Source organism: Choloepus didactylus, chromosome 3, assembly GCF_015220235.1.
Source record: "Choloepus didactylus isolate mChoDid1 chromosome 3, mChoDid1.pri, whole genome shotgun sequence".
In the NCBI taxonomy this organism is placed as follows: Eukaryota; Metazoa; Chordata; class Mammalia; order Pilosa; family Megalonychidae; genus Choloepus; species Choloepus didactylus.
Genome location: NC_051309.1, coordinates 56,399,117 through 56,543,295, shown reverse-complemented (window position 1 = coordinate 56,543,295; position 144,179 = coordinate 56,399,117). Strand labels below are relative to the sequence as shown.

Sequence of the window (144,179 nt, the reverse complement as noted above, 5' to 3'; positions counted from 1 at the left end):
GCATCGCCTACATATCAAAATTAACATGTCAAAAATGAACTCTTTTCTTTCCCTACCTCGTTTTCCCCCAGATTCCCCATTCCAGTAACTTGCATCACCATCCACCAAACTTTTTTTTTATCTTCATTTTATTGAGATATATTCACATACCACGCAGTCATACAAAACAAATTGTACTTTCGATTGTTTACAGTACCATTACATAGTTGTACATTCATCACCTAAATCAATCCCTGACACCTTCATTAGCACACACACAAAAATAACAAGAATAATAATTAAAGTGAAAAAGAGCAATTGAAGTAAAAAAGAACACTGGGTACCTTTGTCTGTTTGTTTCCTTCCCCTATTTTTCTATTCATCCATCCATAAAACTAGACAAAGTGGAGTGTGGTCCTTATGGCTTTCCCAATCCCATTGTCACCCCTCATAAGCTACATTTTTATACAACTGTCTTCGAGATTCATGGGTTCTGGGTTGTAGTTTGATAGTTTCAGGTATCCACCACCAGCTACCCCAATTCTTTAGAACCTAAAAAGGGTTGTCTAAAGTGTGCGTAAGAGTGCCCACCAGAGTGACCTCTCGGCTCCTTTTGGAATCTCTCTGCCACTGAAGCTTATTTCATTTCCTTTCACATCCCCCTTTTGGTCAAGAAGATGTTCTCCGTCCCACAATGCCAGGTCTACATTCCTCCCCGGGAGTCATATTTCACGTTGCCAGGGAGATTCACTCCCCTGGGTGTCTGATCCCACGTAGTGGGGAGGGCAGTGATTTCACCTTTCAAGTTGGCTTAGCCAGAGAGAGAGGGCCACATCTGAGCAACAAAGAGGCATTCGGGAGGAGGCTCTTAGGCACAACCATAGGGAGGCCTAGCCTCTCCTTTGCAGCAACCGTCTTCCCAAGGGTAAAACCTATGGTAGAGGGCTCAACCCATCAAACCACCAGTCCCCTATGTCTGTGGTCATGTTAGCAACCATGGAGGTGGGGTAGGCGAATACCCCTGCATTCTCCACAGGCTCCTCAACCACCAAACTTTTTAACTGAAAAAAAGATTCACCTCTGATTACCCTATTTCCTAACCACTTACATCAATTCCATCAGCAAATCCTGTTCATTTCACCTTTAAAATAAATCCCAAATCTAACCATGCTTTACCACCATCATTGCAACCAGACTAGTGAAGTCAACATTATCTCTGGACATTATCTCATGCAGTAGCCTCCTGCTTTCTCTCTTGTCCCTTTACAATCCACTCTCCACCCAGCAGGCAGTGTAACCTTTTAAAAACAAAAGTTGGGTCACACCACTTCCTGTTTAAAAGTCCTCCAGTGACTCCTCATTGTACTTAAATAAAAGGCTAACTCTTACCACGTGTTCCAGTTTGCTAATGCTACCCTTAAGCAAAATACCAGAAATGGATTGGCTTTTATAAAGGGGGTTATTTGGTTACCAAGTTACAGTCTTAAGGTCATAAAGTGTCCAAGGTAAGGCATCAACAATCAGGTACCTTCACTGAAGGATGGCCATTAGCATCTGGAAAACCTCTGTTATCTGGGAAAGCACGTGGCTGGCGTCCGCTTGCTCCCAGGTTGCATTTCAGAATGGCGTTCCCCAAAATGTTGCTCTTAGGGCATTTTGTCCTCTCTTAGCTGCAGATGCTTTCCAAAATGTCACTCTCACTTGCTCTGCTCCTTCTGTTTGTCAGCTCATTTATATGGTTCCAGTGATTTAATTCAGGCCAACCCTGAATGGGTGGGTTTATACCTCCATGGAAATTATCCCATCAAAGTCATCACCCAGAGTTGGGTGGGTCGTAACTCCATCAAAAGATTACAATCCAATCAACACTAATACATTGGCCCCCTAAGATTGCATCAAAGATAATGGCATTTTGGGGGACATAATACATCCAAACTGGTACACCATGGTAGATAGACACTTGTCATTTCTTTGGTTGTCCAGAATCCTGACCCACTCTCTACATTTGGTAACTGCCCTGCCTTTTGAGTCTTGATGGGTGGTGGGAGACACTGCTTCCCACTCCAGAACACTCCAGAGACTCATTTTCCAGCCTTTCTTGCCCCTAAGGAGTAGGTACGCAACCAATCAGCCTGTTAGTGGCACTTTCTCACCATTTGAGTCAAACTTTGGTGACTGCAGAGAATCCATTCAGGGGTGGGCAGAAGCAGCACTGACAGCTGCCCAGTAGGAGGGCCCACTGCTGATGGGGTGGTAACACAAGCATTTATGTTGCAAGTGTCTGGCTGCTGCCTCCTTGCTCTTGTTTTTTTCCAAACCTGTCCCTGGAAATCCTATGGGCTATCCAAACTCCTTTCAAAAATTTCTTTTCTGATACAATCAACAAATCAGTCACTGTAATTAAAAAAAAAATGGAATGATAAATGTAGTTTAGAGGCCTTACGTGTCCTAGTCCCTAACTCCTTCCTCAACTTCATCATATACCACCTGCCCCACCCATTCCCTACACTCCATCCCCCAAGTCTTTGGCATTTGCTCAGAATGTCTTTCCCCTGGTTTTTATGTGAGTCCTTGTTATTGAGGAATCACCTCTGAGTGCTCCACTTGGGGGAGAACTTGCCTGACTATTCCAATTAAAACAAACCCTTCCCACCAAGATATATTTATTACTTTATTTTATTGTCTTTATCACACTTACAATTATCCAAATCACACTTACAACTATCTAAAAGTATCTTGTCCATGTTTTTACATCTCTGTGGTCTACCTCCCCCAACAGAAGTTATCCCAGGAGAGCATAGACCTTGTCTGTCTTGTCAGTGCTGCATCCCCAGAGTCTGGCTCGTGGTAGATGTGCATAGATCATTTGCAGAATGAAACAATGGAGGTCCCTCCAGGGAAGTGCCCAGGCCCAACTTCTCCAAGGCCTTCTGCTCCAGCTCCAGGGCTTGCTCTTACTCATCATGCCTGAGCATTAATTTCTAAGTGTAGTAAACTCATGAGTGGTTTCTTTCTGAGGATCAGGCTTTATCCCCCGCAGGATGTCAGCAGGGATGGTACTGTCCATGTTGATTACTGCCATTTAAACCCTGAAAATTGCTATAGTGTTTGAGAGTAAAAAGTTAAAAGACCAAAAGCTGTGATCACCCCAAACTACACATGTCATCAAGAAAGCCCTGGCTCTGTTGACAAAGAAGGGACATCCACTGGTACTTTTTACTGAGAAAAAAACAATAACAAAAAGATTTATTCCTCTGTTCTGATCTGGCCTTCCTATTGCTATACTCCTTGCTCAAAGATGAGGAGGGTACAGAGAGGAGGAAGATCTAAAATCTTTCAGGTTTTAGAGAAATATATATAGGACCATCTTGGTTAGAGTGGGTATGGGGAAGACAGAAGAATGGAATACAGAGCAATAAAGAGGGGCAAGAAGCAGAATGAAAAGAGCAGGTCTCAGAAAGTTGAAGGGAGATTGAGGGAAGGAAAGGAGGGAGTAGAGAGTGGAGAAAAGACAGAGGAAGGGAAAAAGAGAACTAAGGAAGGGAAAGGGAAAAGGAAAGACAAATGTCACTTAAAAAAAATCCCATCAGAGCAAGTTTCCTCAGTGAGCTACTGAGAGTTTCTCTAGTGTTTTTAGGCTGGATCCCATTCACTTGATTCTTGCACCAACCCAATGAGATGAAGCAGGCACTCTTACTATGCCATTTTTTTAGATGAGGAAACCAAGACACAGAGAGGTTAAGAAAGTTGCCAAAGGTCACCCATCCACTAATGTGGTGGAGCTGGGATTCAATTCTAAGCTGTTTGCTCCAAAATTGATCATCACAAATATCAACCTCATTCAATAAATATTTATCAGATAGCTACTAACATTCCAGGCAGCGTGAAGCCTTTTCTAACTCCCCAGACAAAGCTAATTGTTCCCCTCTCTGTACTCCCAGGCACTGTGCATACTCCTGATTCCATGGTAATAAATGATATATTTATGATCTGCCTACCCGAGGAGACTACACTCCTTGAGGGCAACTTCTATGCTTTATTCTATGCCTGGCTCCTAGCCCATGACTTCATACAGAGCAGGTGCTCAGAAAATGTTTGTTGATGTAGGGATTAAATGATTCATGATTTCATGACTTTGGAGAAAGCGCCCTATACTTTAGAATTGAAGGCTTCTCTTGGAGAGTATGGAAAATGCCAAAGCAGCAGTTAAGAGAGTCAAAAGAGAAAGTGTAAGATTGCCTCTTCTGTCCTGATTCAGCTACCTCAAACTTGTGTACCCCAAGGCAAAACCAAGGAGTAGGCATTGCACCAGCAACTCAGATTTCCCGAGTAGCTGAGCACACCCCAGAAGGGTTCAGCCCTGATGTTATATCTTTGGATTCTGAGCTGATGGGTGAGATAGCAGCCATCGTTTAAGTTCCTAAGCGAGGACAATCTCCCAGACACTGTGCAAGAGAAAGGTCATTACCTGTTCTCAGCAGGTTCAGCTGCTTTCACAGAGTAACAGAGGCTAAAGATCAGTGAGTCCAGTGGTTTCTAAAGTCTTTCTTGCTTTGAATAGCAGAACCCTTTCTTCTAACCAGATATATAAAACAGATAAATGTCATGTAGCTCTGGGTAGAGCAAGGCTGGAGGACCCAATGACCTGTCTCCCCACCCCCGCCATCCTCATGCCCATCATGTAGTATTTCGAAAACCACTGATATATCATGACTATCTCATTTCAAAGAATCCACCCCCCACCGAGGATAAATGACCTGTACATAGTCTCCCAGCTGGTTAGCTCCATGTAGGTGGGACTAGGCAAGTTGGAAGATTTCAGTATGGTGTTTCCCCTCATTATGCCCCTCTGTTTCCTTTCTAATAAATATAAGCCCACTAAAAATAATGATGAAAATAGTGCTAAATATTTTCTAGTGTATACAGTTTCCAGGAGGCTCTCTGAAGCCACCGTGAAAATGCTGCTGCTTCTTAGGACCAGCCTAGCACCAGATTAGGCAAATAATGAAGCCCCGAGTTATGTTCTGTGCATTTGCATGACACTTGACAGGTCTTTTTAGACATGGCCAGTATAATTTGTTGAGAGATTAATGTGTATAACAGGCAGAAGTTGCCAGAAGGCAACAGCCCCTCCTTTTCATGGTCTTTGTTTTCTAAAGTGTAGGTTCGTGGAAGGTGTTGGACTATGTTTTCTGAGAAGAGGAAAGAAAGCAAGTGGAAACTTGCGGGGTCAAAGTTTTGTAGCGGGGTGTCAGAGGGATATTTGGGGATGTTCTCTGAGACCCATGGGGGCAGGAGTTTTGTGGTGCAGCAAGTAGCTGAGTCTCATGCTCTGTACCCCACAACACTCCAGTGAGGCAGCAGGTCCTCAAAGAAAATGGAGAGCCAGGCCCCAAGGTGTCCAGACTCTTGACCAAAGGCCAAGACCCAGTTCCCTCATTGTCATGGGAGCAGCAGAAGTGCCTGACTTCCACGGACCACATGTGGCTCCTAAATGAGCCTCTCACAGTGACCAGTGTGGACCAAATACTAAGGACCCCCACCCAACTGCCTTACTTCCACCCATCCCTGGGGACAAGAGAAAGTTCCAATAATTACTTAGATTAAATCTCTTGCCAGCTTGGTAGGATGGGGGATCCAGAGAAGATGAAATTTGATTTAGAGGAATAAAACAAATATGACATGTTTCATCAAAAATGATGAGACCCTCATTATGGACGAATTTGATGAAGCAAACTGTGCTGCACACACCATCTCCTTTGACCCCTTCAATATCATGTGAGGTAGTTAAGGCAGATGTTATTATTATTCTCATTTTATAGGTGAGAAAACTGGGTCTCAGTGTGAGTTACTGACTTGTCCAGTGTCCCATGTCTTGTAAGAAGTGGAATCAGAACTCAGCTCTGGTTTAATAAGTTCAAGTTCTCTTCTCTTTCCTCCATGTTACCCTCAATATTTGGCTCAGAAAGAAAGGTATATTGTATATGACATAATAGGAAAACTCACTGCTTCTACTTTTTAAAAAGTAAAGGGATGGGGAGTATTTTTCTAATCTAAAATCTAAAGGATTTTATAGTGACTCACAAAATTACATTCTTGTGAATTATCCCTTAGCATTCATCACAACCTTCTTCTTGTGTAATTTTCAGTACTCCAGAGCACTTAACTAAAAAATATTTCCCACAGTCTCTTGAAGCCAGAGTTCTGGCTGTGTATTAGATTCCACCCATTTGAAACATTCGTATGAGGTTTAGAAGGTGGAAGTGGGTGGAAGTCATCTTTTCCCTCTTGCTTCAGTTATTCAGTTTGGCAACCATGGACAACCATGGGCGTTTCTCTGCAGCACTGTTCCATTGCCCAGCCCCTAGCTTCACAGCTGTGAAAAGGCAATGGCAGCAGCCTCAACAGCCATGTCCTTAACCCTGGATTGCAGCTATGAGGTGAGGTTTTGAAGTCAACATTTCCAGGGTAGTCTCCTGATTTGCATTTCCTGACTGCCAGAGGCAGCAGCTCCCCTCCTGGGTCAGTTCAGCAGTGTTTTTCAGGGAAGCGTTTTTGGAGGACTGGTCTAGAGGCCACCTTTCTAGCTTTTAAAAATCATGTGATATGCGTCTAATTCCCTGTATTAAATTCCTGTTTGCTTGGAATAGAAACATTCTGTCTTTTGCACCTGTACCTTGAATAATACAGAAAGTTATGTAAAGTAACTTTAACATTAAAATATAAAGGAGCTCCCTTCTCCACCACTGCCAGCTCCTCCTTCTGACGTTCCTGGTGCTGCTGTGTGCTCGTTCAGTGTGGACCTGGTACCTCTTTTGTGAAGCGGCAGCTGAGGAGACCCTGGCTCTCGTCATGGCCGACAAAAAACCCAAGGAAGGAGTCAAGACTGAGAACAACAATCATATTAATTTGAAGGTGGCGTGGCAGGATGGTTCTGTGGTGCAGTTTAGGATTCAGAGGCATACATCACTTAGTAAACTAATGAAAGCCTATTGTGAACGACAGGGTTTGTCAATGAAGCAGATCAGGTTCGGATTTGACAGACAGTCAATCAACGAAACAGACACACCTGCACACTTGGAACTGGAGGACGAAGATAAAATTGATGTGTTCTAGCAGCAGACAGGAGGTGTCTATTAAAAAGAGACCCTGCTACTTTACTCCAGAACTCTGTTCCTACAGACCAAGAATACATTCTCAATTAGAAAAACCACAATTTGGTTCCACCACATCCTGACTACTACAGTATAGTGTCTCTATTCTTTCATTTCACCCTTCCACATTCCTTTATTGTACATAAAGTAACGGGTGTATGTGCACAAGCATATTGCTTTTTTTTTTTTCAACTAAATGGGGCCAATGGTATGTTTGATTGACATTAGATGAAGATGGGATGGGGAAAAAATACTGGTTCTGTGAAAATACCCCCTTTCTTCATCAGTTAGCGGCATGCTCATTCAACTCTTATCTTTATATTCCAGTAAGTTATTTTGCTCTCACTGTTTAACAAAAACCAACAACATAAAAAATCCTTGCATACTTTGTTCAATTGGAGAATTTTAATGTCTTTCATTTATCATTGTAAAACCAAGGACAATTTTATAACTTTTTTGTACATAGCTGTTACATGTAGGGCAATCTGTCTTTAAGTAGGGATAAATTACTCTAAAAGAAATGAATCCTAGATAGTTTTCCCTTCAAGTCAAGCGTCTTGTTGTTTAAATAAACTTCTTGTTTAAAAATATATATACATACATATAAAGGAAAATGAAATGGAGGGAAACAAGGAGTCAGGCATGAGATAAGTACAAAATGCCTACCATGAAATTGCCTCCATTTGCAAGAAATAGTTCACTAATTGGATTCTAGGAATGACTACAAAGAGGAAACACAACTATTTGATTCACAAAATCCATTAAGCCAAAACAAGCAGTTTTATGGAAAAGCACTGCTTGTTCTGAGACCAGAAAGATTTATTTTGTGGGTCTAAAAAATAGTGTTAATAATTATACAGAAAAAGTGATCTGAATCCAATAATGCATTGACTGTTTAAAAAAAGTTGGTTAACGTGAGGAGATAGTTTTTAAAACATGATACAAATACACCTTAAATCTTTTGTTTAAACTTATATCCCATGATAATCATGACCCAATCTTTTGGTGTAGGGCAATACCCTTTCTTTATTATGAGTCCTCTGATTCAAGTCATGGTATCATTTTTCTACATAGATGATATCCACAATACATCTATGACTTGGAGTTTCGGTTTATTTAAAGTGGAGTGTTAAATTAGACAATTTGTGAAGCATTTTGAGTGTAGATTTCTTCTAGATTTTTCGTTGTCTTTTCACATCAGCCCACTATTGCTGTGTAGTTGGTTGTAGAATAGATGCTTTTGCTCTAATAGCAGTTTTTCTTGGCCACTCACCTTTATGAAGTCTTTCGAAATGTTTGCCTTGATTTTTATTTTTTAAAAAAATTCCAGTTATATGATAACAAGCTCAACTGGCATAAATATGTTTACAAACAAAACTGACTTTGGTAGGCACACAACTTGCCAGGTGGGAGAAAAACAGACAGGCAAACTAGAGAGTAGCCTATTGGCTCAGAGCATTCAGTGAACTTGGACATGGATCTTTATGATTCACAGAGGGCCAACAGGGAACTGGTTAAAATAATGTCTGCTCCAGTAAGACCAAGTGTGCTGCTTCGAATCTGTTATGTACCCTATAAAAGACTATGTTCTTCTAATCCACTCTTGTGGGGGTAGACCTATTGTGGGTGGGATCTTTTGATTAGTGTTTCCATGGAGATATATCCCACTCAATTGTGGGTGGGACCTTGTTAGACAATTTCCATGGAGATGTGACCCCACCCATTCAGGATGGGTCTTGAGTAGTTTACTGGAGTCCTTAAGAAGCTAAAAGAGATGTTTTGGAGAGAAGCTAAAATATGTAATCCAGATTTTGCCCCCAGGAGAAGCTAAGAGAGAAGGTGAGACAGAAGCCCAGAGACATTTTGGAGAAAGCCACTGAAACCAGAAGCTAAACCCGGGAAAGAAGTTTCAGCAGACACCGGCCACGTGTCTTCCCATGTGACAGAGGTTTTCCGGATGCCATCGGCCTGTCTTCAGTGAAGGTATCCTCTTGTTGGAAACCTTAGTTTCGACACTTCTATGGCCTTAGAACTGTGCATTTGTAACCTAATAAAACCCCTTTATAAAAGCCAATCCATTTCTGGTATATTGCAGCTTTAGCAATTCTGGCAGCTTTAGCAAACCATAATACCATGTATTGAATGCAGTACTGCTAACACTTAACAAGGATTATCTAATTTAATTCTACAAGCAGCCCATGAGTTAGGACCTGTTCTTATTTCTATTTAATAGATGAGGCAACTGAGGCTATGAGAAATTATGTGACTTGTCTAAAATCTTATTGCTAATAGCAGAGCTGGTATTGAAATTCAGGTCTTCTGGGCTATAAAAACCAAATGGTAACCACAATAATGTTCTTTTTACAATTTCTTTAATCTAAAGTAGAAGCTGATGGAATACCCCAAAGTATAATTTGGCAAAAGCATTTCTGGAGTTACAGGACAGTACAATCCAGTCCATGCACACAGCTTTCTTATGTGCATGGATGGAGCTTGAATTTCAAAGTAGAGAGGGAGGAACTAATTATTCTTCAGACTATTGTATGTATTGTTTCCATAAACTTGGCTTTTGATGGAGTCTGGATGTCAGGGATTTGGAGGTTATACTGCCTGACGAGTACCTGGAGTGCAGCTACTTTCATTGTCAGTTAAGAGCAAGCTAATACTTTACAGATCAGACCACACAGGAGTAAAGATTGACATTCTTTGGGGAGGGGGTATAATCATCTGAAAGCTGTTCAAAGGGAAGGTGATAACCTATTGTTATCTGAACAGTGAATATCTAATGTAACCCTGATGTGATTTGGCTTTATTTTAATCATAGGCAACAGAACTATAGAAGCATGTGTGTGATTGAAAATAACCTCTTTTCTTCCAATTTCTTTTAGACATCTAAGAAAAGCTAATAATTTTACTTTTAAAATACATTGAATAAAAATCATTCCAGGCACATCAATATTCCTTCCACTTTCTCAGCCCAGTTTTACTTAACTAAAAAATGTTATATTTTCAGATTTAATTAATCTTGAATGGGGACATACATCTTGCCCAGCATTGCACTAGGCACTTTCACATGTTTTGTCTTTATTAAATAAATGGGCTAAAATAGAGTATCACATGCTTCCCCCTGACTTCACTTTTAACCTAAACAAACAAACAAATGCCATAAAATTCTCTACATTTGTTACAAGTAGACCAAAAATATAAGGTCTTAGACTTCTAGTACTACTAGAAATCTAAGTTTTTATCTGAAAACATCAGAGTCTTGATGCATCCATAGCATTGGAAATTGTGAGTTTAATTTATATATGGTGATCCAAAATGATAATCATGATGCATTGTAAATTAAAAATATAAGTTGCAGAATATATGTAGTATGATCCCATTTCTTTAAGAAACAGGGAAAGTGTGTGTCTGTGTGTGCATAATTTGTATGGAAATAAAAAGTATGGAAGGAAGCATATCAAAGTTAATATTGATTACCTAAAGGGAGTAACAGTTGAGGAAAATCTTTCAAAATAATAGTGTATAAAAAGAATTAAAAAGAATTTTGAGCCACAGAATGGGAGAAAACGTTTGAAAAACACATATCTGATAAAGGGCTCTTAAAACTTTAATAATAATAATAAAAAAACTTTACTAATAAGGAAACAAATAACCTAATTAAAAAATGGGCAAAATCACTGAACAACTACCTCACCAAAGAAGATATACAGATAAAAGTATATGAAAAGATGCTCAAAATTATGTATCATTAGGGAATCACAAAATAGAACAATGAGACACCACTACATGCCTATTAGAATGGATGAAATACAAAACACCTACAGCACCAAGTGCTGACAAGGGTGTGGAGCAACATGAAATCATAGTCATTGCTTGTGGGAATGCAAAATGGTACAGCCACTTTGGGAGACATTTTGGTGTTTCTTACAAAGTTAAGCACAGCCTTATCATATGATCCAAAAGTTGTGTTCCTAGGTGTTTACCCAAGTGCCCATGCAAAAAACTGCACACGAATATTTATATCAGTTCAATTCATAATTGCCAAACATTGGAAGCAAGTAAGATGCCCTTCAATAGATGAATGGATAACTGGTTCATCCATAAAATGGAATATTATTCAGCGATAGACATAAATGAGTTATCAAACTACCAGTAGACATGGAATAACCTTAAACTGCACATTGTTAAGTGGAAGAAGTCAGTCTGATTCTTATCCTATAGCCATATGGTATGATTCCAATTTTGGGACATTCTGGAAAAGGTAAAACCATAGAGGCAGTTAAAGGATCCATGGTTGCCACAGGCTCAGGGTGGGGATGAGTAAGAGATGAATAGGTGGAGGAGGGATAGTTTTTGGGGGGACTGAATTTATTAGGTATGATACCATAGTGGTGGATACATTAGATTATGCATTTATCAAAACCCATGGAACTGCACAACCCAACAAATGAACACTAATGTAAACAATAGACTTCAGTTACTAATAATGTATTAATATTGGTTCATCAGTTATAACAAATGTACTCCACTAATACCAGATATTAATAATAGGGGAAATTCTGTGTGTATGTACAGAGGGGAGGGAGGAGGGAAAGTGGGGCATATGGGAATTCTCTGTACTTTCTGTGCAATTTTTCTGTAAATCTAAAACTGCTCTAAAAATAAAGAATATTAATGCAAAAACATTGAAAACAACTGCCATGGTGCTGGAAAAATCTACAAATCTGAAGGCAAGGAAGGTGCACTTCCTTCCATATCTTCCTGTTTAAGCCAAAAGAGAGTCCATGTTTAAGTAGCCAAGGAATGCTCCAAAGGGCCCCAGAAACAGGAAATCTTAGCATAAAAGGAGCTGTCAGCCCCATTGTGGCAAGATGGGATTTTAAGTTGTAAGAGATTTTCAGTGGTTTTCCACTGAAGTCTGAGGGGTAGCTGTGGGAAAGGGGGGATGGGTAAGAGCCTGGCAAGTAGACTTCTGGGACCCCTATTGCCACTGTTTATTTTGCTTATAGGGATTTTCACTTAAGTTAGAATTCAGCAGAGGAAAAAAAGAAAAGCTGAAATTTCTGATTCCACTGAAAGGGATTTTGGAGTGTAACAAGACACTTAACCTGCCCAGGTCTTAGTTTCCTCATTTATGTAATACAGATAAATTCCTACATCCTAGGGCTGTTGAGAGGATAAGGTGAAATAATGTAAGTGCTTAGCACTTAATAAATGGCCACTTAAAAATAAAAAAGGTCACCTAAGTGGTAATGGAAAATGATGCCTTAGTTTTCTCACCTGTAAAATAGTAATTATTGCATATGGTTGTGGAGAGGATCAGATTACTTGATGCATGTAAAGCACAAGACCTAAGAAAATAAGGGTCTTTGCACACGTAATTAGCACATGTAATGCATTCTCCTTACCTATGTCCAGGCAGACATAGCTAATCAATCACAGCATTCTTTCTCACTGAGCCTGGTTGTAGTCTCTATATCCTTTTCCACAAACCACTCCAAGTAGTTTCTAATTGATTAGCTCACCAAAGGAAAACTATTTTCAAATCATATTATAGTGTCAACTGGAATATCTGGATGTAGCACTGGAGAAAATCAGTTCACCCATACCGGTTTTTTATACCAAACACTCCACTGGAGTAAAATGCACCCAATTAGAGGCAAGTGATGCCACATAAGGGATGTTTGCCACTTAGGCCATGTGTTGACACAAGTGTTTTCAGCTGCCCCAGAAGCCAATTCATATGCTGAGACAAGCAGCCATGAAACAAGTCCTTCTGCGTGTCCTCATTCTTCATTTGCTATAGAACAAGAGCGGCTGCTAAGCCACAGACCACAAAGAGATAGGTCAGTCTCATAAAATACACTACGTTCCTGCTGATGTGCTCGAAAAAGCACGCACACTTCAAAGCCAACCAACTATTGATGGTGACACACATGCGAGCCCCTTGAGAACATTTATTTCAGCTAGGAGCATTTACCCCGACGACCTAGCCCTTGTGAGGTTAAACCCCTCGTAGAAGAACCCACACTGTAAAAGCTGCATCTAACCAAAGGAAGTGTAATCAACAGTGGAGGAGACATATGGGTAATGGCTTGTTAATTTATAACCAACAATAACCACTGTTGAAGCAGAGGGAAAGGTTGTATTTTCACCCACACTCTCATTGATCTGAAATTCTTGATTTGCCCTCTCTCCCCAGTGCTCCTCTCTGCACCTGAGATGCCATTCCCTTCTGCAAGCCCAGCATTATTTTGTTCTCACAAGGCTCAAATGAGTAAGACTGTTCTTTGAGGCATAAAGGGAGGAATGTTCCTGGGAGGATACAGGGAAGATCACATTGTACATAAAGAAGTGGACTGATCATGAACCTGTAAAATCATCAGATAGTTCTGGGGTCTTCCATTAGCTTTTATTACAATCACCCCTCTCACCAACATTTTAGAGGAGTTAATAACTAGTAGCAGGGGGATGTTATGTGCCATGTATAGCTGCAGACGGCCCTGAGCTTAGAGGGGCTGCGCTGGGGTTTATGCTCTGCTTTGCCATCTGAAATTCTTAATTTCTGAACAAGGAGCCTCGCATTTTCATTTTGCATTGGGACCCACAAATTATGTAGCTGGTCCCAGTTTTATTCACTAGCAATTCCACAGTGAATGAGATGGACATGATCGCTACACATCAAAGGCGCAGTCGCACCAAATTCACAGCCAACCAGTTGAAAATCCTCATCGACACTTTCAACCTGGGTCATGCCAGCAAACAAAAACTTGCTTTAGAAATTAATGCTGAAGAGTCGAGAATCCAGATTTGGTTTCAGAATTGAAGAGCTCGACAGTCATTCCAGAGAAGAACAGAACCTGAGCAGGCCTTGGAATCAAGCCAGGTCCACAGGCAACACCTCCCCGCAGAGATTCAAGCTACTCTAGATAGACGGTGCCGTACCTGCTATACATCTTCCCAATTACGCACGCTCATCAAGGCGTTCAAGAACAACCCTTACCCTGGGATTGATTCCAGAGAACAGCTTGCTAAGGAAATTGGGGTTCCAGAGTCAAGAGTTCAAGTTTGGTTTCAAAACCGAAGATCTAGATTATTTGCCAAGAGAAAAAGAGAACCTGATGAGATCTTAGAACAAATACAAGACAAGGGACAAAATCCCTGAGATGAGAAGGTTCAAGGCATAGAAGCGATGCAAAATATCACCAACCTCACTAGCAACTGTTTTATTTCTCTGGAACCAGAATGAGGGGGCACAGAAACTAGTTCAGTTTTTCCGATATCATCATTTCCTGAGCCCCAAATATTTCTCACTCTTGCTGGGGATGCACCCTTCCTCTGAGACTGCAAGTTGAGCATTCTGGAAATGTTAAGCAAGACTTCGGGGACAGAGATGGGTCCAAGAGGCTCTGCACAGCACTACTGACCCAGCCTGGACCCAGAGTTCAGCAGAGCTGAGGACAATGAAAATAAAATGAATACATATCATTTCATAATCATCTCAGTAATAATTGATTCAGGCAAAAAACATCAATGTATGTAAAAATTTCAAAGTGAATGTTTTATTAAGAATAAGATATATATTGTCTCCAAGAATCTACCCACAGATTACTTATTAATTAAAAAAAGGAAAACTGATAAATTTGCAATGGAAAAACCTGACAGATTCCACCTTAACCAAGTGCACAATATTCACTTTACCAACAGCAATACAGACTGCATGAAGTGCCGCCTGGAATGAAGCATCTAAGACACAATATCCCTTCTGTGGTTTTACTGCCAAAAGTGCTCATGCTTAATTTAATCATAAGGAAACAGCAGGCAAAATTGAGTGACATTCTGCAAAGTTACAGACCTGTACTCTTCAACAGTGGATTGAATAATTGCAGTAAGGTTGGAGAGAAAGTATTCTAACTCAGGAAGTCTCCTGAAGAGTTATCTTCTATATGTAGCATGTGCTACCATTTATATGGGGAAGGGACACAAAAACAGAGACCTGTTTATGTCTAAAATTTCTCTCCAAAGATGCTCAAGAAACTGGTAATGTTAGTTATCTCTTGGGAAGAGAGGTGGAAAATTGAAATGGGAAATAGAACTGTTTTTTTCACTTTGATATATGTATTTTTTTACTTGCAGTACCAAATAGTCAACTCAAAATTTCTCAGTTTAATCACTTCCAAGTATACCATTCATTCATTGACACTGATTCTATTTGCAATATTGTGCTACCATCACTAAAACCCATTACCTCAACTTTTTCATCACCTCAAAGAGAAACTGCACCCATTAAGCAATAACTCCCCCTCCCCACACCCTCCTCTTCCCCACCTCCTGCTGCCATGGTCACTGGTATCCTTTAATCTACAACTGTTGCTGTGAAGTTTGCTTATTACAGGTATTGCATATAAACTATATCATACAATCATACAATATTTGTCTGTTTGTGTCTGGCTTATTTCACTCAACATGACATGTTCAAGGCTCATCCCTGTTTCAGCATGTATCAGAACTCCATTACTTTTTATAGCTGAATAATATTCCACTGTATGTGTAGACCACATTTTGTTTACCCAATCATCTATTGATGGATGCTTGGATTGATTCCACCTTTTGGCTATTGTGAATAATGTTGCTACAAACATGGGTGTACAAATATCTGTTCAAGTCCTTACTTTCAATTATTTTGCTTATATACCTAGAAGTGGCATTGCCAAGTCATATGTAACTATGTTCAACTTTCTGAAGTGCCACCAAACTGTTTTCCATTATGACAGCACCATTTTACATTCCCACCACCAGCGTATCAGGATTTCTATTTTGCTGCATCCTTGCCAACACATTATTTTCTGTTTTTGTTTTTAAAATAATAGCATCCTATTGTGTGTGCAGTGGAATCTCATTATGGGTTTGATTTTCATTTTCTAATGGCTAATGTTGACATCTTTTCATGTGCTTATTGGCCATTTTTATATCTTTGGAGAAATGTTTTTTCAAGTTTTGGGTCCATTTTTTAATTAGGCTATTGAGCAGTAGCACTTCTTTGATAATGTCCTTGGATGAGCAAAAGTTTTTAATTTTTATGAAATTTCACTTTATCTTTCTTTTCTTACTAATGCTGTTGGTGTCATATCTGAGAAATCATAGCCAAATACGAGGTCATGAAGGTTTACCCCCGTTATCTTCTAAGGATTTTATGGTTTTAGCTCTTATGTTTATCTCCTTGATCCACTTTGAGTTAATTTTTGTATATGGTGTGAGGTAGGAATCAGATTTCATTCTTTTGCATTTGGATATCCAGTTTTCACAGGACCATTTGTTGAAGAGACTATTCTTTCCCCATTTACTGTACTTGGGACCCTTGTCAAAAATCATTTGGCCATTGAACACGTAGGTTCATTTCTAGATTCTATTGCATTGCTCTGTATTTCTATACTATGCCAGTACACACTGTTTCAATAATTGAAGCCTTGTACTAAGCTGAAATCAGGGAGTGTGAGTCCTCCAACTTTGTTCTTCCTTTTTCAAAATTGTTTTGGCTAATTGCAGTTATATGAATTTGCAATTGGTCAGCTTTTCTATTTCTGCTGGAATTTTGATGGGGATTACATTGAAGGTATAGATTGTTTTGGGTAATATTTACAATATTTAATCTTCCAGTCCATAAACATGGAATGTCTTGCCACTTATTTAAATTTTCTTTAATTTCTTTTCAACAGTGTGTTAGACTTTTTAGTGTATAAGTCTTCTGTATGCTTCGTTAAATTTATTCTTAAATTTTGAATTAGATGCTTTTAGATGCTATTATAAATGCAATTGTTTTCTTAATTTCCATTTTGGATCGTTCATTGCTGGTGTATAGAAGCAAGATTTTGTGTCAATCTTGTAGCCTTCAACTTTACTGCCTTTTTATTTGAATAAAGAAAAAATACGCTGTAAAAAAAAAATAACTAGTAGCAAAGTGGTTGATTTGATTTCTTTATCTTTTCTTGTATTTTTTTTTATCTTCATTTTATTGAGATATATTCATATACCACGCAGTCATACAAAACAAATCGTACTTTCGATTGTTCACAGTACCATTACATAGTTGTACATTCGTCACCCAAATCAATCCCTGACACCTTCATTAGCACACACACATTTTCTTGTATTTTTGAGGGTGAAATGAAATGGCTAAAAGTTCACCCAAAGTCCAGAAAAGGATGATAAAGGACTTGTTCATATACCAACTAGATTGGTGAAGTTGCTGTGCAAAAGTCCAGGATTCAGAGATCAAACAAACCAACGCTTGCCTCTAAACTCCACTGCTCTTAGCCATGATGTTTGGGGCAAGTTAGTGAACTTCTCAGAGACAAAGTTTTCTCACATTTAAATGGAGGTAAGTAATACATACCTCCTAGAGTTGTTATGAGGAAAAAAAGTATTATGTATAAAATATCCAAACAGGGCCAGGTACATAATGCACATTAAACAATTGGTAGCTATCATTATCATCCCATCATCATGACTGATAATTATTCAATCAAGGCAATCAACCATTTATCCCTGATATTAACATGACCAAAACATCAAGAAAGGTCTTAGAGATAATACATGACTCAATGAGGGAGTGCTAGTTATAAGACAGAGTCAAATATTTGTTGTCACCTCACAGGGCTAGAACAACTGAAAATTAATTCCGTAAAGTTATTTGAATACCTACTAACTGACAGATACTGTTCAAACTGCTGCTGAGTCTACAAAATAAATAAATTGTGGTCTCTGCCATCACAGAGACACATAGGAAGATGATCACAGTGACAGACAGGAAAAGGAAAGTACCTGAGAAGAAACCATAGGTGTTCAGGGAATGGTGTCTTTTTTCCCTAAGAGTAGTGAGTGCTTTCCAGGTTAAGATGGGCATTAGCTAGGCCTCTTGGATGGCTAGACTAGGTTGGAGGAATAATGTGAGCTAAGCTTTAAGATAATTGAGGCCCAAATTTGTTGGAATCATAGTCTGTCTCAGAGAATTTCAATAAGTAATAAGTGATTCCATTGAAGTGATTAATGAAGACTATTCAATAGCACACTAAAGAGTCTGGACTTTACTCAGTAGAGAGAAGTTGGCCCCTGAAGGGTACTAAGTATTGGGTAAGAGATGGGGCCCAATGTAGGCATTGAAATCTCAAACGCCTCCCGGAGCCAGGCAGGTAACGCCAACGGGTGAAGGGTTGGGTGTGGGTGCATATAGATGCACCGTGTGAATGACGGGGACTGACCTAAAAGAGATAACTGTTATACAGTTCAAGTCAATTGTTGACATGTAGACATAGAGCTGGATATTGCCAGATATTACCATATTGCAGGAGAAGACAGAAATCCAGATTATTAGTGGCACTAAATTCTGTGCTATGGAGGTTGGAAGATAAAAATATTTTAATTAATAGATAATACAACAAAGTATTTTAATTAATTGAGATTTATAACAAATAGTCAGCTATTGTTGAGATAATGCTGTGTAACAAACAAATCCAAATTCTCTTCACAGGTCTGAGGTTCAGCTGCGTGGCTTTGCTTTAGGCTGTGGCTTGAATTCAGATTTGATCCATGAGTCTCATTCTGACTAGTGGCTACCCAAGGGGTGGTTCTTTTACAGAAGGAAGCACAGGAGGAGCAAGTGCAAACACGTGACGCATTTTAAAGCCTTAGAATTGGTACACTGTTGATTCCACCAGTATTCCATTGGTCAATACAAGTCACATGACCAAATGAGGTTAGAATGTATATTTGTAGCAAGCAAATTCTAAGATGGCTCCATGACCTTCAACCATGGTGTTCTTTCCATGATTATAGCACATTACATATCAAAAGGGATGTTGCAGATGTTATTAAGGTTACTAATTAATTGATCTTTAAGACCAGGAGATTGTGTGGGTTGGGCTGATCCATTCTCTTGAGCCCTTTAGCAGCAAAGTGTTTTATCAGGCTTATGGCAGAAAAGTAATCAGAGGGATGCAAAGCACAAAAAAATGAAAAGCAATTCAAATTTAGACATATCATAGTGAAACTGCAAACATCAAAGACAAAAAGAAAATGTTAGGGGCAGTAAAGAAAAAAAAGGTTGATAACCTTCAAAAGAGTGACAGGCTGAGCTGCCTTCCCAATGCAATAATGGGAACCAGAAGACAATGGCAATAGAAGTGATGAATATAATTACCATCCTTGAGTTCTATATCCAGTGAAGATATTTTTCAAGAATGAAGGTGAAATAACAATTTAGACAGCAAAACCTGAGGGGGATTGCCACCTTCTGAGACCTTCACTAAAATAAAGTTTCTCCTCTGTTTGTTCCCATTTTGTTTTTTGTTTTTATTTTGCTTTTTATTAACACTGAAGCCTCTGCATATCATCCATGTGCTGGACCTTGAATGTCTAGGGATTAATTAGGCGTGGACCCTAACTTCAAGAGGCTCAATTTCTGGACAAGAGTCACCAGGTTTAGTAAACAAAATATAGGACACCCAGTTAAGTCTGAATTTCAGATAAGCAACATATAACTTTCTAGTATCCCTATGTCCCAAATATTATAAGGGACATACTTATATAAACATTTGTTGTGAAACCTGGTGAAGCAATAGTGGCACCCACATGCTCAGAAGCCATTGGTGTGGACTGCTGGTGCCCTGCAAGTAGTGCTGTAGCAACAGTAGATGTGTTTATGAGCATAAACTCCTGATTCTCCCCCTCAGAACTGCTCCAGATATAAGATCCTACACCTCAGTAAATGACAATTCCATTCTTTCAGGTATTTGAGTAAAATCTGTGAGCCTTCCTTGACTCCTACCTTTCTTTTTCATGCCACATCAATCCATCAGGAATCCTATTTACTCTACCTTTGAAATATATCCAGAATCCGAGCATTCCTACCACTTTCACTGTCATCAGCCTGGTGCCAGCCCCCATCATCTCTTGCTTGCAGTTGCCTCTTTACTGATCTCCTTGCTTTTCACTTTTCTCTTCCTCTTTGAGTTGTATTCTCAACACAGCAGCCACAAGGAGCCTTTTAAAGTCAGCTCAGTCTGCCCTCTATTCAGAAGCTTCCAAATGGATCTTGATCTCATCCAGAGTGAATGTTAACATCCTTACAATGGCTTATAAGACTTTACACCATCTACTGTCCTTCCAAAATCTCCCTGATCTCACCGTTGAAAATGATTATATTAATACGTAGGATGTATTGTATAATTTGTGACATCTAACATATAATGTTTTATATATTTCATAGGATTGTTAAGAATATTATATAAATTAATACATGTAAAATGTTTAGAAGAGTGGCACATAGTAAGTGCTCAATAAATTTAATTCATAATAAAAAAATTGTTGTGGAGCTGAAGTTCAAGTTTAACTGGGCATTGTGGCAACCCAATCTACACCTGTGGAGAGATGTCAGAGCCTGAGACATATTTGAAATTGTCAGTTTGTAGATGAGAGCTGCAGCCCAGGGACTAGAAAAGATAGATCAGAACTTGGAAAAATCTTGTCAGATGAAAGATGACAATAAAGGACCGAACTTTGGAACTCCAACTTTAATGGGTTGATGGAGGAAGACTGAGGCACTGAGAGAGGAGGATGGCCAGGGAGAGTAGGCAAGGGGAGGCTAAGGAGGTAACGTTTAAGGAGGAGGTATTGACCTGTACAGTGTCCCATTGCATAAAGCTTCATTTGTTCAACAAGTATTGAGTAACTGTTATGGGCTGGGTACTCTTCTAGACACTGTTCTAGATATTAGAATAATTGAGAGGAGTGCTCTGACATTGTCACTTTGGGAATAATTTGAGATTTTAGAGCTGTTTTCAGTACTCTAGTGAGGACCAGATCATCTGCTAAAATACAGATTTTTGAGACCCTTCCTTTTCAAAGCTCACTCAAAGTCTACCTGGCTGGTTCTAAGACCTCACTTGTGGGGCTTTACCCCCATGGAAGCTCTGGCTTTGATCCCAAGGTCAAGCCTGGGGTGGGAGACAGTGTTGCAGGTTGAACTGTATCCCTCCAAAAGATATGTTCAGCCCTAAACCCCAGTAACTGTGAGTGTGACCTTATTTGGAAATAGGGTCTTTGCAGATGTAATTAGTTAACATGAGGTCATACTGAATTAGGGAGGACCCTTAATCCAATATGGTTACTGTTTTTATAAGAAGAGGGAAATTTGGAAATAGAGACACAGACACACAAGAACATCATGTAAGATGGAAGCCAAGGAATACAAAGGATTGTCAGCAACATCAGAAACTAGAAACACAGGGAATATATTTTCCTTTAGAACCTTTGTAGGAAACATTAAGTTTGGACATCTAGCTTCCAGAACTGTAAGAAAATAAATGTCTGCTATTTTAAGCCTTCCAATTTGTGGTACTTTGCCACAGCTGTCCTGGGAAACTAATAGAGCAATCTTCCTCAGTCTTCAGCTTTGGTGCCTCACACCCAGAGACTTCTTGGAAACTTCAGCTTCTCTCCCCACTTCTGAATAAAGAAGGTAACTTCTGCCACTTTCCCTTCCTCTACACCCTTCCCCAACTACCCAAGTCCTTTTCTTTATCTTCTCCTTGTTACCACAAAGCAGTTGTGCAGACCCTAGCAAGGTTGCCCAAAGGAACTTTTCTAGTTCCCCTTTCCCTTTTTCCCAAAGCTCCACCCTCTAGCATGCAGTGTAGCTACCTTCATAGCTCCCACTGGGTAAATGTTGTGTGTTCCATTTTCTTTCTTTCCTGAATCCATTTCATCCCAGATGGCTTTCCCTCACTCCCAAAGCTGATGGAATGTTTAGTATTTCATTCAAAAAGTATTAATTAACCACTCATGAAGCACTTCGTTAGCTTCAGGAGATTATGAAATGGAGAACATCTTCACTTCAAGAAAATTTAAACTTGGTATAAAGGTGGCAAATAAATCTTTCCTTAGGCTAAACTCCACTGGATTTGTATGGGCTGCCTGGAACAGGCTGAAAATTCTAAGACATTTTGATTCAATAGCAGAGTGCTGTGATAGATGAGTGATGTTTTGCATGGACAAATGCCAGTACAGAACGACCAGGTATTTGCCAGCCCTGGTGAAATGGAGACTCAGACCTGGATTCAAATTCTTACTCCATGTACTGGTGCATGAACTTGGGCAAGTCTCAACACCTTGTGCCATTTAATCTCAGGATCACAGGGTAAGTGAATATTTTAACAAGTAAATGATCACAGGGAAACCAGTGACACCTAGCCTGTTAACTGATTTAAAGTCCAGATATAGCAGCATGGGGAGTAGATAAAACAAGAACCAAAATAATTACAGTATGAGGCAGAAAAGATTGTTAAGAGCGTTAACAAGTCTGAAGTGCTGTGGGAATCCAGAGGTAGTTTCCAACTGAGATTATTTTGCTGGTCTTGAAAGATGGGGTCTTGTTGGGGAGACAGCAGACAATATAAAGTGTGCTAATGAAGCAAAAAAGAGGGGGGATATTTGTGGGACTAGGATATTGGGAGGAAGGAAGGAAAGCTGGAGCCAAGAACAGAAGAGCCTTGAGTTTCTGGCTGAAAAGTTGGGATTTCAATAAAATACAATAATCTCTATAGGTATAGTAAAGTTTCACAGCAAACTAGTTCAATATTGTTTGTATTTAAGAGAAAGATTAGAAACAAATTTTGACTGTATGATTCTACATGGGGTGGCAACTGGGCTCTATTTATACATGAAAATCTTCTTGCTTTCTAATTAATAAACCTAATTAACCATGACAAAAGTTACCACTTTGAGCACTAATTACATACTAGGCACATGAACAAGGCCTACTTCACAGGTTTACATTAGTACAAGATAGGGACTATCATTATGGAACTGAGGTTTCTAAAGCTAACCTGCCCAACATCACACAACAGTAAATGGTAGACTCAGGATTTTTGAGCCTGCACATTAAGCACCTAATCCTACTTTGCTATTAAGAGCTGGGCCAGTGAGGGAAATAGATACAGACTGTTAATACTAGGGCCTGTCGACTGCATCCAACTGAAGATTTCACACACCAGAAAAGGGCTAAACAACATTCAGAAAGAAAGGACGTGTTTTGTGGTCAATTAGCATTTATTCTCATCTGTAATAATGTAATGAAAATCATCTGACTGAAATGTGAGTCTGTTTTCCACTGATTATTGATGCATTTCAGGCCATAGGATTCCCTCCTGATTTTAAAAGGATTCCTTTTTATTACAAGTCAACTTTCACTTCCTTCCATCTCCTTTCAATTGATACTTCTGCAGGTATAGATGTCAGGTCAGTAAAGCAAGTCAAGACTGATGGTGTTTTGTGTGTCTAACACATTCTAACAGGATTAAGTGATTCAGGGTGGTTCTTTGTTTCAAGCCTCTCTGCAGGTTCTACTCATATAGGAAGTATTTCCTGGTCACACAGGATGCTCCAGCCATACCACAGTAAAGAAATAATAGGCACAAGGCAAATGATGGAACTTTGTTCCAGAAGCAAGATAGAACAAGGATTGCAGGGTGGAACATGAAGAGCTCATGATGAAATAAGCTCTCTTCAAAACCCAAGCCATGTTACTGCAAAGGAGAGGGTTGAGCCTACTTATAATTGTGCCTCAGAGTCTCCCAGGGAACCTCTTCTTTGCTCAGATGTGGCCTCGTCTCTCTCTAGGCCACTCTGCAGGTGGACTCACTGCCCAACCCCCTATGTGGGACATGACTCCCAGGGGGTGTAAATCTCCCTGACAACGCAGGACATGACTCCCGGGGATGAGCCTGAACCTGGCATTGTGGGATTGAGAAAATCCAAAAGGGGTGAGCAAAATGAAAGAAGTTTCAGTGGCTGTGATCTCAAATGGAGTTGAGAGATCACTCTGGAGTGCATTCTTATGCACTATACAGATATCCCTTTTTAGGTTTAGTGTACTGGAATAGCTAGAAGAAAACACATGAAACTGTCGTACTGCAACCCTGATTCTTGAAGATGATTCTTTAACTATGTAGCTTACACAGTGTGACTGTGATTGTGAAAACCTTATGGCTCACACTCACTCTATCCAGTGTATGGTTAGAGGAGTAGAAAAATGGGGACAAAAAGTAAATGAGTAATAGGGTGGGATGGAGGAGATAGAATGATTTGGGTGTTTTTATTTTTTAATTATTTTCATTCCTTTTGGAGTAATGAAGATGTTCAAAAATTGATTGTGGTGTTGAATGCATAACTATGTGATGGTGCTGTGAACAGCTGATTGTATACCATGGATGACTGCATGGTATGTGACTGTATCTCAATAAAACTGAATTTAAAAAAAAGCCAACAAGAATACAGCGCACCTTCTTGGGATTTCTGATATCAACGTTGTGATATTCTTAGTTCTTAGATAACCTCTTTTAAGAGGAAAGATGTTGGTTCTATTAGATTGAACCACATGAAGTAGCTGCCATTATTTTGCCCACACACATGATCATTACACATGAATCAACCTAATAATCATAGCAATGTGTAACATTCTCAAAATATTTTCTATCATGATATTTTTAAATGTAAATAGAGACCTTGAGTATTGAGAACAAAATGAGGAATACAGAACATGTTAAATTCTTAATAAATGTTTGTTGAGTTTGCAAGTATAAATCTTAGTGATCTGATAGTCCTGCATATATCTTACACATTCCAGGCACAAAAATTTCTGATGTCAAGGTGAATGAACTTTAACACTTTAAAGCTTAATTTCACTAAGCTTGAACCAATAAAAAGGAACCCATTTGATTTATAGTATTTACATTTTTATTAGAACTTTTCAGAACTGTTAACAACTGAACAACATATCAGGGAAAAAAAACACATGGTACATCAACATCCTTCAAACTTGCACCGCTTACATATTTACACATAAAGTTACTGTATATATAAAAAATATTTTCAAGGACTCATGGGCTTGGGAATATTCAAAAGACATTATTGCTACATTTCAATATTTACAAAAAAGCCACAAAATAATTTCAAACATTTTTTTAAGCCACTGTAAAGAAACGTCTGATGTTAAAAAAAAAAAAATTATAAAAATATAAACTTTCAAGAATATCCCAGACAAAACCTTCAATGAAGTGCCCCTGAAGTACCTGGACATCTGCAATTATCAGTCACTTATATTTTTATTATAATCAAAGTCAACAGAAACACAAAGGAATTTTTCAGACAAAGTATAGCAAACAGCGACAATCTCTTAACGTGACAACACAACCCCGAAACCTGTTAACTTTGGAAAGGTGCGAGAGCATAGAACTCCAGTGCAAATGGTAATTTCCAGATTAATGGCCACAGTTCTCTAAACTTTGTCTAAGGGACACAGGAGGAAAAAACTGTGAAGGCAACATATCTGAATCTTGCAAGACAACACATACCTTGCCATGTATTTATTTATCTCTTACAGCTGGGCAGTGATAAAAAAAAATAAAAAGTCAAAAAAAGGCAAGCCACAAGATACTATTCAGCTTACGGCCTAATTTTAAATATGTTTCAGTGGGACAGTAACATTAATAAAGTCTAACGAACAGGTACAGTATGTTGAGTATAAATAACAAGAGTGCTTTAAGTGCAGGTGGATTGCAAATAAATAAGTCCTGAAGCACTCCACTTCCTACATGCCTCTCTGTAAGCTTTTGGTAAGCATTCTAGACAGCTAAGAGAAGAGAAACAAGAGCAGGGTTGGTGATGAAAGCCAAATTCTTTCTAGGGTACTGAAGGACCCTCTTGGGCTCAGCGCAAGATACCCAAAGAAATATTTGTCTACACGCATATACGTGCGCACGCACACACACACACACACACACACACAAATATATATATACTGGCCCAACATCCAGGGCATGCCTGTAAGGAGGCTGTATCTAAATTTCATTTCTTGCTACATAAGAATCCAAACTAAGCACTGTTTTCTCACTCCTGCTGGAGTCATGCAGTGAATCAGTAACTTTTTCAAACAGCATCAAATCCATTGAGCACAATGCCATTCTAAAGCTGGTAGACTTGTTCTGGAGAATCTATAGAGTGAGTTCATCAGCTAAAAAAAAAAAGGTTCTTTAAGACTGTGCTTGGCAAGTTATGTTTCTTTAAAAAAATTAACTGTTTCCTTCGAACTTGTATGGCTCTTCATCTATCACTATACATAGTGGACACAGGGCCGGGTTATACACAGAAACGAAACTTTGCAGCTTTTCACCCCAAAAATATGTGAACATATATAATTTATAGCTGAGTTTATATGAATGCTGGCTGGGGAGGCCTTCTTTCCAATTCAGCTCCCCAAGAGCAAACTCTATTTAAAAATCAGGTCAGTATTACAAAAGATCAGGCAGTGGATCACAGCAGCATGCCTTTTTTTCATGCTTGGGGAACACTTTTCACGGCCATGTCTCATTCCCAGCATGAAAAATTGGCTTTCCTAAGCCCAGATACTCAGACTTAATGCCCTTTATTTCAATAATGCTTTATTTTCCACATAAAGAGCTTGAGATTTCAGCTTCTGACCTTGCAGCATCAACACATCATTATGGATGATTACAAAGGCTAAATGTGACTACTGTTATTTATTCAAATTAAATATCAACCTTACTTTTCAAACAGAAGTAGACAAGCCTTGCAAAGGACAATGGTGTGTCCAGCCCATCCCACTCTCCCTTCTTCCAAATCAGAATTTTATCTTTTACTGGGTTACTTGGCTATTGGGAATATATACAACTTCAACCCTTGTGATGGGATGGTGGCTGACGACCAAGCTCATCAGTCACTAAAGTGTGCTCATAAAGATGGGATGACAGTGGGGAACCCACTACCCTAGAGTGGGATGCAAGCCAAAGGGAAAACAAAATAACAATCATGGAAGCCAGAAGAAGGGGATCCTGATGGTCAGAGAGACCCCCATACACTTGTTTTGTTTCAAACGTCTTCATGCACAAGCAAAGGCTGAGTGGAAGAAGCACTGCTGCCAACAGAGTTGATTCGCACAGAATGGTCCACGGGGTTCTCTGGCTTGGGGCTGTTGTTTGCAATGTTGAAGTAAATCTGAGGAAAACAAGTCCACAGTCAATAAACCAAGGCCTACAATGAACACAGCAATAAATGGCACACTTACAACTTGAGTAACAAAAAATCTGATTAAGACTCTCAAAGAGCCTAAGCTTACAAAATCTTGGTAGCCAAAAGACAACTCCAATTGTAAAAACAAAATAAAGCTTTGTTTTACCCCTCATTTTCCCAAGATCTGATTATGCACCAAGTAATGGCAAAAAAAATGTTCAAGCCCAGCTCTTCCTAGGAAACATCTGGGAACAAACACTATCTAATCTATTAAAAAGGTTTATAAATCTCTATAGCCAACTACAGCCGAATAGCAGTAATTTGCTGAGAAATGCGTAGCCCTACCAAGGGTTGCACATCGATAATCAAAGCATTTGGATGGAAAATACTTGTTTAAATTGAAATATTTTTTGAAACACAGAGGCTTTAACCCAAAAGCATCAGTGGAGTGCTGTTATAAAAGAGAAGATGGCTCCAAGCACATAACCCAGCATTAAAAGCAACTTAACATAAATCTGAGTCAAAGTGAGGATCATTAATTCTTCTTAAAAAGCAGGAAAGGAAATAATGGATTTTAGTTTTCATTCCCCCTTCTCCAAATCACCAGGAAGGATCTCCCCAACTTCAAACAACTCTCTTCATTATATATGGTCCCCGGGCATGACAACGTTCTGGCTATGCCTGTTTGAACGGAAGGCTTACTGAACTGCAGTAATAAGCTCTCTTTTCTATGCTTTTATTCTAGTTCAGATCACTCCGACTCTCCAAAGAATGAATGGACCTGACATGTGAGAGGGAGAACACATTGACCTCATGACCAGCCTCTGAGGTAGGGGAGGAAATAAGGTCAATCCTTGTGGAAACATCTACATACCACTCTTCCCCACTTCATCTCACATCTTTCTCTGGCTCAGAACGAAAGAGCTGGGAAGAAAAAGCTAATTTCCACTGCTTTACTTCCCCTCCTGAAGCCCGATTTATAACCCAAGTCCAGGAGGGAATGGGTGAGGAGCCTCCAAGTGGGGACAGAGCTGGAACCAGGAGAAGGGTTTTCCATGCCTAAGCAGAATGTACTCACATGATTGGTGCTATCTGAAATCTGCTTCTCAATTAGCTGAACAATTTGCTTGAACGTTGGTCTCTTTAGGGGATCAGCATCCCAGCATGTCTTCATTATGTCATACCTGCAAAACAAGGGCCATTTACTACCACTCCTCAACACCCTGACATCAGGTGTATGCCATGCAACCATTTCAATAGTAACTCGAGGGCTACGCAACTAGACATATTGAATGACAGATGCATAAAATTAAACACATATATGTATGAAATGCCACCAAAACTTTCTGTATTTTTGGTGACAAGATATGAAAGTAAGCTACAGAAATGACATTTGACCGGGTGTAATAAAAAGAAGCCAGGTGTTAGGTTACATATATTTGGTACTAAAATAAAAATAATTTTAAAAAATTCATGGAAATGCACAACATGAACAGTCAACCCTAAGTTTAACTATGGACAATAGTTAATAGTCCAATTATAAAATGTGCTTTCAATGCAAGATGCTAATAATAGGGTGGTATATGGGAATCCTTTATTTTACACACAATTGTTCTGTAAACCCACAACTTCTGTTAAAAAAAGAAAAAAAGGAACTGAGTGGCATTTCAAACTGTGTTAGTGAAAACCCTCAGCATCTGAGTTTCTGTCTTGAAAAATAAAAGGGAAACATTATCTGAAGGAAACCATCTTGGCCCTTACATTTCAGCAGGTGCATGCTCAGGGCTGAGCATTCGGAAACCTTCCTTGATCATCTTGTAGAACTTGGAATCAACTGGCATTCCAGGGTAGGGGCTGCTTCCTGAGGCACAAACAGTTTGCAAATCAGTGTAAAGCACAAGCAAGAGGGCACTGATAGAACCTCAAGACAATGCTCTGAGCTAATCAAAATGCCTTTGGCAAGGATCACCTTACCTAAAGAGAACAACTCCCAGAGAAAAATCCCATAGGACCAGACATCACTTTCAAATGTGTACACACAGTTGAAAATGCTTTCAGGAGCCATCCATTTCACAGGTAGTCGAGCCTGTAATGGAATCATAACAGAATCAACAAAGTTAATTAAGAAGCTCAAAACACTGAACTGAAAATATTTCTATATATGTTGCTTCTGCTGAGATACAGGGGTTGGAACTTGCCTACCATCTCTCAAAGACCTTTCACCTATAGGACCTCAAATGCTCTCAACCACCTCTGAAATACATGCCTCATAATTATATTATCCCCATGTTAAAAATGGAGACATATAGTCAATACAGCATGTAGTTAAGAGCACAGACTTCAGAGACAGGTATGGGTTCTAATGCAGGCTGCACCACTGGTCCTGAGTAACAGAGATTTATTAGTTTCCACGGAATCTGTGTTTCTCCTTCTCCCTGAATAATGTAAACATGGCCGCCCACAATTAAGACTACATTTCCCAAACTCCTCTGCAGCTACGTGTGGCCATGTAACTCCGTTTTGACCACTAAGTTGTGTTATATGGCAGCTTTGGGGGGAGGGGGGGAACCTCCTTAAAATAGTGCCCGCATGTGCCCTTTGCCTTCTTTCTTCCTTATCCTTTCCTCCATCCTGCCTTGTGGATATGATGGCTAACCATCTATGGCCATCTTGGACCACGAGGATGAGGACTATACCCTGGGGTGGTAAAAAGTAGAAAACTGCAAGGAACTGGCCTGAGCACTTCACGAAACCTCTATACCAGCCCTGTACTCCTAGACTTCCTGGACTTTTATTTTGAGTTTTCTGTCACATGAAACCAAAACTATTCCTTACTAATACATTGAGAAATATTTGTATTATGCTTCAGTCTCTTTTGTAAAACAAAAATAACACCTCTTCTAATTTTATGAGTAGTTTTATGGGTTACATGAGATAATGTGGGTAAAAGTGCTTAGCGCAGTACCATCTGACTCATTAGTATCTGAAGAGATGCTCAGCATAAGCCAGCACCCAAAAAAAGTAGCGGTTTTTGATGACTATGAGTATTCTGAGGTGGTAAGCGGCAGATTCAGGGCTTACATTCAATAGCTGGACTCCACATCCTGAACTCTTTCCATTCATGCTGAGCTAAACTTTCTGTCAATTTCTTATGGACATTTTTGATTTCTAACCTACCATTAAAAACTGAGTCAGTCCTTCCCTGACTCCATTTGGGACTGAAAACTGGGAATACAATTTTTCTAAGTCATTTCAGTAAGCTAAAAAAAAAAAAAAGTAAGATTTTGTGCTAAAGCCCCTAAAGGAGATCTTAACCTGAGATTTTTAATTCAGGGGTCTGTGACCTTGGAAGGGGAAAAAACTACATCCTTATCTTCATTGACTTCTAACTGAAATTTAGCATTTCCTTCAATTGTGAATGAAAGTGATAAACCACACTAGCATTAACAGCACCTATGGTTTTGTCTCTAATAGTAATCACAGATATCCTCGTATTATGTTCCAGTGCTTGTAGGTATCTCAAAATAGTATCATTTATATTCATCACCACTTTGAAATTTTGGTAGCTTTTAGACCCATAACTAGGTTCTGTTATTCTGCATGATAAAAAAGCACATATATTTGATATATCACAAATTTACTTTTTAATATGTTGGTAACTGTATTTCAGTTTGATCAGTTCCTTTGGTAATCCCATGTATTTTATTTTACGTATTTAAAACTGTATTCAGACAATGGATGCACAGGCTTCAGTGGACTATGAGAAGGAGGTCTTGGCACAAAGATGATTAAGAACCTATATGAAAGGGAAGCACTTTCAGAGACTCTGACATGATAAGGAGATCTCGACCACAAAATTTGTGGGCAGTAACATGTTGAGCTTCCTTGTTTTCAACTTGTCCCCAAAATTCGCCTTACCTAAGCTGCCTTGTGAAAGTGAAGTCTATGACTGGTGAGTTCAGTAGACTTGAGCTGGAGTCTTGGTTCTGGAAGTCTGCTGGGGCCTAGCCAAATCCTTGTGAATTCCAACTAAGGTCATAACCACTAACAAGCTAATAAGTTGTGGCATAAGCACTGTCATGATTATCTAGAATTCAAGTAAGAAAGATCTATAAAGAATGATAAATGCCATATAAGTATTAGCTGTGATGTGCCTGGCACAGTTCTAAGCATTTACATATACTTACGCTCGCTTAATCTTCCAATGCTATAAGAGGTAGGTGTCAGGATTAATCCCAAGATGAGAAAAATCAAGATTGGGAGGTATTAGGTAATTCTTGCCAAACATTCCACAACCACTAAATGATGGAGCCCAGATTCAAATTCAGAAAGACCAGGTCCAGAGACCACTATCTTTATTTTCTTTTCCTTTTGTAAATATCATAGACCTGGATCCTGAACCACCTTGCATTCCATCTCCCAATATTGTATCAGGATGGAAAGAAATTGGTTTCAATAATGCTCATGATGATGAAATCTAGCCACAGAGGAGCTTTTTTAGAAATACATGCTCTGGTCTGGAGATAAACCTGGCAACACTTCAACAAAACTAAGTCAAGTACAGACTTTCAAAGAGATGAGACAGTGATGAAGGAGAAAATATTATACTATCATAAGGGACACAAATATCCAACTCCAGGAATAAATGCAGACTGTAGAACTGGGCCTGGGAAAATGGGCCTAGAAGAATATATATATACATAACTATATGGCTTCCACTATGCTAACGGGATACAGCTCTAGAAATTAAGGGCTCTGGTTCCAGCCTCTGCTGACTTATGTCATCTCAGACAAAAATCACATGCAAAAAAAGGTGCTTTGGTTTGTCCAACTTTCAAAATGGGAAGATACTGCATTCCAGGCTAAGGGTTTGCTCTGAGGACACAATGAAAATCGGCAATGAAAATAAAGTACTTTGAAATAAATTGCTATGTTCTATAAACTAATTAATACTTATGAACCTATTTAATTGTTCCCTATTGATTATAAGACCCAACATTCTATATAGTTAATTCTGAACATTATCTTAGATTTTCATCTTTTTCACAAAGCATGTCAATCTCAAAAAGTTCTCCTGCCGTGACCTTCAGGTCCGCATTTGTTACACTTGAGGAAAATTGAGTTCACTGCTATTCTCAGACTATAATGAAAATTAAGGCTATTTCTGTTTCCTTCACATGCCCCATAATTACACAATTAGAATTTGGAATTCTATTATCGGAATGCTAGTTGTAGTAATGTTCAGCAAACCATGCAAATTTTGCTGAAGTACACTTAATTTGACTGCTAAAATGCATACTGCAAGGTAGGATTTGCATTATGAAAATCATAGACAACCTTTTTTGTCAAAACGTGAAAATAAAATCTTTCACTGGACTGTCAAGCAAAGAGTGGGTACTCACATTTCCTTTGACCACATAATTAGAATCATTCTTGATGTCTCTGGCTAGACCAAAATCACAAATTTTTGTGATTCGGCCATGAGTAAGGAGGATATTTCTGGCTGCCAAGTCTCTGTGAATACACTATTAGGTTAAGGAGAAAAGAAAATCATTTAAATACATTTTAACTTTTAAAGAGTGAAAACTATTTTTAATAGAGAGCTGCTTATATTATAAATATCCAATACTTTTGTTTTACATTTAAACTATTCTGTGCACCAAAAATAAAGATCAAAATTTTTGCCTTAAATGATATTCACATTTTGTGTTTCACATTGTTATGATCCTAATTACTATAAACACTTTCAAAATCAACTCTCTTTTTTTTTTTAGAAAGCATGTTTTTAGAAACCAAGTCTCAGGACTGCCTTCATTCATAGGAAAATACATTATGAATAGTCTTTATAATAATTTTTAAACTGAAAATTCATTCTGCATGCATCTCTCTTTGATGTCCTTTTATAGTTTCTAAAATGTCTTTACAACTTCAATTTGACATCCCCCAAGGATACAAGGAAGAAGCTCTTTATTTCAGCCATATTAGTTTGGTAATTATTTAGAAATGTCACCAATGACGCCTAAGGACAGGCTCTTTACCTCATTCTATTCAGTTAGTCACACTTCCTAGGGAATTCTTCTCACCCCTGGAGACAGGTCCATCAGTCCATCGTTCCCTTCACACCCCCATCCTTTCCCCAACCATTTATTACTCTTTCTAACCACTTATTTTCACACACTTCATAAGCCATACATATATTTGGGTTCTAACTTCTATAAGGCCCAATATCTGGTCCATTTTGTTTTCTAAGAGCAGATGCTAAAAGCCAACCATTTTAAATGAATGCATTGCACATAAAATATATATATATATATATATATATATATATATATATTCATGGAAAGCTCATTTAGACAGGCTTGCACTTTGGAGCTTGTAAATTAGAACAGGAATTTTAACAGTTGGAGCATGAAGAAACTAAATTTCCTCTGCTTTTGGTTACCACACTTCAAAATGACACTCTGCATTCTAACTATGACTCTGTAATGCTCCATTCTGAAAAAAAGGGCTCTTCTGAGAGTCACTCCCACTTACATTCTTCGAGGCAAGGAAGGCCATGCCCTTTGCCACCTGGTAAGAAAAGCTCAGCAAGTCTTCAAGGTCGAGAGCCAATTCGTCATCCTCCATGATGGCAGGGGTCACATCTCTTTCTATGTATGAGCCTGTTAAGAGGAGAAGATTTTCTTAGCAATTAAAAGCTTAAAGGTGAAGAAATAAAAGAGCAATTTCAACAGTACCAAAGGCCGGTAATGAATGAAGGGATGTAACTTGCAGGCAAATCACCACCCAATGTTGACTAAAGGCAGGTGTTGAATTGCAAAGTTACTATTCACAAACCTGAGCTAAGTTACAAAATCCTTGGGGGAGAGGAGTGTTCATAAACAAGATTGATTCAAAAGTCCCTTATATGTAGTTAAGATGTTCAGATACAAAAACACATCCTCTAGCCCCAAATATCCACTTGCAACCCTCACAGTAAAAGAGAACTAGTCACCACCAGGAATGATTTCCTAATCCACAGTAAATCCTCTATAAATGAAGTTGTTTGTATCATTTGAGAGGTACCTACCTATTCTTGCAGATCTCCTCTTGTCTGTTTTGGTGGGAACAACATAAGAAACTCCAGGTTTCATGTCCATGTACTCATTAGTACTATCGCTATTGGGAGAGATGAAACAGTCATCAAGTCATACTTGTTATTAACTTGTTATTCTTCTGATTATGGGAAATGGGGGAGCACTAATCAGGCAGACTCTTTCTCTCTCAATCTCCCTTTTTTACATAATGGGCTTTTATTTGAAGAAACTATGCCAGTTTGAAAGAAGAGTTTGGGAATCTTGTTCTGAAGGATATGAGTTTTTAATATTCAATTTTAGAATCCAACCCCCCAGGTATGAGTTAGTCTCTTTGTGTTCAATAATAAAGGGTACTTGGGTTAGCAATGTCCCATTTCTTGACACTATGGATTTAAAGGGAAACAGAGAGCCAAAAACATTATACTACTTTACTTCAAACTCCCTAAATTAGGCCCAAGAAACAAGATGAAAGAAAGACAAAGAATAAGCACTTCAAAGATGTGTTCTGGAGGAAGGCAGAGATTGTTAACATATAGCGACTGATGAGAGAGACGGTTTAAAAAAACCAAGTTTGGTTCAGATAAACACCAATAATTTGGATGATTTTCTGAACCATCTGGACCTCTTGAATCTGCAACATTTGGCTGGAGACTCTTCAAGATTTCTAGTACTTCCTGCTTCTGATTAGCATAGAAACACCATGACAACAATCTCCTTCAGAGTGTGCTGGTGGTTGCAATCCCATATGGGATCCCAAAGCACAGAGAACACCAGAGAGAACTGAACAATGTGGGCCATTATTTCAGAAAGTTAAAAATCATATATGGGGCCAAGGTTTCAGCAATAAGGCAAGGTGTTTCATTCCTTCAGCCAAAGAGCATGTAGTCTGGTACCACCTGGAACTACGCAAGTGTACAGGATTAAGAAACAACAAAAAATTTCAGCTGGGGTTTTAAACATCAGCCAGAGGTACAGAACATGGCTTTAAGAGGCAACTGCCCAGCAATAATATTTACTGAGGTCTCCTTGAGGACTAGGTGTTATGCGTTTAGGAGACAGGGTCCTGTCATCTCAGAACATAGGAGAGGAGATAGAGTGAATAAAAAGGAGAGGAGTCGTCCACCACAAGACTGCAGAAATATACAGCATGAAGAACTGGGGGTAATAACTATGATTTCTGTCGGGCTGGGTAAATCTGGGAAGTCTTCCTAAGTGGTGGATCTTAACAGAATTCGCAAAGAAAGAACAGGCAAGGTTTGGCAGAGAGGAACTCTATTCTGGTTGTAATTCAAACTCATTCTCCTCAAAGGAACTTGAAGTGTTTTACACATCAAATTCAGAATATCAATGATAGAAGAGATGAGAATAAGGTACAGAAGTTCTTTTCTAATGTGGCAGAGTAGTTACCTCTTTTTATAGCATGGTGAGTTAAAAAAGACAGGGGTAGGGGGGACTGAGTGTATAGAAATAATTCAGAAGTAGACGGAGAGAAGCCTATGTATAGAGATATTTTCGGAGCTCTTTGCCATTCTGTTAAAAAGTTTTAAAGGAATTTACTGTGACAACTTGACAAGCTTTAGCATTTTCCCTATAAACAGTGTCTCATTGTAAAGAGGTAAATAGTACGAAGCTCAACAGTATAAAGGAAATGACACACAAGAATAGATCCATGATAAGAGAAACAGGTAAAAAATCTATTCAACTGAAGAGAACTAAAGCTTAGAGAAATGCTAAAGATGCATTTAAAAAAGCAACAACAACAAAAATCTAAGTGTAACACTCTTTGAATCTTTAAAAACAGTATTTGAACTTTTAAACCATTTAAATGATTTAATAATTCTGATTTCGTACCTCAGAGCACCTTGAATGAATCTTGATTGCAAACCCTAATGACCCCATGAACTGCCTGTCAACAGCTGACTATTTGTGCAAATCATCTTACCATGAAGACTCTTTTGACTGCAGAAGGTTCTTATAAAGTGCTGCTTCTGTGTGATCTTCCTGCTTTGAGCAAATAAATGAATCGCGTTTTCGTCTCAAAAAATTCAAAAGATCACCATAGCAACAATATTCTGTAATGACCAGGGTGGGCCCTACAAGCATAAAAGAAAAGGTTAGGAAGGGGTGGGATGTATAGACAATATTGCCTCCCATAAAAACACCCAAGGGTGATCATGTCCAGTAAAATTCAGTTTAAATGGATAAACCCACTCAATACCACGTACAATCATATATACTAATACTGCATATGAAAAAGCAGCCTTACATGGGATAAAATTAAACAAGCAGGCCCCTTTTACCTGAATTTCTAAATAATGTTAGTGTTTGGGACCAGGTGTCACTGCTGGTTTTACGGGCAGAAGTCACTGCCTTCAAATGTTAACACTATTATTGAGCTTCCTATGTGAATCCTTTGATTCACTTCTGTTTACAGCGGGGCTCACAACCTTTCTGTAAGTTATTATGGAAATGACTAAGAGTGGCGTAATAGGAAAACCAATTGACATGGAACAGCCAGCTGAGCCAAGACTGGGAAGTGGGTGAGAACCTGAAATGACAGGGCAGTAACCTGTGTTTTGAGTGCTAACAGTAGAATTTTTTCTTAGTGTTACAAATGCCTAGAGAACTGCAGCTCTGAATAGGCGACTAAGTGATTTAGGTAGAAATTTCTAATGAACAATTCATGATGTGGTTAAGCAACAGTTACGGGGGTTGTTTTGAGAAATTATGTAAAGCTGTCAAATTTACTGTGAATCTATCTAGCTCTCAAGGAACAGCTCATTTGACATATCTTTGCTCCTCTAGACCAAAATGATTTCTGCAAACATCACAGCGATCTTTGATGGGAGGCTTGACTGATGCTTCAGAACTGGAAATTTATTTTTACAGAAGCGAAATGCTTGCCTCTTTTGATGTCTATTTGAGAAACGGTAGGCTTAGAGGCCTAGTTTTAATTATGGTATACAAATGAATATTAACACTTTAGTGACCTAATATGATCGAACAGTATACAGAGCTTCCAAGATAAAAAGAAAAGCTTTCTCAACTAGAGGAGATATTCAAGAGGTCAATTTTCTCAATGTGATACATAAGACAGTAACTCAGGTATGTCCTGGGCTATCCCATACCACAACAATAAAACTAAAATACACATTCTTAAGAACAACAGCTCTCTTAAAACAGTGTCTAGCAAGAAATAAGCACAATCTGGGTAAACATCTTGGAAGGGGTTTATAATCAAGCATTCTCAAAAAAAATTTTTTTATATTAAAATTTCCCCTTTTTGATAATTTGACAGATAATAAAAGGCAATTTGGACATGGCTTTACCTCCAATGGTGCATGCTCCAAGAAGATTCACAATATTCATATGATTTCCAAGGTAACTCAGGACTTTGAGTTCAGACATTAGGGCTTCTCGTTCAGTTAAATGGGCACTTGCTAAAATTAGAAAGATCTTACTTGAGCAAAAAGCAAATTGAGCAAATTAATGTTGAGCACATGCAGCACCTTGTGGGAACTTACGTTTGAGCATCTTCACGGCAACAGTCATGGCAGCATCTGATTTAATTAAGCCGTATGCAGTAGCCTCAACGACTTTCCCAAAAGCGCCAGCACCCAAAGTTTTCCCTTGAACAGTTAAAACAACAAGGTCAGGGGTGGTGGTGGTGGTGGAGGAACTGAAGGTCCATTTGTGTAAATTCAACAAAAGAGTTAAAGACAATTTTGTCTAGAGACACTTCCCTGTAATGTACTCTGCACCAAATCTGTGCAAGGTGGTGAGATTTCACAGAAAACAATCAATATTTCAGGTGAAATAAAACAAAGGAAGTTACTGGGGTTCCCTGGAGTCACGGTTATGTGTACACAAAAAGGTTACATGGAAAGCCCCTGTTTCCCACTTACCAAAACTCAGCCTGTTTCTGGGAAACTCCCATTTGTGATCATAAGGAAGTTGCGTTGGGTCTATGTAAACGTAATTGTTTCCATTTATCTCCTCAACAACCTTCCACTGTACTTCATACATGGGTTTCTGGGGAAGAGAAAAAGGAAAGATACATCATCTTTAATGATTAGTGTTTCAGTCATTGCCACGGTCAAGAAAGAGAATGTATATATGGTTACCCGTAAGTATTTGTAGGTAAGAACCATCACAATGATGCACATCATACCAGCTGCAATAACAAAGCCAATCAGCAAAGGTGTAAACAAGGTGTGGGAACGGACTTGGTCTAAAATGAAAGAGAAAAGTGGAATTGCAAACTATTAGCAGGGTTGGAAACTTTACCACAACCACCCACCACCAAACTAGCACACTTCCTATCCTATAATAAATGTGGATCTCTAATTCTTGCCTTGGCCATTATCAACTACTCCTTGTTATTCAAGTGAGTCTTTAAAATACAACTTTAAACCAATTATTGTGGAAGTGAAGTTGAAGATGATATTTCTGTAGCACAAGAATAATTGTATTCTGTTTTTTTTCAATTAAAAAACATCATCTGAATGAACTTTGTATTTCAACCAAATTACTGCCTTGTGCAACTTTAAGAAAAAGATTCCTTTATGGATGGTTTATAGTTTCTTTATGCTTTCCTGGTTTTCTCAAATTCACAACACTGAGCCATCATGAATTTCTTTCATAACAAAGAACAACATTTTTAAAGTGTCCTTTCATTGCCTTATCTGGAAAAAAAAAAATCAGTGATGGAGAACAATGTAAGATTCTTCTCCCCATTACTCAAAAACTGAAAACACACCACTTTTTGGCTCTAGTCTTTGCCAACTCAAAAGAACAATCACAATGAACCCAGTTTCTTTGTCTTTTAACTTTATACCAATTCATCAGTTCTTCCAAAAGGACCTTTTAACTTATGTTAGAAGAGCTATTCACTCATGAATTAAATTTTTTCAAGGTTTAAAAGAAATAGCTTGCTAACCTGACTTCTTAGAAGTGTGATAACTTTCTGATAGAGTGTTTGGCAGTGTATTAAAATAACCAATTTTAATTAAGTGAAATTTTAAATTGTCCTAATTCTGTTTGGGTATAAGGTAAATATACTCCCCACTTGCTTTCTGTACCCCACTTTAATGGAAATAATTCTTTCTATTTATATAGATAAATATATATAGGAGCATAATTATCTATTAACTATATAAAGGAACAAAGTTAAAGTTACCCCGGTAAAAGTATAAATTACGTTAATCTCGGGTGGAATGAAATGTAGTGAGTTTGATGACGGGGTACAGTGGAATGTATGCATTACCAGAAATGACACGGTCAATGATGGAATGGACTCAAAATCATGAATGAAATGGTAAACAAGAGCCTAACGTCCCCTTAAATTGGATTAAAAAGAAATATACCTTTGTTGTTACCTTTAAATGCAAAGTTAAAATAGGCAGAACTCTTGCCCACATCGTTGTAAGCCTTACACTCAACCGTGCCATTGTGTTTGAATGCACCAGAATCTATGGAACTCTGAACCACTAGTCTTCCGAACGGTGGCAAAGATGAATTTTGTATCTGCACATCCACTGGCGTAACAGGAATGGAACATCTAAGGGGGAAGAAAACAACAGCCCTGACTTACTCTAAGATAAGAAAAAAAAAAAGAAGCATCATTGTGTCTGTGGCCTAGTTTTAAAACTAAATTAAAGGTTCATCATGGATAGAAGTTTCCTTTCACAGCCCTCAGTGTCTGATGACAAATGACCCCTTTTGTGGCATAGCAAGCAAGAAAAGCACTCGGCAAGAATGGAGAGAGGGGGAGACAAAGTTGTAAAGTTAGGTGCGGCTTCAAATCCTGACTCAAACACCTATTTGGTTGATTTCTGACAAGGTACCTAAACCCTCCCAGACTCAGTTCCCACAGCTGTAAAATCAGTCGGCAATACCCATCTTGGAGGGTTACTGAAAGATAAGCAATGAATTACATAGAATGCCTGGCACATATCCTAGCACACAGTAGATCCCTATAATAAACTTTTAAAGGAAGTATGAATGATTGAAAAGGAAGAAAGCAAGCGTGAAAAGCCTGAAAAAAAAAAGCGTGAAAAGCCTACAAGGATAAGGACAAGGCAACCCCCAGTAGCAGCGAGAGCTCGGAGGCCTTCTACGTAAGGAGGTGCAGATTACACTCCAGGTGACTGTTACGGAGAGGGATTCCTCATGAGTCAGAGCCTGACTCCAACTGCCCCATTTTAAATTGCAACTCCCATGCCCCCAGCAACTTTCTGTTCCCCTACCTTGCTTCGTTTTTCTCCTTAGCGCTTACCACCTATCTAATTTACTTGTTTATTTTGCCTGATGTCTATCTTCTCCCATTAGAATACACACTCACAAAGACAGGCACTCAAGTGTGTTTTTTTTCTCACCCGAACATTATCTGGCACACAGCGCTCCACAAACACTGTGCAAGGAATCAGTGTGACTACTGGGGCTGCTTCCACTGTGGACATAATTTCCAGAGGTCTTGAGCCCTCACTATTATTCCCCACAGAAAATACTCCACTAAAAATCAGCCCAAGACAACAGGCCAGTGTAGCATCTTCCAACTTGCTGTGATAAAAATAAAATTTCCATTATTCTCCTGACTATTCAATTGTGATATTAAACTGGGCATTTAGGGCCTGGGCATAAAATAGCATTTGATGAATAAAAAAAGCAACATTGACCCCATTTTAGTATCTGGTAATGTGAAAGGACAATTTAAGGCTTAAACTGTGGATTATGCAGGGGAGGAAGTGCCATGCCAGATGTGTTCTGTTTAGGGGCTGGGTACCTAATCAAGGAGAAAACCTTTTTAAAACATGTGGCTTAAAAATGCCGTTATGTATGTTGTAATTGCACGATCATTACTTTTTGGTAACTCGGCAATTAACTTCTGAGGTAATTTTTTCATGATAACTACAGCCACATTTCTCACACATAATACCTCCTGTGTATAGAATGGAAATCTAATTACTCTGTCCCGGAAAATTGCTTTATCTACCTGCAGGCTAGAAATTGCATGATAAATCCAAAAAGATAACCACCAAAATAGAGGAGTCACTCCGCAATCATTTTTTTCAGCAAACAAAATTAATGTCTTCCAAGAAAAATACAGCAATTATCCCCTCTAAAAAAGCCACATGTATAGAGAAAATAATCAAAACAAAGCTTTAGGAAAAAAAATCTGAAAAACACGTTTAAAATTCAATTGAATTGCAGTCCAATCCTCCTGCATTTTAAGGACTGCCAAAAATAATCATCTCACCTCTGCTCTGGACAAAAGTACCAATCTATTGTGGGCTCTGGGAATCCTGCAGCCACACATTGGAGCATGCCATTCATGAGTCTGTCAGAAGTCAGGATTTCTGGTTTTGCTGCAGGAAAAGAGAAATGGCCATATGTTAGACTGCTGAAACCTCACCAAGATCCACTCCACTCTCTTCCTAATCCTTAGAATCACTGTGAGGCTGATGTGGACCCTGAGGAAACAGGCAGAATGTGAACCAGTGAGTGGAAGGTCCAGGCAGGAGGGTGTGGGGTCTAACCAGGGGAGATGTTCACCAGTCAGAGTTGCCCAGACCAGGTGACGACGTCCCCCCTGCAGATACAGAGGCCCTGGGAGCACCACGGTTCCTGGAGTGGCTGAAGAGGAGGTCAGATGACCACCTGGAGGGTTTCTGCTTTGAAAGAAGAGGTATCTGTGAATGAATCCTTCTAAATAAGACTCTAGGATTCCAAACTCTTCTAAAGTGGAAATCCTGTTTAAAGGTTTCCTGCCATCAGAATTTCAAGTTACTGTCTGAAGTTATCCACCATAATGGATGAAATTAAGGGGAGTTACGGGAAAAGAGAAAGTCCCACTTTCTCTCAGGAACGGGGGTGGGTGGGTGTTAGGGGCACACAGGAAAAAGCTGGATCACATTATTTCAGAGATGCCAAAACATAACAGTAAAATACAGTATGGGCTTTTAATCTCAAATTTTTATTTCAAATGCAAAATATGGACAGATAATTGGAGGAGGGAACCAGCCCAAGAGTTCTATTCATACATATATCTTAAACCTGAGTACAATCACCTAATAAGTCATTTTTTATCAGCAGGAATGCTCTAATTTGACATTTCTATGTAACTACAATAATCAACTGATATTCAAGCATGCCCTAAAGCATTGCAAATTCTTGAAATTATTTCTAAAGTGTAAGGAAGATTAATTAATATTCAGTTCTAATGTTTATACATGTGATGGATTCTAATCCTCTGAGAACAAGTACACTAAACTGAGTGCCTTGATGGCAGGGACAGTGATGTGCTCACCCTGTATCCTTGGGTCTATGGCATTTATGGTGCCTAGTCTAAGGACAGAACTATGGAAGGCCATATTTATACAGGACAGACCTGAATATAAGAGCTCCAACACTTACCAGCTCTGCCCCAAATTTCTGAATCTCTGTCTAAATTTCCATTTCCTTATGTGTAAAATGGGAATAACAACAGCACCCATTTCATAGGGATTTTGAAAATTAAATGAGATAGAGCATATAATGTACGAAGAATGAGTCAGAGAATCAAACAATACATTCATTATCAATTATTAATGATTCAGTTACTTTTTTAAAAATAGAGCATCCATCCTCCTTACCTAATCAAATTGGCTACACAACAAGTGGACTATATTGGCCACACTTCAATAATCTAAAAATTGCTTCCTTAGGATAATGTGACAACGCATACTTGTTTTAACCCGATGCAATGGAAGTTCAACATCAATTATGTTTCAACTGATAGGAAAAAATCTGTGATGAAAAGGAAAGACCGAGAGATCAGAAGCTTAGGAAGTTTATTTCCCAAAAGGAAGGTAATACAAATAAATGACATCTTTGTAGAACTCTCCGCACCTCACCTCTTTGGAAGCAGAATGATTTGGCAGGGGTCCGAGTGTCTACATGCGTGGCACACCCACCTGTCACTCAACCTGGCCCAGCTGATGGGCAGGCCATTTGGCTAACACACACCCAACAACAACACTCCAAAGCAATCTCAAGGTAGGGGCATCCTTGAGAGTTTGGATCCAATGCCAGCTTTCAGAAATAGAGCAAGAAGACAAGCCATCATCTTGTGAAAGCATCCATCTGGCAAGTTTCATTTAATTATCATGGGCAACTGTGTGACAGGGCTGAAAAGTAGGGCATAGCATAAAAACAAAAAAACCCAGTGTAACCTTAAGAGAATGCTATTTGCTGGCAACTGCATGCACCATAAGGCAGGTCATTCTGGATTCAGTTCAAGTGCCACCTCCTTTTCCAAGCCATTCCCAACTCCTCTAGACCAAGATGGTTGGTCTCGCCTCCCAAACCCCGCAGCATTTATCAGCACCTGCCACTGTTATGCACTGTCTTGTTCTGCCTCCTCCATCAGACTGGACATTCTCAAGGGCAGGAGGCACATCTTACCGATTATACTTCTGACTCTTAGCACAGAATCTGACCCCTGGCAGGCACAATAAGAGCTGATGAATGACTGCCCCACCAAAAAAAACAAATCTCTCAGATTCCAAAGGAATCCAAATATAAATCACAAGAAGTGACCTGGGGGAACAGCCTCATAGTGACCACCTGCTTGTGTAGGTGCAACCACATTTTGGCAACAGTGGACCATAAGGTAAGAAAGATTTGTGTGTGCCAGGCCATGTGAAAATTTTTTTTTTTAAATATAGAGTATGGGTCTACACCGAGATGGCAAAGATAACCGTATAACATTCAAATTGGAATCAAGGCCCTAAGACAGATATAACCATTCCTAAATTTCTTTATCACTCATCCTTCCTAATGCTCATAATGCCACATGATGCATTTTTTACTGGAATTAAATATTAACAGGGGGAAAAAGGCTGAAAAGGTACCTTAAGATGTTATCAGTGGTTATCTCTGGGCAGTTAGAGTAAGGATAGTGTCTCTTTTATCCTTTTGACTTATTTTCTAATTTTTTAAACAATGAAACATGTAATAATGAACCTATAAAACATTTTTAATTAAAAAATTGGAACTCAAAATTACATAATCAATGTCATTTAGCTTTGGTTACAAGTGCACCAAGATCCAAGCCTTCTAGCATGACACCTGGTAGCACTTATACGACAGCCATGGCTGGCAAGTGGGGCAGCCGGCCTGGCCTACTTGTTCCTGTGTGCTGGTTAATTAGGTAGTTTTAAAAAGCAGCTATTACAGGTGGACCATAACCTGAGGCTAGTTGAGCAGCTTTTCTCCTGTTGGGCCTTAGGTTGGCCAATTAAGCTCAGAGTCCTCAAATTTCAATGTGCGTTAGAATCACTAAGGGAAATGGCAAGAATGCAGATTCCTAGGCCCCAGCCCCAGGGATTCAGTAAGTAGAGGATCTGGCCCAGCAATCTGCTTTGTTAAAGAAGGTACCCTGAACAAGGCTGGAATGAGGGTGAGGGAAGAGAAACACATAGGGAGTAAAACTGAAGGAAGTGCTCACTCTCCAGGGTTGGCACCCAAAAGCGAGTGCCTCCTTAAATTTTGCACTCTAAGTGCCTCTTTTGTCTCAGCCTAAGTCCCAGCCCTGACCCTGACGCTGGTGGCCAGAGACCTCATTCAGAAAAGGTAAAGTTACACTAGCACAGTTTGGGGCTGTGTGTGGAAAGTTACACTATGAAAATGTTTAATGCATAAAGAACGAGGTAGTATAAATCTGATTCCCAAAAATGAAAATCTCGGCTCATCTGCAATTTGTTATGCCTCAATGCCCAGTGTAAGGCATTAAAACTACATTTTGCTTTTAAAGATCCATCCATTCCCTGCAATTCTCCAGGTTAAATCTGAGCGGCAGCTTTTTAGATACTCTATAAGAAGCAACATCCAAATGACATATTCCCTAATTCTTCCCAAGTTATAGGTTTAGATAAGTGTAAGAGGCCTATAAGTTATGTATTTCCGGTGGAGATAAAAATAGCTTTTGCTCCTGTCAAAGCACTGTGGACCTGAGTCTTTCTAAGGTCTCCAACACCACTCATTAGCTGTTAGGCAGATTTCAGAGCACTTGTAACTCTGAGAATTTATTACTTATGAAATTAAAATCCTAACCATTAGCTGATTTTACCCCACAGATTTGAGATCTTGAAAATACTCATTTTCACCATTATCAGGTCCATATGGAAGGCAAGAACAAAATGAATTTTTAAGAACACAGCACAGATAACGAGAGCTGGAGACAGGGAGGAGATACACAAATAACTGGTGGGGGTGAGGAGGGGGGGCTGGTGAATCTTTCTTTCGTTCATCTAAGTGTGGAAAATGTTTTCGAGTATAGATCTTCTCTCATGGCTAACCACCTCCACCAACTCCTGATATAAATGCGTATTTGCCAACAATCTATCATCAGCAGGACAAAGAACACAGACTTAAGTCTTCAAACAATAAAAGATTAAATGAAGAAGAATCACTAAGATGAATTTCTGTGTTTACTATTCGAGGGGTGCTGGTGTTGAATAGATATGCAGCAACACTTATCCGCAATTTATCACTATCCTGGTTTGGGTCTGGGTCAAACCCACATTCCTGTCATACATAATAAGGTAAAATAAAGGAATCAAAATCAGCTAAAATAGCAGTAAAAAGTAAGTTATTTTTTCACTTACACAAGGAACATCATGTTTTTTTTTTAGAAACCCCCAGAAGATATTTTGATAACGTATTGTTTTATATATTCTTACAGATATCTAGAAATTGGCCCAAGACTTTTAATAGAAATTTGTTTAGCAAACGAAACAAAACTTGAACTATATTGTTACAGCTATCTGTAATAGAGCAACTCTCACATTAAAAAAAAAATCATTCTCTTAATGAGGTGATTTTCTAAACTAGAAGTCAACAAACTTTTACTGTAAAGAATGATATACACAAATATTTTGGCTTTGATTGCCCTATGGTCTCTGCTGAAATTACTCAGTTCTGCCACTGTGGCACAAATGCAGCCATGGACAATATGTAAACAAATGGGCATGGCTGTGTTCCAAAAAAACTTTATAGACACTGAAATGTGAATTTCATTTTATTTTCATGTGCCATGGAATAGTCTTCTTTGTTTTTTTCCTCCAGTCATTTAAAAATGTTAACAACCATTCTTAGCTTGCAGGCCATACAAAAATGTTCTACAGCCAGATTTGGTCCACGGGCTGTACTTTGCCAAGCCCTGTTCTAAACAGTCATCCAAGAGATCTCCTAATCCCTAGATTAAGTCAAAAAATGATGCAGCTACTTCAAGAAAGCCTTTCTCAGTCGGAATCGCTGTGCTCAATTTACGTTTGGGGGTGGAGGGAGGTGGGGTTAGGGGATTTGTGTGTATATCACAATGCCACTCTGCTTCCTGCCAAGGAGTGCAGGTTTGTAATAAAATGTTATTTTTCTAATTCATTTTGCCACATAATTCAGAAGTGGAGGAGAAGGCAATTGACACAAAGCACACAGAAAAATTATGTACCTATTCTTAAATTTATTTAAATTTCCATTGGATTACAAGTGACACTGCATGTATTTGTAAATGAAGAGGGCTAATTTAATGTAAAAAACACAAGGAGCAAAACTGAAAAGGAAATCTTTATAGAGAAGCTCCACTAATATAAAAGGGACCACTCAGGCCATTTTTTGAAAAGTATGCCCAAGAGTTCAGGGTCAAATCTAGCAGAAGTTTTACACAGTGACATACCTAAACCTGCTTCTCCACTTTCCCACCATAAACCTAAAATTTGGCCAGACCACACAAATAGGGGCAACAGGGGGCTGGAGAATAGAGTCAGGTTACCTTGTTCTCTATCAGGCTCAGCATTTAAATAGACCTCCCAAACTGGCAACATATCCCACCCAGCCAACTTTCTTGTGAGATATGAAGGTCAAATAATATTACCAACACTTGAAGGGGGAAACTGAGATCCTTTAAAATTCAAAGCCACATCTCTTAAATTATTTTACATTAGAAGAGAAGCTAGTCCTACTTTAAAGTAGGTTGCCACGTCTTCCTTTTCCAATTCCAATGTCTATAGTAATTCTCACATCCACAGAGATCCTCTTTATAAGGAAAAAGAGATTATATTAAAGTGTCATGTCAAAAACAACACTCATAACTCCCAAGCAATTTGAGAACAAAAACTCATTTCAAGTTCAGGAAGAGAAAATAAAAACAGAGCTCAGACACTGTCAGATCTCTCAACTGAACACACATCACCTATAAAAAGACTGATGTAAAAAGACAAGCAACTGTTTTTACATAGATCAGATACCACACCAAGAAGATCTGGAAAAATATTCCTGTCCTAAAAAGCTAGCACAGTGCATCTCCCAGTTATTGGTGCAAGACATAGAAGGATGCATGATAATGATGGATTATAACCTTACCATTTTCCAGGCACTTAGGCAGGGTCAGTCATATGAAATTAAACAAGATAATTATGAACTTGAGTATAACCGTCTGATGAGTTTCTTTTAAAACTCAGTTACATCGTTTTAGAGTCCCACCTCAAACTCCTCGATTTCTCAAAATTGCATCAGACATGGATGGGTTAAAGAAATTTTGCAATATCCATGCAATGAAATACTAAAATGATGTTGTAGAAGAATATTTTATGACATGGAAAGATGTTCAAAATGCACTCATTGTTTAGCACCAAAAAAACAGATTATGAAACAATGATATGATTTTTGGTTAAAAAAAGTTTTAAAGAATCATCTGGAAGAATATATATACCAAGGAATATATCAGCAATGGTAATCTACAAAATGTAAATAAACTTAAAAAGGGAACTTAAAAACTTGATTTTTAATTTTTTATCTTTACATCTCCTAGTTTTCCTATCCTTGGCAAAAAATAAGAAAAAACTGTTTCAATTTTAAAATGTGTGCACAAATTTTGCACAAACCAAACTATATTCTGGTTGTTGTGGTAGCCTTATAGCAAGCTCTCAAGCAAGTACATAAACCAGAAAGGAGTTCCATTCAGTACTAGCTTTACTTAATGTTTCAAGAATTCCAGTAATTTAATATAGGTGTCCCTTTAGTAGAAACCACCTAATTACAAAAAAAAGAAAATAAATTTAAAAATTCTAAAAGGCCAAGCCTCTCAAGCAAAATCAGTAAGTCAGTATGTTAGCAACAAGTCTTAAAATATTTTAGCCACTAACACAAGTGCGGTTTGAAAACACGAGTGTTTGACTGGAGGGTCCTACCATCTTTTAAAAATGGAAATAGAAGTCCAACAGGCTTCTCCACCTTCCAAAAAGGCAAAGTTCTAGTGACTCTGCTGTCATTTCTTGAGGATCTTCTGGAAAGGCACTGCACACAGCAACACTAAGGTCTGGATAACGGTCACTGACTCGTCCAGCCAGGTGGGTGACCCTGGCGGGGACAGGCAGTCCCATGCCATCCGCACAGCCGGCTTGACAGGTCTGCCTCACCTCTGGCAAATGCTCCACCTTGCAGGAAGGAGGTTGCACTTAGAGTGGCTTTGCCCTAGAATCAATGTAGCCATCCAGAACTGAATTTAACTATGAACCAAAAATACATACAAGATAGCCCACCCATGTGAGTGTGGTCAAAGGGAAATTTTCTCATCAAGAGACTTCATTCTGGGTGATTTCTTAATTTTGGTTCATTTCAATATACTGTATGATCTAGAAATAAGCACTAACAGCAGACAGGAAGTTAATTATACCGATGCAGTGATTCAGAAATAATACATTAGTTAACATTTCCTTAAATTGTTCCTCAACCCCCTGTTAACACCCTACCATAAATGGAGTGAAACTGATGACATCTGAGAGTTAATTTGGTACAGTTCAGCAGTCATTTTGGTACCCACTCCAGCTTAACATGACTGTGTTCTGTATAAGCCCGAGGACAAACCATGAGCCCTTTAATTTTCAATGCCTTACGGCACCCCTGCCTGCCTTCGTTCCTACCATTGCTCCCATGCAGCCCGAACCGCTAGGTTCCTCATTGAAGGATGCACCTTTAAGATTGGAGAGATCTATTTATGGCCCCTAAATATCATTTAGCACATATTTAAAATTTGTAATACTGGTCTGGAAAATGCTATCAGATCAAGTTTGGAAGTGTCATTTTCAGGTAACTGATCTCTTAAAGTCATTCCAGAGGATTGAAAGCAGCAGTTTATCATATCAATCATAACTTCTTTCCACAATTATGTAAATTACTTCAGGATTCACTGGGATATTTGAAATTATAAGTCAAAATAACTTTCCAAAACATTTAATTTACTGATTATCATTGATATTTATTCAAGAGATATAAGATGGAAAAGAAAACAACCAACAACCAACAAAAAACAGGTGGATAAATTATGGTTAAAAGGCACATTTGGCCTTTTATTTGTCCTAGACCTGGTTAAAAGCCTTATTGTTTGGCAGTTATTGTAACCAGAGACCATGTGTTTCTATATAAATATCACAATACCCCAATTTTGATCTGCAAGGGAAAAATCACCATTGCTACAGGGATATCAAACTTTTTAGAACTAAGAGTCTGATTTCTACGTACATTTTGGATCAGCAATTCCAAGAGTAATCTCAATAAAGCGAATTCAGAGCAAAGAATCACTGCTTTCGGTTTTGTTTTGAACGAAAACTTCCACTAGAGTTCTGCTCAAAGATGGCAAATAGGAACAGCTCTTGGCATCACAAACCTCCTTGAATATCATGGAACAATTTAACAGACCCATGTAAATCATGGCTTGGTTAAAGAGGTTAAAAGTATTTTCAAACCTACCATGTTACATATTTAATTGTTCTGTTAACACAAACTGTTAGAGTACAGTAATTTTTTTAAAGCCACATACCCACCTAAGCAATTAAAACGTATACACACACTCAAAATACACAATAAATCTACACGTGGAAATTTCAAAACAAATGGATTTTTCAGCCACCAAAAATCTAACCCTTCAAAATCAAGGATTTTTCACTAGCCTTTCCTGCAGCTCAATCTATCAAGCAATTACACATCATCGTCACTAAGTAAAAGTAGCCTGAAATTTTGCGGCAATACTATACATTCTGATTTTTATTAATTCCAATTCTTGCAAAGCACAATTTCCTTTCATCTTTGGGGCTAAGCTTATTTATAGAATAAAGCATACACTAAATCTACATATGCATTTGGCAAAATAGACACAACGGCTCTAACTTTTAATTTTCAAATATTTAAGCTTTTGATTTTAAAATCTGACCTAAAACAACTTTCCCATAATAGTATTAGCTAAAATTTGGTTCAATTTTTTAAAAAAATCAACACAACAAACTAGCTAACTATATCTGTAAAGAGCAAGTGAAACATACTTCACACAAAAGGAAGGCGGATGTTTTAAGTTCACACAAAAATGCTACCTTTGTCAAAGCATTTGGCAATCAAGAAATCCAATGTATTAGCCAAGCAAAACAAACACTTTCAGTCAGTTTAGTGTTTGTAACAAACTGACATCAACTTAGTCAATGAAGAGACTTCCTGAAGAGCTTTACCTGAGGGCAGGATCTACTTTATCCTCATTTGTATCCCCAGTGCCATGCAGCAGGAGTTCTAGAAATGCTGGTTGGGTCCTGGCAACCCAGAAAAGACCTCCTGCACAAACAGGGAAGCCAACAAGGGATCATTCTGGAAGGTTAACTCGATTTCCTATCCAATTTCAAACAGGCATGAGTTTGCATGAGTTCACCAGCAGAGGTGATTAAAACTGATCTTGCTGGATGCCAAATGAAGACTGGCAAGTAAAATCATAGCGATTTTGCCACTTGAAGAAAAGTAAGGGTTACTTCAGAGAGGCCTTTCTGAGGTCACTGACTCATGACCAACCGACAAACACACACTGGCAAATGGAGACATGCAAACGGGGAGAAGAGACAGATCTGAATGTCCCTTGGCCTCGAGGCCAAGAAAAGAGAGACATACACAAGGCAGCTACAGCTGAGTATCTCAACACAAAGTCTGTGGAGGGGGACGCATCCATGATGTGAATCCATGAGAAGTTCAGAAACTGAGAATAAGCATTTAGGAACTGAGAGTAATGGGACAGAATAACTTTATATATCTGTTGAATCTAATATTAAAAGAAACTGGGTGCTCACTTTGGCAGCATATATTCTAAGAATTGGAACGATACAGAGAAAATTAGCATGGTCCCTGTGCAAGGAAGACACATAAATTCATGAATCGTTCCATATTTTTAGGAGATAGAATGAGGGTAGCAAATGAGGAACTGATGCTTAATATGTGCAGAATTTTTAATATGTTTGATGGTAAATGTCTGGAAATGGATAGAGGTGACGGTAGCACATTATTGTGAGTTTAATTAACAACGCTGAATTATGGGTGTGATTGTGGTTGAAAGGGGGAGTTTAGGGTTGTGCATGTCACTAGAAGGAAAGCTAGAGGATAAAACATGAGACTGTATAACATAGTGAACCCAGGTGTGGACAATGAAGGTGGTTAATAGTACAAATATAAGAATACTCTTCCACGAACTAGAACAAGTATACATCACTATTACAAGATGTTAATAATATGGTGATGTGCCAGTTTGGATGAATTATGTCCCCCAAAACGCCACATTCTTTAATGCAATCTTGTGGGGTAAAGCATATTAGTGTTGATTAGGTTGGAATCCTTTGATTGAATGTTTCCACTGGAATGTGAGTGACACATTTGATTGGATTATTTCCATGGAGATATGGACCCCGCTCATTCAGGGTGGGTCTTGATTGGAGTCCTATAAAAGAGCTCACAAACAGAAGGACCTCAGAGCTGCTAAGAGTGACATTTTGGACAGCAGTTGAGAGAGACATTTTGGAGATGGCTGATGAAAGGAGACTTTTGCTGACACTTTGGAGATGCTAGCCCAGTGTCTGCTCTGGAGAAGCTAAGAGAGGACAAAACACTCCAACAGCAACATTTTGAAGAAAGTACAGGAGCTGAAAGTGGAGCTGGAAGACAACCTGGGATCAGCAGACACCAGCCACATGCCTTCCCAGCTAACAGAGATTTTCCAGATGCCATTGGCCTTCCTTCAGTGAAGGTATACTTGTGTTGATGCCTTAATCTGGACATTTTCATGGCTTTCAGATTGTAAATTTGTAACCAAAAAAAACTCCCTCTATAAAACCAATCCATTTCTGGTATTTTGCATAACAGCAGCATTAGCAAACCAGGACAGGTGGTATATGGGAAAAAGATACACCTAATGCAAACTATGGACTTAGTTAACAGTAATATTGTAATATTCTTTCATCAACTGTAACACGGGTACCATACCAATCCAAGGGTCAGTAATAGGTGGGAGTAAGGGGTATAGGATTTTTCTTTTGGGAACAATGAGAATGTTCTCAAATTGATTGTGGTGATGAATGCACAACTCTATGATTACATCGAGAGCCACTGGTTGTACACTTTGGATGGATTACATGATGTGTGAATAAAACTGTTAAAAAAACAACAAAGAATTCAGGCTCATACTTCATGTATCTGCTACTTTCATTTCACTTTTCTAATAATTTGCTTTTACTATATTTTACAAGTATGAGCCACAATGAATTGGGAATTAAAAAGAAAAAACTGGTCCTTTACCCTATAGACAGTTTGAGAAGCACTGTCCTAGAGCATCCTAGAGCACCCAAAGGCTTTGTATGAACAATAAGTATATTAGGTTTGCGAGGATATTGATTTACCTACAATCATTTCTTAAATCATTTGAATATTGAGATTTTCAAAAGCACATAATTTTGCCTATGTGTAATACACCAAGCTCCTCTGATTAAAATCATAATTAGTCTAGAGACGTGAACCAAAGGCCAATGAGGTACCATACAATCAAAACTGTCCTGAGGAACTGAGATAATAACACGTGTCCCTTGGAAAAGGAGAACGCCATAGTTAAACAAGTTTGGGATATGTGCCCCATCCTATGACGCCCTCCTGGGGAGGCAAGAGGTATGTACATCAGCACACTGAAGAATCTGCGAAGGTTGTAATAAAGAAACACGTTTACCTGTGCAGCTGTGCACCTATTAGCTGCTAAACACATATCAGCATCTTATTCAGGAAACAAGATTTTGGAAATGCTGGTTTAGTGAAAGGACTCTAGATTAACAATCAAAAACCTGTCCAGGACAACGCCACAGAAGCAAGAAGCTGAAAGCAATGAAACCCAGAAGAGGAGGGAGAGACTATGTGGCAGACGAGTCAGATCGCCAGCAGCTGGTCTTCAGGAAGAAGTGGGAAAAGTAACATCCAGGGTGGATGGAAGAGCGAAAGATAACAATGCCTGGCGACTGGCTGCAGAATGTCCCAGCAGCTTGGCCTCCTTTGTCAGGTTCCATTGGCTTTTTCCTTCGAGTTCCTCTCCCTGGCTTTCCACCTCTGTGTCTGAATTTCTTCTGCTTACAAGGACTCCAATAATCAGGATTAAAATCCGACCTCATGAAAAATAAATCTTTGAGGCCCTAGTTACAGTCGGTTCACACCACAGGGAATGTGGATTAAGATTAAGAACATGTCTAAATTGGGGTACATAATTTAATGTACCACAATCCTTATTTCCTTCCTGTATTATCTCCTTAATTTTGGTAGGAAGAGCACAATGTGAAATAAAAAAAGTGAAATTCTTGAATTCATTTTCAAAAAATTGCAAAAAAATACATATCATTCTTGACAGAAGCTAAGAAAGAGAGAAAACCTAACTTGCAGAGATTTTTGAGGAGGGAAGGAAAAATTGAGGACACACTGGATGACATCCATTTTTACATCAAAATAAGAAGTGATTCTTCAGCTTGGTTGGAGAGGTGTGATGAGATGACTGAAGAATATCTGAATGGGGCTTATGAGGGGTGACAATGTGACTGGGAAAGCCATATGGACCACACTCCCCTTTGTCCAGTGTATGGATGGATGAGTAGAAAAACGGGGACAAAAAAGAAAAAAAAAAAAAAAAAAAGGCAAAAAAAAAAAATAATATTTGAAGACAAGCTTACATTAACTGGGCATTAACAAGAGATCATAAATCATTGTCTAAGAGTTATAATGGACTGAGCAACTCAAGTTAGAAATATATATTTTAATGGATCCAATTATTTGTAGGCACCTAGTAGCTTGTTGAAATCTGGGATTTATGTTTGAAATAACTTCTGTTTACTTTGTTTCTAATTACAAAATTAGTATGTGCTTACTGTATGAAATTTAGAACATACAAATAGAAGTAAAAAAAAGAAAAATCTTCATATGAAGAAATAACTACTATTATCAGATTTTTTTTCTGTGCATAAAAGCAAATACTATTAAGACTTAAAATATGTTTTTCTTTCAATGTAAACAATGACATGTCCAGTGTGAAAAAAATTAGAAAATACTAAGACATACAGAATATAAAACTCTCATAATCAAATAGTAAATGTATACCTCTTTGTAGATATACATTTTCTCAAATAAAAATAAGATTGTAGTGAGGAAAAACAAAAAACCTGTCCAGACAAATACTGTATGATTTCACTTGCATGAAATATCTGGAATAAACAAATTCAGAGACAGAAAGTATATTAGAGGTTACCAGAAGCTGGGGAGAAGGGAATGGGGAGTTACTGCTTAAAGGATAAAAAAGTTTCTGTTTTAGGTGATGAAAAAGTTTTAGTAATGGAAGGTAGTGATGGTAGCACAACATTGTAAAAGTAATTAATGCCACTGAATTATACACTTAAAACTGGTTAAAGTGACAAATTTTGTTACATACAGGTTACCACAATTAAAACAAAACAAAACAAAACAACCTCTCCAGACCACCACTTACTAGCTGTTTCATTTCTTCATTTATAAAGTGGTTATGCTACCCACCCCCATACTTGCTGAGCTGCAGCATCAAATAAAGTAATTATGTAAAATCACTTTCATACTGCAAGTAAGCTCCTACAGGGCATGGAATTGGCTCCCATGCTTTGTGCTCTTAGGACCCCTATCCCAAATCCCAGCGCATGTAGAGCACTCAGCAGAGTTTGCAAGTTGGTCTCCAGGCAACGTGCTGGGAGGTCTCACCCCCACATACCAGGACGGCTGATTCCGAGGGTCATTTATTGGGCTGCTCCCTTGGAATGCCATGTCTGTGGAGGCCTCCCTTCCTCCGGCTGGGATGATGTGGCAGGCACCTTCCCTCCCTTCCCTGGAAATCCAGACAGGACCAGGGCAGAGCAAGGAGGAAGCCTTGCAGTTGGCGAAAGCCCCAGCTGGTGATCGTGTTCCCTGGACCTCAACCTCCATGCAGAGGCATTTCTCAAGGACGTCGTGGGGGGCCATAGAAGGGCAGGACTCGGGTGTTTGGGTTCCCACATCCACAGCCCTCCTCCCATCCTAAACCTCCTGCTACTTTCTCCCACAGTAGCCACATGGTACTCAGTCATGACCAGCTGGGCTGGATCAATATCACATTCAACTTAGTGGGAGAAAAATTTAAACACAAATAATATCACAACCCAGAAAAAGAAAGCTTGGTAACAAAGATCATGCCGAAGCTCGACAGCATCTCTTTCTTACCTAACACCATAATCCAGCTCCTATTCAACCTCTGGTTCCCCATTTCAGCAATCAATAATACATTTCCCCTCAAACAAGTGTTATTTTTAACTTTTAAGGCTCCTCTGTTTACTTGACAGGTTGCACTCAGAATGTGAGCGACTTGTACAAGGTCATACATATGGTTGGTGAAATGTAGGCCAAGCAATTGGTTCTCTTACACACTCTTCTAACCACCAAACCACGAGGTCTTTGCTAAGGTCAAAATTATCATGAAACACTATTTACATAGTACACAACGCATCTCGGTTCTGCAGCTGTTAGGAACACTAGCCACAACTTAAGATAATAGAAAATAAAAAGATAAAGAGACATTCGTTTTACTTACTGTTCACATAAACATTAAATGTTACAGAAGAATTGACATCAGAATTGGACACCAGAAACGTGTAAGTGCCTCCTTCAGTGCCTTTTAATCTGGTCAAATGCAGCTCACTTATATATCTACAAAGAAAGGACAATAAATCAATCACCTAGGAAGGCCTGCCTCGGAGTGCAGGTCTGTTTGAGGAAACATGACTCACTTAATACAGTATTGGCAAAATCCACATTAGCAAATACATATATAGATGGGTGTGTATCTATGCATACATGTATGATATATAAATATATATACACAATAAAATAAAATAAATCTGGGTGAAATGCCTCTCCTGTGGGAACACAGAGAGGGGAAAGGCTGTCTAAGTATAAAAGCAATCCCAGAGACTGCAGGCTGTCTGCCCTTCCCTCATCATGGCCACTGGCTCCTCAGTCCCCCACAGTTCCTCATTCAAACTTCCTCTCACCAATGTCCTGAACTCCATTCCCCTCAGCAAGATACCAATGTTGTTGCCCTCACCTTCCTTCTTGCAACTCTTTCTTTCTTGGTTTCCATGAAACCACCATCTCCTGGCTTTTCTCCTACCTCCACTGCTACTTCTCAGTCTCCTCTGCCAAATTTGGGACTCAAGCTTCTGCTTTACTGCAGGGCTGCCCGATATGGCTATGCAGACTGAGCATGGTTCAACCCTCAGGGAAGTTTACTGACATGATCCTGGGCAGCCCGTGATATAAAAATGGAGTCTTGCCAAGATGCTGCTCCCACTGCACAAGCTCCTTGGGCAATCTATTCTCGTGCACTCAATTATTCGCTATTTGCTCAACTTTCATATCTTCACCTCTAGTCTAGTATCAGCCACAAATACAGGAGCTGATTTTGTGCCCTCATTGCCTACCCCTCTCCCGCCCCCACCAGCTGCTAATAGCTCACACTTGGAACCTTCCCTCAAGGCTCTCCCTTAGGTAAATGGACCATTTGGAAGTTTATTTACTGGGGCCAGGTCCACAGCCAATATGTGACCAAAGCCCAGCTCCAGAGCTCCCCTAGTTCTGTTCCTTTCCCTTCACCATCTTGCTTCCGCCACTCCCTGACAGGTTTCGCTCTCACCCATGGACATGAATCCCTGTCTCAGGCTCTGCTTCTAGGGAAGCTCACCTAAGATGAGCTGTTAGGAAGACTAGCCACAAATTGATGTCCTATCTGAACATCATCACCTAGAGATCCTCCAGTCAATCTCAAATTCAACAAACCTCACACTGAAACTCATCTTCTTTCCTCACCCTCCTTCCTGTCAGCCTCTTCCTCCACCTTCTCAGCCAATGGCACTGCCAACTCACCATCCAGCCTGGTGGAGGAAGCCAGACTCCTCGGAGGCATCCTCAGCTCCTCCCTGTCTCGCCCACCCTTCACTCACCAGGTGTTATTAAGGAGGCATCCCTCATGTCTCCCAAATCCATCCTCTTCCCTCCGACCCTTAGTTCTTGGTCCAGGACACTATCGTCTCTACAATATTCTTACAACAGCCAACAGCCTAACCATCCTGACTGGAAAAATATACAAATGCCATCCAAGCGCTCTACCCCTTATTAGCCCTTTGATCTTGGTCAAGTTACTTAACCCCTCTGTGCCTCAGTTTCCTCTTCTATAAAAATGGGAGAAATGAGTATCTATCATATACGGTTGTGTGAGGACTAACATTTAATGAGTAATACGTAAGGTACCTAGAACACTGCCTGACAGAAAAAAAGAAAAGACATACCATGTATATAAAATGTTCGCTATTTTTAATCATAAATGTTTATGGACTGAATGAGACGTCTTACACAAAAGAACTTGGGTTCACTGCCTGGCTCAAAGCTTGCTAATGACTCTTTGTTTTCTTAAAAAAATGAGTAAAGGTACTAACTTTCCTCTTTGACATCATAAATCATTCTCTGAAAAGAGAGTCAGTATATGGCAGGCACCGAGTTAAACTATTGTCAGAACTCTGGGAAAGAACTATCCTCCATTTTATAAATTAGAAAACTGAGACACAGATTTTTGTGTGTGTGCTCTAAACACACAGCAAAATAGATGACGTGGGATGGTGCTCAGGAAACACTCTGGAACTTCCTTCGATGCCAGGAGGTCTCTCGTGTATCTGCAGGTCACACAGATGGGATCTGTTAAGCCAAGAGGAAGAAGGGAAAAAATGTGCACGCCCCACTGTAAGGCCCTTTTCTTTTTTTTAATCATTTTTTTTTTATTGTGGAATATCACAGAGGTGATAACTTTCCAAGTGCAATTAGTTAGAAAGCAAATTTCAAAAAATATCATGGGTTACAGTTCCACAGTTGGCCCTTTTCTTACCTGATATTACTCTCATTCTCAGATTTGGGATATTCCTCCCATTTATCAGTGGAAGTTCTGTTCATATATATCCACTGCTGGTGTTCAGGTTTGGGGTAAGCCTCATATTCAACAATTAAATCTAAATTTTCTCCATCATTTACAAATATTGTAGTATTCATCGTGGGGAAGATATTAATGAATCCTTTAGCTAATTATAAAAGAATAAGAAAGACAGACAATAAAGGTAAGAGAAGTTTAACTGACCATTTTACATTTGATTTTGCTCTTGTAGAATCACTGTCATGAAGATAGGAAGGCCACACACTTGGAATATTAGTCTCCCATCTCTGTCTCCTAAGCAGCTCTCTTAACAATCTAGCAGCCTCTTAAAATTCTTCCAGAACCACTAGTCTTGATTTTTATTACATTAAAAAATATGTGGACTAAGTAGTCCATATCCAGACCCAATATGTATATGTGGTAAGAATAAGCCATCAATAAAAGGGAAAAGGAATTCTAAGGATCCATAAAAACCTTAAAAGAATGCCATTTAGTAGTCTGAGAGAAATAAACTTATCTTCTTTTAACATCATATAACACAGATGATGAATCAAAGACAGCATTTTAACAATCAAACCATGATTTTAACTAAATAATAGAATTGACTCCTATCAAGTCTCTGCAGAGGAGCAGTTTTTTAGACATTATAGAAGAAACAGAAGAAAAATTATAAGATACAAATTTGAAAACAAACAATTTAAAAATGTCTATAAATTCAATTAATTAAGGTAACAGGAAAAAGAAAAGAAAATAAAGATGGGAAAGTATCCAACTACAATAGTGATTAAATTAAAACAAGCTATCACTTCTCACAACTGCTGAATTGAACTGAAAGAAACAATGATTTTGCAGGTGTGGTAAAAGCAGTATGCTGAATTACAAACTATAAATTGACATAACTCTTTTAGAAAGCATTTAACAATATAGAATTTTAAAAATTATATATTCTATTGATTCCTAAATTTCCATTTGAGAACTCATCTTAATGGTATGGGCAAGGTACACACAAAAAGAAGTGTTCTACACTGGTTATAATAATTTAAAAATGAGACAACAGAGATCTGGTTAAATAAATAAATAATGGTCTATCCACTCAGTAGAATATTATACAGTCTTTAGAAATGGTAATAAAATAAAAAGTAAAGAAAGAGCTTGATAAAAAGAGTAATAAAATAATTGTTGATAATATTTTTACAGCCATCATTTTTGTAATGCTTACCATATGCCAAAGACCTGGCCTAAATACTTTACCATACATTATTTTATCTAATAATTATAGCAAACATCTAATCTTATAACAATATTGAGAGATAAATCTTATAACTCCTTATCAATAGATGAAAAAAATCAAGGTCTAGAAAGCCATACAGCTAGCAGCCCCATGGCATAGCCCAGATTTGAAAACAGGTCTGTGAGAAGCCCAGGCTGCCTCTTCTTACTATACCAGGCCCTTGAGCCTCTACATACTTTTGAGTTTAAAAACACAGAGATAGAGAAATACAGAGAGAGAAAATAAAATTGTATGTATAATTTACCGTTGCATCCAAAAATATAAGCAATTTATTAAAATCCTAAAAATGTTTAGTTACAGCAAATTAGTGGGATTATGAGAGAGCTTTCATTTTATTCTTCTATTTATTTTTTCCATATTTAAAGTTAATTATAAAGTTTAAAATTATTATTTATTATCTGTAGTGCTATCTGGTTAAATATACCTAGTGAGATGGTCACTACAGTTTTTACTGCTGTTGGTGTCCAACAGATTCATGATAAAACTGTCCAATGTACCAATTAAAAAATGATTTTTTCAAGTGAAAAAAAAATCATCCAAACAAATTGGAAGGAGACGGAAACCACCACCTTACTTTAACACTTGAATCATAAATGATATCTCCTGCCCATTGTTTAAACTAATTAAGGTTTATTTTGAGGGAATGTTTTATTTGAAAGCTACATTAGATGCCCAGGTTCTCAAGGTCATCAATTCAGACACTAGACAAAATATTCAAATATTTCAGACAACAGTATTTGCATTGAAATTACTTCTTTCACAATCACCATATAAAAAATACTTGTCTTAAGATCCTCATGAGTTTTCTGTAGTCTAATTTGCTCAATATAGTTCTATGCCCTAAAGTGGAATAGAGCTTCAAATTCATGAAGTGAAAGAATTATTAGAATCATAAGAAGTCTACCCGGTTGTTATAAAAACATATGATTTTTCAAACACTTCTACATTAAGAAATTGATGAAGCATTAACATTTTATCAAGTGCAAACTCGATTCCAGACCCTTTTAAGGAATCTATTGCCTTTTCTCCTTTCCACAGCCTGAAGAGCTGTGTTCCTCAGAAGTTAAAGGAGGATGCATTAGAAAGTTAAGTGGCAGAGCCCCAAGTCAAAACCAGGTTGGTGTGATCCCAAAGCTCTGTTCTCTCTACCACCCCCTGTTGTATCTAAATCCTACTCTCAGCCCCTAAAGAAATTACTTCACTCTTTGTCTCTTCCTGTTCTTGTCCCACACGAACCCACTCCCTAAACAATACACAACCAGATTCAGGTTTCACTGTTACAGTCTTTCCAGTTATACAGTTATATTCTTGGAAATAGATGAATGGATTTTAAAAATCTGATGACATACAATATGCTCAGACCATCCTTACTAATTGCTTTCTGGAGCTGAAGCTGATATATCAACATGCTCCCTAATCAACTTAGCAAATTAGCGCTCATGGAGTTTAATATTTCAAAAGCATAGCCTTCTATTCAAATTAATAAATGGTTCACATTCACATTTAAGGACAAAGTAGTACGCTTCTGTATGTTGACTCTATATAATTGTCAGTAAAATGTCTTCTGTGTTCAGCCTGATGAAATACTTTCCATTACAATATGGGCAGAAATGCCAAAATTACAACATTATTGTGGGATAAGCAATAGACTTCTAACATTGCTACATAAATTACTGAAAAATTTGGGGGGAAGCTAGATTGGATGGGGGAAAAGAGAAATGAAAACAAATATTGTATCATCTTATTATTCCTCATGATGAAGAACTGCATGACCCTACAAGTATTTAATCAAAGTCAAGCAATAATAATATGCTTGCATTAAAAAGACAGGAAAATAGGTTAAATTTCCACAATGCTCAAAAGACTAAAAGGTGTAGGAATTAATTCAAAAATTGTTATTTTCAGTAAATCAAAAATATCAAGTACCCTGCTAAACTCTGCTCTCTTTTCAGTAGATGCTTGCAAAATGAATATCCAGTGAGATTTCAAGAGTAGGGAAGACAAGGCTAAACCAACTGTGCATACCAGATATGGTCATGATGGGATTAAGAGCATACAGATTGCCATGTTCCAGTTTATGCTCTGTGGAACCAATGACCCATGCCCCAGTGGGCCTCCTTCCTGAAGGATTATGCTATGAGCCTTAAGGTTGGAGGAAAGGGTGTGTGTGTAGGGGAGTGGGGAGGAGAAGCCCACTTCAGTCCTTCCTGCTGCAAATGAACTAAAGTCAATGGATGGCAAAACAATAAATCAAAAGGCGTTAAGGACATGACAAGAGGACTCAGAGAAATTCTTCAGGCTCTATGCATCCTCATTCATTTCAAAACTTGTGTCGTTCAGCAAGGACTAGAATTTTTGAAAAAGCTCAACTTCTGCTGGGTGAAGAGGGGAGAGTGGGTAGCACAGAGAATGACAGGTTTGAACAACTACAGTTACAGCTTTCCACTTCTTTCTATTAAATTGGTATAATTTGCTTCTGGGCTCTTGGAAGAGGCTACAATGAACATCTTCATTCATTCATTCGGTGATAATAAAATTCTAAGAATCTTTACAACATGCCATTTATGTAAAAAGGAAACTATCTAGTAATTTTTTCTTTCACCAGTGCCAGTAATTTATACATTCCCATAGAGATATTTACCTATTACTTTCAAGGTTGTTGTGACATTTGCTGATCCAAAAGTATTATTGGCATAACACATGTATACTCCAGAATCATTAACCCTTGCTGAGTTGATAGTCAATGTTTCCTGACGTTCATAACTGAAGTCACCCTGATGCCGGCTCTTACGTTGTAACCGTGCTTTAATCTGCTGGTTTCAGGAGATTTAAAAAAAAAAAAAAAAAAAATCAAAGATTACCATATAATTTATATTCAGAATCATTCCAAGATAAATTAAAAATAGCAGCAATTAACTTCTCCATATTAGCATTCATTATACACTACTTAAGTAAAAATAATAAAGCATTATGACAAGTCTGTCATTGGAACATTTCATATTACAGGATATATTGAAAGATAGTCATCATTACAGACTGAAAAAAAAAACATGAAAACACACTTCTTAATAAACATGCTATTCACAACTCCAAACTCTCTGCAATGCTGAATTTCTCAAGTCACTATGTACTACAGAACGCTGACTTTTTTAGTGTGATTTAGAATGCTTAGGTCATATCAGTATTTCAGGATTTTCCATGCTATATCCCAGTGACTGAAAGAGGACATGTTCCTAATAACAATAATGTTCTATTTTATCAACATTTACATTATTTTCATGACTAAAAATATAAGCATGACTTACATAAGCATAAGATATAAGCGCAGCTACACCTAAATGGAAATTCATCCAACACTTCTTAACCAGGAGCGTTTTAGCAACTAATGAATGAATTCCACCAGCTATGCCAGACACAGATGACCTCAAATTATTAAGTATGAGCTGAACAGAAAAGGTGAATTTTACCCTTGTGATATTACCATCCCCTCTTATTTGTCTGCAGACAAGACATGGGAAAACTATATGTCATGGAAAAACCATAATATAACCTACAGCAGCTTTCTGAAAAGATTAAAGAAAGTAGAATATAGTTTTCTGAATCTTCCAAATTTTCTGTAATGTGTACACATTCCTACTGCAATGGAAAAGAAAACTAACAAAAAAAGAAGTAAAGAGGAGCTGATATTGACATGGAAGAAGACCAAGGGTGATCTGTCTGCCAGGCTATGGTGAACCTATTAAGAATTAGACCATGCAGACGGTACTGTAAATCGGAACAATCCTTCAGGAAAGCAACTTGGCACTATGTTCATACCCTCTGATCAACTCCAGCAAATCTATCCTGAGGAAATAACTTGACAGAAAACAAAACCTCTAGGATGTTTCCTGCAGTGAAAACTCAGAAATGACCTAGATATATTCCAGGTGCAGGTACCTATAAAAATTATGACTGTGAAAAAAAGAAAAATGTATATATTACTTAAAAAGCATAAATTGAGCATACCATAAAAATGCAGCTAGGTGATAATATGTATGCATGTTGGCAGTAGCCACATGTGACTACTGAGCACTTGGAATGTGGCTAGTTCAAACTGAGTTGTGTCATAAGAAAAAATACCTAGAGGATTTTAGAAGCTAAGTATGAAAAAATAAGATACAATATCACATAAATATTTTTATATTAATTATATGATAAATGGTAATATTCAGAGTATATTTGGTCACATAAAATATATTACCAAATTAATTTTACCGGTTTCCACTTTTTGTAATGCACCTACCAGAAAATTTAAAATTATGTATGAGGCCTACATTATCTTTCTATTGTACGGAACTGCCACGTAGGACAGTGGACTGTATATGATTTCTCTTTATCTTAATGTCGTTGCATTTTTGGAAGTTTTTTACATTAAAATAAGCACACCCAAAAGCTGATCATCGAAGTCAAATATTTCAAAATAAAAGGAAGAAACCTGCTTTGCTATTAGCTAGCTGGGAGATCTTAGGCAAGTCAAAGATACCTCAAGTATCGGCTTTTATTTGTAAACGAATATACGTAGATTTGAAGCTACACCCTCTAGGAAATCCTTCTAATAATTGGCAGAAATCTCCCATTTAAAAACTGCCTAAGAATGTTCAATTAGGATGAACTTAAATGTTTGGAAATGAACGGGGGTGCTGGTAGCAAGATGTGAGAATAACTAACAGCGCCAAATGGTGTGTGAATGAGGTGGAAAGGGGAAGCTCAGAGTCATATATGTCACCAGAAGGAAAGTTGGAGGTCAAAAGATGGGAATGTATAAAACTGAATCCTATGGTGGGCAATGTCCATGATCAACTGTACAAATACTAGAAATCACTTCATGAACCAGAACAAATGTATGACAATACAATTAGAAGTTAATAATAGAGGGGCATATAGGGAAGAACTATATACCTATTACAAACTATATACTACAGTTAGTAGTATTTCAACATTTTTTCATAAACAGTAACAAATGTACTATACCAATACTACGAGTCAACAATTGAGGAGGGTTGGTTAGGGATAGCGGAGGATTAGAGTTTCCTTTTCTTTTTTTCTTTTTTCATCTTTCACTTTATTTCTTGTCTGGAGTAATGAAAAGTTTCTAAAAATTAAACAAAAATTAAGTGTGATGGATGCACAGCTGTATGAGGGTACCCAGGGGCAAGTGATTGTACACTTTGGATCTTTGGATAATTGTATGGTATCTGAACAATCTCAATAAAAATGAAAAACAAAAAAACAAAACAAAAAAAAACTGCCTAAGGTCCACTGCTAAGGATGTACAACAGCAAGGTGATGTGACATTTTTGCACTGGCCTTTACCAGACCATAGTTTCACAGACTTCTCCTCTGCAAAGACATAGTGACAGCAGACACATCTCAAACTCTAGATTTAGGATATTGTCCTTCTAATTCTTATAAAAACTTATAAGAATAGGGAACTAAACAGTTTGGTCATAAGTGACGCAGTATGAATACCCAAACCCAAAGACTATTTGGGATGTTGTCAAAGATCATAATTAAAAGCAAACAACAGCAGTAGGGTTTAGATGCATTAGAGAGGCTAACCAAGGGATTATAAGTGCTGAGACTCTGAGGTGTAAACAAACAGCAAACAATTGCAAAAAAATGGTCCCATTTGACCCTAAATCTCCTTGTGAGTTATACTTGTTCTACATAGTTAGAATCAAATACTATGGGTTTTTAAAACAAGTTGGTAGTGTCAACAGTGCTAACAGCATTCCAGATTAAGCCAAAGGATATCAATAAAAGATTCATGGATGAATCTTGGCACAGAGCCAGGAGCCCCATCTGCAAGTCACACATTACATATTGTTTGCACGTGATTTGGTTTTTCTTAACCCTTGGAGGGGCACACTGGGATTTCCCCAAAGAACTCCAAGCACCAAGGGCTTATCTACTAGCACCAGTGGATTAACTGGGAATGGCAGGCAGGGCTCCTGGGAAAACTGGTTCAGAACAAAACTGCCTGAGGCAATTTAATCTCTTATCTCAAAAAGGCTAATGTTCAAGCTATACAGAGCCCCAAATATACACAGTCTAAATTGTTCTCTCAACTGAAATCAAGAATTATAGACAGCCAATTAATGTGAGATTGTGTTCTGTACGATTAGCCCAACATCCATATGTAAACTATGGTTTTTATTGTTACAGGATATGAAACTAAAACTTGTTTCTCTGAGCCACTAGTTTGAAAGAACAAGTCTCTGGCACCATCCATTCTCCTGGTCAATGGAGGGCATCATTTAGCAAGATAATCACCCATCCAGGTTTACATGAAGTCCATCAGGACGCCTTCGCATTGCTAATCACTATGGTTACTTGTTCAGCAAAGAATTCTTTAAACAGGCATGAAATTGCCAATGTTGAATATAGGACAGGAGGAGGAGAAGGAAAGTACAATATTTCTTTTTCTCCAATGTAATGCATACATGCGTTATGAGGAAAACCACTGCTACAGCTACTCAGCTAGATGGCCAAGATTATTCCAAAAAAAAAACAAAAACAAACAAACAAACAAAAAAACACACAAACTCCTGGAAACTTGCAGGATGGGAATTTTAAAGTTAAACATTAATGGTATTAGGCATTTTAAAGACCTTACTATTAACATAAGCATTTAGGGGTGGGGTGGGGTTTCAAATATAACCAGCTAAAATTTATTTAATTTTAACATATACTGAACACAATATCTGACATATAATAGGCATTCAATATGCATTTGTTAAGTGAAGGAGAACCTAAACAGATCTAAATGTTTCAGGTTAAGAATAACCATTTTATTAATGGTGACTAAGCAAATAGAAAACCATTAGCAACTCACTCTCAGGTAACCAGCCTCAAAGGAGGAAATCAGATCCATAAAAAAGAAACCCATCTCTCAATACAATGTAACTACTTAATGGATAGGCCTTTTTGTGGGGAGGGAAGAGCTTCCCAGTTTACCTGAGAATATTTATTCTTTTTAAATATGGAAGGAAAAAAAAATTGGCAACTCTTTCCAATATTTTAAATAAACTGGCTTAAACAGTATTATTAATAGCTTTAAACCAAGATACTTATGTATTCAGTCATTCCGTTTTTTTTTAACTTCCCAATTAAAACCATTTAAAGAAATAGCATAACTATTCAAAAGTTCTTTTCAACTTTCTCAAAATAAATTTACAAAATGACATTTACTTGGTACTAATAATGAATGCACATACCTACATATATATGCAGACAGTTCCACCTCAAATACCCAATGAAAAAATTCTTAAGCTCTCCCATATAAAGAAAACAATATATTAATAATAATGAATGAAACAATTAACTCACCGGACTGTTTTCCCTTATCCACATTGATAGCACAGAACTAGTCACATCTTTTACTGTGCACATGACAGCAAATTCTTCTCCCTCCCTAAGAAGATAGCTTGCTTTGGACACAGAGACAACTGGTACACTTTTGATGGCTAGAATAAAAAGAAATGCCCTCAAATAATTTGTTCTATTACACAGCGAAATTTTAACTTACCCTTTTTCCTCAAATGTGTACAGCTTATTTTCTGGTTTTTTAAATAAAAACAAAGTAAGGTACTAACATATCCACATTACATTCTTATCTGAAGACATCAGCAATTAAAGCATCCATCCTTCAAGTAAATTCATTAATATTGAGTGAAAAAGATACGAATGTCTACTTTGAGATTATAATGCTTCTGGACAATGCACTGTCAAAGCAGGCAGAAACTCTGGCATAGTGAAGCAGCTTTAATCTTTACCTCAGAAAACTGCAATGGGTTCATGAGGATGTGACCTATAACAAATTATAGCCCTTTAACCAAACTCGCATCTTTCACAAGCACTGTAAATAAAACCTGGCTTGTTTCTGAAAATTCCAGGTTTTAAATAATCAAATCTAATTTCTTTAATTTCAATGAGCATACTTTTCTAAAAGCCTTAATAAAATCTGTACTCAGTAGCTGAATGCCAACTGCTGTTGAAAATAGATGATCTCTATTTTCTAGCTACCAAAATATTCTACATAATGCCAGAGTAATAATAAGGTCTGTAGTCAGTTGGCCCTTCCACAGACTAAGAACGGTTTGAGAAAATATTAAAATAAATTTGCTGAGGACAAAGTCAATTGACCTATCAATAGTAAATCAAGGAGTGAATAATCTGCATGCTCATCTTTTTAGGAAGGGTAAACAATGCTTCCCAAAGGGCTTCCTTGGCAGTAATGTTTCTTGCAATTATGAAACTTTTGGGGTATCCTACAGTCAGTAGCTTTAACTACTGCCCCCAGCGAAGTCTAACTGCCAATTGATGACAGACATATCCATACCCACCTCAGCCAAAGGCAGATGGGGTGAAATCACGCGACGGTTGTGTGAGGTTGGAAGCGTCAAGAATTCACAAGAAGCTGACAATATTTTGACATTATTTTGAAGCTGCCTGATTTGCTACACTAAGATGGACCAATGAGGAGAGAGAAGTCTTCCTTAGAGAGATTCTCCGACTCCAAGAAGAAAATAAGAAAGGGCCCATACCTGCCCTCACTTTGAGGATGATTTTATCTGACAGCAAGGATGTGCCATCCTGGACAGCAGAGCAACGCAAGCAAAGCCGGTGATAGGAGCGCTTCACGCTTCGGATAGTGATGCCCGCCTTGGGGTCAGGGACAAACGTCAAGTCCTTGGGAAGAGGTTTCCCATCGCAACTCTTGAGGGAGTAATTCGACACCTCTGGGTCCGTCAGAGGACAGAGGACCAGTGTATCACTGTCTTCCTTCCCATACAAGAGTTGGTCCACAAGGAAAAGCTGATTAGGATCTACAAGCATATCAAAAATTAGTAGTTTGAATGGTGGGTCACAAGCACTTGAAACATTTTTTGAAACATTTCAAATGTTGCTTTTTCATGACAACAATCCCTAGTGGTCCCAGGTGGCCACTGACTTTTTCTTTGCAAGCCAAGAACAAAATTTTCCAAATAACAATAACAAATCATAGTTTATTTGCTAAACACTCTCCATGCATCAGGCACTAAGTTTGGATCATTCATTACACACGTTACATCTCATTTAATTCTCAAAACACCCTAGGTGACAGGTACTATCATTATCCCGTATTACATACAGTGAAGAAACTGAGACTCAAAAAAGTTAAGTGACTTCCCTCAAGTGACATGGCCAGGAAATGGCAAACCCAGGTCTGACTGACACCAATGTGTGAGCTCTTCAACCTCTGAGAATATTTCATTAGAACAAGTTACTCTTTTTCCACAAGTAATACTCCAAAAAGAAGTAGCCATTCACACTCCCTTTATCCAGTGTATGGACAGATTAGTAGAAAAAAGGGGACAAAAAGTAAATGAATAATAGGGGGGAAAAGGAATATGAGATGTTTGGGGCGTTCTTTTTTACTTTTATTTTTATTCTTATTTTTAGTTTTATTTTTCGGAGTAATGAAAACATTCAAAAAATTGATTGTGGTGCTGAATGCACAACTATATGATGATTCTGTAAACAATTGATTGTACACTTTGGATGACTGTATGGTACACGAATATATCTCAATAAAATTGCATTTTAAAAAAGAAGAAGAAGTAGCCAAGAATAAGCCAGTCAGGTGATTCCTGTCAGGAGCTTTCCTGACACCTTCGTGTGGAGTTCTGGATCTGTCAGCTTCTGAGCAGAATCTAGAAAACTACTGGCAGACCACCCAGTAAAAATGATATGCGAGCCTCAGTATTCATACTGTCAAAAGATATGTGCGCAAACACAACTTCTGGCAAATCAAACCATTTCAGATGCACAGAGGGAACTGAGTTCCAGGAATGTTATAGCAAATACTTTATTATCCAAACCAGGACACCTGTGAGTGAAAGAAGGCACTATTGATAACCACGCCAGGAACACAGGCAAGGACTGGGAATGCCTCGGGCAGACTGGGCCTCATATAAGCAAAGACAAAACTAATTCTGCATGTGCAATACATGACCACCCTCTACTGTGTAATGATAATACACAGATTATATTAAAAAATTTTTTGGTAATGTCCTTTCCATCTGGAAATCAGGTGTTCCACAAAAAAATGACTGATATAATTGAAATATACTTTTTTTATCACTTAATTTTAACCAATTTTGAAAGAGTTTTCCAAAATGAATCATGTACCTCCTGGCCTTACCACTTTATTCTGCAAATAAATGAACTCATTTTGGTTTAACTATGGTCTGAGGTCATAGTTGGGTATTTTTTGTTTGTTTGTTTTTTTTGGACTACTCTTTGGTGGGTTGGGTCTACCTCTTACAAAAACACACCACTTTCCCACTTTCTTTCATTGCTGTAACCTAGATTACTTAAATATCCAAACATCTTAAACCAGTAATACTGTTCAAAGTTACTGAGGATGACTTCCCTGTGCAGATAATTTGTCAACTCTGTGTGAGATATTTTGCTAATTTGGCAGTTTTCCTCATTCATTTACTTGTCTACCCATCCTGCTAATAAGCAGAATTATACTTCATTACCACTTGGAAAGCATGGAGTACCTTCCTGAAGGTCACAGAACAGGGCATGTGTTGGCTCAACAATTATGGTATCACGCATACCCAGCAACTAAGCTGTGGCTCATCACATATATTTATTCTCAGCTCCCCACCAACAAAAGGACAACCGATAAACTAAGGAGAGGCACAACTTCTCAGCAACCTTCTTTGCAGCTACCATGTGGGGCAGCATCACTAACTCTTGATATGCATGTCAGAGTTTGCACAATTCTATCTCCCTACCAACAATTATGTACAGAAAGAGCAGAAAATCATATCCAACTATTGTGGGGAGGAAGGGGAGCCTCTTGAGGTTGCTCAGTAAATCTCCCATCTAGGCAAACATATCCATCAATCTCCCCAATACCGCAGATGAGACCTCCAACCTCTGGCCTGTTTCAATGACAGCCCCAGTGCAGGTACCAACCCAGGACTAACTAGAACTAGGACTCTTTTTTTCTTCTCCTATAACTTGGGTTTATCTCTTAAGCTGTCAGTTTTTATTTACATCAACAAAAAGATATCGCCAGCATACCTAACTCTTGACAAGGATATTAAAAGCACAAACACAAATGAATCACTGAGTTCATCATAAGAAATCAAACTGTATTTCTTTTTTCTTTTATTTCTAAGAGGTCACAATTTTTGAACCAACCGATATTTACGGGGATGTTTAGCTGACCTCATTACTTTGCTAAAATTTGTCCCTAAGCGTGAGTCAAATCTTTTGAAGTGTTGGTCTGCTTAGGTCTTTAGGGTATCATTTGGTTCCCTGAAGTGTTTTTTACTAAGTGGGAGTATCTAATATCTCAAGGCATTAAAATGCAGCTTTCCCAAAGGACCTAATTTATTACAGGGGTTACTCCTAAGCACCAGGACAAACGGGCAAAACACATTAGAAGAGCATCACACCCTTACGGACCTTCAGCTGCAGCCACATACAGAGCTACTACATACTGCATATGTTGAAACATGGGAAAAACAAAGACAAATTTGTTTTAGGCCTTCTAGACCCAGCCAGTAATAATTTATCTATGGCTTAGTCATCTATATGCCATCCAAAATGAAGAACAGGATATTATGCTCTCTAAAGCAAAGCATCTAATTATGGCAGATTCAGCAGAAGTGTGGCTGGGGAGCCCTCAGCATCCTTGAGTCATCTGGAGAAACAGGCTCCCTGCTTCCAGGAACTGTGCTCCAAACCATGCTCCAGAACTGTCACCAAGCCCGCAGGGCTAATGTTTGCATGTCACCAGCTTGACCACAGCTCCTGCTGCCACCAGGTCCCATACCACTTCCACTCCAGGGACCACGTAGGCAACCCTGGTGGCCCCAGGAGCCAGACGCCTCTGCCAGCAAAGAGGACTGCACGTGGAGTCTCTTCCCTCTGGCTGCTCCTTTCCAAATCACAGTGTGGCGTGTGAAGTTCTGCTTGGCTGGACCTGGAAACATGTGTGACCCAGCTGCCAAGGTCTGGGACTCCAAGCTCTCTGAGTCTGCCTAGGGCAGGCGGGACTCACAGGCCTAGAAATTCCCCAGGCAACCCACGGGTGAAGCCTGGAAATGAGCAAGTGGCCATCTGAGAAAGCCTTCAAACTTTAGACAGCAGTCGTCTCCAAAGGGTGGACTGGAGGGGTTGTAGTAGCTGGGGTTCCATGGTGGACCTCCAGGGAGACCAACCACATTGGGTGTGAGTGTGTATCTGTGCATGTAGTGGAGGTATTATTTTACTTATTTGTGCTTTTCAGTAGTCTTCATTTACAAAGCTATGAATAAAAAAGTTTACTGGGGAAAAAAAAAAAAAAAGCAAAGCATCAAAGAAAGTCAAGCATTTACCTCTAACGAACACATAGATGGAACTGCTTAAGCCGTCTTCATTAGTACATGTGTATTTGCCTGTGTTGGTGGCAGCGGCTTTCTCCATGAGCCATTCATTTTGCCGACTCTCACTCATTTGATTCAGGGTCTCAAAAGTCCATTTGACAAAGCTGGGATCAGTGCAAAACAGCCTAATCTCGTCACCTGCACTGACTATTAACTCTGATTTTGCTGGATAGATGGATGGTAGAGACAGTTCCCCTGGACTCACAGTTGGTTGAGAAGAGCCTGCCAAGAAAAATAAGAACCATTTTGAGTAAGATCTTCCTTGGCGAAATAAAGCATTTCTTCCAATACTGATTTCCATCTTCTGTGTACTCTACAATAAAAATAGGACAAAGCTGCCCTACTATTTATGGCTGGAAAGATGGTTCCGTCTAAGGTTTCTTAAGTCCATCCAGCAAACTAAGTTACTTTGTACAAACCTCAATTAATCCTAAGGGTCACCCTTGGAGCTAGGACTTGTTGGATGCCATGTCCTTCTTTAGGTTAAACATACAGCTGGGTCAAGTTTCCATTCTGAATATGGGCTTCCCAATGGCACTGGAATGCGGAAATCAAGCTTAGAAACAACAACGACAAAATGTCACACTATGAAAAAAAAAACTACTGGCCTGTCACTCTTGGCAGAATGTATATAACACAGTTTAGCTTTTCCTTAAACTTTGTGAATTCAGTTATTTCTATGTAGTTCTCCTTACATGCCAGTGTTCATCAAGAGAACTATTTGTGAATCTCCAAATAAAGAGGGCAGAAAATTACAATTCCATTTTAAAGATCAGACCATGAGATATCCCGTGGCATATGTTGGGATTCAGCCTGATCACCACAAAGATGAAGTAGGTTTCACAGTTTTAGAAAAGAAACTAGTTTAAAGATGTCAACTTTATACTCAGAATATGAAACGTGAACCTTGGAAAATTCACAACAGCCAATTCATTTACTCAAATATCTGTTCATTAATTATGGTTGGCAAAAATATTGTGCTAGGTGCTGGTAAAAAGTCCACGTAGTGTCACACGTGGTCGTTAAACACATTCTAGGAGCTTAAACAACTGCTTACGTGCCAGAATAAGTGAAACATAGCTACGAGATTTAGAGTTAAGCTGAAGAAAAAGTAAGGGGTAGGCTTGACCTTGACAATATCAAAAGAGGCAGAGGAGGGGGAGAGGACAGCATGAGGAAAGGGTTGGCACTGAGGGTGGCATGAGGCCTTTAGAGCTATGAAGAAACCTGCCTGCCCGGAAAATAGGGTTCTTTGTAAGACTAAGTAGGCTACATAAGATGGAACCAGATCAAGGGCCCTGAACACCTGGCATAAATACTTGAGATTTATCAGAGAGACCATGTAGACTCACTACAGGTATTCAGCAGAAAAGTGACATGCACAGTGGGATACCAGAAAACCAGTCGGATTCAAGGAAATCAATGAAATGCTCTGGTCCTCATCCAGGCAGAAGTAATGAGAACCTACAGCATTGAGTTGAGAATAAAGAGGGAGAGAGAGGTGCCATATACAATCAGAGTTAGACATTAATGGTTATGGGCTATTAGAGGGATAAAAAACTCTGACGGTCTGCATGAGAAAGGCAGAAGAAAAGGTCCCTGGGTGAGGTGGGATGCAGCAATAGGATAACAAAATTCTATGGAGGGCTTTCAACTACAAGCAGCCTCCCCAGAATCACTTCTGCAAGATCATGGGGGAAAAGGTTCACGTGCCTCAGATTTCTGCCCCCTCCACATACATACAAGGTTGGAGGCAAGAAGTGACCTGCGTTCTGAAGGTGGAAAAGCCAACCATGCCAGGTAAAGAAAGGTGCAGCGGGGAGGCAAACATCAGTGGTACAAAGGTACCAAGGATAAGTCATATCCTGGAAAAGAACAAGTTCACGATGGCTGGGGATGGGGGAGAGGGAGACAGGGTCAGAAAGGGATTGGGACAGGTGAGGCAGAGACCAGCTTGCAGGTGCGATTTGGTATGTTAATGAACTTCTCAGCAGAGGAAGCCAGTGGTAGAGCCCTAGTATGTGAAGACAGCATCAGATCGCAAGGCAAAGGGTTTGTTAGGAAGAAGAGGGGCAGACCAAGTACCAATCTTGAAGGGCTCTCCCAGTCAAGACGGTGGGGAGTCATGAGAGCTGAAAAGAGAACCACCAGACGGGAAGGGGAGAGGTTAAAGAGAAGAAGTAAAGGGGGAAAGGCCTTAGAATGTCTCAAAAGGAAGGCAGACGGACGCCTCAACAAGATCAAAGGGAATAAACAAAAAGTCCCCAAATTTGGATGGAAAGAGACCACTGGAAATCCAAGAGTGCAATTTCAGTTGAGTGGGAATTTCTGTTTGCTCCAAAGGTCAAGGCTGCTCATGTGTAGACTGCTCTTTGGAGAGCTAAGGCAACCAAAGGCAGAAAAATCAATCTGTAGCCAAACAAGGTTAAAGTTAAAGAAAATAGGGGACCTGTTCACATTTCAAATAGAGTCCACGGATAACAACAGACTGCAGATGTTCTGACAAAGGGCTGAAATTGTCCCCTGCAAGTGTATGTGGATGATCAGTCATGTTTTAATTAGTTTACTATCCAGATAAATATTTCACTGGATGCCTTTCAACTATAGCATCGATTGTAGCCCCTACGATTTCAAGCAAAATATACCTCAGATCAAAACACTCCCAGTAGTTTTGATTCAGAGATGGTAACAATAATGTCTGTTATAACCATTAAATGTTATTAAACACCAACAACATCAGAAGTGCTAAATAAAGTGAGACTATCCATCTAAATGGAGCAGCCAGACTATGGAAACTGAGGGGTCGAGATTATTTTCAGAGTTGAACAGAGTATTAAATAATGAAAATGGAGACCGCCATAAACGGAGATGCTATAATTTTAATTATTTTCTCCTTTATAAAAGGAACAGTTCTAAGGGAATATGCCTAATATTAATAGCAAATTCAATCCAAAAACTCTTCTACAGAATTTATATTGCAATATATTTCAGTCAATTCAATTTTCTCATGAGTGATATGTGGATATATTACAATCTAGTCGAGCAAATTCTGCTGACTTCCCAAAGCCCCTGTGCCACTGTAGGGAAGTCCTAGCTAGCTATTTAACCCCTGGCAGGTCACTGGACTTATGGACACATTTCCATATCTGGAAAATGAGGATAAAAATACGCTTATCTCAGAGTTCTTATGAGAATTAAGTAATGTATGCAAAGAGCTTAAAATGGATAGAGTAGTTTTTAATAAATGCTAGATATTATGATGAGGCCATAAAGCATTTTAGCATACTAGCTAAGAGCTTGGCTCTGGAATTAAGACTGTCTAGATTTGTATCCTGACTCTGCCACTAAGTGTGTAGCCCTCAGCTTAATTATTAATCAACTCTGCCTCAGTTTCCTGACCTGCAAAGTGGGGATAGTAACACCTTAGAACTGGACTTGGATACACAGAAAACACACAATAAATGTCAGGCACAATTACTCTAGAAACAAGCACTTATCTCTGCAAATCAGTCCTGACTTGCCCACCTCTTATGTGTATGAATAGTTTCATGTTCCCCCATGGGATCCTGCCTGATTTCTCCCTCTTCAGCCTCCACTTCACATCCCTTTTTCCACTCCTGCTGCTCCACCCAGACTAGCCACTTACCACCCTCTCCTAAAAGATCTCCCTGCCACTGGTCTCTGTCCACCTGACTCATCCTATCTTGTAACTCTGTTAGATCCATCAGCCTAAAACACCACCCTTTTTGTGCCGGTTTGAACGTATTGTGTCCCCCAAATGCCATTATCTTTGTGGTCTTGTGGGACAGACGTTTTTGGTGCTGGCTGGATTTGCTTGGAACGTGCCCCACCCAGCTGTGGGAGATGATTCTGATGAGATGTTCCCAAGGAGGTGTGGCCCCGCCTATTCAGGGTGGGCCTTGATCAGTGGAGCTATATAAACGAGCTGACTCAAAGAGAGGAAACGGAGTGCAGCTGGGAGTGATGTTTTGAAGAGGAGCAAGCTTGCTAGAGAGGAACGTCCCGGGAGAAAGCCGTTTTGAGGCCGGAGCTTTGGAGTAGACGCCAGCTGCCTTCCCAGCTAACAGAGGTTTTCCGGACGCCATTGGCCATCCTCTGATGAAGGTACCCGATTGCTGATGTGTTACCTTGGATGCTTTGTGGCCTTAGGACTGTAACTGTGTAGTGAAATAAACCCCCGTTTTATAAAAGCCTATCCATCTCTGGTGTTTTGCATTCTGCAGCATTAGCAAACTAGAACACTTTTTAACACAACACATCTCCCCCCAGCATAAGAACCTGTATTGCATGAGAGGCAGCAGCTATCACTGACACTGTGTAGTTTGCAAAACATTTTCATGGACTTCATTTCTAGCCATTTCCTCTGGGTCCCACAAACATTCTTCCTCTGGTGCAATGCCAGCCTCTTAATGGATGTTGTCCCCTAACCACTCCAAGTCACTAAATCCCTCCAACATGTTCAACCCAATCACCCATGTGGCTTGTACAGTAATCTACATGTATATCTTCTTTCCTCTATCCACTCCAAGATCTTAGACGCTTCAGAGTAAGAATCCTAAATTGTATTTTTCCTCCTAACACAGTCATAAAAACATTCCTTTCAATTCCTAACGTATTGAAGGAAAGATAGGCTCCTTATCATTCAACCCTTATAAGAGATCCAACAATTCACTGACCTAATGACTTAAGGCATTAATTAAAACTGCTGTGGATACCTCCAAAAAGGGAACCTCCAAGTTCGAGATCACTAGTTCTAAAGTTTTAAAAATTAATTTTAAAAATAGTTACCATCAGAAGCATTCAGCATTTTACTTTCATAAAGATAAATGATACAAAAGTTCCACCCTCAAACTTATGCTATAAAATGAAAATAGAAATTTTATTAGGGTGGGACTAAGGGTAATGTTTATTCTCCTTTTTCCAAACTATCTTGAATGTGGTTATAACGTTCTCACAATAAAAAAAGAGTAGAGATTCAGGTTAAAAGTGATACAGTTCAAGAGGTAGTTAAACTGAACTTTGAAATTGCTCTGAATTTACACATTTTTGAAATGTGTCTGTAATACAGCAAGGTATCAACAAATGTTTGTTGAATTGTGTTTTACCTACATCAGGACTTTTTTACACTGGTAAATGTACTTCCATAATTATGTTTGGCTAAGGCTTATATTAAGAGTTATTTTCTTTTCCCTGAAAACATGTTAATAAATGAGGCAACAACAACAACAACAAAAAACAAGGTGGCAAAACCCACGACTCTAGGGAACCAACTACTATTATGAACAATGGCCTTGGGCTAGGAACTCCAGGAGCTATTTTAAAAAGTTATTTATCCCAGGCACCTTTCTAGATGGTAAACCTAGAAGACAGTCCTTGCTCTCAAAGAGCATACCTGAGAGAGGAAGGGGGCACGTAGAAACAGTCAACCATGCAAGATTTATAACAATAGTTAAAGACAAAAGAAATGCCACCCTCTGCTTATAACCTTTTCCCGTACTTGCTATACCTGCCCCCTCATCAGTGCAAAATTCCACCATTCTCCAAGGCCCAGCCGGAGGTTAACCCTGAGTCTTTTTTAAATGACCACTCTGACCTCCAATATTAGCTTCTGTAAGCCCCTCAGCATTCTTTTAAATCACATTATTTAAAACAAAAACAAAAACAAAAACAACTAATTTTTATCATTTGTTCCACATGGTTGTGCTTGAGGACTTGAACTACATCTTCGTTCTCATCTCTCCTACTACCTTATATACAAAGCAGTCATTTACAGTACAAGCTCTTTCAACCCCCTGGGCACAATGACCTAGAAGCTCTTGGTTTCCCTTTTAAGCTACAATGACCATAACCCAAGGCACTCTGAATGCTCAAGGCTAGTGGGCACTTCTCTTTGATCTCCTACTCACATCATCTGAGTTTTTTGGTTTTATTCTCAAATCTGTTTATGTATGCTGTACTTGATAATGTATTATATATAAATTAATTACATGTTATGAAAATGTATGGGAGGGTGACAGGGGAGAACTGTTGATTCTATGACAACTAAGAAAGACTTCCCTAAGGGTGGCTCAACTAAAGATTGCTATGGAATTAAATGGGGGTAAAGTATTTAGTAGCAGTGTGGGGGGTGGGGCCTCCAATTAAAAAAATCTTGGAATCTGTATTTAGATTCTTTCACAAATACTACAGTTAAGGAAACTGAATTTAGAAATTGCAGACCTGGCATTCTGGATGTGGTATATGGGAAGGAAGACACTTGGAACTCAGCTCAGAACTCCTATCAGTCAACCAAAACTCAAAAAGGCTTTGGCCCACCATCAAAAGATTTCTGTTTGAGGTATATCTGCATTTTTAATGATCTGTCAATTAGCAAACTGAGAGTCCAGACCGGGCTTCCACCATGGAAGGTTCTCAGTGATGTGGACCGTGCAAGTAGAGGTAACCCGCTGATTCAGCACAGAGGTGGTCCCCAATCTCCTTCAGTAGTCGTAAGACCATGTCAACCAATCTAGAATCTCAACCATCCCCCTACGACCTTTACATCCTTCACAAACATCTAAAGCTGCAAAGACTGGATTTATAGCTGGGGTTAAAAGTAAGGAAGTCATTTCAAAACCTTTTCTCCTTTGGACACAAATATAAGGAACCAGGCAAAATAATGGCAGGGAAGAAAACCCACGTAGAGAGGCTTATTCTAGTTTTGGGGAAGTGTGGCAGAAAGAACCGTGACTAAGGACAAAGCCTCTACACTGTAGTTCAACTACTCTTTGGTTCATGTACTGTTTAACTACAATTCGTAATAAAAAAGCTAATGATTTGTACATCATACTGTTTCTGACATACTTCTACATCCCCATAGGAATAAACTGGATGACAACCAAGATGGAAAGATTCTAGTAATTGCCCACAACACCCATGAGGTTTTAAAAACAAGCAGATGATACTGGAAATAGAATAAAACTGGGGGAGGGGGTATGAGCTCAGTGAAAACCACACGGGTTCTCAAAAATGCTCTTACCCAAAGGCACTGAGAGAGAAATAAACTCTTCATTACCCATGCAAACTGAAGGAAGCCATGCAATGGGGGATGATCCCAGAACTGTCTACATTCTATTGTGCTAAGGCCCTGCTGGTATAATCATGGGAAAATCTTTCATTTCAACACACATCTATTTTATTGCATAATTACTACTATGGTAGTGAACTAGATGCTGATGGGGAACTCATATTCTTGTGTAGGACACAGATTCAATGCAAATGAAATAAAAATATTTAGAGTTGAGGAACATGCTACAGGGCTCAAAGGAAGCTGCTGCTATTCTGCAGGGAAGGACCTCAGAGGAGGCCCCGGAGGTGCTGAGCCCAGTAACCTTGGTGTATTTGTTTCGTATGTTTTTTGGGTTCATATGTGAATTTAAGGAAGGGAGAGGCAAAGGCAAAGTTTTCAAAATATGAAGGTGTACAGTGATTCAGGAAAGGCCAGTCTTATGAGAAACACCCCTTTTCCCCCAAACTGTGAGCTCTCAGAATCCAAAGCAAAACCAGCCCCAATGCCTCCCAGAGCACACCAGGAATACAGAAAGTGCTCAATAAGTGCACAGAAAGGAATGACTAGAACATAGGTAATGTGAAAGTGCCGAATAGAAGAATGGTTAGATAACCTTCTTGAAAGTTGACTTCACTCGATGACAATTTTAAACAATCTCATATTATTTTGCATACAGTAAAATAGAAAGTAAAATTCAAATGCATTTTCAGGGGGAAGAAAACATGAGCTTTCAAAGAAATTGAGCTACCTAACAACTCCATACTTCTGATCACCCCTCCCAAATCCCTAGGACCCCCAAGCATTAAAAGCAACTCTGGAAGTCAGTTGAGGACCTGTAAGGGAGACAGAGAGGATCTTCACTTCTTCGGCTTGCCAGCGAAGTGTTTCCTGAGGAGTTCATCAGACACCTTCACTGGAGTTGCAAGTCTGCAGCCTGCCCTACGGAATTTGGACTCGTGCATCCCCACAGTCGTATACTGTGTTTTTACAAATGAAGGTTTGTGACAACTCTGCAATGTTAGTATGAGGAATCAGATGGGTTAATCCACAGAATCAATTTGTCTGGCACTGCTGGTCTTCACTTACAAGATTTGTGTCTGCTCCAAGCCAATGGGACAGCTCCTTCAGAGAAGAGTGAACCTGCCCGCAGTTTCAGTCAGGAGTCCATGGGGCCTGGACTGAGCGACCATGGAATACATTTTGCTACCCTAGCCTGGCACCCCAGGAAAGTTTTCCAAAAGAATACAGATCCATCCAGGATACCACATAACACTTAGACGTCATGTCCCTTTAAGCTCCCCTTGGCTATGACAGTTTCTGAGACATCACTTGTTTTTGATGGCCTTCAGAGTTTTGAGGAGTACTGCTCAGAAATGAAGAGGCGGGGCAAGATGGCAGACTGGTGAGCTGTATGTTTTAGTTACTCCTTCAGGAAAGTAGGTAGAAAGCCAGGAACTGCGTGGACTGGACACCACAGAGCAATCTGACTTTGGGCATACTTCATACAACACTCATGAAAACATGGAACTGCTGAGATCAGCGAAATCTGTAAGTTTTTGCGGCCAGGGGACCCGCGCCCCTCCCTGCCAGGCTCAGTCCCAGGGGAGGAGGGGCTGTCAGCTCCGGGAAGGAGAAGGGAGAACTGCAGTGGCTGCCCTTATTGGAAACTCATTCTACTGATTCAAACTCCAACCATAGATAGACTGAGACCAGACACCAGAGACTCTGAGAGCAGCCAGCCCAGCAGAGAGGAGACAGGCATAGAAAAAAAACAACACGAAAAACTCCAAAATAAAAGCGGAGGATTTTTGGAGTTCTGGTGAACATAGAAAGGGGAAGGGCCCTGAGGCGCATATGCAAATCCCGAAGAAAAGCTGATCTCTGTGCCCTGTGGACCTTTCCTTAATGGCCCTGGTTGCTTTGTCTCTTAGCATTTCAATAACCCATTAGATCTCTGAGGAGGGCCCATTTTTTTGTTTTGTTTTGTTTTGTTTTTTTTTAATCCTTTTTGCTTTTTCTAAAACAATTACTCTAAGAAGCCCAATACAGAAAGATTCAAAGACTTGCTATTTGGGCAGGTCAAGTCAAGAGCAGAACTAGGAGAGCTCTGAGACAAAACGCAATAATCCAGTGGCTGAGAAAATTCACTAAACACCACAACTTCCCAAGAAAAGGCGGTGTCCGCTCACAGCCATCATCCTGGTGGACAGGAAACACTCCTGCCCATCGCCAGCCCCATAGCCCAGAACTGCCCCAGGAAACCCAGTGTGACGGAAGTGCTTCAAATAACAGGCACACACCACAAAACTGGGCGTGGACATTAGCCTTCCCTGCAACCTCAGCTGATTGTCCCAGAGTTGGGAAGGTAGAGCAGTGTGAATTAACAAAGCCCCATTCAGCCATCATTTCAGCAGACTGGGAGCCTCCCTACACAGCCCAGCAGCCCAGAACTGCCCTGGGGGGACGGCACTCACCTGTGACATAGCACAGTCATCCCTCAACAGAGGACCCGGGGTGCACGGCCTGGAAGAGGGGCCCACTTGCAAGTCTCAGCAGCCATACGCCAATACCAAGGACTTGTGGGTCAGTGGCAGAGACAAACTGTGGCAGGACTGAACTGAAGGATTAGACTATTGCAGCAGCTTTAAAACTCTAGGATCACCAGGGAGATTTGATTGTTAGAGCCACCCCCCCCCTCCCTGACTGCCCAGAAACACGCCCCATATACAGGGCAGGCAACACCAACTACACACGCAAGCTTGGTACACCAATTGGACCCCACAAGACTCACTCCCCAACTCACCAAAAAGGCTTAGCAGGGGAGAACTGGCTTGTGGAGAACAGGTGGCTCGTGGACGCCACCTGCTGGTTAGTTAGAGAAAGTGTACTCCACGAAGCTGTAGATCTGATAAATTAGAGATAAGGACTTCAGTTGGTCTACAAATCCTAAAAGAACCCTATCAAGTTCAGCAAATGCCACGAGGCCAAAAACAACAGAAAATTATAAAGCATATGAAAAAACCAGACGATATGGATAACCCAAGCCCAAGCACCCAAATCAAAAGACCAGAAGAGACACAGCACCTAGAGCAGCTACTCAAAGAACTAAAGATGAACAATGAGACCATAGTACGGGAGATAAAGGAAATCAAGAAGACCCTAGAAGAGCATAAAGAAGACATTGCAAGACTAAATAAAAAAATGGATGATCTTATGGAAATTAAAGAAACTGTTGACCAAATTAAAAAGATTCTGGACACTCATAGTACAAGACTAGAGGAAGTTGAACAATGAATCAGTGACCTGGAAGATGACAGAATGGAAAATGAAAGCATAAAAGAAAGAATGGGGAAAAAAATTGAAAAAATCGAAATGGACCTCAGGGATATGATAGATAATATGAAACGTCCAAATATAAGACTCATTGGTGTCCCAGAAGGGGAAGAAAAGGGTAAAGGTCTAGGAAGAGTATTCAAAGAAATTGTTGGGGAAAACTTCCCAAATCTTCTAAACAACATAAATACACAAATCATAAATGCTCAGCGAACTCCAAATAGAATAAATCGAAATAAACCCACTCCGAGACATATACTGATCACACTATCAAACACAGAAGAGAAGGAGCAAGTTCTGAAAGCAGCAAGAGAAAAGCAATTCACCACATACAAAGGAAACAGCATAAGACTAAGTAGTGACTACTCAGCAGCCACCATGTAGGCAAGAAGGCAGTGGCACGATATATTTAAAATTCTGAGTGAGAAAAATTTCCAGCCAAGAATACTTTATCCAGCAAAGCTCTCCTTCAAATTTGAGGGAGAGCTTAAATTTTTCACAGACAAACAAATGCTGAGAGAATTTGCTAACAAGAGACCTGCCCTACTGGAGATACTCAAGGGAGCCCTACAGAAAGAGAAACAAAGAAAGGACAGAGAGACTTGGAGAAAGGTTCAGTACTAAAGAGATTCGGTATGGGTACAATAAAGGATATTAATAGACAGAGGGGAAAAATATGACAAACATAAACCAAAGGATAAGATGGCTGATTCAAGAAATGCCTTCACGGTTATAACGTTGAATGTAAATGGATTAAACTCCCCAATTAAAAGATATAGATTCGCAGAATGGATCAAAAAAAATGAACCATCAATATGTTGCATACAAGAGACTCATCTTAGACACAGGGACACAAAGAAACTGAAAGTGAAAGGATGGATAAAAATATTTCATGCAAGCTACAGCCAAAAGAAAGCAGGTATAGCAATATTAATCTCAGATAAAATAGACTTCAAATGCAGGGATGTTTTGAGAGACAAAGAAGGCCACTACGTACTAATAAAAGGGGCAATTCAGCAAGAAGAAATAACAATCGTAAATGTCTATGCACCCAACCAAGGTGCCACAAAATACATGAGAGAAACACTGGCAAAACTAAAGGAAACAATCGATGTTTCCACAATAATTGTGGGAGACTTCAACACATCACTCTCTCCTATAGATAGATCAACCAGACAGAAGACCAATAAGGAAATTGAAAACCTAAACAATCTGATAAATGAATTAGATTTAACAGACATATACAGGACATTACACCCCAAATCACCAGGATACACATACTTTTCTAGTGCTCATGGAACTTTCTCCAGAATAGATCATATGCTGGGACATAAAACAAGCCTCAATAAATTTAAAAAGATTGAAATTATTCAAAGCACATTCTCTGACCACAATGGAATACAATTAGAAGTCAATAACCATCAGAGACTTAGAAAATTCACAAATACCTGGAGGTTAAACAACACACTCCTAAACAATCAGTGGGTTAAAGAAGAAATAGCAAGAGAAATTGCTAAATATATAGAGACGAATGAAAATGAGAACACAACATACCAAAACCTATGGGATGCAGCAAAAGCAGTGCTAAGGGGGAAATTTATAGCACTAAACGCATATATTAAAAAGGAAGAAAGAGCCAAAATCAAAGAATGGATCAACTGAAGAAGCTAGAAAATGAACAGCAAACCAATCCTAAACCAAGTACAAGAAAAGAAATAACAAGGATTAAAGCAGAAATAAATGACATAGAGAACAAAAAAACAATAGAGAGGATAAATATCACCAAAAGTTGGTTCTTTGAGAAGATCAACAAGATTGACAAGCCCCTAGCTAGACTGACAAAATCAAAAAGAGAGAAGACCCACATAAACGAAATAAAGAATGAAAAAGGTGACATAACTGCAGATCCTGAAGAAATTAAAAAAATTATAAGAGGATACTATGAACAACTGTATGGCAACAAACTGGATAATGTAGAGGAAATGGACAATTTCCTGGAAACATATGAACAACCTAGACTGACCAGAGAAGAAATAGAAGACCTCAACCAACCCATCACAAGCAAAGAGATCCAATCAGTCATCAAAAATCTTCCCACAAATAAATGCCCAGGGCCAGATGGCTTCACAGGGGAATTCTACCAAACTTTCCAGAAAGAACTGACACCAATCTTACTCAAACTCTTTCAAAACATTGAAGAAAATGGAACACTACCTAACTCATTTTATGAAGCTAACATCAATCTAATACCAAAACCACGCAAAGATGTTACAAAAAAGGAAAACTACCGGCCAATCTCCCTAATGAATATAGATGCAAAAATCGTCAACAAAATACTTGCAAATCGAATCCAAAGACACATTAAAAAAATCATACACCATGACCAAGTGGGGTTTATTCCAGGCATGCAAGGATGGTTCAACGTAAGAAAATCAATCAATGTATTACAACACATTAACAAGTCAAAAGGGAAAAATCAATTGATCATCTCAATAGATGCTGAAAAAGCATTTGACAAAATCCAACATCCCTTTTTGATAAAAACACTTCAAAAGGTAGGAATTGAAGGAAACTTCCTCAACATGATAAAGAGCATATATGAAAAACCCACAGCCAGCATAGTACTCAATGGAGAGAGAATGAAAGCCTTCTCTCTAAGATCAGGAACAAGACAAGGATGCCCGCTGTCACCACTGTTATTCAACATTGTGCTGGAAGTGCTAGCCAGGGCAATCCGGCAAGACAAAGAAATAAAAGGCATCCAAATTGGAAAAGAAGAAGTAAAACTGTCATTGTTTGCAGATGATATGATCTTATATCTAGAAAACCCTGAGAAATCGACGATACAGCTACTAGAGCTAATAAACAAATTTAGCAAAGTAGCGGGATACAAGGTTAATGCACATAAGTCAGTAATGTTTCTATATGCTAGAAATGAACAAACTGAAGAGACACTCAAGAAAAAGATACCATTTTCAATAGCAACTAAAAAAATCAAGTACCTAGGAATAAACTTAACCAAAGATGTAAAAGACCTATACAAAGAAAACTACATAACTCTACTAAAAGAAATAGAAGGGGACCTTAAAAGATGGAAAAATATTCCATGTTCATGGATAGGAAGGCTAAATGTCATTAAGATGTCAATTCTACCCAAACTCATCTACAGATTCAATGCAATCCCAATCAAAATTCCAACAACCTACTTTGCAGACTTGGAAAAGCTAGTTATCAAATTTATTTGGAAAGGGAAGATGCCTCGAATTGCTAAAGACACTCTAAAAAAGAAAAACGAAGTGGGAGGACTTACACTCCCTGACTTTGAAGCTTATTATAAAGCCACAGTTACCAAAACAGCATGGTACTGGCACAAAGATAGACATATAGATCAATGGAATCGAATTGAGAATTCGGAGATAGACCCTCAGATCTATGGCCGACTGATCTTTGATAAGGCCCCCAAAGTCACTGAACTGAGTCATAATGGTCTTTTCAACAAATGGGGCTGGGAGAGTTGGATATCCATATCCAAAAGAATGAAAGAGGACCCCTACCTCACCCCCTACACAAAAATTAACTCAAAATGGACCAAAGATCTCAATATAAAAGAAAGTACCATAAAACTCCTAGAAGATAATGTAGGAAAACATCTTCAAGACCTTGTATTAGGCGGCCACTTCCTAGACTTTACACCCAAAGCACAAGCAACAAAAGAAAAAATAGATAAATGGGAACTCCTCAAGCTTAGAAGTTTCTGCACCTCAAAGGAATTTCTCAAAAAGGTAAAGAGGCAGCCAACTCAATGGGAAAAAATTTTTGGAAACCATGTATCTGACAAAAGACTGATATCTTGCATATATAAAGAAATCCTACAACTCAATGACAATAGTACAGTCGGCCCAATTATAAAATGGGCAAAAGATATGAAAAGACAGTTCTCTGAAGAGGAAATACAAATGGCCAAGAAACACATGAAAAAATGTTCAGCTTCACTAGCTATTAGAGAGATGCAAATTAAGACCACAATGAGATACCATCTAACACCGGTTAGAATGGCTGCCATTAAACAAACAGGAAACTACAAATGCTGGAGGGGATGTGGAGAAATTGGAACTCTTATTCACTGTTGGTGGGACTGTATAATGGTTCAGCCACTCTGGAAGTCAGTCTGGCAGTTCCTTAGAAAACTAGATATAGAGTTACCATTTGACCCAGCAATTGCACTTCTCGGTATATACCCGGAAGATCGGAAAGCAGTGACACGAACAGATATCTGCACGCCAATGTTCATAGCAGCATTATTCACAATTGCCAAGAGATGGAAACAACCCAAATGTCCTTCAACAGATGAGTGGATAAATAAAATGTGGTATATACACACGATGGAATACTACGCGGCAGTAAGAAGGAACGATCTCGTGAAACATATGACAACATGGATGAACCTTGAAGACATAATGCTAAGCGAAATAAGCCAGGCACAAAAAGAGAAATATTATATGCTACCACTAATGTGAACTTTGAAAAATATAAAACAAATGGCTTACAATGTAGAATGTAGGAGAACTAGCAATAGAGAGCAATTAAGGAAGGGGGAACAATAATCCAAGAAGAACAGATAAGCTATTTAACGTTCTGGGGATGCCCAGGAATGACTATGGTCTGTTAATTTCTGATGGATATAGTAGGAGCAAGTTCACAGAAATGTTGCTATATTAGGTAACTTTCTTGGGGTAAAGTAGGAACATGTTGGAAGTTAAGCAGTTATCTTAGGTTAGTTGACTTTTTCTTACTCCCTTGTTATGGTCTCTTTAAAATGTTCTTTTATTGTATGTTTGTTTTCTTTTTAACTTTTTTTTCATACAGTTGATTTAAAAAAGAAGGGAAAGTTAAAAAAAAAAAAAAAAAACAAGGAAAAAAAAAAGATGCAGTGCCCCCTTGAGGAGCCTGTGGAGAATGCAGGGGTATTCGCCTACCCCACCTCCATGGTTGCTAACATGACCACAGACATAGGGGACTGGTGGTTTGATGGGTTGAGCCCTCTACCACAGGTTTTACCCTTGGGAAGACGATTGCTGCAAAGGAGAGGCTAGGCCTCCCTATGGTTGTGCCTAAGAGCCTCCTCCCGAATGCCTCTTTGTTGCTCAGATGTGGCCCTCTCTCTCTAGCTAAGCCAACTTGAAAGGTGAAATCACTGCCCTCCCCTCTACGTGGGATCAGACACCCAGGGGAGTGAATCTCCCTGGCAACGTGGAATATGACTCCCGGGGAGGAATGTAGACCTGGCATCGTGGGACGGAGAACATCTTCTTGACCAAAAGGGGGATGTGAAAGGAAATGAAATAAGCTTCAGTGGCAGAGAGAATCCAAAAGGAGCCGAGAGGTCACTCTGGTGGGCACTCTTACGCACACTTTAGACAACCCTTGTTAGGTTCTAAAGAATTGGGGTAGCTGGTGGTGGATACCTGAAACTATCAAACTACAACCCAGAACCCATGAATCTCGAAGACAGTTGTATAAAAATGTAGCTTATGAGGGGTGACAAGGGAATTGGGAAAGCCATAAGGACCACACTCCACTTCGTCTAGTTTATGGATGGATGAGTAGAAAAATAGGGGAAGGAAACAAACAGACAAAGGTACCCAGTGTTCTTTTTTACTTCAATTGCTCTTTTTCACTCTAATTATTATTCTTGTTATTCTTGTGTGTGTGCTAATGAAGGTGTCAGGGATTGATTTGGGTGATGAATGTACAACTATGTAATGGTACTGTGAACAATCGAAAGTACGATTTGTTTTGTATGACTGCGTGGTATATGAATATATCTCAATAAAATGAAGATCAAAAAAAAAAAAAAAAAAAAGACATAATGCTGAGCAAAATAAGCCAGGCACAAAAAGAGAGATATTGTATGTTACCACTAATGTGAATTCTGTGAAAAATGTACAATGTTTTATACTGTAGAATGTAGGGGACCTAGAGATACCAATTAGTGGAGGGGGAATGATAATCTAATAAGAACAGATAAACTATGGAGGGTAATCTGAATGTTATGGGAATGCTCAGGAATGATTATGGTTTGTAAACTTTCTTGGATATAGTAAGATCATGTTGGAAGCAATAGAGTTATTTTAGGTTTTTTTTTCTCTTATTCCTTTGTTTTCTTAGGGGTTGTTAATTTTCTTGGGGTATGGTAGGAACATGTTGGAAGCAATGTAGTTATTTTAGATTATTTGTTTTTCTTACTCCTCTGTTTGGACATGGTTTATTAATTTTCTTGGGGTATGGTAGGAACATATTGGAAGCAAAGTAATTATTTTAGGTTATTTGTTTTCCTTAATCCATTGCTTTGTTTGAAATGTTGTGGGGTTTTTTTGGTTGTTGTTTGCCTGTTTGTTTTTAATTTTTTGATAAACAAAGTTAAAAAATTGAAAAAAAATCAGTAGAAAAATGGGAGTAAAAACTAAATGACAGGGTGGGATGGGGGGATGGTTTGGGTATTCTCTTTTTACTTTTATTTTTTATTCTTATTCTGATTCTTTCTGATGTAAGGAAAATGTTCAGAAATAGATTGTGGTGATGAACGCATAACTATATGATCATACTGTGAACAGTTGATTGTATACCATGGATGACTGTATGGTTTGTGAATATATTTCAATAAAACTGAATTTAAAAAAAAAAAAAAAAAGCAACTCTGGGGAGAAGTTCGAGAAGAACTGCCTTAAACGGACCACACATGGATTCACAACTCCGCTATCTCCAAAGGGATTTTCTAGACCTTCTGGGTAAGAAAAGAGTTCAGATATATCCTTAACTCTGTAATACAGAGATTAAAGTGTTTGTCTGGATAGAACTAATCACTAAAATCTACTCACATTTAGAAGCAAGGAAAATAATAAGTAATCGTTAGGCTGACATGATCTCCTGTCTTTTGAGTCTTTAACTAGAAATACTCCTATGTCCAGGGCCTGAAAAAGCAATTCCTTGGTAGAATGCAGATTTCTGTTTAGCTTTTAAAAATTAAAGAAAATTTTTACCTGCACGCCAGGTCTTGATACTATATTAGGTCCAGGATATTAGTGATTTTACAAACTGTGTTCCAATATTTGAAAGTTTTAGGTTTCAAGGAATAGCGAAATGCCATTTTAAAATGACCAGCCATTTGAAAGTCTGTTTAAAATCATGAAATAAAGAATCTACCATAGCATGCTTCTTTTTTTTTTTTTAAAGCAGCTCTTTAAATAAGATTTAAATGAACTAATTGACAGAAGGGGACTGAAGGACAGAGAAATAAAGCTGAGGTGTTAGTAACTAGTGGCAAACAAAGAGGGGTCAGTAACAAATCAAGCACTTCTGGAAAGCACCCTGCATTAACGGAAATGGTAACAGCTCCCACTGTTTGGAATGGGTGGGGCTGGAGACCAAGACTGCAAAGATGACAAAAAGCCCCTCCCCTTTAGGGGCTCCCAGCCCAGTGGGGGAGACAGAATCACAGGCCATCACCATACAATGAAGCAGACACAGTCAGAAGCACACAGCTGGGAAATTAAGGGGGGGGTCGAGGGTTACAACAGGACTCCCTGAGCTCCAATGAAAGCAAGCGTGCAGACTAGCCAGGCTGAAGGGCAGAAGAGGGGAAAGATCTGCAAAGAACAAATGTCACAGAAGCAAAGCTACTAAGTTGGAAGCTGAGGAATCACAGGTCCTTCAGAATCACTGTAGCATCACGTGTGAAGGGCCAGGGAGCGGTGAGGGGGGGCCACAGAAGGGCCTCCTTTGTCAAGGTAAGGGAGTGAACCTGCCCTCTCCGTGGGCCACTGAAGAGCTCTAAGATGGCCAGTGCATGATTCGGTCTGATCTGTGTTCTTGAGGGACCCTATAAGGGGGCATTGAAGGACAGCCCTGAGGGGACAGGATTGGAGACAAGGTCAGTTAAGGAGGCAAATGCAGTAATCCAGACAGGAGATGATGGAAACATCAAAGGGAAGGTACTTAACGCCACTGAACTGTACACTTAAATGTGGTCAAAATGGTAAATTTGAAATAATGTATATTTTATCAACATAAGAAGGGGGAAAGAGTTAAGAATAAATAAATAAGAGAGACGGTGAGAGCATAAACCAGAGACGATGGGGACAGAGAGGAGAAATGGGCATTTACTGGATGACGGAGCAGCCTTAGGGTGGGCTGGATATGGGCAGTGAAGAAGTGAGAAGAATGAAAGACAACACCAAGTTTATCTCTTAGGGGCCATGGGGAGATGGGGCACCAACAGATTGCGGAAAAAAGTGAGCTGAGAAGGAAAAACAGATTTAGAAGCATTTCGAGCAGCACATGGCAGCTAGAAGGTCCTGGAAGTTGGGGTCGGTGAGACAGACATCTCTGGAGTCTTACCAACCCATATAGGGTGGTCACCAAGAGCATCCAAGAAATCACTCCGGGAGGAAGTGGAGACAGGGGTTCAAGAAGAGGAGGATAAGACCCAAGGTGGCTGAAGTAGGATAGAGATGGCAGTGATTCAACTGGTAAAGGAGAGAATCAGGAATTTCCAGACTAGACCACAGAGGGCCTTCCAGGCAGACACTAGAGTTTCCATGGACACGGCAGCACATGGGGGTGCAGAAAAGGACAGAGAGCCAGCCCTAATGTCTTCACTGAACAAGACTGCTTAAAGACAGTAGCAAAGAGGGACAAAGAGCCATATGACTCACCTTACTGATCACAAACCTGGTTGCACACAAGAATCACCCACAGGGTTTAAAGGAAAACCAAGCATTGCCATGCAGGCCCACCCCACACCAATTACACCAGCATCTCTAGCTTGGGGCCCAAACATCAGTGTTGTATAGAGGAGGATGTGGGAGAAGAGTCTTGACTTGCATCTGCCATTGGGGGAGCAGCCATTTCAGGGCCAGGGAAGGTGGAGGGGAGATTGCTGGAGTCAGAAAGTGTGGGTGGAGTGTGATGGTGGAATGGAAGACAGGGCACCCCCAGAGGGCACAACAGGAAGAGTTACAGGGCTGAGTTCCACAGATGCTGGGGGCCAGGGAGAGCCATAAGAGAAAGAAGGAATTGGGGGTTGGGAGCACAGAAGGAGGAGACTCTCTGGCAGAAAGAGCTGCTCCCTGACACCCTAAGCAGACCTGGCTAGGGTTCCCAGGCCGGTACTGCCTAACCTCACGCCTTATGAATACTGCCCCACTTTGACCTTTGAGAACACCAAAAGCAGGGCAAAACACTATATTTTTTAACCACCCTTTCTTTGGACCCCCTCTTTTCAGGAAAACATCTGTGGCACAAAGCACCCAGTTGTACTTCATGTGGGTCTCACATTCCCCATGGATATGAGAGGAAAAGCAGCTTACCAGGCCCCTGTGCTAGAGAAGTATGTCCCACGGCAAATAAGGGTGCACTTCTCTGGGGAGGTGGGGTCAGACTGTACCACACCACACCACCCTCCTACCCTCTCACCTTTGTGTGGGCTTTCAGCCTGGGTGGATTTACCTGTGGTTTGGGTACTTCCTTCCTCTGCTATTCAGAGTGGTTTCCTCCTCAAAGCTAAGTCAGCCCCTCTATTTTCTGCCTTAACCGCATGGACAAACCCAGTGCTTAAAAAATCACCTGTGCCAATCATACCTTCCTCTAGCATCTCCATTTTCTGCTTTTCTAGCTGTCATTTTTGTGACCCCTGGGAAAATCATGCACGCCCCATCCTCTGCTATAAAGCATTTCCCCACTCAGATTCCCCAGCAATGCCCAACTGGGAGGTTCATTTTAGTCAAACCCTGAACTCTTTCCTTCCACTGGTTCCTGATTCACTAGTGTGCCATCTGGTGGCAACAGAGGATGGACTACTTGTTGAAAAGCACATCCATCAAGAACGATGATTTTGTAAATGCCCTGGTGCTTGTCAGGAAACTTAAGAGAACTGCTGGTAGCCATTCGTGCTCCCAGTGAATGCCTTTTAAAGATATGACATCCTTCAGAGCTTTGCTTAGGTTGGAAAAGATAAGAAAATGTATTAAATGTCTGGTTTCTATTACAATATATAATATATGTTCATTTCAGATAAAATGGATGACTGCATGTTTTTGCTCTCAAGTAGTTAGTGAAGGAATGTGATGGGGCAAATACACTGGTGGAGCCATCTATCTAAGTTCTGGATTCTAAATCCTAGAATCCAGAACTTAAATAGATTAAAAGAGGTAGTCTAAAGCCACTGACAGGTCTAAAATTATAGGATCTGTAAGCAAGGGTCAGGATAAAGAATTGTCTTTATAAATGTCAGTGGTTAGGGGCATTGAAGATACTCAAATATTAGGGGCAAGAATGAATAGCAGTGATTCTCTTATGGCACAAATAACATAACTAATGATCTACTTTGTTTTGAAATTACTGTTTGGATACAGAATTGCAATAAGATCCTAAGCATGGAGTTTGAACCCTGGCTCTTACATCTTATCAAGTTAAGAAAACTGAAGAAGCATGCACCATTTGCAACTAAAAGATAGACCCCCTTCATTTGTTCTAGATACACATATATCACACCAGCAGCAGGGGTTTCACAGGACTTCTTAATGTATTTCCTATTCACTCATCCTGAGAAAAATACGACCCAATGTTTGAGGAAGCAGGACTTCCCCTTTTGATCTCAGACGAAGATTATGTATGGAGAGGAAACCTTCCTCTGCCAATATTTAGTCCATCTTTGGGGAGTCAGATAAGGTCTGCATTTGACGAGCACAATATATTAGGATCCATCCCTGCAGGAGAAAGGAGGAACTTTCTCGTTTCCAGTGGGTTTTTCCCAATAGCCCAAGTACAGATCCTGTTGTAAATATGTACATTTCCATGTTTTGACTTCTGGAAAACCCTTATTGAAATGGGATCTAGATAAGAAGCACCAAGGATTGAAATTCAATAAACACCAGAACAAGGCCATCTGTGAAGTTCGGGGGCGAGGATGAGCTCCTGACTTCTTTTAGCATTAACTTCCTGAACTTAAACAACAACTAGAGAACAAAGTAAAAAGTAACCGGTCAAGAAGAGTAATGGCAAAGGTCATTGGCCAAACTGGTAGAAGTCCAGCTTTACCTCCGAGGCCTACCAAACACAAAGGAAAAGTCCTGCGTCTCACCTCCAGAAACAGATGGATATAGCCAGATACTCATAAGATCTTACAATAAAACCTGCCAAATGTAAACTGCCTTTTAACATTACGTCCTGGACACGTGTGACAGAGCGTGGCTTGAAGTGCTTCAATATTAACTCATCACTATACCATTTCCTCCTATCAGAAAATTCAGAATTCTATAAAAGGCCAATTCCCTCAAGCTCGGGAGGGGAAATGAGGTTATTGTAATGGAGACAAATGAAAACTTGAAGAGAAATAAAAGTGTGGCACTCGTTCTAATTCTATGGGCTATAAATGACAACAAATGAAAGTGTGGGAGTGCATACATGTGTGTACATATAATCTATACACCAACTGAGACACTGTTTAAGCCTCGCATTCCACTATAATTTGCATTTTGAAAGGGCCTCTCTGGTCTTCTAGCTCTGAAAAAATGCTAGGAGTTATACTTAGCTTAAAAGTAGATATTTAAAGATTATTTTCATCATAGTGGGTAAATCAATACATTTCACTAATGAATATACTCTAATCATGCTTTTTGGGACATTGCACCTTTCTTACCATCTCACTTACTCAGTGGGCAGAGCAGTTTTTCCTTCTATTTCTTCTTTCAAAATGCCATTTTATAGCCAAAGGGCTGCTTTATACCAAAGTAAGTAAAGACAAAAGTATTACATATATGTGTGTGTGTTTAAATTATATATATGTATGTGTAAATTATATATATAATACTTATAATACATATATATTTTAAGGCATTTTATCTAAAGCAGTTGCCAGAGAAAAGGTTATTGGCATTGATAATTGTTTTGCAGACAGACTTGAATTAGCAGGGGCAAAACCATTTACCTGCAGCTCTGGATAACAAGCTGAGGTGAATCCCTTTTCTCGGCTCTTCCCAAAACAGGCAGAAACACTCAGGGAGCCCCTTTCTACTTGTTTTTGTATTGTCTTGCCATACAAAAGGTGTTAGAGAGGGCCAATTTCCAGGAATGCAGTAGACATATTTCAGAGTCGGATTTGAATTTAAAGGACTCGGTAGCCCTAAGGCTAGGGCACAACTGAAAAGCTCAGAATCTGCTTCCCTGGAGCCAAGCCAAGGGTGCTTCAATGGAGAGCAGAAGAAGATACTCAGTGAGTCGCCTCAGTATTCTGAAAGTGTAAGGCCAGGCCTCCTCAGGAGGGGTCTTTGGGAGGGGACAGGAATAATAAAGAAGGAGCATAATCTTAGCGACTTAACACTCAAATGGCTCATAAAAAGTAATATGCATAAAGAGAGACACATGAAAAGCAAATGTGGCAAAACGTTAACAGTGGGTGAATCTTGGTGAAGAATATAGCTGGAGGTCTTTGTACTTATCTTGCAGCTTTTCTGGAAAGTATCATAAAGTCTAGAAGCAGGATCAGAGACTGGAAATTATGATGCTTCTCTGAGCTGAGGTGAGCAAGTGAAGCAACAAGATATAACGAAGAAAGTCTGGGCTCTGGGGTCAAACAAGCATGGATTCCAAACCAAGTTATCTGAGGCTTTAGGGAGTTACCTTACCTCTCCAAGCCTCAGTTTTGACATCTACAAATTGGGGATAAAATATTTCAGGATTCTCACATCATCCCTAAATCCTACCTTGCATTCAATAAATGGTCCTGTTCTTAGTCCTGTAATTACTAGGTTTGACAGGAGCAAAGGAGTAGAAGAAGGTGAGGCCATCAAATACCAGAGAAAGTATCACTGAAATAGCCCATGCTAGGATCCAGGATGGGCAGGGAGGCAGGGGGAGAGGGACATGTGGAATGAACTGAAGTTATGATGAAAAATGGCATCTGACAAAGACAAATAAAACATAGGACATATGCATCCAAACACAAATTACAGTCCTTTGTGCTTTTCGACTCCTCTGGGCAGTTCAGCAAATTGTACTTATTCTGACAGCAAGTAAGAAATTGCGTTTGTGACTTCTGTCCTGAAACTCACTGTGTTTTACTACACTCACTGAAACCAACAGGAGTTTATAATAGGTACAAAAGAGTGTATTAAGCCCCAACCAACTAATTTGCAAATAGTTAACAGAATGCCAGTTCCTCTATCAAAAGCTAGATTCTTATGAGCATGTCAGCATCTTTACCCTCCAGATCTTGAAACCTCTATTTTGAAAAGAAATTGAGCCCTCACCTCAATATACATGTCTATATAAATTATACATCTGTATGCTACATATAGCTGGGCTTAAGTTTCTTATTTCAGACAAATGTTTCCACCATGGAGATGTTGCCTCTGGGAGACAACTCCTGGGCCTTTAACCTTCCAGAATAATAATTTTTAAAATAATTTAAAAAAAAAAAAGCTTTTTCTAGCCAAAACAAACTAGTTAAATTAAGGCAAAGGATTGCATCTCAATTCGGTTAAAGGGATTTGTGGAAGTGGGTAAGAAGAAATATGGTACCCAAACAAAAACTTCTGTGAGCAAAGGAGGTAGCTCTTCTAGGAAACCCCAAAGGCAGAGGGGGCAAAGGTCACTTCCATGAAAACGTCCCAGATGCCACTGTTACAATGCAGGTTGCTGGCTTCTGACCCATGTATCATGAAAGTCCCCAAGAGCCGAGGATTTCCTCTCCTTTCCCATATCCCTGGATTACTAACACTCCAGAACTTCTCTCGGGTGTTCCACAGGCCAGACCCAAATCTGAGAACCAAGTTATGAGATTCTGCTGCCACCCCGTGAGGAAACTGCCTTTCCAGTGGTAAGATTAGATGGTGGTGGCAAAGCCTCCCAAGGGCCTTCATAAAACTCATTAGTGACAGCACTGTCAAAACTGGATATATTAACCTACCCAGTCCCCCACCTTTCACTTATGCAAAAGCATTTACAGAATGCTTGCTATATGCTGGGCCCTTGGGCCACAGGGAAAAAGGCAAAGCCCTTCCCCCTCTTGGAATTAACATTTAGCTCCAGGAGGAAGAATAAACCAATAATTATACAATTATATAATTACAATGTGATGAGTGTAAAGAAGTACACTGTACAATGAGCGCAGACCTGACCCACCCTGGGAGGTAAAAAAGGAGTCCAAAGGAAACATGTAAACTGGGATCTGAAGTGCACGAGGAGGCCAGGGATGGGCAGAGGGAAGCTTCGACAAGGGCCCCCCAGTGGAAAGGAACAGGACACCTCTAAGGAGTAAAAGAAACAAAGACTGAGGGCAAAGACTAGAGCTATGAGCAAAAGGAAGATCAAAAATAGACAGTGGAGGTCGTGTAAGAGAGCTATGGGGACTTTACCCTAAGAGCACTGGGAAGTTTCTGGAAAGCTTTAAGCAGAGAGGGACATAATTGTATTTGTGCTTATAAAATAACACCTCTAAAGGGGCTTTTCTTCTCCTCCTTCCCCTCAGCGTGAGCACATTTTCTCAGCTTCCAAAACATCCCATACGGCTTCTACTGCAGCACTGTCCCACATACTACAATTGTCTGTTTTCCTGTCTGGACTAACTGAAACTCCTATCTATCTGTCATAGTCCGACAGAAGGAGAACTGAGAACTGCACCCTTGTCTGACCTTAAAGTGATTCCAGAGGCCACAAGAGCTTTAACTTTTTAACTATCACAAGCCCAGACCACTCTGGACCAGTGGTTTTCAAATTTTAGCCTGCATCAGAATCACCTGCCCAGATTGCTGGGCCCTGCTCCCAGAATTTCTGATTCAATAGATCCAAGGTGGGTTTGGAGAGTTGCCATTTCCACTAAGTTCCAGTTGTTGCTGATGCTACTCACCCAGGACCACTCAGAGAAAACCAGCTACTCCCCTCCCCCCCACAGACAGTCTGTGACCAGAAGAAACCCGTGGCATTAATGCAGCAGAACTCTCCTCAGTATCTGCGTCTTAGAACTCAAAGCAAACCTGCAAAAACAGATTTTCTTGAGTGAACAAATCTGCTTGGCTTTTACACCTACAAATCAGCCTAGCACTGGGTCCCCCTGACAAGCTTTGGCAGTCAGTCGGGCACAGATTTCTCAAATCCCCAAGCTTTAGAAGTGGGAAATGTTGCAGAATTCACCAGTCACAGCTACAGGGCTCCAGAACAGTGACAAAGTGTGGCAAACACAACTTCTGAAGTACATCAGAAATCAATCTGGTGCACTACATCTAAGGGGCCATAGCCCATGTCCACGGCCCATCCCTAATCCAGTGCGGGCAGGTAAGATCCTTTCTGCAGGGGGTGAGAAACAGGGCAAAAAGCACAGACTTCTTAGGCTGCAAGTGTCCTTGCACACAGCCCTATCAAATACCAGACATTTCTTGGTGAGTAGTCAGATATCATTCACCAATTTTCTAAATTGCCAATCAGATAATTTAGGCAATAGTTAATTCCACAGCCATTCTACATTTGAATAAACAAAACAGAAAATAATTAGACCAAAACAATAACATTGATTTTTTTAAAAGCACACTAATGGACAAAATTCATTCAAATTTGTTTCAACATTCATCAGAACGCTTGCTGGTCAATTTGCTTAATGAGTGCTCACTTTTCCCTTAATTTTTCTTGGGTGACATTCATTTAGAGAAATACATTAAGCCTGTAACCCTTTTGCAAAAAATTCTTAATGACTAGTCCGTGTTTGAAATGATTTCTTCTCAATCTCTTTGTAGAAAACAAGAGGAAGTGTCTGAAAACGATCTTGCTCTATTTTCCAGAAGAAAAGTTTCCAATATGCCCATTGAGAAAGCTTTACCTCTTCTTATATGGCATTAGAATTATGGTCATTCCTAAAAGAAGGGGGAAAAAGAGGCCAATTCTAAAATTGTAACCTGTTAGTATGTAATTTAAATCAATGGCCAGTTGGAGGACACTCAAGTTGGAGGAAGGAAATTTAGTATTTTTGGAAACCTAAATTAATATTATGTCAAGCCCAGGCAGCATTTTTATCAAATGACTATAATTAGAGATATGCAAATTTTTCACTGGGGGAAAAAAAAAGAAAAATGCACCTAATTAAGTAATGATGTTATCTTCATTAGATGGTATTAAAAGTATAAATGTGGTTTCATGCTTTTAAAACTATAAAATGGCATTATCTCCATAACTCAAGGAACATGATAGCAAACAAATAATGCCTAAAGTATGTCATGTTTTAAAATTTTTCCTTAGAACCCAATAGCTCAGAAATGAGCATCGTGGTATTCAGATTATTTCAACCATTACATTTTGTCATACAAGCTTAGAAAGCTAATGTTAGGTAGGATACAGAATTCATTTCCATAATAATCAGTTTACCAACAGCTATACCATTAATTTTTCTATCTACAGCACATTTTTAATAACTTATTTTGGAACAAAATTACTTTTAAAGGCAGCTGCAATCAGTGATTTAATGTTTTAAGCCTTTGGTCTTTGGGAGACCCAATGATTACTAGATTAACGGTTAACAAGTCAATACAGATTCCAGAAAGATGGTGGTGGCTGCAGGGTTGTCAGCACAATCACTGAATCTCACCAACCCATCCCAAGCCCAACCAAAGGAGCAGGCAAAGAGGAGAGTAGAACCAAAAACTCACAGACAACATCTATAACCAAACTAAATGACAACATATCCCCATGAACCCTACATATGAGCATGTGGGGGCAAACCAGCAATAGATAAAAGAATTGCCATCAGATACTCAATGGAAAACTAAGAGGACCATTCTGAGATCGGCCACAGCAACTGGGACAGGACTTAGAGAGTTCCAATATTTCAGATGAGTAGTACAAAAGAAATTGTGACCCATGTCTATCTGTGGTGGTCTAGGGTGGGAAAGGTATGATTTCTATGAACTAACTAACAAACCCTATGGACAAAGCCCCACACTGAAGAGAAAATTCTTGGGACTGAATCTAAAGTGAGCAAAATACAAGACAATAGGAAGAACATAACAGGATGGTCCAGATAGTTTAGGATGCAGCAAAAGCTCTTGGGATGGAAGACAAGTAGAGCCCACATTTTTTTTTTTTTTTTACCACTACATGACAAAACATAAGAGGGCACTGAAGAATGATGAAGCTAGAAAAGCTATACCGGCCTTTCTAAAATTACAGGAAAACTCACAGTAAACAATGGATAAGAATCGCAGATGAATTCCAAGTAAAGTTATTATTGTAAGGGGAAAAAAAGGCTAGTATAGACAAGATATAGACAGTATAAACAACAAAAATCATGCCCCAAAGACTCAAAAACAGATGAAAACTATATTTCAAAATGAACTAAAAGAAATTAAAAATGAAAGAAGCTATCAAACAACATAAATCAGATTTTTAAAACTCAAAAATGAGTTAATTGGAGAAAATGAGGATTCAAAAATAGAGATGAAAGAATTAAGAAAAAATTATAAATAAAAGCAAAACTCATTTCAGAAATGAAGGGTAAATGGAAAGAACATACATGCAAACAAAAATGAACATTGCCTTAAAGAACTAAAAGATGGAAAGGAAAATTTTTTAAATAAAACAAATTATGAAAAGAGAAAAAGGTTTTTAGAGAAAGTAATAGAGAAGACTGGCAAAGAAGATCTAACATATACAAAATAGGAATTCCTGAAGCCAACAAAGAATAGTAAAAACTATACCTCCTCAGGAAAACTTTACTGAATTAAAAAGAAAAAAAATGAACGTGTGAAATTATATATCATGTTGTGTCCCTGGAAAAATCAGCCCAGAACAGCCAACATTATAAAACCATAGGATTTCAAAGAAAAAAAAAGCAAAGTGCATTCCTTTGAATATCAAGGCAAAAAAGACTGAGTCAAATGTTATGGAAAAAAAATCAGATTGCCATCAGGTTTTATGCCAAAAATAGTACAGTGAATTAAAGATATTCAAGCAAAGAAAAGATGACCAAGGATTTTATAACAGCCAACCTGACCTTCAATGTAAAGGCCACGGACAAAGTGTAATGAACACATAATTCAGGAAATACTTCCAATGAGTGCTTCCTGAGGCACATATTAGATAAAAGAGTTTCAGAAAGCAAAATGTGACATTAAGGACTAGTGGTAAGCATTAAATATACATTTATCTATAGAATTAAGACTAAATGATGGTAACAAAGAGGTAACAGTACAGCCATCCATCAGAAAAATAGGATAGGGAGGAGAATATGAAAAGCACAGTACGCTCACTGATTGCCTTTTAGATATCAACTGGGAGTAAAAGGGTATTACTTCAAATCCCACACTAGAGGGAGAAAGGAGAGAGGGAAGAACCAGTTACTTAGCTAATTTAAATGTTTCAGTAAGAAACAACAGAAAATAGCCCCCTAAAAAGAGGAACAGGTGTCAGTAAAGAGGCAACCATTAGAACAAAAATACACATCTTCCCAAATACAAAAGGTATACCAAAAAAAAAGAGAAAGAAAGTAGAATAACAGAAGACCACACCATCTATGAGGCAGTCTTATTAAAAATTAAAAAGAAAAAAAAAATGAATATGATGAAGCCTCTAAACCAATTTACAGGAAATAAAGGAGACAGAAGAGCCTGTGAAACCCTACCACAGGAATGCAATCAGCTGAATTCAGACTGTGAAAAACTACACAGGGCAATTACTCAGTTACTTCCACAAAAGAGGAGGACAGAACCTATGGATAAGCAATAACCTCAAGGAATATCAACCCACCAATTGCAACGTGTGGATCTTGTCTGGAATGTATAAAAGAGTTACATGTATTTTTTATTTTTATTTATCTTCAATAGGGGAAGTGTGAACTGACAGTCAATGGAATTGTGGAATTACACTGGTTTGGAAGGGTGTGATATTGCTATCATTATGTTTAGAAAGGGAAGTCTTTTTATTTTAGAGTGACATATTGAAATATTTGCAGATGAAATTCTTCAATGCTGAGATCTACTTCAAAATAATAGGAGGGGGTGGGGGTAGAGGTAGAGTGGAAAGATCGGCCATATCAATCTTAAAGCTAGGTGATGACTATCTGAGTGCTAATAACTCTGTTTCTAGGTTTGAAATATCTCCACAATTCAGAGGGTTAATTACTGTTTTCTATGTTTGAAATGCTTCCACAATTGAAAAAACTATTTTTAAATCACTGTGAGGTTCAATCCTATCTTGGAATAAAATGGATACTAATAGGTTTTCAAAAATGCTTGAGTTCATAGGCCCCCTACTACTTTTTTTGTTGTTGTTTTTGCATTTACCCTTCCCTTGTCACCAGACAGTAAATTTAAACAGGTCTATTTATATTTAGGCCCTGAAATTCTCACCCAAAATAATAGGTGCTAACCAATGATGATGTCACTGGATTAAAGGACTTCTCTGGCTTGGAAGCACTGCAGTCTTCAAACTCGAAGCAAGGACAGTAAAGCAACTGATTTCATAATTACCTAAGTACCCACACCTGTATCCCTAAAGCTGGTGGTTGCATCTAAATTGTTAACTAAAAACCTGCCAATCACCCGAGGATTCTTCCTGAAGGCCTTCAACCAAGTCTTTAGACACTGGGGATGCCTTTTGGCCCACAACTCCAGAGAGTATCAGGTAGTCACTAGACAGTGTTTTGCTTGGATTCCTTCCTGAGCATCAGGACTAAAGACACCATAAGTACCAAGTTTCCTACTCCAGTGCCCAAGAATTGACAGACAAGGAACTTTCCAGTCCTGAGCAATTCGATGGTGTGGACCCTTTCATTTGGGGGAGTCCTAGATTTGAAACTTTAGAACTTATCCCTCCATGGGCCTCTGAGAGGCCACCTTCAGGGTAAAGTGCAAAAAGTCAGATGAAGTCAACCGATGTCACCTCTCCACTGGCTTCTCACCCAGGCCTGCTGTAGTATCTGGAGGAGAGCTGAAATATGATGTGTGGGATGATGGAAGGTGGCTAAATGGTACTTTGTAAAATGCAAAGTGCCATCACTGTAATACAGCGTTTATTAAAATCAAAGTCGGTCAGATTTTAACAGGAAAAAGAAGCAAGAATTTTAAAAAGAGGTGCAGAGCCTCCAGTCCTCGGAGAGACACTGAAAAGCATTCAGCCTGAACCCTCCCAAAACATCTCTCTCAGATGTATGAAAACATTCTGGTATGTTCTGAAAGAAATGGTTTCACATTAAAGACTCCACGAAGACCCAAAAGTACAGACACCTGTGTTCCTTGGTATTGCATGTACTTATTTAACCCGTCACAAAGTCCTTCTTCAGGAACACCTACCTACTCGATCAAAAGGCTCACTGCTCTCAAGTTAGAAAGACTGATCCTTCCAAGGGCAGGATTAGCAGGAGACAGGGCTCAAGTGACAAACACTGCAAAAGCTTCCATCCCACTGACTCAGCCCCTACCTGTCCCAACCATCTCCTTCTGCAGGTTCTCCCTGTTTTGCCTTCTCTGCTTTCTTAATTGACCATAATACAGAACATTGTAAAATAAATCCAAATTAAGCTGCTTTCTATAGAAAGAGACTGAACTTCCTTTATTTTTTCTTTTTTTCCCCTTCCCCACCCTCTCCTGGGCCTGGGCCCGAGATAAAAAGAATTCACTAGAACATAAGCCCCAAGAGGACACGATTTTTGCCTGGTGTGTTCTAGGCTGTATCTCCAACACTTCAATAATTGTGCAGAAATCTATGAATTCCTGGTATTTAAGTTCAGTTTAAAAGATACTAGAGGGAACCAACTAAATGAATGTATAATAAGCACTACCATTCTATGACTTGACCTGCTGTTCAGGTTTCCTGTAGGGAGGGAGCAGAGGATCACAGCCTGCTCTGGACACCACTCATCTCACCTAGAGGCTCATCTCTTACTTGAATTCAGCTTCCACTCCCCTGACCAGCCTCTCTAGAAACGAAGATGATCATTTTAAATAAATATCCCTTGAAAATGCTGGAATGTAAATTAGGCTACACATTCAGATCTACAAAACACTCATAAACCCTTCCACATATGCTAGTTTTATTTTTAAAAGCAGAGGGCTCTTTTTTTATGACAGTGGTGCATTTTGGTTGAGCTAGAAACTTATTTACTAGTCCCTGCAGAAAAGATATAGGTTCTACCAAAGTAAATAGAAAAACATTTAAGCATTCCAAAAAACCATTTAACTCGTTGATCTAAAGGCATATTTAAAATCCTGGTTTAATTTAACAATGACAAAAATTCTAAAAGAAAATCAGTCCATGAAGTGTTTCACCAGCCAATTAAATATCACCCATTTCCTAAACTGAAAATCATCCCAAGGTACATTCTCTCAGTGTCAGCCATTAAAAGGGAAATCTGCATTGTGAAAATTAGAATGGAAATACACTTAAAATACCTTACAAATGAAAAAATTTTCACTTTATACATCTGACTTTTTTCTTATACCAAGAATAACATTTTGCATTATGTATTCTCAAGGGGAAAAACATCCCATTTTTATCCTTGAATTACATAAACCTACAGTTTGACAGGCCCAGTGTCAGATACTTCGTGTAAGTAAAAATATTAGAAAATAAATATTTATATGCTAGATCAGAATAAACTCACTTTACTAGTAAAAAAAAATTTTTTTTCATCATTTTAACAGTACCCATTCTGCCTTTTATTCCAATCTTCCCTAGTAAAATAATTGAAGGTTTTTTTTTTTTTTAACAGTCTTCTTTTCTCATTTAACATGCCCTAGAAGCCTAGTAGAGTAACAAACAGCCAAAAGCACCGGCCATATTTCACACTTCTAAAATCTCTAGTAAATTTCCCCCAGAAGCCAATAGATCCCTACACTGGATCACTGGATCCCTTTCTTTGCAAAACTCCTTCATATATATATATATATATATGTATAGAAAGAAAGAAATAAAGATATATATATATATAGAAAGAAAGAAAAAAAGAAACTAAGACTCCAAAGACTTTCCAAAGTTCTTTTTGATAACCCCCTCCTTTGTTCCAACTCCAAGCAATTCCTCTTCTTAAGAGCTCTAGGAGGCTATTATATTTAAATTACTGCTCTGGCTTAAACCCAGTTAGATATTTTGCCTTCACTAAAGAATTTACAGATAAAAGTGAAGGAGTAAAGTCTTCTCCTTTTTTTACATTTTCTCTCTTATCTTTTTTCCAGTAGTCAACAACAAGGCATCACTCACACTCTTTCCTTAAATGATATACTTCTGCCTCCTGGAAAGAGCCACCTTTTCCCAGAACTCCCTGCTTTGCAAATTTCCCCCACCTGTGAGGGAAGTCAGCAACCAATGCCCCTAACTACACACTACCCACTTCTAATGAATTTTAGAGAATCCGGGGCAGGATATCTCAACATATCCCAAATCACAGAGGACCCTTTATCAAGGTTTGGGAGTTTTGTTACTGGTTTTGCTTTGAGTGAACTGACATAAACAAGGTTTATGCAGATTGCCACATGCCAGGTTTATCATTTTACCGAATATTTAAAATCTGTAAACAAGCAGGTTTGCTGTCAATTGCCACTATCAGATGCTGGGGCCACAAAATCCGTGAGCTTGCCTGGGGGCAGAGTGGGGTAATTAACCTTGGACTTAAAAACTATTCAAAGTACAAACCCATGGACTTTTTCTGGATTTGCATTGTACGCACAATATATGTAGCACATGCAAAAGTGAGATCTTTTCCATTTTTTTTAAAGTTATTTCTCTGAATAAGCATCTCCTTGACCAGATTACATTTATTTAAAAAAAAAAATCTCATCACATATGGTACTGTAAGAATTACTGAGGAATAGAAATCTAGGTTCCCTAAAAACTATCCCATCTCCACAAAGATTCTTTCCATTGCAGCCTTTAGCCATCACTCTTGGCTACCCTGTGCTTTTGCTGTTCACCCCTGAACAAATCCTGTCCATTCTTCAAGATTTAACACAGGTCCCATTTCTTCCTCTGAATCGGCCATTCTATTAGAGGACGTAGGATGTGATGCCTGCGTCCTCCAGCCCAATGGCACTGAATGTATGTGTCCTAGTTTCTGGACTGTTACTTAAATCTTATTACATTTCACGAATGTGTATCTTCTCTTCCAGATCCCAGGCTTCTTAAGGCAGGGATCGCATCTCAGACATCATCACACACTTCCACACGAGGGTAAACAGGCGTTATCAACCAGAAGCTGTTGCCTTGCAATTTCATTTCCACTACCATCCCCACTGCACAGTTGATCTAATAGGTGTCACTGAGTCTTGACCATGAAATGACCAAAGGGAAAGGACAGATGGGGGGGGGGTCAGGGAAGTGGGTACACCAGAGTGAACAATCCATACCTGAGTAATCAAGGGGAAAGGACTTCATCCTTAAAATTTTTCAGCCTAGATGCAGTGTGGCTGTTTCTCCAAAGTATCAAGCAGTTGGGTGATCACAGAGCACAATCATTCTTAGGTTAAGGCTAAACAACTGATTATGGATTTCTCTAGACCTCAAACTTCCTTTGTTTTTCTTATTTGGACACTCAGTTTAAGCTATCACACTGCACAATTTGTCCTGTGGTTAGAGCCCCCCCCACCCCTAAGAGATCAATAACCCATTTTTAGGCTGTAGGTTCTTTATTGGCTGCTTCCAAATAGAGCCAAAAAGTGTGACTATAGTAGTGGATTGTGTTAGTCTACCCAGCACTTATGAGAAACACTACCCCATGGCCAAGGCAGTGAGGAAAGAAAAATCGATGAGTTATTTTCCATTTCCATATTATTTAGAAAGGATTTTAGACACGCCTTTAAGGGGTCATCTAATCAATTGAGTTGGGCAGGCCCTGACCATTTCAAAATGATAATTATTTGCCTTTCATCATACCTCAAGTGAAGACCCTATAACTAGCTCAGGTAATGCAATAAAGTCTTTTCCAACCCTTCCAGTCAAAGAATTCTCCTGAAAATATCTTGATTTCCTCCCAGGTCAATTTAAACTACTTTCACTTGGTCCCATTTTTCACTCACATACTACCAATATTTGATGACTGCCACCCACTAAACCTTCCTTCACTTTATCTTCTCCAGGCTTAATAAATCCATTTCTTTAAGTTGCCTTCAAAAGATCTATTTCCCAAGCTTTTAATCAACTCCATATCATCTTCCACATCCTAAATGTGCATTTTATCCTCCGAGAAAATTAAAAAAACATACTGTGAAAAATGGCCTGATGCAATTGCAACAATATGTAAAAACAGTATTAAGAGATAATTAGAAAATGTCAGATAAACCAAAGATACTAATCATAACAATAAAAATTATTAGAAGGAAAAAAAATAGCCAATGCAGTATTATCTTTGAGCTGAATTTATTTTCAAGGATTAAATTTCCTTTTCACCTATGACTGATACGTAAGTTTTATTTCTTACAAAGACTGGACCCTAAAAAGAATTTCATATACATTTACCATCCTGTGAAACTGAGTTTCAGGTAAATGCAGCTGTAACTAATCAATGAACAAACACAGCCCTGAGTCCAACAACACATTCCCTGCCTCAAACAGGCTGCCCTCCTCTTGACTTTATTTCCATTAATTCCACTGACTTTATTTCCATTAATTCCCTAGTACCGCCATTCCTCCCAGCTGCCTATCCCAGTCACTCCTGTTCCCCTTGCCCTCAATCTCATTAGTGCCTGCCACATGGAAGATACCCATCAATGTGCCAAGCAAAATTAAGTCAAGTTTACCTTCCTAAGTCCTTTCCCACTTTCCTCACCATGCACACCCCTTCATCCAGAGGGGATCAAAAGGGCCTACCTGATCGTCCCTCTCTGCAGCTCCCCACATGACCCTCAACCATGAGACTCACCATTATACAACAGCCCCCTCTCAAATTCTCCCTTATTCTGGGCTGCCCATAGGAAGGGAGAGTCCAACTTTGGGGGGATGAAACCTGCTCGCCATCTCGCTTCCCCAGACTGTGGAGCTGGCTGGGGCTGGGGCATACCTGGAAAAAAACGGTGGCATAAGCAGCAGCTGGCCACTACTGCATCAAGTCCATCTCAGCCATGATTTCAAAGCCCTCTTCATAATCTGGACCAAACTTCCAAGCTCCCTGAGGCTAATAAAACAGCGCATCTTTCTAGCCTTTTCCCCTCCAATATCCATCATGCCAACTGAAAGACTCAACAGTCTTCAAATAAGATCTTAATGTTCTGATCAACGTTTTTGTAGTTTTTTCCCATTGAAACCTCAACTACTGACACTCTACCCTCCTTCCTTTAATATGCAGAAATTAATCTCAAATACTATCTCCTACCTGGACACTTTTACTGATTCCTGACATCTATATCCCATGCCTATGAAGACATAAGCTACCCTCCTTTAAAGACCTACCCAAAGCACTTTACACTTCGTATGATACCAAATTCTACTTTGAATCAGTGGCTGTGCTCTTACCTGTCCAGATCAATAGGCCGTGCCAGGGCCAAGGCATGGGGATTAATAAGCCTTTGTTCAAAACTGAATCCAAAATGTTTACTGAGCATTTACGATGTTCAAAGCATGGTGCAAGTGTTGGAGAACAGAAGAGATGTTAAACCAATATTTACTGAGCACCACTGTGCATCAGGCCAGGGGCACTGGGCAAGCTCAGCTTGGTCCCTGCACTCCTAGGGAAGGCAGGTCAAAGGAAAGCTGCCCACGCTGGAGGAGTTTTCAGTGCCATTTGATGAAATAATAGGGTTCATGGACCTTAGGTGAGTTCCACTTACTCATCCACCTTGGGAAAATGGCCATTTACAGCTTTTCCCCCTAAACTTTTAACCAGAAATCTATATCCCCTTTCGAGGAAAAAGCAGGCTAAGTAAGACTAAGGGTAAACAAAGAAACAGGGAAGAGTATGCATTGCCACTCACTGCGGACTTTTCTTAAACTAGATATTAAATGCATAAACTTCACCTTAATTCAAAAAAAAAAACAAAACTACATAACCTGGTATTAAATGGTTATCAGTTTTTTTTGTAAGAGACAAAGCTACAAGAGGAACATAAAAACACCAGCCTGATAGTAGAGTCCATGTGCTTTCTCTGGGTGGCACACTGTGCTAAGCATGTTACCTGCTTTATCTCATATAATCCTCACAGCAGCCCTAAACTATCATACCCATTTTACAGATTTTACAGATGAGAAAATAAAGTTTAACAAGGATTAAGTGTCTTGTCCCAGATCACAGAGCTAGTAGTTGCAACTAAGGAAAACAAACAAACAAACAAACAGAAAAACAGGCTGTCAGCCCAAATGCTGAACTCTGATGCCACAAGTCCTGAGTAACAATTTAGCTTAAACCCTGAATTTTTCAAAAATGTTGAACAACCAAGCTGTCAGAAAGGTATGCATTTGAACATATCTAAGAAAAGTGTCATTACCAAAATGTCTAAGCATGAAGCTTAAAACATGAAATGAAGGGGAAAAAATTAGCAGGTATGAATGCTTTCAGTAGAGAAACCTTCTGAGATGTGTTTTGTTTTGTTTTATTTTCTGGGGAGGGGGGTTGCGGGGGGCGGGGACAGGATCTGTATGTCTTCAAGACCAGTGATTCTCAACTCGTATATCAAAATTTACATAAAACCCAAAACAAAAATTAAATTTTATTTCATCTTAAAAGCTGTCAAATAAGATTAGTACCCACATGCAAGAATTAGGAAATAGAGTCCACCTACTAGCGGAGTTCACTCACGCACTGATTAGGTATCTATCCCACACCAGACTCTGTGTCAAGCACCTTTAAAGGCATCTCTTTATAATCTTTAGGGCCATCATATTAGGGTAAGCATTGTTCTTATTTTAGGGATAATACACAGATGATAATTGGGTCTGACATGTACTGAGCCCATACTATGTGCCTGCCAGGCACCTTTCTAAAAGCTTTACATTTAGCAACACTTAAATCTCACATAAATCCTCCATTTTATTGATAAGGAAACTGGCACAAAGAGGTTAAGTATTTGCCCAAAGTCACACAGCTAGTAAATGGCAAATATAGGATGAAAAACTGAAGCTCGGAAAGTTTAAGTGACTTGCTCCAAGGTCAGAAAGTTTAAGTGACTTGCTTCAAGGTCAAAGGGCTGTCAGCCACCAGGCTGCCTTCAACCCTTTAGCCTGTACTCCCTCCACCAGTTTCTGCTTCGGCTCACCCACCCTTAAATGTTTTAAGTGCTGGCAGTGGAGGGTGGTAGAGCCCAGAGCATTCTGAAGAGCAAAATTCACACCTAAAGGGAACAGAGTATTCAATTCTTCAGGAGAAGAAAGAAATCCACATCTTGATATAGTCTCCAGATTTTAAGTAATTGAGGAAAGAGCATTGTGTGGGCCAAACAAAACATATCCCTCAGGCTGTCAGCCTGCAACCGCTCCTTACATTAAGTATCTTAAAGTCAAACTATGGTTTGTCTCAGGTCCAAAAATGTCAGAAATCAGAGCTGCAAGGCCAGGCTCACTCACAACTCCTCTCTGCTTTCAAACAAGATCTACACTGGATTTGCCCTAGATTCAAACTTTCACCTCTGGTCATTCCGTTCCCCGCCCTTATTTGCATTTGTGAGCCAGACAATACCTATTCTTGGATGGTGATAATGGTAGCACCACACTGTAAATAAAACCAGTGCCCCTGGATTGTACACTCAAAAATGGTTAAAATGGCAAATTCTAGGATATATATGTGTGTTACCACAATAAAAATTAAAAGGTAAAAATGAAAAACTCTATTCAAGTTACTGAAACTGCATATGAAACTTCGTATATTTGGATTTCTTCAAGTCTTTTAGTCCCACTTTTTAAGAGTTACCACACATGAATACAAGCAAAAGCTCTTCCCACTTCCTAGGTCCTAGACTGCGGACTCTAAAAACGAAATTCATTTTGGAAAAAATGCTGCCACCGCCTTGACCGCTGCCTTTGAGGTGTTCCCGCACTGCAGTCCATCTCCGTTAATTCTGCTCAGGACACCACAGACCATTTCCTCATGTCCCTCTTTAATCAGGTGGAGGAGACTTGAGGAAATGAGTCAAAATCCTAAGGGTAACTTGCAGCAGCTGTCAACAACAGCAGCAAAATCCATCACAACAACATCTGTACATAAATATGCTCCAAGGGAAGCCAACAAAAAACTTGGCACATTTCTGATGAGAATTTATTTTGGGAGAAGAAAGGCTGCAAGTGGTAAACCGTCATTTTATCTCATCTTATCTCATCGAGCTCATCAAGTGTGAAGAGCCCAAGGTACTAGCTATTTGTGGGGGTTTTCTCTTTCACAAGTATGTAACAAGTACATACAAAATACTAAGACCTTTTGTTTTTGGAGTGGGGAATGGCAAAAAATTTCAACTGACTTACACCATCATTTTAAAGACAGCTTATCTTCATTTCTGAGGGTCTCTGGAATGGACAGCTCAAGCTTCTTAGTGCAACCCTTAATCCAGAAGCTCAAATTCCAGGGAAGCTATAATTTAATGAATGTCCCCCTCTCCATGACCCATCCCCCAAACTGAGAACACTCTAAAACAAACATCTTAAGAGGGGCAATTCCAGGTCTTTTTCATCATCTTGTTTACTCTTGTATTCCCAGGACCTCCAATGTCTGGCATATATCTTTTTGAATGAATCAATGTAAATCTCACTTTAAACACATTCTGGTGAGTCATGTGAATACGGTAGTACAGTCGGAAACAGGGGACCGATCTCAGGCTATCCTCACTGATTATTTTGGATAAGTTCATCCTCAGCCAGTTTCTCCAGCTGTAAAATGGTCAGGGTGGTATGAGTACTACTTCTGGAGTTTGATGAGAGGATTTAAAATGACAGGTAAAGCCCCCAGCCTGGTACACGGTTTCCAACTGAAAAGGAACCACTACGTACAATACACATGTAATATGAGATTTAAGACACATTAGAAAAACTGATGTACAATACACATGTAATACAAGGTTTAAGACATTAGAAAAACTATTGTAAAAGCAAAGTATGTGATAGTTTATAAAGTCATAGGAAAAAAAAAATGCGTGGTTGGGTGGGAAAGACCAGAATGGGATTAAATGAATTATCTGGGATACATTTATAAAACCATTGTATGGTTTTCATCAGGATAATAATCCACAATGCCCTATGTCCAGCTACTGGGGAGGGCTGTGGCCTCACACCTGCAGAAACAAGAGGAAGGTATGATTCACTATTCCAAGTTCATCCTGTGTGGCCCAGGAGCTGTAAATACTGGAAGGGGGAGGGAGGGAGAGAACTTCATGGTTGGCACCTCTCCTAGCCCTCAAAGGGAAACTAGGGGAGCAGGTGGGGATTGAGGAGAAGGCAGCATAAACCACATCTCTCTGCTTCAGCCAGGGGCAGATGGGTAGGACACATCAAGTGGCCCCAGCAACCAGGAAAAGCAAGGGAATTTCAAAGCAGCAGGAATGCATCAGGGAAGAGTTCAGGAAAAGTGCTGAGTCTACACTCAGAATACTGGAGAATTTGGGGACCCAAGGGATCCTTTATAAAGCAGATGCCTCATTGTATTCTTGAGGAAACTGGGATCCCTAGAATTTAAGGGACCTGCCAAAGGACATACAGTCAATGAATGGCAGAGAAAACCAAACCAGACAGGCAGCTCAAGGCTTTTTGGCTGCACCACACTGACCCCTCCTCCTTCCCACCCACAGAAGACCGACTTTAAAATTTTCTTTACAAAAAATCTGCTGGATCAAGCAGGTAAATTATGAGGAAGAAGGAAACAATTGATTTAATTAAAAAAAAAAGAGTGTGGTCTGTCTTTCTCGGGTCCTACTCGGATCTAGTTCATATATCCTAACTGAAATTTAAAAGGCCAAAGCACAAAAATACAACGACCAAAAGTGTCATTTTAAGGTAGGCGATCAAATCTTCCAAGGCATCTGGATACTCACTGATGTTCCCTCCTACCTCACAGAAATCCAGATGCAAGGCTTCTCTTCCCCCACAGGAAAGCCCTCACAATACAAGACTGAGAGGGAAAAGGCTGTCTAGAGACTCTATGGGAAAACTGACCGGCGGTCAGCACAGTGCCACAATAGGCCATTGCGATGCTTCCTTTTGAGCCCTTACATTCCAGTTCAGACTCACTTTCTATCCATATGTCATCAGGGTAACTTAAAGGTTTTAAAAAATGACCGGGTAGAGAGCAGGGGGCTTCAGGGATTTGGGTGACGCGCGCGCGCGCGCACCAGCAACATCCAGAAGGGAGGCGGGGGCAGGAATCAGCGTGAGGGGACCAAGAGCCTGTAAATCCTACATTTCACCTTGAGACCCAACTTCCCACACGGATGTAACCGGGTTTCCTCACAGCTTTAAAAACCAAATAAAATTTGCGGAAAGTTCCACTCCATCTCCAACCACGCCACGGTCACGCAACCCATTTAGTATAAATATCACGAGGGAGTGTTACGAATCTCAAAATTCCCGAAGGAAACAGGGATCTGCGTTCACAGGTCGCAGACACCGAGACGAGGGGCTTCCAGAGCCCTGCTAGGTTGCCCGGGGACTCTGGCCGTGCGACCAGGGACCGCAGCGTCCCGGCGCGCTGTCTCTGTCTCTCCTGGGCGGCAAACACAGCCCCCAGCCGCTCCCGGGCGTGTGGCAGGAATAAAACATCACCGCGGCAGAACCCGGCGAGCCTCCCGCATAGCATTTACAAAACCCAAAAGTCTGCAACCTAGCGGTTGCTTTCCACACGCCCTGCCCAAGTTGTCCCTGTCGCCGCCACCTTCAAGATCTCGGGGTCCAACCCCAGAGCCGCATGCCGCGAGCTCCCTTTTTGCAAAGGCATAACCAGCGGGGCGGGAAGTGTCACCGCCGATAGCGCCGCGAGTAGAAGCGGCAGCAGGTCAGTCCCCAGTTCTGGGTACAAAGAGCGCCCGCCGTTGGAAAGCAGCAGTCTCAGAGCAAAAAAAAGGCTCTCAAACTTTGCCCTCCGCGCGGCTGAGAACATGCTGGCCGGTTCTCTGGTGCACGGGTCACACACACGCAACTTTTAACAAAAGGAAGCTGCGGCCGCGCCTCTCACGGTGGAGATAACGCGCTCGGCGCTAGCCTCCAAACCGCCAGCCTCTGCCACCCGCGCACCGTCCGCACAAAAGAAACCCAAACTCGTGTGCAGCTCGACTGCCGTTCGCCTGCAGCCTCTTTCATGTCCAAGCCCCCTCGCTGCCCTCATTTCCAGAAGACCCTCAGGTCAGCGTTCCCCACAACCAGTGGCTGGGAGCTCCTCGCGCAGGTGAACGAAGCAGGGCGCAAGAGGGCCCCGAGAACGCCTCGAATCTTCCCGGAGTGTGAAACACCTGGGACCTGAAGGGCCGGCAGCCACCTCTCCGGGAACACCCCAGCAGGCTCAACCCCTCCGGGGGCACTGGCTGCGCTGGCGGGGTGCGGCCCGTGTGCCCGTCGCTCTCCCACCTGTCTGGACGCGGAGCAGGAGGAAGAGGACGCAGAGAAAATCCCAGGCGCGGCGAGCGCCTCTCATCGCGGTGGCTGCGCTGGGATCGGAGCTCCGTACCACGTTCCTGCTCTCGCCCAAGTGCAAGCAGCGCGGCAAAGCCGAGCCCCCAGAGCTGAGAGCTCCGAGGAGCAGCCCCTCCTCCCAGCGCCCTCCCTCTGCGCGCCGGCCACGCCCCTCCTCGCCTTCTCTCCCTCCTTCCTGCCTTGGTTTCTTAGCTTCTCAGTGTCTCGGGCCCCTGCTCTTTCGACTTGCTAATTCCTGGTAGAGGGCTCAGGGAGATCTTTGGCGAGGAGGGTACACCGGCCTGCGCCCACGGGTCTTGAACCCGGAGACCCTGCATCTCTCCATCTCTCCTCCCCTGTGATGTGTTATCGCCCAGCCTGAGGCAGTGCCAGGACGAGAGTGGTGGTTCTGCCCTCGCGCTTTGTGAAGCCGGGCACCTTGTGAATATTAGGGCACCAGCCCGCCACCTGGCAGGTGTTCCCCAGACAATAAAGGTTGGCCGCTAGCCACTAGAGCAGGCTCACGTGGGAGGGGGCTGGACGCCGCAGGCTGTGGAAGTGATGCGAGGATGCGGGGGGAGGTTAGGGAGTTGGGCACCGGCATTCTTCTAGCGTTGCGCCTGACACCGCGGTAAATGGCTTGTTAGAAGGTGTAGGTAATTCTTTATGCTCAGTTTCTCCACCTGCTAGGTAACCTGTAAAAACAATTGGTTTCTATTGGTCGGCGTGGCCTCCGTCCAACAAATCCCAGCAGAGACTTTTCTGGAGATTGGGGCTTTGGATCCGAGAGGGGCGCTTTCTGAAGTTTGCTCTGGAGGGCTGGATTTTTAAACCCTTTGCGCCAATCATTGCGCAAAGCCCTCTGGGCGCCTTTTTTTGTACGGTTTCTCTGCCTTTGTATCACAACAGTTGCAGGGCTGAGGATCCCTGTGTTCCTCTTAGTTAGCTGCTCCACCCCTACCAGGAGCCAAATAATAGTAAAATGATACTCTTTAAGCCAGGTACCATTGCAAAGAACACGCTTTCACCACCTACTTATGATGGAGGTCCTTGAGTGAATTGCAGCAACAGTATCTGTTTTAGGGTTTTATAGTTTTTCCTCATGCTGAATAGTACTGATACGCTGATATGTTTATCATCTTAATTCTAAAAGTGACCCAATAGCATACACTAAGGAAGGGAGGACCTAGATTTGAACGCTTATTCTAAGACTGACTCCAGGTGTGGTGAGCTTTCCCTGTGCCCTCTAATAAACCAGTAAAACGCCCCTCCAGAGAGCTTAAAAGTGAAAAATAAATTGGAGATGCCCATCAGTAAAAGTAATAGAATAATTTAGATTTACCTAGACTCTAAAGTATCATCCAAAATTTATAATTACCCAGATTCACACTTCCTTTAATGTCAAAAGCTCTCCTATTTGATACTGACAGGACCTATGCTGGTTTAAAAGTAGTGTTTTTTAACACTAATCACTTAAAAATTGTCACTACTAGAGGATGATTAAATGATCAACATGTTCCGCCTCTCTTTAAACAAGCATTCATTAAGAGTCTAGTGTGAAGCAAGGAGAAGCTAGGCACCAGGAAGGCAACAGTTAATAGATATGGTCCCTGCCCTCACCGTCCTTCTGGGAACCTACACCCCAAACTCCTAGCAAATGGTTGAAGTCTGACAGCCGTGAGAGAACTGAAACTCAAAGGTCTCTGTTTGTGCTCTGGCTCATCAGACCACATTTTTTTCCTAAGATGGCAGAGATAAAAGATACCATTTGAAGGAATTCCAAGTTTCTGGGATCTTGATTTATTTCTAAAATCTATTTTGTAGTGAGAAAAAAAGTTTCTATGAGTTAAAATAGCAACATTACATCTAAGAGAGAAAAATTTACAATTTTCTTCTTCAATCAGCTGATATTGGAGAGGATAACAAATCATCAGAAGAGTGGGTGAAAAGAAACTATATTGCAATTTAATTCCTTCTGTTAGGAAAAAAATGAGAATATGGCGATTATACACTGCTGGACTGTTATTCATGTTCAACCATTCAACAAAAATTTATTGAGCACCTAGGTAGACACAAGGCCAACAAAAATGAAGGAGACAAAGTCCCTGCCTGTGGGTGGGGGGAGGTGGGGAATTCACCCCAGCTGGGAAAACAGCCACCCACATAAGAAACTATAATATCTGCTAACATGTTCAGCCAGTACACACCAATCTGGCCATATTCGTTGGTAGAATATTGAAATCCTTCAGTACTAGTTGGGAAAAGTCACTGCCTTAAGCACCTTCTAAGTAACCCCTAATCCCCTAACCATCCCCTGAGACCTCAAATCTCCTTAGCTCCTGCCATTAAAGGTTTACTGCCAGACACAGCAGAAAGCTTCCAGTACCTTTAAGGTTGTTTGCTATTTTTAATAATAGCCCCTGCCTGCTATTTTCTGAGAGGAGACAATGTATAAGGTTTTATTAGTGAACTATATTATAGATCAGCATTCTCCAATCGAACATATGCATTGAAGGAAGGATGTAGTCACTGTTTACTGTCCAGACCAGTTCTATACTATATTTTGTGATAGTTTTAGACCCCTTCATGAATGGTTCTTTATATATATTATTGTTTCTGTAAATATATTAATGATGACTCTTGCTTGATGCCCAGTGCAAACTGATTTAAACAAACAAAGAACCCTAAACTCGATTGGTCTTATAACTAGAAAACACAGAGATGATAGTGCTAGTTCCAGGCTTTCCTAGACCCAGGGACTCAAAGTCATCAGGACTTGAAAAGGTGTGTTTGTGTGTGTGTGTTTCTCCATCTTCATCTTTTGGCAATATTTTTTTGTTTCACTGTCCTCGTGTGCATTCAGGCAGCTCTACGCTTACCCCACATTAGTACCAATGGAAGCAGAGCTTCTCTGTCCTCATAAACAACTCCTATAAAAATACTGAAACTGAGCCTCATTGACCTAACTCAAGTCACATGCCCTTCTGAAGCCAGTCATAGAAACCAGAAGAATGGAACGTGATGACTGGCATGTCTGGGTCACATGTCCACCCCTGGAACCAGGGGTTGGGGGTCCACTTCAACCATACCACAGTGCCTAAGAATGGAGAGAGCTATGTCCCCAAGAAAAAGTGAGGTACTCAGAAAAAGGAGGAATAAGGCTGGACAAACGGAAGAAAAGATACTTACTGCAGTCTCACACTGCAAAAATTTCTGACTTAAAAAACATTTTGTTATATATCTGATCATAAAAGTAAAGATGCTTATTGTAGAGAATTTGGAAGATACCAAAATTTAAAAATAACAAAGCAAAGCAAAATCACCCAAGATATCATTGAAGGGTTCATTTGAGTATGTTTCTTTCTCAAGTTTTTTCTGCTCATGTGTGACATGATTTTTTTTCCCCCAGTATAATTTGAAATCTTACTAGCTGGTTTTCTATCCAGTTTTTTTCACTACCTATAACATGAGCACCGTCCCAGATCATGAAAAAATCTCTGAAAGCATAATTCTTTATGGCAGTATGTAGTTTAATTGTATGGATGTACCATAATTCTGAATGTTTAATCATTTCCCTATTGTTTTCTCCAGTTTTTTTTACTATCATAAATTACTTGGTAATGAACATCTTTGTGAATAAAACTACCCTGTCTCTGAAAATTTATTTAGAATAGATTTCTAAAAGTAGAATTACTACATCAAGGCTACAGTCCTTTCCAATTCTTTTCAAGTAGGCTACTTAATACCATTTGAAAGTCTTTTGTCCTTAAAGTCGAAGAAATGAACATATATGATCTTTATTTGAAGAACTGGTACTAACAATAACCACCTCACAGTTTGTGAGGCTAAAAGGAGAAAAGATATGGTCTTGGTTCAAGCTTTCATTCAGAATTTATTGAAAACCTACATGCCACATGTATTACATTAGGTGATCTACTAGGAATACAAAGTTAGACAAGACACAGACCCACCATAGGATTTACAGTGAAAGAGACACATAAGGGGGCCAAAGAGTAAATTGATGAATATCTTAATGGAGCTCAGCACAGGGTGATGTTTGAACAAGAAGAGCCCCTAAATCCTATGTGCAATGATCTCATGATGCTTCCCCAAGGAGTGGCAATTAGATCCCAAAGAATCAGGAGGAGTTTGATTAGCAAAAGGGGAACACAAAGTGAAGAATGTTCAAGCAGTGGCAACTGCTCATGGAAAGGGCTAAAAGGACGAAATGGCGTGAGAAATATGAAGACCTACAAGTAGTGCAGCAGAGTGAGGAAAAAGGTGCTTATAGGGAGGATGAGTTTAGACTTCTGAACCTTATATGCCAAGGCAGGTGAACTTCATCCTTTGAGCAATGAAGAGTCATTAAAGAACTTAACAGTGGAGGCTGATGTGATAAGATTTACATTTTGGAAAGATAGTGGGGAAGCTCAGTGAAGGGAGGGTTGAAAGGAGGGCAAAACTCAAGAAAATAGCAAGAAGCCTAATGCAGTGATCCACAGGAGACATGGTGAACCCAATTAAGTCTTTGGAGGTGAGAATAGTGAAAGGGAATGAATAAGAGGTGTTAAGTAGACTCAGTAGGACTTGATGACTAACTTGGATGGTGAATGGGAAGAGGGACCCTAGGATGGGTCTCCAATTTCTACTGTAAACTACAACGTGCCTCCCTTCAGTAAGACATGGAAGGTAGGTGTGTCGTGGAAGATGAAGGATTTGGAGATGAGCCTGTTGGGTTTGAGGTACCTGTAGACTTCTCAAAAGCTAGATATGCAGGAGCTCAGCCTTGCGTCAGCCAAAAGAGTGGTGGCTGCAGCCTTAGATTTGGATGAGGTCACTCTACATAGACAGTCCATTACAAGGTGGTGGTTGTCTCCATTAAGGAATAGGCAGAAAAAGAGGACCCCACAAAGAAGAAATCAGAAAGGTGATAAAGGAGAGGGCTGTGGCAAAAACAAGGAGATTTTCAGGAAAGTAGGAGGGGTTCAAGTGTTTCCTATCTCTTAGGTAAGTCAAATAAGATAAGGACAGAAAAAGCATCAATTGGAGTTTATATCACAATAAAAATTGACTAGCAGGGTTCTAAGTTCTTATACACACTAACTCATTTAATCCTCACAATAACTCTATGAGGTAAGTACTGTTACTATCCCCATTTTATAGGCAAAGAAACTGAAGGACAAGGAAATTAAGTAAATTGCACAAAATTCAAACCAAGATTTAAGCCCTCAGCAGGTTGACTCCTTAGCCCCTGTGCTTAATTACCATAGTATCTCACTTCTGTAGTTAATCTAGAGGTCTTTGATGACTTTTAATGTACACTCTCACACACAAACACACAGACACATACGCACGCACATGTAGAGTCAGTGGCACCATAATTCAAACTGCAGGGAGTTGAGCAAGAATGAGAAGTGAAAAAGTGGACCTAAGTGAATCTATTCCTTGCTAAGTTTTCAAAAAGCTTGGTGGTGTAAGTAAGCGGGGTTGGGGGTAGTGTCAGGGAGGAGCCTTGAGCAATTTGTAGGCTGAGGTGAAAGCACCAGGAATGGGCAATCTTGAAGTTCCAGGTGAGGGAGAGGATGACTGAAAGGGGGGATATGGAAACAGGATCCAAGAGACAAGAGGGAGGAATGAACATTGGAAAACAGAAGGGATGAGTCCAGTGAGAAATTGGGGAAGAGGTGATGTGTAGGGGCTAAATGCTGGCCACTTTAAAACCTTAGAGTCTCATAAATATAGTTTTTAGTACATGTAATATCATACTAAAAGATTGCTTTGTCAAAATGATCAATCACTTGCTGAAAATCTATAACTGGGGCACTGTACAAAAATAATAACATAAAAAAAGCTACAGGTCTTCATATCTAAATCCATGCTGTTTCTAAGAATTAGGAGGAATAGTTCTAAACTTCAGAATCACATTCAGGTTCCATAAATCCCCATAGCAGATGTTCAGACATTCCTTAAGTCATATCTTTCTTTGCCTTTATTAAAATTATTTGTAACCTTCTCATAGCCTCCCCACTAAATAATAAATTCCTTGAGGAACTGTGCTATAATTCACTTGTGGGTCCCGCTGAAGGGCCTGTGAAAAGCAAAACCACACACAGTAGGCACTGCATGTTTGCAAGACTGAATTATTGACAAATTATGCATCTGAGTGCTTTTTCCCATGTTTCTTATTTCATCAGGATTTCTATTCTCTCCAAAAAAATCCAACCTCTGTTTATTATTATTTATTATCATAAATAATATTATGATAAATTTGTATAAGTCAGATTTGTCAGCCTCATGCTGAGCTCTATAACCTTTATACCCTTTTACCTTTCCTTCTTATCTGATAAAGAAGTCACATTTCATCAATATCAGCTACAGGAATAGGCAAGCAAAACTTGCTTTAAGAGTACAAGTCTTAAATAGTTGCAAGGAGTAAACAAGTGTTTAACACAAAAAAGGGTACAGATAAATCAGGTCTCCTGATGGGTTTCAGAATAAGGGGGCAGAATTGTTTAATCTACATGCAATTCTTAAAATTTGCAGCTAAATGACCTCTGATTGGAGAACCATCCCTCGTTCTTGATTGATACAAACTCTTCCATGATGGAAAGGACAGCAATATGGCCTTGTTACTCCAGAGCTGTGGCATAAACCATTCCCAGCAGCAGAATTAGCTGTAGTTATAGTTTGTCCACCGGTCTCCAAAGGTTAAAGTGACCCTGGAGAAAGGGTACACATGCACGGCAAGGGCAGGGGGCAAGAGGTAGAGCATAAAGGGGAAAAGTTGACTCCAAAACATGTTTTTAAAAACACACCTGACATTTAAGCTGTGTATCGCTAGGGTGATCATATAATGTATCATCCAAACTGACACACTTTTGTGAATGCAAGGGGACAAAGGGCATAAACTGGGCAATCTAAGATGAACAGATTCCCTGAGTTGAGTGATTACAGTAACCTCTCTGCTGCTACCCACAGTTCAGTTAGGAATCAGTTCTCTTCTATTCCTGTGTCCAAAGACCCTCTAGGAAAGACCACCTTGGAGATGTGGCTGCAGGAACTGAGTCCTTCTGACATCAGCCTGGAGGAGAATGTGAGCATGAGCATAAAGAGAGAACCCATTTTAAGATAAAATTGCGAAATCAGCAATAGATTGATTCCAATAGATTGATTTGCACGTTAAAAAAATAATAATTCCTGGCCAAAATCATCATCATCATCATCATCATCATCATAATGGTTACTAATATTATACCTGCTATAAATGACCAGAATTACCCACCTTTCTCCTATGAAAGTATCTTTAAAATCATCTTTATAACCATGTTGGGATATAATAATAGACAATGTTTATTGAGTAAGTATGATGTTTCTCATGCTGATCTAAGTGTTTGCATTAATATTACAATTAATTCTTAGATACTAACTATCCTTAGAGATAAGGAAAGTAAGACATTCATAGTTCAAGTGACTTGCTTAAAATCGCCTGGTTAGTAAGTGGTGGACATAGGACTAGAACCCAAGCAGCCTATGAACAAACCTCTCCCTCTGCATCACGGGGCAATATTGTTCCACTTCTAAATAGTAGGTTTTCAACTTCATACTTGAGTGTTCAGATTGTTTCTTAACCATCCCTACAATGTCTTACAATTGAAAAATATTCAAAAATTGCTTGCTAACTAAAAAAAAAATATGTGTATATGCAGTAATTGGGGCAGTTTGAACACTGATGGAATGTATGATATATTAAGGACTGTCGTTTTTAAGATGTGATAATAGCCTTATGATAGTTAAAAATAGAGTCCTTATCTTTTAGGGATGCACAGAGTATTTATAATGATACGATGTCTGGGATTTGCTTCAAAATTATACAGTAGGGAGGCGGTAGGGATATAGATGAAGCAAGATTGGCCACGTGTTTGATGATCGTTGAAGCTGAGGTGGTGGGACATGGAGGTCCATTGTACTACTGTCCATGTTTAAGTTTCCCCACCATAAATGGTTTTTTAAATTGCTTGTGGATTTAACCAAATGGGAAAAGCCCACGGGAATGGCTGAAGGCAGTAGGCAGCACAGGGCCGTGAAAACACCACCTAGAAATCTTTGTCCCAGCACTCTCATCAGCAAGTTTCACCCTTGGCCAGATTACTTAAATGCTTGGGGCCTAGTGTCCTCCTCTCTTACAATGAGAGGTTTGTCCTTGACAATCTCGGAGTTTCCATCCAACTCTAAAGTTTTATGATTTTCTGATTTCGGGGCAAGAATTGAAGGAGAAAAAAAGATTCATAAACTCTGCACTAGTGGCCAAGAAGAGATGCTAAAAGCACCCGTCCTTCTCTCTTTATTCTTCAAGCACTACCCACCTTGCTTTCATTTCTCTCACTCCCTAGCTATGTGACCTTGGGCAAGTTATTTAACCTCTCTGTGCCTCAGTTTCCTCATCTGTAATATGGGTGACAACAGGTTCATAATCACCTCCTGGGGCTGTGATGGGAATGATATGTGTAATATATGAAGTGCTAAGAGCAGGGCCTGGCACATCGTAAGCACTCAATAAATGATGGATACTTTTTACTGTGCTGATTTTGTAACTAACAAAACGAACTGTGGCTCTGTGAAGATAAGTAACTTAGCCAAAGTCTATCAGCAGGCATTTAAACGCAAGTTTTCTGACCATAAATCCAGTGTTGCTTCCACTCAAATTGCCCTCTGAGGGCATTATTATAACAATAGCAATTATGAAAAATTATACTAGTGAGCAATCTAGGAGGATCGGGTACTGTCCTAAGACTCTGGCAGTCATCAGCAACTAAGTTAACATTTATTGTTAATACAAAACTTAGTCTGCGTTGCAGACTGTGGCCTCTGGATCTCGAGGCAGCCAGGCTCGCTCCCAGACAGCCTGGAGCCCGCCACAGAACTGGGTGGCTGAAAGGCAAATTACACAAGCCAGCAAGAGCCAGCCCTGTACAGAGAAGGGGATGGGTTGTTTTGTGTGCGTGTTTGCATTCTGAAAAGCTTCTTAACCATGCATGCTTGGAAAGAACTGGTCCTCTGGGCAGGCTGACCTCAGGCGACCTGGAATTATTGTTCAAATGGTAGCTTATTCTGATGATTTCTCCAGCAGCTCTACCATCATCACCTCCTCCTCTCTTTAACATTAATCCATCATTTCCAGATTATTTTTTTAAATAATACTTTTAGAGAAATTACGTGCCAAAGACATAAGATTGATCTATATTTGTTCACATAGAGTTTAAAGATAGATTGTTAAAGGAAAAAGGAAGTCACAGAATAATATGTGCTGAATGACTCTCTGCTAAATATTAGGTTGAATTGTATGAAGTTGCTGGTAATTCAACCATTTTGGGCCAAGTAAAACAGCCATTTTATATGGTCCATCTAATATATAAATATATCTCTGAAAGGAAACACAACAGAGAGTGAACAATGTTCATCTCTGGCCAGGGCGGGATAGAATTGGGGGATGGGGAGGTTGAGAAAGAAACTTCATTTCTCCCTCCATTTGTTCCTGTACTGTTTGAACTTTTACTCAAATATGTTCATGTATTACTTTTATATTTTTAAAAATAAAAAAAAATAAGTTGCTATTTGCCAAATTTAGCTAATTCAAAATTTTTTTGGTATAACCTTGGGAATTAATAAATATTTATGCCAAATGAAACATTCCCATCCACAAATGCTTTTGTGTTTTGTATACCCCATGACTACACACTTCAGGTATCATAAACTTTCAGGTTCCCACTTAAATCTAAATTAAATATAAAATCTAAATTGAATTTTGTGTTTTTCTCTCTGTCAGCGTGACATTTTATTTATTTGTTTTTGGGGGGGAGAGGAGAGGCATGGTGATAGCCCTCTTTTCATTTGGTTTTAAATGGAGAAAGCATTTCTAACCCCTGAGGTTGGGGACCCAACTGTGTGTTTCAATTGGACCTTATGTTCCTCCTGACACACTCTGAGCCTTAGCACTTCTTAACCTGTGTCAGAATTCCCCATTTGCTTCTCTATGTCTCCCAAACCTCCACAGCAAGCCACTGGAAAACACACTATGACTGTTTACCTCACCCTCCCTGGCATATAATGCTCAGCATATTAGGAGTTCATCAACATTTGTTAAATGAATGAAAGCTGGCATGCATTGGGAGGCAAACTCATTTCATAAATTGTTCATTTTTATCTTAAATCAAGAAAATACATGCTATGATTATAGCAATGGCTGAGCAGAGATTTAAAGAATTACTCATGTAATGGTTCAAGGGCAAAGAGTTAAAAGCAAATCAGAAACTTCTTCATATTTTGTTCAAAGCCCACTAACACTTCAAAATGTATTAAATGTTAATAAGCAGCTATTTGGGTCAGTGGGTTAAGTAATAGCGATGGTGGAAGGTGAGAGGTGAAGAAATACATGGAAATTACATTCGTCTTGGCTCACCAGAGCAAAACTCGTATGATAGCATGCAAGTGATTTAACCATATTATCTTTTTCTCTTTTCTCATACAGCAGGGGTGGTACAGTGACAACATTCTCTCTTTACTCTGACTTCATGCAGAGCCTGGTAAAAATTTGGAAAATAGCAGGTAGTATCCAAGGGCTGGGTCACCTTCTTCCCTTTAGTGAAAGCAAAAAGGAAAATCACTAGATTTAACACACTGTCAGGAGCTGATTATACAGTTTATGGCTTATCCTTTCCCTTGCCCTATTGCTTGCATTTGACCATTTCCCCGCATATTCTCATAAAGGCCAAGGAAAGAAACAAAGAGATTCTGTAAGTGCAAAGTTCCTTGCTTCTTAACAGCAGTATTGACTATAATACCAATAGCTAGCACTTACAGCACTTACTCTGACAGGCACATGACTTTAAATCAGTGATTCTCAAGTTGTGTGTGTGTTTTGCCCACCAGGGGACATTTGGCAATGGCCTGGAGACATTTTTGTCTGGCGGGGTTGCTACTGGGTAGAGGGCAGGGATGCTGCTATACATCCTACAACACATAGCACAGACCCCACATTAAAGAATTACCTGACCCAAAATGTCAATAGTGCCAAGGATGAGAAACTCTGCTCTATATGGAATGTCTCCTTTAAAAATCAAAACATCTCTATTTCAGAGGGGAGGAAACTGAGGCAGAGAAAGATTAGGTAGCATGCTCCAGATCACAGAGCTGGTAAGCGGCTGAGCAGCCTTACAGCTCAAGCTTGCCTACCTCTGGAGGTCTTAACCTTGACTGCCATGTCCTGGAGGGAAAGAGACAGAAAATCTTGGATTTTCTGTGGATTTTCTGTGGATTTTATGATTAAACAGAGAATTGCAGCCATGAGGCCCCAGTGTCTGTCATTGTCACCCTTTAGGAAACTTAGAGGCAAGTGATTTTCACGTACCCTCTGTTAGTGTAGTAACTGCTTTTTTACCATCTTTCCAGTGGAAACATTCTGAAATTGCATTAGTTTTACTAATATAATATTGCTTTATGATTGGTACTATTAATATTAATAAAAATATTCATAAAACAGTTTGGAATGGTCCTCCAAAATAATAAAAGATCAACAAAATAATGAAATATTAAATTTATCCTTTCCTCATTCCGTGGAATTTTTTTTCAGCCATGTGTATCAGTGTGCAGAATGTGTCCCAAGTTATATGAAATTTGAAACAGCCTCATATCCCTTATCAACTGTCAATTTCCATATTTTACAAGAATTGAACTTTTAAGTATGACTCTACCAGGGCAGTGCAATAATACTAGATCCAGCAATAAGACATTTCACATGGCTGTAATTCTGTTTTAAATGTTAAGGGCTCCCTTCTCCCTTCAAAGTCTCCGAAGGCCTGTCCTTGGAAGACTTTCCTGAAAATGATCCATTTTTCCATGAGGCTTAAACAGGTTCTTTATATATGGACCCATGTAAAACATACTAAAATTATTAGTGTGTGTCTCGGGTTTTTTTTTTTCCCCTTCTCAGTGGGTTACTCTTCGTTCCTACTTCTTTCCATAATCAGATTTCTTGTTTATTGGTTTGCTACTACATTTAACTAGATAGTTTCCATTCCATATGTCTTACCACATTCTCATCTATCCATAGTAAAGAGAATAGAGATATCAAGCGCCATTCAGATCCCCAAACTGTATCTGAAAACATTAGTATCAGCTGCTTCCACACCCAAAGCTTTTAGTATAGTGTCTATGGTGCTGAAAACTTCTTAGAATACAGTGAAAGAAGAAAAGAGAAAGAAGATAAAAGCCCCCAGGAAATTAATAAAGAGGGGAAAAAAGTCCTTAAATAATTGCACTGTGGTTATTTTTGACTTATACTAATATTTAATGAAAGAGTATATTAGAATAAAATTATATATATGTATTTTTCATTTTAACAAAAGAATTCAATTTATTGGGAGGAGTCTTACTCATATCTAACATTAAATAAACATTAAACCATATCATTGAACAAAATATAAAATAATAGGTATTTTCTTTTTTAGATTTAAGGCAGAAGTTAGAAACCTCACATCAGAAACCTTGAAATAACTTTGACTCTTCTCCCCTGGAACCCACCTCTTAATTCCATGCTGTACACTGTGAGGGGAGTTAGTTTTCTAAAATAAAAATATGATAATTCCAATGCTCCTCTAAAAAATCTTCAGTGACTCACTATTTCTAAAAAAGTAATGTTCCAATGCCTTAGCAAGGCATTCAAGACCCTTCTCAATTTGACTGTAACCTAGTTTTGTTGTTGTTGTTTTGTGTTTTGTGGTTTTGGGGGTTTTTTGTTTTGTTTTTTTTTTTTTTTGCCAATTTTCACTCTTTTTTTATTTCTCTTATCACCCAAGAAGCTTCACTCCAGTCACAGTAAAATACTCAGGATTCCCCAGACACATTAATAGTGTCAGACCCTCTTACTAAATGCTCCCTGTCATTTTACCATCCTTCAAGGTCCAACTTAAACAATACCTTCCTTCTGTTCCATAGTGGATTGCTTATTTCTCAAAAACAGAACCCTTTAAAAAAAAAAAACCTCAATGGGTATTTTTGTCACTTGCATTGATATCTGTAATATACACTCTTCTGGGATCAAGTTTTCCCCATCTTTTGTAACATAGAACCATGCACATCATTGAGAACCAAGAAATGTTTGATTTGAATTTGTTAAGTGATTATAGGTATTGCGCTTGACACTAATTTGTCTTGGGGAACTAAGAGCAATATCTATACCAGCCACTCTTCCCATTCAGCATATGTGGCATGTGTGAAAAACATATCCTGAATATGTCAGTCCCTCCAATAACTGTGAGATCTGATTAATTCACAAACAGTGTTATATCAGCTCGATAATATCCGAAACACACATCCTTCAACCCAAACTGCTCCAGCTTTAGGTTTAAGATGCTTCTGAAAAAGCTAAAAGACCTTTCCCCATTTTTGTTCTCCCTGAAAAGCCACTTCCTTTCAGTAATTCCAGTCATACGGTAACTATTATATTGGTACAAGGATTTTGATCTCAATGTCATACAATTTTCATTATATTTTGCAGAAACCTGGTAATTTAGTAATGTCTTTAGTCCTGGTGAAACTGCATGGAACCAGTGGTATAAACAATGGACCTAAATAAGAGCCACTTGGACACATTTACTTAGGAATTTGTAAACATAGGAATTTTAGCTTCTTGGATCCTTTCTGAAGCAGCAGCTACCACATCCCTTCAATCCTGATTCCTCCTTAAAGATTCCCTATCCTCTGAAAAAGGAACAACAGAAACTACTTTCCTAACTCAAAAATTAAAGAGGTAAAAGCAGCCACTAAGGGTGACAATCAGGCACAGGCCTGGTTGAAGGACTCACCCCTTGGATGCAATCTAGAGAACCAAGGAATGGTTCTTGGGGCAAGAGTCAATATCTCCGACATCCACAGGTGCCCCACAGGAGACCTAAATGTATGAAAAGGTAGATGGGTAAGAAGGTAGGCTACTGTTGGAATATAAGAGCTCATGTCCTTTTTAAAGGAACAAAAGCTACTCTACCCATCTGACAGTGATTGGATAAGAATCAGATGCCCATAGTTGCCTAGACTGTCCAGTTTTCCAAAAGAAGCTGGAAATCCAGATTATTGGTAAACTAACTGAAGTTCATTTTAAAACACTATGTCAGTCCAAGCAAAATAAATCTGCAAGGTGGATGTGATCTGGGACCACCAGTTTGCAGTCTTGTCTTAGGTATTTGTTCTGCTTCCTTTCATTTTATATTAGTTTTAGATTAGTAACATTGCAGCCCAACTGGTGACTTAGGTTCACATCTTCTGACTGCCAGGCCTCTTTATAATCATTCACTTTGGATTAGGCATTTGAATCTGAAACAATTGGAAGGTAAAGACCAATTCAGCCTGGAAGGTTTTCCCCTTATTGAGAACACTGGGTTCCAAAGTCACCTGAGTTTGAAGGACATGAGGATAACCAATCCGTATGCAGTCCCTCACATGTCTCTCATATACTCTGGAACCAGACCAGTACTTCCCTAACATAGTCAGATACACCTGAGGAGCTTTATGAACTATGGATGTGAGAGTTCCAACATAGAACCAAGCAATGAGAATCTCCAGAGACATCTATATACTAAGTAAGCTCCTTCAGTGCTTCTGAAGCTGGGCTGCTCTAGGCCAGGGAGAAAACGTGGAAACCAGATAAAGAATTCCAGATTAATACCCGTACAATGTTGTAGTCCTTAAAAATGGAGCAATACCACTATTCCAGTGATTCATGTTGTTTTTCCACATTTTAAAAAGCATTCTTTACCAACCTTTTTAGATTCTTGTTTTCTCACAATGTTAAGGGGGAAAAAAAGAGTAAAGCAAACCCTATTGTGGTAAAACTTCTGATTTTTCAGCCTTACTGCTAGAGCAAGATATTTTTATTCAGGAATGAACCTGAACAGCTGCAATGTACTACTTAATTAAATCATGAATGATAAAGTTCTCATAAGTTATATGTAAACATTTTTATAATTTTGATAGTTCTTATTTTTGTAACATAATCTGTAAACATTTAAGTGGAAGCTATGACTAGATTTCAAAATAGATGAGTAATTTTAGCCTGTGACATCCATTTTCATAGCTTTCCAGTTTATTTTAAGGGACAATTAGTAGCACTTGTAAAAATGTATCTAATTGCTGGGCTAAATCAGACTTGCAGTACTGGATGTTTTTACCCTCATCCCACCTATTTTTGCCACAGTGACCAAAACAACAAGAAAATAGAGGTAAAAAATAAAAATCTAAAAGCAAAAATGCTTATAATAAACTTAATTATCACTCGGAGCAATAACTCAATTGTAGGCCTCATAAATCATATCTCATTTCAATCCTATTGCCCATATAGCCCAAGTAATGTAACTTGAGCCCCTTTATATCAGTTTCAAACAGTTGTATATATTGTTTTCTGGATGAAAACTCAGATCTCTTCCCATGATGATGATGATGATGATGATGATGATGATGATGATGATAATGCTGTTCTGTTGCTGCTACTGCTAACTCATCAGTTGATAGGACATGCACTTTGGTATGTCTTGTCAGGGCACTAGCTGTTTGCTTTCAAGATCTATGACCCACTAATGGATTTAAATATTGCCTTTATGTTGTTTCCACCCTTCTTTGGAAATTGGGGGTCTGGCACCCTTGAATTATTCTGACTTGCTTAGCCTGGTCCTAAGAGGAAGAAACCAAGTTTAGCTTCTTAGTCCATGCCTATATTTAATAACAGAGAAAATCTCAAGGGTAAATAATTTATATTTCCTCCACTGTCTACCACACCACTTACAGAGGGCTTGGAACCAATCTCGGAAGGACTAATCAAGCGTAACTCCATCTCAATTTTGTACAAATATTCCCTGAGTTGATTCCTCATTTCTGATGCTCTTTCTGATGGGATTCTATGTTTACCTAGTTTAAAAAAAACCCCACTGTTATTCTCAGGGTGATTGTAGTGGGGCAGACTCCTTCCATGAACACAAATTGTTTGAAAAGGGATACCACATAGCTACAGTAAATGGAAAAGATATGTCCCTCCAAAAGGGGCAACTACTACCCAGCTGCAGCTTATTGTGCCATGTGGCAAAGAGGACCCAGTAAGGCTAAATCTTCTGGCTTTTCAAGAAAAGTTGGCATCAAGATTTTTATTAGAAATCTCCCAATTTTAAAATATTAGTAACTGATTCAAAACTATTTAAAATACTACCAAGTTCAAACAATACACTTCTGTGGGCCACTTCGAGCCACTGTGCAAATTCTATATTACAAGATCCATCACTTTGTGGGTTTGTAGTCTCAGAACTAAATCAGTTTAGAAATTTCACCCTTGATAGCTTTTATGTATAGCAGTATAAGGCCTACTATGTGCCAAGCACTGTTCTAGATATTGAAGGTACAGCTGTGAAAAAAACAGGCAAAATGAAGCTGACAGTCTAGCATATATTCATATTCGTGGAATTCAGGAAGAACAGGACAACAAAACCTAAGGAATTGGGGGATGAAAAAGAAAACCCAATGGAATTTAGAAATAGATGATTTTAAGACTCTTTAGCATGTCATATAGAGTAAATAAAAGTAAAACTTTAAAAGTAGACTACTTCATGGAAAATGCAGCCACACATGGAATAAAGTGTATTTCTTCATTCAACAATTATTTGTTGAGTTCCTACTTTGTGCCATGCAGCTTGCTAGACAGAAAAAAATGCAGTAGTGAACAAGAAAAACATGACTTTAGCCCTCTACATTAAAGTGCAAGAAGCAGAAAATAAGTCAGAAAAAAGAAAAATAAAATAATGACAAATTATGATAAATGCTAGTGTAATAGTCGGGGTTCTCCAAGGAAAGAGAACCAATAGGTCATATATTATGTATGTGTATGTATATGGTGTATATGTATGGATGTATACGTGTTTGGATGTAAATATTACGAGATTTGTTACAGAAATTGGCTCACGCAACTGTGAGGACTGGCAAATCTGAATTCAATAGGGCAGGCCACAGGTTGGGAACTCTGATGAAGGTTTCAATGAATTCCCCAGGAGAAGCTGGCCGGCTGAAGTAGAGATAGAAATTCTTCTTTCTGGCTGCTGAAATCATCAGTTCTCTCTTTAAGGCCTTCAACCAATTAAATGAGACTTCTCTCATTGCTGAAGGCAATCTATTTTGTTGATTATAGTTGTAATCAGCCATAGATGTAATCAACTGATTAATGATTTAAATCCATGAAATATCCTCACAGCAACAATCAGGCCAGTGCTTGCTTGACCAAACAACTGGACACCATAACCTAGCCAAGTTGACACATGAAATTAACCATCACAGTTATAAAAGGACTAAAGTAGAGAATAGCAGCAAACTGGAGAACCCTAGTTTAAGTAGGATAGTCAGGGAAGTTCTCCCCAAGGAGCTAACGTTTAGTTTGAGATCTAAAGAATAACAAAGAAATAGGGTAACTTTAAAGAAGAGGGTAGGAAGGTAAAATCCAGTGGAGGTTTTTAAATAGAGGAACATGCATTTGCAAAGGTCTTGAGGCCTAAAAGGGCTTACTTAGGAAACTGAAATCTAGTGGGACTACAAGACAACGGGTTAAGCTAGAGGGACAACCAAGGGCCAGACTACACAGGACCATATGTCCATAGAAAGGAGCTTCAGGTTTACCAAAAGAGAAGGAAAATTGCTATGGGGTTTTACTCAGGGAAGTGATGTGATTTGATTTATACCTTATGCTGATTCCCTGGCTGCTAATTGTATTCCTACAACACACAGAATCAGGCAAGCATTGATGCAAAGAGATCAATTAGGGTGTCATTGTAAATAGCAGTCTCAGTAAGAGATGATGGTTGCCTGTCCTAGGATGGTGATGTTAGAGACAGAAAGAAGGGAATAAATTTCAGATACATTTTGCTTGGGAGGTTTCCCTCAAGTCCCATGACTATCTGCCTGCCCATTCTGCTTATTTTTTTCTGAGTAATAAAAATCACAAGGTTTAAAGCTGATCATGCCTTCTGATATGGAAAGTCAGTACAGGAAATATACAGTCCACTCCGGCCTAGCAACAATATCTTTGCAAACTGACTTTCATTGAGTTCAAGTCCACAAAGATAAAAATCAGGGGCATGATCCTGCCTGCTAACTATCTCCCTAAATGCCAAAAAACTTGGGTCACTAAGAGTTCTTTGGATTCTGAAAGATACAAGCAGCACAAATGCCCCTCTTATCAAAATATTTTGTGCATTTGTTTTATGGTTTACTTAAAAAAAAAATCTGACAGCATAGTTGCAGAAGAACCTTTACTGGGACTCTTAACCAAATAAAGCTGAAGAGGAGTTAGTCTTGGAGAATGTTTAAATGAGTCCAAAAAGCTGACTTGCTATGTGACTTGGGATTTCTGCAAATTGTTTGTTTTTTCATTCCGTTTGGTAGAGGGGCAGTGAAGCCAGCCTGGGCCCAGTGGGGGCAGTGTCTCTAACAAGTTGGGCTGATAAATCAAGCACACTTGGAAAGGAAAATCAAAATAAACAGGGGCTGTTTTTTCAACTTGATACAGAGGAAGGAGCAAGGAGCATAAAAAGGGGGTTGGGGGGGAAGCTGTCAGCCTGCAGACCGGCCCTCTGCGGAGAAGCTGTTCTCTTGGACCCCAGGTCTACAACTCCTAGTCCAAATAGTGTAGTGGCTGCTTTGTTCTGCTGATAAGTCATTTCTACTGCAAACTTTTCCAGCCTGTGTTTGTCAGAGATGGGAGAACATCTATTACTGTGCAAGGAGGAAGTGGCAGATTTGTAAGGATCAAGGTGTTTAAAGTTCTTCAAGTTTTGAGTCTTTTTTTCACTGTGCTATGGGCAAGAGAAGTTCTAATAACTTCTCTTTTGAGGTTAAAAAAAGAATTATGAAAAAATCATATAATACATAAATTGTTCAGCCTCCCTTGCCTTACCTTACTTTACTTTCAAGGGATGCCCAGAATTCTCAAAGAACACTAATTCCTTTGGCTGATGTCTGAAATCATTTTTCCTAAACCTCCTTCCTCTGCACTCTTTTCCTCCATCTACTCTCACATCAAACTAAAGGATATATCCTCTTTGACCACCGGTTGCAACTGAAATGATTAAAAACCAAATCCAGGAAATTGGGGCTAGTGAGGGTTAGCCCAATGAAGGATAACTTAGCAGGTTTGTAGTCAACTTCAGGAATTCAATCTGTATGTCCCACATGTTTTAAACTTCTTGGCAAACCCACTAGGCCTGAAGCAGGGGCATCTTCCCTCATGAGTGTTGCTTTTGTGGAAATATTTAGTATAGGAATAATAATGAACACATACAGCAATTACTATTAGGCACAATCCTAAGAGCTTCGCACATATTATCTCATTTCATTCTTACAATGAATGACCTTGTGAGGTCATCCAACTGGTTAGTGGCATACCTGGGAGTCTAACCAGGGCAGCCTGGCTCCAGAGTCTGTGCTCTTAAGCCCCACCCTCCCCCCATCTGACTTTTTTTGATATGTGTCCTAACTTATAATGGGTATTCCCTGCTGGGTATTCTTGTAGTATTCTTCTCCTTTCCTTTCTAGCTCACATCTTAAATATCTAGGTTTGGGTCAAAAAGGATAAAGTAGGCAAGAGATTTTGAAAATAGTAATAACCACAAAACTTAACATATACGAGACACACACTGTCAGGCATTGTGTTAGGCGTTCTACACTGATTATCCCATTTAATTCTTACCACAATTCTAAGAGGTAAATACTATTATTACCTCTAGTGTTGAGGAAGCTGAGACACTGAGAGATTAGGTGGCATGCCCAGAATCACACAACAGAAAGCAGTGGAGCCAGGATTTGAAGTCAGCTTTTTGCTTGAGACCACAAGCTCTGAAACTCTGATCTTCATAGCCTGCTAGGAATTTTGTCTTCAGCTTTCTCTCTGGTCTTCATTCAATGACACAAGAGGGTTAGCTTCTGTAGTAGATACCACAGTACTCTTCCAAGATCCCTGCTTCAGGACTAAGGCATGCACTACCCCAGCTGCTGGGATTTGTTGGAAGTTGATGAGTCCTCTCCAGGGATTGTCTGGGGGAGAGCAAGCCACCTTGGCTATTTTTATTCCCTAGCTGCTAAAACAAATACCATGCAATGGGTTGGCTTAGCAATAGAAAGTCATTGGCTTAAGGTTTCAGAGGCTAGAAGGTTTGCTTCCTCTGGGGTCAGTATCTTTCGGCTGGCAGCAAATCTTTGGGGTTCCTTGGCTTTTCCTTCACATAGCAATGCATGTGGTGGCATCTTCTCCTTTCTCTTCTGGGTTCTGTTGACTTCCAGCTTCTAGCTGCTCCCCAAGGCTTCTCTGCCCATGTGAATTTCCCTCTGCTTATAAAAGACTCCAGTACTCTGGATTAAAGTCTAACCTGATTCAGTTGGGCCATACCTTAACTGAGGTAACATCTTGAGGAGATCATCTTTATAAATGGTTCCTCGCCAACAGGACCATGGTTTGGGATGTGAACATGTCTTTTGTGAGGGACGTGAGTCAATCCCCAACATTGGCCAATGTCATGTTCCCTCCCCAAGGTAGTTCACATCTAATGTCTGGTCCATGCAGGGATATAAAGGCCTCACCTCTCACCTTAACTGGATCAACTCTGAAGGGCCATCCCAGCTCCAGAGCTCCCCATGGGATAAGTTTTTATTGCATCTGCATCACAGCTTAACCTCTAGCTCTGCCCAATCCAGCTTCCCTCACACCCCCACAGGAACTGATTCTAGAGACCTCCCCAATAAGCTTCCTGCATGCAAATCTCTATCTCAAAACTCAACCTGCAATAGCTGCCAAGAGTCCCAGTACCCTCTCCCAACCACCAACTCATAATGCCTATTCCTCAAGTGCTGGAAAAGGGGGTGGGGGGGTAGAACTAACACTGATTGTGTGTGCCCTTATTTATGCTAGACTCAATAGTAGGCATTTTATATAGATTACCCTATGAATCCTCACAGTAAAGAGATCAAATAAAATATTGCTACCTCCATTTTATAGGTATGCAGGGCAAAGTTTAGAGACAAGAAGTACATTGCTCAATGGCACACAGTTACAAAGGAGAGGAACCAAATTTCTGGATACCAACACTTAGGAAATGTGGTAGGCTGAATAATGTCCCCAACCTCCAAAGATGTCCATAGCCTAATCTCTGGAATCTGTGAATATGTTACTTTACATGACAAAGTGTACTGTGCAGATGTGGTGAAGTAAAGGATCTTGCTTTGGGGAGGTTATCCTGGATTATTCAGGTGGGTCTAATGTAATCACAAGGGTCCCTAGCAGAGGGAGTCAGGAGGGTGAGAGTCAGAGGAGATGTGACTGTAAAAGAAGGATGAGAGAGATGCAGCCACAAGCCAAAGAATGCAAGCAGCCTCCAGATGCTGGAAAAGACAAGGACATGGGTTTTCCCCTACAGCCTCCAGAAGGAACACAGCCCTGCCAACCCTTTTTAGACTTCTGACTTCTAGAACTGTAATATGATAAATATGCAATGTTTAAGCCACTGTTTATGATAATTGGTTACAATGACAACAGGAAACTAATACATGCAAGCTCTTTTGGCTCTCTGCAAGTTGTCTTTTGCATCTATGTATGTGACACCCTTGCCTCTTCCTGTTTTCCTTGGAGTGAATGTTAAGGCTGATCTTTCTTCCATTTGGAGGACCCCGAGAAGCAGTGTAATAGACGCTCCCCTTCTGAATAGCCCTCTCTCCAGTGAAGTCAGTCAGCCTTGGCCAGCATTTGCCCACAAGGCCCTGCCCAGGGTGGAGGTGGGGAAATAGGGCTGAGGATGGAAAACCCCTTTTATGACTTTTTTTTAGTGGAACCCTACTGTGTTTACCTTGGGGAGCAAGTTGGTCTCCTCTAACTTTGGGATGCTGCTTATTACTATATTATTCCCATTCCCTCTTTTCTGAGATCAGAAAAGGTTTTGGAGAAACCTAAAGCAATTTGGAGGGAGAACAGGGGCAAATATAACATCTTCATTCCTCTTTAAGATCAAAGCTTTTCATAATGACTAATGCATTAATTGGGTTTTGATTTTCTCAGATCTGGGATGAGGGTGGCAAAAGAAGCAGCCCTAACCTGTTGGAATGGAAAATAGCATTTATTGAGTCCCTCCCAGGTATATGTATGATCGCTATTTTACCCAGGAGGCAAGGAGCTTGTAAGGCACTTAGTATTCAAGCTAAAAAGTGGCAGAGCTGGCTTGCAAACCCACGTCTGTCACACTCTGTCTTAGTTTGCTAGGGTTGATATGACAAATACTGCACACTGGTTAACTTACAACAGAAACTTGTCTCTCAGTTTTGGAGGCAAGATGTCCAACATCAAGGTATTGGCAGGGCTTGCTTTCTTCCAGAGCCTGTAGTGTTCCAGCAATCTTCTGTCAGATGGGCATCTCTCTCTCTCTCTCTCTTTCTCTCTCTTCCTCTCTCTCTTTGTGTCTGCTCTTCTGATTTCTGCTGTCTTCTGGCTTCCACTGACTTCTGGTTGCTTCTGACTCACTCCTTCTGAATTTCCTTTGCTTATAAGGATTCCAGTCATATGGATTCAATTTGGCCGCATCTAAGTAGAATCTTCGAAGGTCCTAATTCACAAATGAGTCTACACCTTACCTAATAGCAACTTCAAACAAAGGTCCTGTTTACAAACAGGTTCACACCCACAGGGATGCAGATTAAGTCTTGAACATATCTTTTTGTAGGGTACATGATTCAATCTCCAACACACTCCAAAGCCCTTATGCTCTGTCACTACATGCTGCCTCTACTATAAGACTTGCACTTTAAGAGTGTTGAAAATGTGATTATTTTCCTCTCCCAATATCAGGTCCAAATTCACAAAACACAATACCAATGTTATCTACTAAATCATACTCCTTTTTTTTCTTCACGATTCCCACCTTCTACTTTAGATGAATTTCTCTAAGGCCCTCTAGACCACTTCTCTATGTCCCATGCCTGCTACCACTCCCTCCGAAAGGGCAACACCGTTCCCTAGCCAAGTCGTGTTATCTCCCCAAAGACTCACTGGCACCTCCGGATTCAAGCATTCCAGAGCTCCTAAGTGAAACTCTAAACATGTCTAGTCTTCCTATCTCTTTTCAAATTCCTAAAACTGTGATGTTTGCCACCCACATGTTCCTGACACTGCATTGATTATTGTAGATTCCTATTAAGAAAAGCACACCTATTAAATTACAGAACTATAGGGCTGTCAGGGTCATTAGAGAACATTCATTTTACAGATGAAGAAACTGAGGCCTAAGATCGCACAGTTAGTTCAGTGACCAAGCCTACTCGATGAGACTATAACTGGATTCTGCGTGGGTCTCTGAGTTTTCAGTCAGCGATTGGACTATTGATTGATAAAGAGTACAGACTCTGGAGCCAAACTGCCCAGGGTTCAAGGCCATCCAACCTGTGCCACTTACTGGCTGTGTGATATTAGACAAATTAATTAAGATCTCTGTGCCTCATCTGTAAACTGGGAATAATCTCAGTACTGACTTTATAGGGTTGGATGTAAGAATTAAATGATTTAATACATGTAAGTGTCCACTGTAATTGTACAATATGTGTTCATTATCTTTATTAATCGTTATTATAATTTCATGCAACGATTGAAGATTTTAAAGAAAAAAAATTAGCAAAATTTTTCTGCAGTAGTTTGAGATACTTCTAGACATTACACCAGTGTGGACAAGAGCAACTCTGTAAATCAGTTGTAGGAGTCCATATCCTAGGTCTGGCATTTTCTGGCTACAAGACCTTGGGAAATTGCTTAACTTCCTTGTGCTTCAGTGCTCTCATCCATAAAATGGGGAAAATGACACTATTGACTACTTAGGGTTGAGAAGATTTAACCTAAGCATCTGGTATATAATAAGGGCTTGATATGTGTTAGCTCTCACTACAGAGAGAAAAACAAAGCCAATTTTCTCCCCATTGCTTTTAGTACAGTCATTTAGTAAGTCATGCAGAAGAATTACTTAGTATATATAAAGCTTTGCGTTTGCAAAATGATCTGTAATCAGGTGTTATTTTACCAATTAATTAAGGTGTATTGCTCAAAATAGCCCTGGGAAGTTATCTGAGGTTCTCTGTATTTACCAGAAGTCTTAGGAACTCAGATCACAGAACCAGCTGACAGATGAATTAATGTAGGAATTTGCAGTCACCTGTTTGTTAACTCCCTGGGGCTTGCTCCTTTTGTATCCATTCTAGATAATTTATCTTTACCTAAACAAACAAACAAAACATAGTTCTTGTTTTGCTGGGTAACAATGGCTGACTTGACTTTGCATACAGGCTTAGGGGAGAGGGGTGTTCTGTTGAGAAGCACCACCCCCCACTCAGCCCCCAAATCTGCTTTTATCTTTGCTAACACAAGACACCTAGTTCAAGTGGAAATTGAGGGAGCTGGGTGGGTGGAATGCTCCATCCGAAGCTCACGGGTAGATGGGAAGCAAGGTAAAACTTGGAAAGTTAGGACAAGAAACACAGAATTCGGAAATGCCTTAAATGAAACAGCACAAGACAGTAACTCCTAGGGAAGAGGTCAAGGAGAAAGAAAGATTTGGCAGAAAGGCTGTGCGTATCTGCAGAAGAAAGAGTGTCAGTGGAAATTTATGAAGCCATGTGTCCTACCTGGGCTGTAGCACACTCGTGTTCCCAGCCCACACCTTCCCAAAGACAGAGTCACTGGCACAGGAACCAGTTACCACCAAGTTTCTGGAGACTTGAGCCAACTTCCTGGAGGGGAATAAAAGAAGCCCTAGTCTAACCCAGTGGCTGCAAAGGGGAAACAGCCCCACCCCTGCCTTCACCTGCAGGTCCCTGGAGATCTCCCCAAAATCTGAACCTGGCCAGGGGAAATAGCTCCACCTCATTACAGCTGAATGGATCACTTCACAGGCCCAGACACTCAGATAGCATCAGGTCTGAGTTGGTTTTATATCCTGAAATCTCAGCTCACCTTTCCAGGCAGACAAGTCCATTTCCCCTACTAATGTCCCACATGCAAATGGATGGCTGGGCTTCCTTTTACACAATAGCTCTGAAATGGGGAGGGAGAGAAAGGGGGAAACAAAACAAGCAGCTGGGTATAAATCATACTGTGTGTGTGAGGCTGTGTGTGTGTGTGCAAACCCCTATGTGCAAAGGGAATCATTTTAAATACAATAGGTGAGCTTGCTTTTTCAAAGACTCCCCTCTTGGAGTAAATCATTAGGTTTGTTTTTTGCAGGAATGAATTTTTGCCTGGGTTGTTTCTTGAAGTGAAAAACACACCTTTAACCTGCAAGTGCTCTGCTTTTAGGAGATAAAAATGATGCTAACAACAATGGGGAATAATTGTTGCAAAACAATGATATTGGTTGGTAATTTCCCTCCTTTCTTAACCTCTGACCTAAAAACAAGGCCCTTCTGGAAAAGGCTCCCTTGCGACCTTTTTATAAACCACATTTGTTTACATAACATAGTGAGTTGGAGTGAGTTTCAGAGACTCACTCCAAGGACACCTTTTCATTCCAACTCAAGCAAGGAGTTTGGAAGGCTATGCAGCCAGCCCAGTGACTTTGTAGAGAAATTCCAAAGACCTGACTACAGAACAACCCTCCTTATGATTTGGGGGCTTTGTTTCCAATTTGGCCTCATTTTCTCCCACACGTTTTAAAGTGCTCCACACCAGCTGAAGAGAATTCAAGTTCCATGCATAAAATATTAGCCCTCTTTTATCACACCACCACACATTGCTTCTGGTGTGATGACTTATGAAAATGTGGCCATTGTATATGCAATCAATCCAGCAAACCAAACACCTGCCTTCCTAAAATGCACAGTTGGGCTATGCCCGACCCTAAAAGTCAACAACCAGGTCTTTCTCTCAGGCTGGAAAAAGGAGGGGGTAGCTATTCTAAATGTCAAGGCCCTATATTTTTAATACCCAGTGCCCCCATTTTACATTTGAGAGGCATCAGCAAAGAGCATCCTGGCATGTCTTAATGGCTGCCAAGGGATGAAGGGTGATTAGGCAGATGCTGGTGCCCAGCTGTTTCCAGCTCCACTGAGGTCAGAACAAGAAAGAACATTTTAGATCAGTAAGAGAAGGCACAAGAATAGAAAGGGTTTAGGAGCTAGAAACTTTTGCAGAGAATATGCTCAATAAATATCAGGTCAATAAATGATTGGATAAATGAGTGGATGGATGGATGGATGGATGGAAGGATGGATGGACAGATTGTTGAAAGGCTGTAGAACCCTCTTTCTTTGATGTATTAGGCTTGCTCCTAATATATCTGAGAGATGGGCAAAATGTTATCATAATGAGCAGCTGTGCCCATTAGTTCTTTAAATTCCTAAAGGGATAAAGTTCTGCGAGCACTTTATTATGGGTCAACTCTGCTGTGCCAGACACTGTGTACCAAGGACTGGGAATTTCTCCTAGGAGCTTACAGCCTAGTGGAAGAGAAAGACTTAAACACAGAGTCCTACTGATTAAGGAGGCATTTACGAGGGGAAGCTATATAGAATTTACCATAGAATAGTAAATTCTGCTTCTGAAATCAATCAGATTGAACACATGCATTTATTGACACATTTTTAATGAATTCATTCAGTCATCAAATATTTATTGAATACTCACCATATTCCAGGTATATTCTAGACACTGGAGGTAGAGCTACTATATACAGAAAAGGCAAAATTTCTGCCTTCCAGGTGACAAAGCAGACAATGAACAAATAAATAATGTGTCAGGTGGTAATATATGCTTTGATGAGAAATAAAGTAAGATAAAGGGTTGGGCAGGGTGTTGATTAATAGGCCCATGAAGGACAGCCTCTCCAGTAAGGTGACATTTGAGAAGGGACCTAGAGGAAGTAAGAGAGCGAGCCATGCTATTATGTGGGAGAAAAGCATTCCAGGTGAGGAAATAGCAAGTGCAAAGGCCCTGAAGTCAGAATGAACTTAAGAGTCTTCCCAGTATGGCAAGGAGCCCAATGCTGCTGGAACAGAATGAGTGGGAGGGACAGTGGAAGGGGATGACATCAAATTTTGCAGACCCTTGTATCTCAGTGAGAGAGAAAACCACTGGAGAGATTTGAGCAGAGGAGTGGCATGCTATCGCTTATGTTTTAAAAGGATGGCTCTGGCTGCTGTGTGGATAATTAACTATAGGGGGACAAGGGTGGGAGTATGTAGACTAATTAAGAGATTATTGGAATAATGTAGGTGAGAGATGATGCTGTCCTGGACTTGGGATGGGAGGCCATAAAAAGTGATTGGATCTTGGATATTTTTGGTGGTAGAGTTGAAAGAATTTTCTGTATAGACTGGATATGGGAATAGAGGGTATAAAAGGTGAAAGAGAGAGAGAGAGAGAGAAAGGGAGAGAGAGACTGAGAGAGAGAGAGAGGATAAATCCAAAGCCTGGAGCCTAACCAACTGGAAGAATGGAAATGCCATTTACTGAGATTGGGAAGGTCGCATTCCAAAAGGGGAAAATAAGGTATGTGTTTTGGACAAGTTAAGTATGTAGTGCCTGTTAGACACCCAAGTGGAAATGTCAAGTTAGCAGTGGACTACACAAGTCTGAAATTTAGGTGTGAGGCTGGAGATGTAAATTTGGGAGTCATAAGCAAGTGAATAATATTTAAAGCCATAAGAATGATTAGAGTTGGTATAAATAGAAGTTAGTCAAGGACTGAGCCCTCCAGCATGTGGAGATCAGGAAGAGTTCAGAAAAGCAAAAGTAATAACAATTTAATTCTTGGCTCAGCAGTGAACACTATTACATGGTCATATAATCCAACTGATGTTGATTTAACCAAAAATTTTCCATAGAGCTATATTTAAGAGAAAGAATGAAGAAAGAATAGGTGGGTGTGTGGAATTGTAAAAGTGACAAATCATCATCTTCCAGAGTAGGAAGGTAATAAATAACATAAACAAATTGTAAGTAAATAAATAAATAAATAAAATCAGTACAAAAACGATGTATCGAAATAGACAGTTAAATGCCAGGAGAAATAGCTAAAGGAGTAGAAGGTGACTTTGTTTGGGGAAGAAGAGTATGGAGAAGGAAATGATGGAGCAGTGACTACTCTTTATCATTAAAACTTGAATACATCTGCTGATGCATCTGGTATATCCATATATTGGCATATTATTCAGCCTTTAAAAGGAATGAATTACTGATACCTGCCACAAGATGGATGAGCCTTGAAAACATTGTTAAGTGAAAGAAGCCAGTCACAAAAGATCACGTATTGTCTAGAATAAGCAATAGAGACAGAAGGAAATTAATGGTTTCCAGGGGATTGGGAGAGCAGGCAATAAGGAGTGACTGCTAATGGGTTTGGGGTTTCTTTTGGGGTGACGAAAATGTCCTGGAATTAGTGACGATGATTGCACAAATTTATAAATATACTAAAAACCATTGAATTATACACTTTAGAAGGTATATGAGTTATATTTTATTTTAAAAAGTTAATATAACTACTTGAAATGTTAAACTATGCAAAAGTATTGTTCAAAAATAGTATTAGACTCAAAATCCTGAATTACCTTTGAAATAGGTAAGGAAACCCACAGCTAATTTAAACCATATTCTAGGATTCACATTATGTTTATCTTGCAATTAAAGAAGCTTAAATTGTGAAGCACGCTGACTGCAGGCAGGACAATTAAGTTGATGAGGGCAGTGATGATCAAGGAGGGTGGCTTCCACCCCAGATTTGCCTTCTGGTCCTCACTGGTAGATAGGGCCAGCTACCTAATATATGGGTCCCAGTGCAAAATGAAAATCTGGGGCCCCTTGTTCAAAAAGCAGGAAAAAAATACAGTTAAAGGCATTAAAATACAAAGCTTTTTTCCTTTCCCCTGCGGTTTCTCTCTTGACTTGTCATGATGTTTTTTATTTGCTATTTAATGTTGTTCAAGGAAAAATTTAAAACTTTAAATTATTAGCATAAGTTTTACTCTTTCTCATGTTGTGCAATGCCAGTTTCACATGCAAATAGAATAGCATTAAACTCTTAAGTGGAATCACCAAAATTATACAATTCATATTTCACAGCTCATAATGCATATGTATTTCATTCTTACCAGAACAGTGGAAACGCTGCACAAAATTAAGTCAACTGTTTTTATTTCATGTCTTGATGCACGCATTCCATCAATACACTCTACCTTCATCTTACAGAAAAGTAAGGAAGGAGTGAAAAGAAAAGGAACTATGGCTTGCACTGTCTTTTCCTTTCCTTTCCACGTCATTATCTTCAGCATAAAGTGGTTGGCTAATACAGGAAAGTAAGAAATGGTCAAGTAAGATAGGATATGATAAGTGTTCCTTATTATGCCTTTGCTTTCTTTTTCCATAAGAAGTTAAGTTCTGGTACATTCGGAAAATTTGGCCTTCCGGGACTATCCTCAGACCCTGCTTACTCAATTGGAGAGATAATACACTTACCTTTACTAGCTTTGAGTTTTGCTGAACCCCCCACACATCGTGGGTCCACCAGATTCTATGCTCACGAGGCCTCCAGAAAATTATGTGTAAATGAGACAGCAAGAACCAGCAGAGGACACATGTATTGTCTATATGTCCTTGGCTCGTGTGTCTGCTCCACTGTCCCACTGTACTTTACTTATGAAACAAAAATTCAAAGCTAAAATTCTAGAGAGTTTTAGAACAATGACAACAGAACATGAAACCCAACCCAGGTGCCTTCTGAGTGCAGGGTTCCTATGCAACTGCCAATGTCACC

The 144,179-nt window shown here is 39.6% G+C and overlaps 2 protein-coding genes, 1 non-coding gene and 1 pseudogene across 6 annotated transcripts; 3 read left to right on the top strand and 1 right to left on the bottom strand.

Annotated features, from left to right (window-relative positions):
• The first annotated feature begins 6,831 nt into the window (after positions 1–6,831).
• LOC119528616 (small ubiquitin-related modifier 2-like) lies at positions 6,832–7,095 on the top strand. The gene is made up of 2 exons (XM_037828939.1): positions 6,832–6,985; positions 7,043–7,095. Exons 1-2 carry the CDS (start codon positions 6,832–6,834, stop codon positions 7,093–7,095), a joined length of 207 nt encoding a protein of 68 aa, XP_037684867.1.
• A 6,705-nt stretch (positions 7,096–13,800) lies between these two features.
• On the top strand, positions 13,801–14,388 carry LOC119530259 (annotated as a pseudogene).
• A 10,577-nt stretch (positions 14,389–24,965) lies between these two features.
• Positions 24,966–114,407, bottom strand: KIT (KIT proto-oncogene, receptor tyrosine kinase). Of its 4 annotated transcripts, none has more exons than XM_037829830.1 (21): positions 114,292–114,407; positions 72,345–72,614; positions 68,508–68,789; positions 67,291–67,427; positions 62,564–62,735; positions 58,590–58,779; positions 56,247–56,362; positions 41,556–41,664; positions 39,664–39,857; positions 38,422–38,528; positions 38,203–38,329; positions 37,822–37,926; positions 37,627–37,737; positions 36,240–36,390; positions 34,291–34,379; positions 33,756–33,883; positions 32,624–32,746; positions 29,196–29,307; positions 28,983–29,082; positions 28,300–28,405; positions 24,966–27,206 (listed from the first exon to the last, which is right to left on the bottom strand). In XM_037829830.1, the coding sequence occupies exons 1-21, from the start codon at positions 114,356–114,358 to the stop codon at positions 27,081–27,083; spliced, it is 2,922 nt and encodes a 973-aa protein (XP_037685758.1). In that variant the 5' UTR covers positions 114,359–114,407; the 3' UTR covers positions 24,966–27,080. The 4 variants fall into 4 exon arrangements, with proteins under 4 accessions (XP_037685758.1, XP_037685760.1, XP_037685759.1 ...); XM_037829832.1 differs by having other exon boundaries at positions 39,676–39,857; XM_037829831.1 differs by having other exon boundaries at positions 62,564–62,732.
• LOC119530674 lies at positions 51,428–51,535 on the top strand. Its single transcript, XR_005216070.1, has one exon. It is a non-coding gene; the product is annotated as a U6 spliceosomal RNA (small nuclear RNA).
• Positions 114,408–144,179: the final 29,772 nt, after the last annotated feature.

What these genes read in the sequence shown, in the direction of transcription:
- KIT (XM_037829830.1), bottom strand. Translation starts at nt 114,358, where the DNA reads ATGAGAGGCGCTCGCCGCGCCTGGGATTTTCTCTGCGTCCTCTTCCTC. An exon ending in CCTGCTCCGCGTCCAGACAG is followed by an intron (nt 72,615 to 114,291) that starts GTGGGAGAGCGA and finishes TTTTCTTGGCAG; the next exon opens with GCTCTTCTCAACCAACTGTG. An exon ending in CTGGGAGTTGTTCTCTTTAG is followed by an intron (nt 29,083 to 29,195) that starts GTAAGGTGATCC and finishes TTTGTGCCTCAG; the next exon opens with GAAGCAGCCCCTACCCTGGA.
- LOC119528616 (XM_037828939.1), top strand. Translation starts at nt 6,832, where the DNA reads ATGGCCGACAAAAAACCCAAGGAAGGAGTCAAGACTGAGAACAACAAT. An exon ending in AGCCTATTGTGAACGACAGG is followed by an intron (nt 6,986 to 7,042) that starts GTTTGTCAATGA and finishes TCAACGAAACAG; the next exon opens with ACACACCTGCACACTTGGAA.